Below are 144,179 nucleotides of genomic sequence, written 5' to 3'. Positions count from 1 at the left end.
AGACAGCATTTGAGAGACTTAAACAGTGCCTAACGCAGGCACCAGCATTAGGTATGCCAGACTATGGGAAACCCTTTGAACTATACGGAACAGAAAGTGCTGGTTGCGCGGCAGGCGTACTAACCCAAAAGCACGGTGATGCCAGCAGGCCAGTAGCCTATTACAGCGCTCAGCTAGACACAGTAGCGCGATCCCTCCCCACATGCTTGCGAAGCGTTGCTGCGATAGCATTGCTAGTAACGAAAAGCAAAGACGTCGTGCTAGGTCACAACCTCACAATTCATACACCACATGCAGTGTCAGCCTTGCTGAATTCTGCCCAAACCAGGCACGTCTCATCAGCGCGGTTTACAAGATGGGAATTGGCACTAATGGCCCCCGTAAACATCACCATAAGGAGATGCAGTGCATTAAATCCTGCAACATATCTCCCAGGTGTGCCTGGACAGGCACAAAGGGTGGAGGATGAGAGTGGTGGGGAAGGAGGATTTAATACAAAGGAAGACACACATGATTGTATGGAATATTTGACCCAAAATTTTACCGCAAGGCCTGACATCAGTGACAACCCACTGGAAGATGTAGAACTTACGTTCTACACGGACGGTAGTTGTCATAGACAGTCAGACTCGGGAGACTTGTGTACTGGATACGCAGTCGTAGATGACCAAGGCACCATAGAAGCGGAACCGCTAGGCCCACCTCACTCAGCCCAGGTTGCTGAACTGGTCGCCCTAACCAGAGCATGTGAATTGGCTAAGGGCAAATCAGCCAATATCTACACCGACTCTAGATACGCATTCGGGGTAGTCCATGATTTCGGAGCCCTATGGCGCCTCAGAAATTTCATGACGGCAGCTGGTACACCGATAGCGCATGCAGCCCACATAAAAAGGCTTCTAACAGCGATACAGGAACCCGACAGAGTGGCTGTTATCAAGTGTAAAGCACACACATATAGCCAAGACCCAGTATCACTTGGTAACAGCCGAGCAGACGAAGCTGCTAAGTTAGCAGCTGCTACCCCCAGACAGACAGACACCACACAACTGATGGTATTCAATACCATCAACACACAGAAGTTGTGTGAAATGCAAAATTTGTGTACCACACAGGAAAAGGCAGTCTGGAAGGCAAAAGGATATGGCCAGGAGTCCTCAGGACTCTGGACGGATGGACACGGTAAACCAGTGGCCCCCAGAGCATACCTTCCATGTTTAGCTGAGGCAGCTCACGGGCTGACTCATCTGGGCAAGGAAGGGATGTGCAAGTTGGTAAGAGCATATTGGTGTGCCCCAGGATTTTCATCTCATGCGAGTAAAAGAGCAATGTCATGCCTTACCTGTTTGAGAAAGAACATCGGAAAGGCAATACCTACAGAACCATCTCATATCCCACCTGCCGGCGGCCCTTTCCAGGTAATACAGATTGACTTTATTCAATTACCCCCTTGTCGAAATTTGAAATATGTACTTGTTTGTATAGATGTTTTCTCAAATTGGGTCGAAGCATTTCCGGCGGCCACAAATACCGCTATGTTTACTGCTAAGAAAATTGTGCAGGAATTTGTATGTAGATATGGTATTCCTAGAATTATCGAAAGTGATAGGGGTACCCATTTTACAGGTGATGTCTTTCAAGGAATGTGTAAATTGATGGGAATTGATAGCAAGCTGCACACTCCATACCGTCCACAGGCGAGTGCGAAAGTGGAAAGAGTGAACAGCACTATTAAAAATAAACTGAGTAAAGTGATGGCAGAAACAGGATTGACATGGCCAGAAGCTTTACCCATTGTACTGTACAGCATCAGAACCACTCCCAGGTCCCCTCTTAATCTGTCTCCCTTTGAAATCTTGTTTGGTCGACAACCGCATGTTATGATTAACCCTCAGGATGATTTGAAGTGTAACAATGAGGTGACTGTAAAATACTTGATTAACATGAGTAAACAGTTAAGGAATCAAAATGATAATCTGAAGTTAGTGATTCCTGATTTACCAGATAGTAATTGTCATGACATTGAACCTGGGGATTATGTAATGATACGGAATTTTCTACGCTCAGGTTGCCTTATTGACAGATGGGAAGGACCATACCAGGTCTTATTGACTAGCACTACAGCATTGAAGGTTGCTGAGAGAGAGACTTGGGTTCATTCGTCCCACTGTAAGAAGGTTGCTGATCCAGAGAGGTCCCGTGATAAGGAACAGACGGTAGAGGTTGTATCACTGGAGTGTCTGTTCCAGGAGGATTGAGGCGGCACCTGAGCATTGAAAATCACAAGACCAAAAGCAGTTGTCGATCCCCTGTTCCCTTTTATTGTTTTTCTCCAACTTCCCATCCCCTCTCCCTCAAATTATTTTTTCCCCCTTCTCATTCTTCTCCGTTTCCTCCTACAAGATGGACTTGCCCCAAGAGACTGTGATCCGGATTTTCCTGTTGACCATGATGTTGACCAGAGCAGTCTGTTCCGGCGAGAGTACCATGGAGGTCGAGAGAGGTTCTGGAATGGGTTCTGATGATAAAGATGGAGGCGTAGTTTTCCAAGAACAACTTAACCAACAAGTAAAGGCGAGTATCAGAAAACGATCCGATAGCATTGACCATAGAAGGAATTGTGAAGGATTGTTAGCTGAAGAAAACTGTATCTGTCGGCTCTGTAACAATGTCATTGAGGATGGGTGCATAAAGAAATGCCAATCCAGTTTTAATATCCATATGGACCGGCATCCATTGAGTGACTATCACTCCTTAGTGGGTAGTGTGTTAAATAAAACAGGTTGTTGGGTATGCTCTCAAGTACCTCAAGGTCATAGCAAATCAGGGCTAGTACCATTTCCTTTAACGTTAGGGGAGGTACTTGAGTTAAGTGGTGGGAGACCGATGGACAGGAGGTTTAATATCTCCAGCCCTCCTAGTTTGAAGCTCCACCAATACCATGTGGATAGGTCCCTATTATGTTTTAACATCTCCAATCCCCGAAAGCCGGGAAATTGGGAAGTGTCATGGAGTAATCAAACCATGACCTTTTCGCATAGAGCAGATAGAATGCCTACAGATACAGAGCTTATACGCCACATAGCCAGTAGAGGAAAATCTTTCCGATATAGGTATACCTTAGGAAATAGGATTACGAGAGTTGGAGAGGTATCACCAGGATACTGTGCACATATCATACAACCTGATACGTGTACTAAGCAGATGGAAGAATTAGGGTTAGGAGATTTCACATGGAAGGTGTATAATATGGTTATGTCCTACTCCGTCCCATATGTTCTCCCCGATGATGCATATTTCATATGCGGGAGAAAGGCGTATAAGTGGCTTGCCCCAAACTCTGAAGGATTGTGTTATATTGGAAAAGTACTGCCTGAAGTAATGACTGTATCACATGACAAAATGAAAGACATACACCGTGTTGCCCAAACTCCTTATACTCACACCCATTACGAGCACGTAGTTAAACGGCACCTGATAGAAAGAACAGAGCATCCGGCCTCTGACATGATCCATGAATCCACCGGGATTCAGTTTCTAATCGCGTTAGACATCACTCGCACCGCCAGAGGAGTGTTGAATTATAAATACATATCTGCACTTGCAAATTTGTTAGATAATATCACTGAAATGTATGATGACACGTTTAGGTATACTGGAAGAGAACTTCAAGCTTATAAAACAGAACTGGTACAGCATAGAATGGTTCTTAATTACCTCACAGCAGTGACAGGCGGATATTGTGTCACACTGGCAACGCAGTACGGCGTGAAATGTTGCACATATATTACTAATAGCACCGAGGATCCGGTCGAGGTCATAGACCAAAAGATGGACGATATTCTCCAACTGAAGTGGGAATTTCGCAGGAGACACAATCTCACTCTTGCTGCTGTAGGTAATGAGCTGACTGGTTGGGTGTCATGGTTGAACCCGCGAAATTGGTTCTCTGGTTTAGGAGACTGGGCTCAAGGAGTCATAATGGATGTTGGGAAGTTTCTCCTATGTATCTTAGGTGTTGTCATATCAATTGGTTTGATATTTAGATGCGGTCAGGCTTTAATGAAGTGCAATCGTCGTACTAGGGTAATGAGTCTGAGGAGTGAGGAAACTGTAATTCCAATGGATTTGATTTATGACCCAAATGTAGAAACAATGATGTGATGAAAATGCGATTTCTACGGTCCGTTTCTTTCACCTGTTTTTCCGTTTTCTCCAAGGTAAAAAGACCCACTTGGACGAGGAATTTGATGAGCCGATATACAGACAACGGATGGATTAAAGAAGAAGTTTTGACAACCTGATACACAGATTTTTGATGAACTATGCCATGGATCCCCAGTTTCCCTAGAAATTTTAAAATTACGCTAGCCCAACACTTTTGTAAATCTATGGACATTGACAGCTTTTGCTCGCACCTTATGGGCAAAAGCACAAAGAAGACTGCATTCAACAGACACCAAACAAGACCTCAATCGACGAATGTACATTTACCTGACATAGAATACCACCGCATTTACCGTAATTATGTCTTTTCTTCATTTCTACAACCCTCAGGTAATGACACACATAGTCGATAGGGAATACAGGCACAGATATCAGCAATCACATATCTCCCCCATTCATGTATCATCAACTAAAATGTGCTCCCCCATTTTGTTACAACCAAAGCCGAAAAGAGCTCGGTAAAGTTTGACAGCCCATCCACAGACCCGTACCACGGGATAAGAAGGAATTCAAATGTATACTTCGCAATGCCTCGAAGCTTGATGTACAACACGTACGGCACGATGATACATGACCCCCCCAAACATGGATTCATACACACATGCTTCTACTATCTCACTAGGTCATACCCTCTTCACACCTTCTCCACTCTCCTCCCTTACCCAACCATGGAAATGTATTAACCCCTGACATATATTTTTCTCTTTTTTAAATGTTTTAGAAGGTGGCAGTTATTGTTGACTGCCAAAGGGTGGACTGTCAAAGTCAGAAAAATATCTCTATGCACACTACCATATTTGCACCTCACACAGGTCCGTGCTGCGCATGCGTACGCTCTCCCGTACGTGCGCATACTCACAGTCGCGGGCACCCGCAGGCGCACGGTATGCGTATTTACGGTAGAGTTTATGTGATCGTAGCGTGCGACTCAATCGTTGCATATTTTCACTATATAATGTATTTTGTAGATCATGGTCCCTTTGATAGATTCTGAAAGTTTGGTTAATATAGAATGTTCCTGGACAGAGAAATCCCTCTTTGTTTGATACGAAGGGTCAGACAGGAGTAATACAGTGGTGTTTAGTACCCATCGGAAGAGTATTTAATTAGCAATATTCCGGTGTTGGTTTGAAGCGGATTAATCGCTCGTGCGAATAGTTATGGACATAAGAAGTTTATGAACATTTACTGTATTTGCACTTACTTATCCATGCGGCGGGAAACCCAGTTTCCCTCCCACCTGAGCTGTTGGAAATAGTCACAGCCCACCTGTATGAATCAACCTATGACCTTTTGTTATAATGCGAGGAGGAATTCCTGGGTCCAATGAACAATGAGATTGTAGGGACCATTGAATTGTATTGTGTGTGGGGCATAAATAGACAAGCCGATCACATCCAGCTCTCACTCTTCAACGGTTATCATTGCTGAAAATCGGGAGCTGGATGTCCAGAGGCGCATGCGATCGTTTCCCCTTGTGCGTAAGTGTTTCTCCGCAACCATATTGTTCTTACTGTTATTGTGGGCCATTTCTCTCTCTCTCTCTCTTCTCCTCTTTCTCTCTTATTTTCCCTTAAAACGTAATTGTATTGTATTGTATTTCCTGTGTAGTTATCTGGTTAGGTAGTCTATGTTATATTGTAGTGTATGACTTGTATTGTGTTAATTCTTTTGCAAGTATATCATTCATAATATATATATATTAGGCGTTGGACCCTAAGCCCAGGTATCTGTGTATTTCTTATAGTGTTAAGTATTCACAGAGCGTCGGTGACGCTCAAACAGCTTTTAAGTTAATAAGGTTACACTGTGTTACATCTACACCCTATCTCTACACTAAGGTTTTACAGCATATTATACTGTTTATGGTTTAGATTTAAAGGTTTAACATTGTGAGCGTCAGCGCCGCTGGTGATCTCCTCGTGGTCCCGAGCGTCCGCTACGCTATAGCGAATCATTACGTTAGTCGGCAGCCAATAACGTGCCTGCCTGTGATCTCTTGGCCGTGAGCGAACGTGACGCTTGAGCGTCTCGACTACGACTAAGCGATTGTTACGCAACGTGCGTACCCTTACGGTACTTCATACGTAGATAGCGTACAGTGTTCTTAGACCTCACAAAGGGTATTATATAAGATAAATATTTAGCTTTATCAGTGCCTACCCACCCCACGATATGAATGAGTTCTCGTTCATTAATGAACGAGAACGTTCATATCGTGCAGTGAAATCTGCCAGTGTGTAGGGCCCATTAGATTTGGGTGGGTTATTTTGTTTCTGTGCAGGGTAAATACTGGCTGCTTTATTTTTACACTGTAATTTAGATTTCAGTTTGAACACACCCCACCCAAATCTTACTCTCTCTGCACATGTTACATCTGCCTCCCCTGCACTGCACATGGTTTGGCCATTAGTGTGCCTCTTTGGTTTGCTGACATTCCTGAGTAACCCCCTATACGCACTGCACAGATTTGAGGGTTAGTAAGGGCCCTGTGTAAGTAAGGGGTGCAGTGACTATTACTTGGATGTTCCGGACAGGGGAATGTTTCTCCGCATGATGTAAATTACAGCTCACATTAAGGAAAATAAAATGACGACGGAACCTTTACAGGCTGAGATATATTTCATCACAACGCAGCTGACTCTGGCGCACGGTAAGACTGAGGTTATTCATACCCGTACAGACTCCACGCAGCCTCAGTCATCGGGGACTTGCTCTAGAAATAGAGCCAAAGGCGAAATATTTCCCACTGCTTATCATGGCTGTATCCCCAGAAGCGGAACAAAAGGCCCATCTGTTATACGCGTAGCGCCCAGCGCCACAGAGCTGACAAACCTTACGCCACGATGCGTCACTTCACGACCGGCCGTCAGAGGTTCCGTATACAGTTCTGTCTGGGCAGAAAATAAACAAGAAGTTACTATTTCTACACAATCCTATAACGCCGCGTCGCTCGCTGCCACCACAGAACAGACCCCTATCAGCGTGACAGGGGAATGATCGCGCCGCTGTAATAGTGACGTCACATGACTCACCTGGTGTTATGTTAGGGGAGTTCAAACCTCTATATTGGGTGCTGATCGCGTCACATAGAAGCCTATAGTGTGGCAGGGGGTGGACTATATTTAAAGCCTTGGGCCAAAATCTCTTTTTTTCCTGTCATCCCACCCTCCCTCCCCCCTCTATTTGTGTTGCTTTGTTGGTTTATTATCACTGGCTATTTTATTTGGGGGGGGGAAGAGCAGCAAGTTATGAGTCCAGGCGCAATCACTTAATTTGGGTACGCTCAGGGCCGTCCTACGGCAAAGCAATGCACTGAGGCTCCTACTCACCCATTCACAGGAATAAATATAGAGAATCAGAACATTTGCCTGCTGGTGTCCTGCGCCATACAGTGACTGACTGATTGCTGGACAGCATCAGCCGTCCACCAATCAGCACGCTGGTAACCATTCACCGTCTGGCTGCAGGCTGGGAGGCAGGTGGAGAACGCTGTCTGGCCTCTATGATCGTGTGACCACCACCCGCCCCTGCTCAGAAGCCCCTAGTATTGCGGGCCCCTGCGCAGCTGCCCTGCGTGCCTATATGTTAAGATGGTTGGTATTGTGCACGCCGGGTTCTGGACAGCCGGAGTTTTAACTGCAACCGATATCAAACCTTAGGGGCATATATATTAATTGTCTGCTCCTAGACCGGATAATTGTAGGGGTATATTCAATTGAAGTCGAAAACTGCCGTCTGTCGAAAAGACGGCAGTTTTCGACTTTTTTTTAGGCCGGAAGGGGTTCCAACCTATTCAATATTTTCAACAAATTGAAAAATTCGACTTGTCGAAAAGCACGTGGATCGCCGGAATAGCTGCCAATCCACGTGCTTCTGTCAAAAACGGGGCCAAAACCGACAGGTTTTGGCCCCCTTTTCGACCATCTCAGTCCGACATCAAAAGACGTCGGACTGAGATGCGGACCCAGAGGAGGAGGGGGGAGACGGGGGACAGCCGCGGGCAGCCAGAGGAGATCAGCGCTACAGCATAGCGCTGCAGCAGGATGACACACACCCGCGCCGCTCACGGCAGCGTCCACCCGACTCCAGCACGCTTGCTGGAGCCGGGTGGACACTGCCGTGAGGTCGGGCAGCTGTGTGACATCCATCTGTAGCGCTGATCTCCTCCGTCTGGCGGCGGATGTCCCCCGCCGGTCTACCCGCGGCTCGCCCCCCCCCCCCTCCTCTGCGTCCCTCATCTTAATTCGACTTGAAAAAGTCGAATTAAGATGAGATTGAATTGGGGTTGTCGGATCCATTCCAACAAATACATGTCGGAATGGATCCGACTTTAATTGAATATACCCCATAATGTCTTATCGCTGCTGCTCACGGCAGTAAGAAATGAAGATTCTCCGGAATGTATTATAATACACCAGCATGGACAGAGATCCCTCCCCTGATATATTCTGTAATATGTAGAGAATGGGTTACAATGGCTGACGCCAAATGTGCAACGTCTATATTTTATCTCTTTCCAGAGATTACTATATGTCCCCCCTGGGTGCTCAATGAGCGTTTAGTGACATCTTCCTCACGTGGCATTCCCGGCTGAATTCCTGTGAATACTGTGCAGATATGTGATACCCTGGGCGTTGTGGTGATAATATATAATATACAGATGGAGCCATGCTCATCGTGACTACATCTAGGCTGGACTGTGCCTCGTTTGCCGCGACTGCATGCACATCTAGACGCGCATGCCCCCCCGTTCAAAATGAATGCAACGCACACATTGCACCCATTATAGAAACGCCAATGATCCTGAATGTGTGATCCTGCGCATGGGGGGACAGGGCCACCAAAAATAAGATTTTACTCACCGGTAAATCTATTTCTCGTAGTCCGTAGTGGATGCTGGGAACTCCGAAAGGACCATGGGGAATATCGGCTCCGCAGGAGACTGGGCACAACTAAAGAAAGCTTTAGGTCACCTGGTGTGCACTGGCTCCTCCCACTATGACCCTCCTCCAAGCCTCAGTTAGGACACTGTGCCCGGACGAGCTGACATAATAAGGAAGGATTTTGAATCCCGGGTAAGACTCATACCAGCCACACCAATCACACCGTATAACTCGTTATACTATACCCAGTTAACAGTATGAAATACTACTGAGCCTCTCAACAGATGGCTCAACAATAACCCTTTAGTTAACAATAACTATGTACAAGTATTGCAGACAATCCGCACTTGGGATGGGCGCCCAGCATCCACTACGGACTACGAGAAATAGATTTACCGGTGAGTAAAATCTTATTTTCTCTGACGTCCTAGTGGATGCTGGGAACTCCGAAAGGACCATGGGGATTATACCAAAGCTCCCAAACGGGCGGGAGAGTGCGGATGACTCTGCAGCACCGAATGAGAGAACTCAAGGTCCTCCTCAGCCAGGGTATCAATTTTGTAGAATTATGCAAACGTGTTTGCCCCTGACCAAGTTGCAGCTCGGCAAAGTTGGAAAGCCGAGACCCCTCGGGCAGCTGCCCAAGATGAGCCCACCTTCCTTGTGGAATGGGCTTTTACAGATTTTGGCTGCGGTAGTCCAGCCGCAGAATGCGCCAGCTGAATTGTGCTACAAATCCAGCGAGCAATAGTCTGCTTAGAAGCAGGAGCACCCAGTTTGTTGGGTGCATACAGGATAAATAGCGAGTCAGTTTTCCTGACTCTAGCCGTCCTGGAAACATAATTTTTCAAGGCCCTGACTACGTCCAGTAACTTGGAATCCTCCAAGTCCCTAGTAGCCGCAGGCACTACAATAGGTTGGTTCAAGTGAAAAGCTGATACCACCTTAGGGAGAAACTGGGGACGAGTCCTCAATTCTGCCCTATCCATATGGAAAATCCGATAAGGACTTTTATGTGACAAAGCCGCCAATTCTGATACACGCCTGGCCGAAGCCAAGGCCAATAACATGACCACTTTCCGCGTGAGATATTTTAGATCCACGGTTTTTAGTGGCTCACACCAATGTGATTTTAAGAAACTCAACACCACGTTGAGAACCCAAGGTGCCACTGGAGGCACAACCGGGGGCTGAATATGCAGCACTCCTTTTACAATGTCTGAACTTCAGGTACTGAAGCTAGTTCTTTCTGGAAGAAAATCGACAGAGCCGAGATCTGTATCTTAATGGAGCCTAATTTTAGGCCCATAGACACTCCTGCTTGTAGGAATGCAGAAATCGACCTAGTTGAAATTCCTCTGTTGGGGCCTTTTTTGGCCTCACACCAAGCAACATATTTCCGCCATATGCGGTGATAATGTTTTGCAGTTACATCTTTCCTGGCTTGAATCAGCGTAGGAATGACTTCCTCCGGAATGCCCTTTTCCTTTAGGATCCGGCGTTCAACCGCCATGCCGTCAAAACGTAGCCGCGGTAAGTGTTGGAACAGACAGGGCCCCTGCTGCCGCAGGTCCTGTCTGAGCGGCAGAGGCCATGGGTCCTCTGATATAATTTCTTGAAGTTCTGGGTACCAAGCTCTTCTTGGCCAATCCGGAACCACGAGTATCGTTCTTACTCCTCGCCTTCCTATTATTCTCAGTACCTTTGGTATGAGAGGCAGAGGGGGGAACACATAAACCGACTGGTACACCCACGGTGTTACCAGAGCGTCCACAGCTATCGCCTGAGGGTCCCTTGACCTGGCGCAATATCTTTTATAGCTTTTTGTTGAGGCGGGACGCCATCATGTCCACCTGTGGCCTTTCCCAATAGTGTACAATCCTTTGGAAGACTTCTGGATGAAGTCCCCACTCTCCCGGGTGGAGGTCGTGTCTGCTGAGAAGATCTGCTTCCCAGTTGTCCACTCCGGGAATGAACACTGCTGACAGTGCTAACACATGATTTTCCGCCCATCGGAGAATCTTTGTGGCTTCTGCCATCGCCATCCTGCTTCTTGTGCCGCCCTGTTGGTTTACATGGGCGACTGCCGTGATGTTGTCTGATTGGATCAGTACCGGCTGGTTTTGAAGCAGAGGCCTTGCCTGACTCAGGGCATTGTAAATGGCCCTCAGTTCAAGAATATTTATGTGTAGGGAAGTCACCTGACTTGACCAAAGTCCCTGGAAGTTTCTTCCCTGTGTGACTGCCCCCCAGCCTCAAAGGCTGGCATCCATGGTCACTAGGACCTAGTCCTGTATGCCGAACCTGCGGCCCTCTTGAAGATGGGCACTCTGCAGCCACCACAGTAGAGATACCCTGGTCCTTGAAGACAGGGTTATCAGCCGATGCATCTGAAGATGTGATCCGGACCACTTGTCCAACAGGTCCCACTGAAAAGTTCTTGCATGGAACCTGCCGAATGGGATTGCTTCGTAGGAAGCTACCATTTTTCCCAGGACTCGCGTGCAATGATGCACCGATACCTGTTTTGGCTTCAGGAGGTCTCTGACTAGAGATGACAGCTCCTTGGCTTTCTCCTCCGGGAGAAACACTTATTTCTGGTCTGTGTCCAGAACCATCCCCAGGAACAGTAGACGTGTCGTAGGAACCAGCTGTGACTTTGGACTGTTTAGAATCCAACCGTGATGTTGTAGCACTTTCCAAAATAGTGCTACCCCGACTAGCAACTGCTCCTTGGACCTCGCCCTTATAAGGAGATTGTCCAAGTACGGGATAATTAAAACTCCCTTTTTTCGAAGGAGTATCATCATTTCGGCCATTACCTTGGTAAACACCCTCGGTGCCATGTACAGTCCAAACGGCAGTGTCTGGACTTGGTAATGGTAATCCTGTACCACAAATCTGAGGTACTCCTGGCGAGGATGGTAAATGGGGACATGCAGGTAAGCATCCTTGATGTCCCGGGATCCCATGTAATCCCCCTCGTCCAGGCTTGCAATAACCGCCCTGAGCGATTCCATCTTGAACTTGAATTTTTTTATGTATGTGTTCAAGGATTTTAAATATAAAATGGGTCACACCGAACCATGCGGTTTCGGTACCCCAAACCGTGTGGAATAGTAACCCCGTCCTTGTTGAAGTAGGGGCACCTTGAGTTTTACCTGCTGGGAATACAGCTTATTAATTGCCTCTAGCGCAGCCTCCCTGCCTGAGGGAGTTGTCGGCAAGGCATATTTGAGGAAACGGCGGGGGGGAGACAACTCAAATTCCAGCTTGTACCCCTGAAATACTACTTGAATGAAACAGGGATCCACCTGTGAGCGAGCCCACTGATCGCTGAAATTGTTGAGACGGCCCCCCACCGTACCTGGCTACACCTGTGGAGCCCCCGCGTCATGCTGTGGACTCAGAGGAAGCGAGAGAAGAATTTTGATTCTGGGAACAGGCTGACTGGTGCAGCTTTTTCCCTCTTCCCATGTCTCTGTACAGAAAGGAAGCGCCTTTGACCCGCTTGCTTTTCTGAAGCCGAAAGGACTGTACCTGATAATACAGTGCTTTCTTAGTCTGTGAGGAAACCTGAGGTAAAAATATTTCTTCCCAGCTGTTGCTGTGGATACGAGGTCCCAGAGACCATCCCCAAATAATTCCTTACCCTTATAAGGCAGAATCTCTATGCGCCTTTTAAAGTCAGCATCACCTGTCCAGTGACAGGTCTCTAATACCCTCCTGACAGAATGGACATTACATTCATTTTGGATGCCAGCCGGCAAAATATCCCTCTGTGCATCCCTCATATATAAGACGACGTCTTTAATATGTTCTCATGTTTGACAGGGTCACCGACCACGCTGCAGCAGCACGATCTGCAGGTCTCAGTCTAGTACCTGAGTGTGTAAATACAGACTTCAGGATAGCCTCCTGCTTTTTATCAACAGGTACCTTCAAAGTGGCCGTTCCTAAAACGGCAGTGCCACCTTTTTTGACAACCGTGTGAGCGCCTTATCCACCCTAGGGGATATCTCCCAGCGTAACTTATCCTCTGGCGGGAAAGGGTACGCCATCAGTAACTTTTTAGAAATTACCAGTTTCTTATCGGGGGGAACCCACGCTTTTCACACACTTCATTCATTCATCTGATGGGGGAACAAAACACTGCCTGCTTTTTCTCCCCAACATAAAAACCCATTTTTAGAGGGTTAATGTCAGAAATGTGTAACACATTTTTTATTGCCGGGATCAAGTCACGGATGTTCCTAGTGGATTGTGTATATGTCTCAACCTTGTCGACACTGGAGTCAGACTCCGTGTCGACATCTGTGTCTGCCATCTGAGTGAGCGGGCGTTTTTTGAGCCCCTGATGGCCTTTGAGACGCCTGGGCAGGCACGAACTGAGAAGCCGGCTGTCCCACAGCTGTTACGTCATCCACCCTTTTATGTAAGGAGTTGACACTGTCGGTTAATACCTTTCACCAAACCATCCACTCTGGTGTCGGCCCCACAGGGGGCGACATCACATTTATCGGCATCTGCTCCGTCACCATATAAGCCTCCTCATTAAACATGTCGACACATCCGTACCGACACACCGCACACACACAGGGAATGCTCTGACTGAGGACAGGACCCCACAAAGCCCTTTGGGAAGACAGAGAGAGAGTATGCCAGCACACACCAGAGCGCTATATAATGTGGGGATTAACACTATAACAGAGTGAAATTTCCCCAATAGCTGCTTGTATATATAATATTGCGCCTAAATTTAGTGCCCCCCCTCTCTTTTTAACCCTTTGAGCCTGAAAACTACAGGGGAGAGCCTGGGGAGCTTTCTTCCAGCTGCACTGTGAAGAGAAAATGGCGCCAGTGTGTCTGAGGGAGATAGCTCCGCCCCTTTTTCGCGGACTTTTCTCCCGCTTTTTTCTGGATTCTGGCAGGGGTATTTACCACATATATAGCCTCTGGGGCTATATATTGTGGTATTTTTGCCAGCCAAGGTGTTTTTATTGCTGCTCAGGGCGCCCCCCCCAACCGCCCTGCACCCTCAGTGACCGGAGTGTGAAGTGTGTATGAGGAGCAATGGCGCACAGCTGCAGTGCTGTGCGCTACCTTGGTGAAGACTGATGTCTTCTGCCGCCGATTTTCCGGACCTCTTCTTGCTTCTGGCTCTGTAAGGGGGACGGCGGCGCGGCTCCGGGACCGAACACCAAGGCTGGGCCTGCGGTCGATCCCTCTGGAGCTAATGGTGTCCAGTAGCCTAAGAAGCCCAAGCTGGCTGCAAGCAGGCAGGTTCGCTTCTTCTCCCCTTAGTCCCTCGCTGCAGTGAGCCTGTTGCCAGCAGATCTCACTGAAAATAAAAAACCTAAAATATACTTTCTTTCTAAGGGCTCAGGAGAGCCCCTAGTGTGCATCCAACCTCGGCCGGGCACAGAAATCTAACTGAGGCTTGGAGGAGGGTCATAGTGGGAGGAGCCAGTGCACACCAGGTGACCTAAAGCTTTCTTTAGTTGTGCCCAGTCTCCTGCGGAGCCGCTATTCCCCATGGTCCTTTCGGAGCTCCCAGCATCCACTAGGACGTCAGAGAAAGGAGCACGTCCCTGCGATGTGCTGTCCCTGCCCATCCCTGCGATGTGCTGCGGCGGCTGCGGGGTGTCTGTGCATGCGCAGTCAGCGTGACCGTAGCCACAGCAGCCACTTCTGGGGAGAGTTCTGGGAGAACCATGACCTGTAGCCCATAGACTACAATGGGCTACCGCATCCTCCATAGAAACCTACGGGGAATGCAGCTGCGGGCGGCGATGGAGGGATCGCAGAAGGTATCGGAGAGTGGTCCCTCCTTCTTACATTCGGAGAATACATAACATTTGCCGCTAACCCCCCAAACAGGTGTTTTCAGGAATATACTGTAGCTGCAAATATACAACAGTAAATGTTCTCTATATTACCCCAATTATCGCCCCATTGTCAGTGGGGACAGGCTCTCCTACAGGTAATGCCTCAGTGGCAGTGGCCAGGAATGTGTTAAGTACATCTCCCAACTGAGCGTAGAAACGGCCCCACATGGATAATTGGGGTATTTAGCTTTGATTGCCCCATATCACAGGGGAGCTTTCATGTAGTACACAGAGCCAGCGTATACGAGGTGCCAGGAACCGGCCACCAGCATATACGAGGTGCCAGGAACCGGCCACCAGCATAAACGAGGTGCCAGGAACCGGCCACCAGCATAAACGAGGTGCCAGGAACCGGCCACCAGCACATACGAGGTGCCAGGAACCGGCCACCAGCACATACGAGGTGCCAGGAACCGGCCACCAGCATATACGAGGTGCCAGGAACCGGCCACCAGCATATACGAGGTGCCAGGAACCGGCCACCAGCATATACGAGGTGCCAGGAACCGGCCACCAGCATATACGAGGTGCCAGGAACCGGCCACCAGCATAAACGAGGTGCCAGGAACCGGCCACCAGCACATACGAGGTGCCAGGAACCGGCCACCAGCATATACGAGGTGCCAGGAACCGGCAACCAGCATATACGAGGTGCCAGGAACCGGCCACCAGCATATACGAGGTGCCAGGAACCGGCCACCAGCACAGACGAGGTGCCAGGAACCGGCCACCAGCACATACGAGGTGCCAGGAACCGGCCACCAGCATAGACGAGGTGCCAGGAACAGGCCACCAGCATAGACGAGGTGCCAGGAACCGGGCACCAGCATAGACGAGGTGCCAGGAACCGGCCACCAGCATAAACGAGGTGCCAGGGAACCGGCCACCAGCATATACGAGGTGCCAGGGAACCGGCCACCAGCATATATGAGGTGCCAGGGAACCGGCCACCAGCGTATACGAGATGCCAGGGAACCGGCCACCAGCGTATACGAGATGCCAGGAACCGGCCACCAGCACATACGAGGTGCCAGGAACCGGCCACCAGCACATATACGAGGTGCCAGGAACCGGCCACCAGCACATACGAGGTGCCAGGAACCGGCCACCAGCACATACGAGGTGCCAGGAACCGGCCACCAGCACATACGAGATGCCAGGAACCGGCCACCAGCACATACGAGGTGCCAGGAACCGGCCACCAGCACATATACGAGGTGCCAGGAACCGGCCACCAGCACATACGAGGTGCCAGGAACCGGCCACCAGCACATACGAGGTGCCAGGAACCGGCCACCAGCACATACGAGGTGCCAGGAACCGGCCACCAGCATATATGAGGTGCCAGGGAACCGGCCACCAGCGTATACGAGGTGCCAGGGAACCGGCCACCAGAATATACGAGGTGCCAGGAACCGGCCACCAGCACATACGAGGTGCCAGGAACCGGCCACCAGCTCATACGAGGTGCCAGGAACCGGCCACCAGCACATACGAGGTGCCAGGGAACCGGCCACCAGCATATATGAGGTGCCAGGGAACCGGCCACCAGCGTATACGAGGTGCCAGGGAACCGGCCACCAGAATATACGAGGTGCCAGGAACCGGCCACCAGCACATACGAGGTGCCAGGAACCGGCCACCAGCATATATGAGGTGCCAGGGAACCGGCCACCAGCGTATACGAGGTGCCAGGGAACCGGCCACAAGCACATACGAGGTGCCAGGAACCGGCCACCAGCATAAACGAGGTGCCAGGAACCGGCCACCAGCGTATATGAGGTGCAGCGTATACGAGGTGCTAGGAACCGGCCACCAGAGTATACGAGGTATTAGATATTGCTGTGAGGCCCAGAGACGCTGACAGCGCCGCTCTCCATATGCTACATGGTCCCTCTGCAACGTCTCCATCTATAACACTCTCCCGGCCTGCGGACACCACATTCAGCAAGCTATTTACTATTGTTACCAGTTATTTATACAGTGTGGACGCACATATCACACAGAGCGGACGCACATATCACACAGAGCGGACGCACATATCACACAGAGCGGACGCACATATCACACAGCGCGGACGCACATATCACACAGCGCGGACGCACATATCACACAGCGCGGACGCACATATCACACAGCGCGGACGCACATATCACACAGCATGGATGCACATATCACACATCGTGGACTCAACACAGGAGGGTGAGTGTAGGGAGCAGGGAGGATGTAGGGAGCAGTGCAGGAGGGTGAGTGTAGGGAGAAGGTAGGATGTAGGGAGCAGGGCAGGAGGGTGAGTGTAGGGAGCAGGGAGGATGTAGGGAGCAACACAGGAGGGTGAGTGTAGGGAGCAGGGAGGATGTAGGGAGCAACACAGGAGGGTGAGTGTAGGGAGCAGGGAGGATGTAGGGAGCAGTGCAGGAGGGTGAGTGTAGGGAGAAGGGAGGATGTAGGGAGCAGGGCAGGAGGGTGAGTGTAGGGAGCAGGGAGGATGTAGGGAGCAACACAGGAGGGTGAGTGTAGGGAGCAGGGAGGATGTAGGGAGCAACACAGGAGGGTGAGTGTAGGGAGCAGGGAGGATGTAGGGAGCAACACAGGAGGGTGAGTGTAGGGAGCAGGGAGGATGTAGGGAGCAACACAGGAGGGTGAGTGTAGGGAGCAGGGAGGATGTAGGGAGCAACACAGGAGGGTGAGTGTAGGGAGCAGGGAGGATGTAGGGAGCAACACAGGAGGGTGAGTGTAGGGAGCAGGGAGGATGTAGGGAGCAACACAGGAGGGTGAGTGTAGGGAGCAGGGAGGATGTAGGGAGCAACGCAGGAGGGTGAGTGTAGGGAGCAGGGAGGATGTAGGGAGCAACACAGGAGGGTGAGTGTAGGGAGCAGGGAGGATGTAGGGAGCAACACAGGAGGGTGAGTGTAGGGAGCAGGGAGGATGTAGGGAGCAACACAGGAGGGTGAGTGTAGGGAGCAGGGAGGATGTAGGGAGCAACACAGGAGGGTGAGTGTAGGGAGAAGGGAGGATGTAGGGAGCAGGGCAGGAGGGTGAGTGTAGGGAGCAGGGAGGATGTAGGGAGCAACACAGGAGGGTGAGTGTAGGGAGCAGGGAGGATGTAGGGAGCAACACAGGAGGGTGAGTGTACGGAGCAGGGGGGATGTAGGGAGCAGTGCAGGAGGGTGAGTGTAGGGAGCAGGGAGAATGTAGGGAGCAAAACAGGAGGGTGAGTGTAGGGAGCAGGGAGGGTGTAGGGATCAGGGAGGGTGTAGGGAGCAGTGCAGGAGGGTGAGTGTAGGGAGCAGGGAGGATGTAGGGAGCAGTGCAGGAGGGTGAGTGTAGGGAGCAGGGAGGGTGTAGGGAGCAGTGCAGGAGGGTGGGTGTAGGGAGCAGGGAGGATGTAGGGAGCAGTGCAGGAGGGTGAGTGTAGGGAGCAGGCAGGATGTAGGGAGCAGTGCAGGAGGGTGGGGTGTAGGGAGCAGGGAGGGTGTAGGGAGCAACGCAGGAGGGTGAGTGTAGGGAGCAGGGAGGATGTAGGGAGCAGGGCAGGAGGGTGAGTGTAGGGAGCAGGGAGGATGTAGGGAGCAACACAGGAGGGTGAGTGTAGGGAGCAGGGAGGATGTAGGGAGCAACACAGGAGGGTGAGTGTAGGGAGAAGGGAGGATGTAGGGAGCAGAGCAGGAGGGCGAGTGTAGGGAGCAGGGAGGATGTAGGGAGCAGGGCAGGAGGGTGAGTGTAGGGAGAAGGGAGGATGTAGGGAGCAGGGCAGGAGGGTGAGTGTAGGGAGAAGGGAGGATGTAGGGAGCAGTGCAGGAGGGTGAGTGTAGGGAGCAGGGAATGTAGGGAGCAACACAGGAGGGTGAGTGTAGGGAGCAGGGAGGATGTAGGGAGCAACACAGGAGGGTGAGTGTAGGGAGCAGGGAGGATGTAGGGAGCAACGCAGGAGGGTGAGTGTAGGGAGAAGGGAGGATGTAGGGAGCAGGGCAGGAGGGTGAGTGTAGGGAGCAGGGAGGATGTAGGGAGCAGTGCAGGAGGGTGAGTGTAGGGAGCAGGGAATGTAGGGAGCAACGCAGGAGGGTGAGTGTAGGGAGCAGGGAGGATGTAGGGAGCAACACAGGAGGGTGAGTGTAGGGAGCAGGGAGGATGTAGGGAGCAACGCAGGAGGGTGAGTGTAGGGAGAAGGGAGGATGTAGGGAGCAGGGCAGGAGGGTGAGTGTAGGGAGCAGGGAGGATGTAGGGAGCAGTGCAGGAGGGTGAGTGTAGGGAGCAGGGAGGATGTAGGGAGCAACACAGGAGGGTGAGTGTAGGGAGCAGGGAGGATGTAGGGAGCAACACAGGAGGGTGAGTGTAGGAAGCAGGGAGGATGTAGGGAGCAACACAGGAGGGTGAGTGTAGGGAGCAGGGAGGATGTAGGGAGCAACGCAGGAGGGTGAGTGTAGGGAGCAGGGAGGGTGTAGGGAGCAGGGAGGATGTAGGGAGCAGTGCAGGAGGGTGAGTGTAGGGAGCAGGCAGGATGTAGGGAGCAGTGCAGGAGGGTGGGGTGTAGGGAGCAGGGAGGGTGTAGGGAGCAACGCAGGAGGGTGAGTGTAGGGAGCAGGGAGGATGTAGGGAGCAGGGCAGGAGGGTGAGTGTAGGGAGCAGGGAGGATGTAGGGAGCAACACAGGAGGGTGAGTGTAGGGAGCAGGGAGGATGTAGGGAGCAACACAGGAGGGTGAGTGTAGGGAGCAGGGAGGGTGTAGGGAGCAGTGCAGGAGGGTGGGTGTAGGGAGCAGGGAGGATGTAGGGAGCAGTGCAGGAGGGTGAGTGTAGGGAGCAGGCAGGATGTAGGGAGCAGTGCAGGAGGGTGGGGTGTAGGGAGCAGGGAGGGTGTAGGGAGCAACACAGGAGGGTGAGTGTAGGGAGCAGGGAGGATGTAGGGAGCAGGGCAGGAGGGTGAGTGTAGGGAGCAGGGAGGATGTAGGGAGCAACACAGGAGGGTGAGTGTAGGGAGCAGGGAGGATGTAGGGAGCAACACAGGAGGGTGAGTGTAGGGAGAAGGGAGGATGTAGGGAGCAGAGCAGGAGGGTGAGTGTAGGGAGCAGGGAATGTAGGGAGCAACGCAGGAGGGTGAGTGTAGGGAGCAGGGAGGATGTAGGGAGCAACACAGGAGGGTGAGTGTAGGGAGCAGGGAGGATGTAGGGAGCAACACAGGAGGGTGAGTGTAGGAAGCAGGGAGGATGTAGGGAGCAACGCAGGAGGGTGAGTGTAGGGAGCAGGGAGGATGTAGGGAGCAACGCAGGAGGGTGAGTGTAGGGAGCAGGGAGGATGTAGGGAGCAACGCAGGAGGGTGAGTGTAGGGAGCAGGGAGGGTGTAGGGAGCAGTGCAGAAGGGTGAGTGTAGGGAGCAGGGAGGATGTAGGGAGCAGTGCAGGAGGGTGGGTGTAGGGAGCAGTGCAGGAGGGTGAGTGTAGGGAGCAGGGAGGATGTAGGGAGCAGTGCAGGAGGGAGGATGTAGGGAGCAGTGCAGGAGGGTGGGTGTAGGGAGCAACACAGGAGGGTGAGTGTAGGAAGCAGGGAGGATGTAGGGAGCAACACAGGAGGGTGAGTGTAGGGAGCAGGAAGGATGTAGGGAGCAACGCAGGAGGCTGAGTGTAGAGAGCAGGGAGGATGTAGGGAGCAACGCAGGAGGGTGAGTGTAGGAAGCAGGGAGGATGTAGGGAGCAATGCAGGAGGGTGAGTGTAGGGAGCAGGGAGGGTGTAGGGATCAGGGAGGGTGTAGGGAGCAGTGCAGGAGGGTGAGTGTAGGGAGCAGGGAGGATGTTGGGAGCAACACAGGAGGGTGAGTGTAGGGAGCAGGGAGGATGTAGGGAGCAACACAGGAGGGTGAGTGTAGGGAGCAGGGAGGATGTTGGGAGCAACACAGGAGGGTGAGTGTAGGAAGCAGGGGGGATGTAGGGAGCAACACAGGAGGGTGAGTGTAGGGAGCAGGGAGGATGTAGGGAGCAGTGCAGGAGGGTGGGTGTAGGGAGCAGTGCAGGAGGGTGAGTGTAGGGAGCAGGGAGGATGTAAGGAGCAGCGCAGGAGGGAGGATGTAGGGAGCAGGGAGGATGTAGGTAGCAGCGACGGAGGGTGTAGGGAGCAGGGAGGATGTAGGGAGCAGCACAGGAGGGAGGATGTAGGGAGCAGGGCGGGTGCCTGATGTCAATTCCGGTCCCGGACAGGCTTATGTGATCGCAGCAACTGCAATCTGCAAGATCTGTTTGTGCAGCTCTGCTACACATGTGATCGCACACTTGCACAGCTAAAATACACTCCCCCTGTAGGCGGCGACTATCTGATCGCAGGGCTGAAAAAACCGCTGCCCAGCGATCAGGTCTGAATTACCCCTCATGGTTTTGACCATTTGCTAACAAATTTGCTGCTGCGATCACATCAGAATTAGGCCCTTAATGGGCAGCCGGTGTGTTACCTGTGCCACCTGGCCTCTGGGGGGCAGTGTTCCATTAGCACCTATGGTTAGGAATTCGGCTGCTGCCTGCTAAGTGATGTAAATATAGAAGACGTGAGGTTCCCGTGCAGATCAGCATTTATGGCAAATATACTGGGGCTAGACCTATGGATAACACTGCAAGTACCTGAGCTCAGGAACTGCAGCCCCCCCTGTCTCTCCGCACATCTCGCCCAATTACATCGCCTGCTGTCCCTTTCAGCGGCGGCTAACATGTTAAAACTGTTTTGGCAATTCTAATTAGCTGTAGATTATGTTGTTAGCTTTCCAGGCATGAAGGAGGTAAATATCTAAATGAACTGTTTACAATTTCCCCGGCAAGAGGGGGCGGCGCATTAAGGGTTCTCTCCGTCTCTTTCTGTGTTTTCTGATCCTTGACACACTAATGAGGCAATTCTGATGCAGGTGGAGGCGTTCTAGATACAGGCGACCGTATGTCTCCTTCTCACCGCAGGCAGCCAGGCAGGGCTGCAACATACCCCGTGTACCATACAGGCCCTGGATTCTCTGATCTGCTGCATGGGGGGAACACCGCCGGCATGTCACAGGTTAAATTGCCAAGGTGAACGGAGATCCTTTTTCCAAGAGCTTCTGCAGCAGCTTTGACGTCTTTTGTTGACGCCTAATTTAGAAGTCTCATTATTATAATTTGTACACTACGCTCCATGAGCGATATCGCCTAGTGTTTTCCCTTGACTCCTGGGCTGCCGACACAGGCCCTCATTCCAAGTTGAACGCTCGCTAGCTGTTTTTAGCAGCCGTGCAAACGCATAGTCGTCGCCCACGGGGGAGAGTATTTTCGCTTTGCAGGAGTGCGAACGCCTGTGCAGTAGAGCGTCTGCAAAAATATTTTATGCAGAACAAGACCAGCCCTGTAGTTACTTATTCTGTGCGATGATTGCTGCGACGAGTGACACGGTAATGACGTCAGATACCCACCCAGCAAACGCCCGCGTTTTCCCAAACACTCCCAGAAAACGGTCAGTTGACACCCAGAAACTCCCACTTCCTGTCAATCTCCTTGCGTTCGACTGAAAACGTCGCTAGCACCTGTGCAAAACCACAATGCTCTTTGTACCCGTACGCATACGCATGCGCAGTTTTGCCGTTTTTTTAAATGATCGCTTCGCAGCGAACAACAGCAGCTAGCGCTCAACTAGGAATGAGGGCCATAGTGCATACACACTGGACGATATTTTAAACAATATCGCTCAGAAGGCTGAAAATGAGCGATATCGTCTAAAATATCACCTAGTGTGTACGCACCTTAAGATAGAGGTGTGTCCACTGTGTGAAAGCGGATTGGTTGCAGCCAGGTATTTGAAACCATAATCCGCTTCAACCCCTTGACGCTGTTTAGGGATTGGATTACAAGGACTATTGGGGAGACTCCCGCGGAGGGACTACGCAGGGTAATGGCTGAACTGCGCTTTTCCAATACTGGATGACCCCTTAAATTGCGTTCGGAAACCAATTTCCCTTGGGAAAGGATAACAGTGATCAGCTGCTCTCCGAGAATAAATCTGGCGTTGCAGCAGGAAATAAGCTACGTACCAGGCAGGAGACAGGGATATGTCCTGCAGAGTCAGAAATATGATCCACCCGTTACTGGGCGGGAGGATTCTCCATGAATGTATACATCCCGGGTTGTTGCGGGTAATTTGGGCGCAATCTATGATTCAGTCGCAGGTGGGTGTAACGGCCCCTCCCTGCACTCCACTTCCGAGTGGGATGAAGATTGGAGACCGCAACAGCGAGCTGGAACATTGCAGGGAAGAGGCTGAGGATCTTCAGTAAAAATATACATTTTTTTGGTTTTGGGTCCTGGAGCTCCACCCAAAACAGCATATTACTATAGACCAGGGGTTCCCAAACGTGGTCCTCAAACCACCATAACAGTCCAGGCTTTAAGGCAATCCATGCTTAGGCACAGGTGACTGATTATACCATCTGTGCATAAGCAATGGTATCCCTAAAACCTGGACTGAGTGCCTGGAGGACAGTGTTTGGGAACCCTTGCTATAGACCTTAGCTTTGACCATTAGTGACTTCCATGTTGTCTACAGACTTCATGTCAAAGTAAGAGACAGGAAATTAGATAAACTCTATTTTATTCATTGTGTATCATTAGTTACATTAGTTGGGGCACAAGACATTTACCAACAAAATCCACTGATTTACAGTAAGGTAATGAAGACACCGGACTCACCAATGACCAAACGTTTGGTTGCAGTAATCTTAGTGCGTCACTCTTCAGCCGGTGAAACTTTACAGTTCTCCAACCACAACTAATATTAATACTGCTGCGACACCACTTTCCACCTGGGAATCGCCGCACGTATTCACTGGGGCCATAGCGAGAGTTCAGCACAAATATGCAGTAACTCTGTAGAGTATGAAAGCGTTGTTTTAATTCTTAAACGTCGCCGAATGGCCAGGAAACTCCTGCCTATTTTTTCCCTCCTAGCCCCCACTATTAGAATGGAAATATCAGGCCTTGCAACACACAATGGCTGCCAGGAGATCACAAGACAGCGTGACAGCGCCTCCCCGTGGGTGACCCGGGCCCCTTCCCAGACTGCCCAGGACACATTTATATCATAGGATTCAAAATCCATCCAATGCCTGCACTGAGGGATAAGAAGGGGCTGCACAAGATACTCTACTTGTCCTCGTGGCACAATGGCTGGAGCCGGCCTAGAAGTCTCCATCTCCTCCCTGGCTCGTAGGCAGCGCAACCTCACAGCCAAAGCATATACTGTACTCTATGGGGAGTCATGTACTCTATGGGGAGTTATGGCTCCCAAAAGTCAGTTGATGCCAGCGTGAGGATTAAACTACATGGATGTGCAGGAAAAAGACCTGAGAGAATGTATCCATTGAAGAAACCTTTACATGTGTTGAGCCGTCATATTACCGTGTATGCTTATCTATCATCAATACACCTCTGTATGTTAAAGATACCTTTATGTGTTTGACCTTCCTCACACTAACAGTCAGTGGTGTACGCCCATTTATCATTTTCGGGTTCATACACGCCAACGGGTGACTATAATGGCGGTGGAGGATCCTCGTTTATAAAAGATACCTTAATTGACGAGATAGCTTAGAATAGTGTGTGTTTGGGCACAATCTGAACTGTAGCTATACTACCTTTTGTCACTGGGAGTGGAACTGATCTTGTGAACTATGGGACATATTCAGCTTCAATTTCACAAATCGGCCGATTATCGGGACGCCAGCGCATGCGTTGCGACCGCTTCACGTGTGCGCAAAGGACGTTTTAGTAAAGCTTCTAAAAATGTAGGTGTTGTCTAAATCAACTAAATAGATTCTATCACTTCTCTACTGCATACTACTGATGATTCTGATTGGTTCCCTAGGTGTTACTCCTGATTGCTACATGTATATATTGTACATAGTCTGGTTACGGGTTACATGTATGTTTAGTATGTAATACAAGGTGCCTTTGGTACCCTCACCACTGTGTCCTTGCTGTGTGATACCGGGGTACTGCACGGGAGTTATAATCCGCCGCCTTTTTCAAGTTGTTAACTGGCAAGCGGCGAAAATAAAGCACATACGTACACCCGGTATCCTCACAAATAACATTTACATAGCGACAGCATATTCCGTTGCGCTTCACAACTGTCAGCAGTGATTTGATACAATGTCAGGGTAATGACACAAAACGCAGTAAAGTTATGTGGTAAACAATGAAGATACAGAGACTGTAGGGATCAAACAGAAGACGTGCAGGAGCACTGAGGTTGGTGCACAATGCTGAACAGAGACTGTAGGGATCAAACAGAAGACGTGCAGGAGCACAGAGGTTGGCGCACAATGCTGAATAGAGACTGTAGGGATCAAACAGAAGACGTGCAGGAGCACAGAGGTTGGTGCACAATGCTGAATAGAGACTGTAGGGATCAAACAGAAGACACACAGGAGCACTGAAGGTTGGTGCACAATGCTGGAGGAGTAGAGACTGTAGGGATCAAACAGAAGACACGCAGGAGCACTGAGGTTGGCGCACAATGCTGAACAGAGACTGTAGGGATCAAACAGAAGACGCGCAGGTGCACTGAGGTTGGCGCACAATGCTGAACAGAGACTGTAGGGATCAAACAGAAGACGCGCAGGTGCACTGAGGTTGGCGCACAATGCTGAACAGAGACTGTAGGGATCAAACAGAAGACTCGCAGGTGCAATGAGGTTGGCTCACAATGCTGAAGGAACAGAGACTGTAGGGATCAAGCAGCAGATGCACAGAGGTTGGTGCACAATGCTGGAGATAGAGACTGTAGGGTTCAAGCAGAAGACGCGCTGGCAGACTGAGGTTGGCGCACAGTGATGGAGGTAAAGAGACTATAGGGTTCACCCAGAAGATGCGCTGGAAGACTTAGGTTGGCGCATAGTGATGGAGGTAAAGAGACTATAGGGTTCACCCAGAAGATGCGCTGGCAGACTGAGGTTAGCGCATAGTGATGGAGGTAAAGAGACTCTAGGGATCAAGCAGAAGACGTGCAGGAGCACAGAGGTTGGCGCACAATGCTGAATAGAGACTGTAGGGATCAAACAGAAGACGTGCAGGAGCACAGAGGTTGGTGCACAATGCTGAATAGAGACTGTAGGGATCAAACAGAAGACACACAGGAGCACTGAAGGTTGGTGCACAATGCTGGAGGAGCAGAGACTGTAGGGATCAAACAGAAGACACGCAGGAGCACTGAGGTTGGCGCACAATGCTGAACAGAGACTGTAGGGATCAAACAGAAGACGCGCAGGTGCACTGAGGTTGGCGCACAATGCTGAACAGAGACTGTAGGGATAAAAAAGAAGACGCGCAGGTGCACTGAGGTTGGCGCACAATGCTGAACAGACACTGTAGGGATCAAACAGATGACGCGCAGGTGCACTGAGGTTGGCGCACAATGCTGAACAGAGACTGTAGGGATCAAACAGAAGACGCGCAGGTGCACTGAGGTTGGCGCACAATGCTGAACAGAGACTGTAGGGATCAAACAGAAGACTCGCAGGTGCAATGAGTTTGGCTCACAATGCTGAAGGAACAGAGACTGTAGGGATCAAGCAGCAGATGCACAGGTGCACTGAGGTTGGTGCACAATGCTGGAGATAGAGACTGTAGGGTTCAAGCAGAAGACGCGCTGGCAGACTGAGGTTGGCGCACAGTGATGGAGGTAAAGAGACTATAGGGTTCACCCAGAAGACGCGCTGGCAGACTGAGGTTGGCGCACAGTGATGGAGGTAAAGAGACTATAGGGTTCACCCAGAAGATGCGCTGGCAGACTGAGGTTGGCGCATAGTGATAGAGGTAAAGAGACTCTAGGGATCAAGCAGCAGACTCGCAGGTGCAGGTTGGCGCACAATGCTGGAGGCACAGAGACTGTAGGAATCAAGCAGCAGACTCGCAGGTGCACTGAGGTTGGCGCACAATGCTGGAGGCACAGAGACTGTAGGGATCAAGCAGAAGACTCGCAGGTGCACTGAGGTTGGCGCACAATGCTGGAGGCACAGAGACTGTAGGGATCAAGCAGCAGACTCGCAGGTGCACTGAGGTTGGCGCACAATGCTGGAGGCACAGAGACTGTAGGGATCAAGCAGAAGACTCGCAGGTGCACTGAGGTTGGCGCACAATGTTGGAGGCACAGAGACTGTAGGGATCAAGCAGAAGATATGCAGCCGCACTGAGTTTGGCGCACAATGCTGGAGGAACGGAGGCTGTAGGAATCAAGCAGGAGACGCGCAGGGGCACTGAGGTTGGCGCACAATGCTGGAGGTACACAAGCAGAAGACTCGCAGGGGCACTGAGGTTGGCGCACAATGCTGGAGGTACACAAGCAGAAAACGCGCTGGGGCACTGAGTTTGGCGCACAATGCTGGAGGAACGGAGACTGTAGGAATCAAGCAGGAGACGCGCAGGGGCACTGAGGTTGGCGCACAATGCTGGAGGTAGACAAGCAGAAGACGCGCAGGGGCACTGAGGTTGGCGCACAATGCTGGAGGTACACAAGCAGAAGACGCGCAGGCGCACGGAGGTTGGGCCCATAGGCCGGGAGCTATTGTGATCATTTGCAATTTCTGTTCCCAGCACTCTGAATGCAGCACTAACATCGCCAAGCTTTGTGTTAACTGACCGCTATGTAAAATTACTGCTCCATGTATACGGGTTATAAGAGCTAGATCATGGATATAACAAGGGTGCCAGAAACTAAAAATGACCAAAGTAAGAAAATGTTCCTAGCAACATTAACTTGCAGCCACCTAGGTAACGCTCTCTTCCAAGGATTCCTCCTGGTGACTTGCAACACCAGGTACTATACAACACTCTGGCCATTACCTGGCATCGCTCCCACCGGAGCACACAAACCCTGCAGCGCCCATTCGGTTGGTGCCGCCTATCTCCCAGGATGCAATGCCAGCCCCCTAAGGAGCAAGCAACCAGCAACTTCCCACACATAATGACTTATCCATTGGCCATGATACCAGCGGCCTCTCCATTCAGCCACCCAGCTGCCACACTGACTAACTTGACGGAAATATTTCAGGATCTTTAATTTTGGCAAAAATTAATTGCTCAACCCAGACTTATTCATTTGTGTAAAATTTGTTAGAAAGATAATTAAACTGTCTCCAAAATTCAATTTCTTTCCCCCTCAGGCTCAGGCTGGGTGTTTGTGCAGGAATGTGAAATACAACACGGCACCGAGTGCGGAAAAGATGTAATATATTCATGTTGCCAGAAGCATTTTAATATGTTTATTCAAGTTAATTCTCTGTCAATAATTTGCCATCACCTTTGTGACTGCCTGCCCCCTCCGAGGGGACGAAGAGCTGCCCCTCTGGCTGAACGGATGGGAAATCGGTTCATTACACAGCTCAGGTGTAAATCATTATCAGTCTTTGTCATTATGAAGCCACAGAGCAGGGGAAACATTGTACCGGCTGCATGTTAGGTGAGGCTTTACCCAGCTACCTGTAATCAGCCAGTGGCGCCTGTATACGGTAGACGTACAGAAGATGGGCGGAGAGGACGCAGCTCAGTAACAAGAATTATTCTGTCTGTCACTACACAACCTTGAGTAAGTTTTAAAGTGAAAAGCACATTTTGGAGAATACAATACATGGATATCTTTGTGACGTATGCAGAATGTCAGAGGGTGTCCGCTTACTGGTAACAAGCGTTCTGGCAAATGGTTGTACGTAAGTGATCATTAGTTACTGATAATCGCGGTAAGTATTGCAGATATAACATGACATCGCAGACAGTACGCCGGCGACCGGATCTATAGGGGTTCCGCACTGTTACTAAGGAGTGACATTATATATAATAGCATCACTGATAAAATAGAAATTACAGGGACATTATACAAGGGTAATCCAGAAAGTAAAGACCGTTTGCACCTTCCCACCGCGCAGGGTACTCACCCCCTCCCCAATTCCTGTTCGGCCGGTCTCCCTACTATGGGAAATGTTATCTTCTATGGGATAATTATTTTGATCGTCGTGAAAGTACTATGGGAGTTATATGAAGGATAAAATATCCATATTTTTATTAGTAATTAAATAAATGATATATCTTCAATCCCAAATCATTAGATTTTCACGTGAAAGACCCGGGAGAAGTGGTAAAAATGGTCATATTAAAGGTTAATTTTCTTCACTTCTGTTTTTTAAAATGCAAAATGCACGAACCCTCAGTGAAATATCCTTATTATAATATCTATAGGACACACATTTCATTCTATAAATGAGGTCATCACAAGTCGCCGTCAAGGTTCTGTTTACATATAAAAGCATAAGATTGTAGCCTAACTGCTGGTATATGTCACGGATAGTGGGGGGACTTAAAATCCAGAATCATTTATAGTAGGGGTTATCATGAATTTGGCCTAACAATAAATTAGGAAAATATTAAGTTAACGTGGGCCTGCTGCATCCCCAATATATGAAGTGGTTATAACACGTGATTTGCTTGTGTGTACATAAACCAGGCGTTTCCTACATATTATAATGTTAATGGGCGCAATATTACTCTCAGGCAGAGGGTAGACAGGCAGAGGCGTAAGCGGGACGTGAGGTGGCATTGTGGCGGTTTTGGGGGCGAGGTCGGGCCGCGTTGGCTGCGTGACGTCACATGCAGCCGCTGCGACCCAAAATATGGCGGGTTGCCGTCTACCTTAGCAGCTAGGCAACCCCTAAACATGCGAAAGCATCGCCATCATGCGATGCTTTCACATGTTTGCGTATGTTAGTGTACGTCAGTGTAATGGGACGCAGATGTGCGATTTTTCAGACATCTACGATCCATGCTGAATTAGGCCCTTTGTCCTATTAAACTTCAACAAATAATATTCTGTCTTTGTGTTCTTAAATAATTCAAGCCAAGAAAGGTTGTTTTTTGTTTGTTTTTTAAACACTACAGGACAGTATACCTCAGGGATAAACTGAAAGCTTTGTAAGTGTCAGCTCTTGAGCAACATCTTACCGGCAGAACTGAGTGGATATAAGTGACGGTGAAACATCGTTTTTGAGGAATCTCGTCAGTTCTAGACCAGATGTTTTTTGTTTAATACTTTCACACAGGCACATGACGCATGCTCAGGTGATCCTTGTTGTGATGGGAATGTGGTGCGGGGATGGGGCGGGGGTTCCCAATGAATACTGTATGGATGACATCAGAGCTGAGATATTTTCTGAAGTTTATACATATCTTACCATCACTTACATTCTATACCTATACAATGGTGCCAGACGGTTTGTGAGCCATTTAAACAAATTCAGAATTTCTGCATGTAAGTGACTTTGTGCTTATAGTCACTTTTATATGTGTTCACATCTTGTTATAAAAATAAACAGAACCTAATAATTGAAATTACACAGAAACGGATACACTTTTCTATTAATTTATTGATCAGCGACCCCACATTATTATTATTGTCAGAGAAAGTATGTGAACCCCTGGGAGTCAGCACATTGGCTGGGAGGAATTATGGCTCAAACCATTTCACCTGGATATTGGTGGGACTTCTTATATGCCCCCCCCCCTCCCCCCCACACACACACACAATGAAAAAATAATACTAGACGTCACAGACAGACTCGTGCCTAAATAGAAAAATTAAAACTTTTCAATAGAAATCATGAAAGATCTATGGTCCTGTGTCACCCTGACATTATAAAGTATGGTTGTACCCCTCCCCCTGCCCTTTATAACGGGCACATGAAGCCCCTCTTGCTTTAGTACATTACCCGGTGAGATCTGGTACAGATGAAAAAGCAGAGACTAACCATATAACCTGCTCTGATACCAAGGAACAATTTAAATGCAGGTTAAGTATCCAATATCCAAATATTCCGAAATACGGAATATTCCGAAATACGGAATTTTTTGAGTGAGTGAGATAGTGAAACCTTTGTTTTCTGATGGCTCAGTGTACACAAACTTTGTTTAATTCACAAAGGTATTAAAAGTATTGTATTAAATGACCTTCAGGCTGTGTGTATAAGGTGTATATGAAACATAAATGTATTCTGTGCTTAGATTTAGGTCCCATCGCCATGATATCTTATTATGGGATGCAATTATTCCAAAATACGGAAAAATCCAATATCCAAAATACTTCTGGTCCCATGCATTTTGGATAAGAGATACTCAACCTGTAATATAAGTGTATAAGAGATAACGGTATAATACAGTGACAATAAAATCTCTTACTCTGAGCATCAGTTTACACTTCTCTGAGACTCTACAAAGGATAGACGGAGGATTCTGCTTCCTCTCCCCCCCCCCTCCCTGACGGAACATGACGTAGAACGCTCTGGATAAAGATTTACAGGGCCCCTCCAATTTAGCATTAATGATGGCCTGTCGGGGGCTGTTACAACTGGCTTTAATCCAATTAACACTGTGCCATACTGCTAGCAAAAGAATTGTGAGCTAGGCTAATTATACAGATGTAGGCTAATCATTATCTTAGTTCTTTAGACCAAATCCTGTTCAGACAGAGCAAATGTGATCAGCCAACAGAACTGAGTTCATTGCAAGCACAGCCTATTATCGCACGGTAGGCAGGAAGAGCAACAGTGCCCTCTAGTGGCTGCTCAGCAAAAGCACAGGTCAGATCACTAGTCAGGTTTGTGTACAAAAACAATACAAAAGTACTATTAAGTTAAATAAAAATGTAATAGCTTAGAAAGGACAATGGCCCTCATTCCGAGTTGATCGCTCGCTAGCTGCTTTTAGCAGCTTTGCACACGCTAAGCCGCCGCCTACTGGGAGTGTATTTTAGCATAGCAGAATTGTGAACGAAAGATTAGCAGAATTGCGAATAGAAATTTCTTAGCAGTTTCTGAGTAGCTCGAGACTTAGGGGCCCTACTCATTAGACGATGCGCCACCGAGGTGCCCGACGGCCGAAACGGCCGACGAGCGACCCGGCGGCGGGGGGGCAGTGACGGGGGGAGTGAAGTTTCTTCACTCCCCCCGTCACGCGGCTGCATTGAAGTGCAGGCAAATATGTACGAGATCGTCCATATTGGCCTGCATGCACAGCCGACGGGAGACCAGCGATGAACGAGCGCGGGGACGCGCATCGTTCATCGCTGGAGTCTCCACACTGAAAGATATGAACGAGTTCTCATTCATTTATGAACGAGATCGTTCATATCTTACAGAAAATCGGCCAGTGTGTAGGGCCTATTACTCCTACACTGCTATCAGCTCAGTCAGTTCCGTTCCTGGTTTGACGTCACAAATACACCCAGCGTTTGCCCAGACACTCCCCCGTTTCTTCCGACACTCCCGTGTTTTTCCCAGAAACGGCTGCGTTTTTTCGTGCACACACCCATAAAACGGCCAGTTTCCGCCCAGAAACACCCACTTCCTGTCAATCACACTACGATCACCAGAACGATGAAATTTCTTCGTTAAGCCGTGAGTAAAATACCTAACTTTTTTGCAAATTTACTTGGCGCAGGCGCACTGCGAACGTTGCGCATGCGCAGTTTGTGACTAATCGCTCCGTTGCGAAAAAAACTAACGAGCGAACAACTCGGAATGAGGGCCAATATTTCTTACTTACCACATAGATGCTGAGTAAATGCAGGAACAGAGATCCGGCAATCCGGCGTGGAAATAGCGCACTTATGTTGATGCAAATATTCATTTTCCTGGACTGTTGCATTATAATGTATTCACGGTGAAACGCTCACAAAGAATGCATTGCCGTAAAGACTCCATCGTTCACAATGAGCCCGGTCGCTGCTATGGACTCACTCGCACACAGTGTATAGTATAATGCAAATTTTAATGACAATATATACAGAGCTTTAAAAGAAACATCATAAAACATTCTAAAAAATAAAATAAAATAAATACAATATGATACATAATCCACAATATGCTTATGGAAGAGTAGGTGATACTATGTGACGAGCGGACGTACCCAAGACTACATGTATGTGCGTTGCACTTTATGCTGACATAATGCCCTTTCGTGTTCTAATGATAGCGCTAGCATGCGGACTGGCCGGACTGCGGTCCACGTCAGTGCAGGGTGCAAGGTATTGCTATGGGAGATACACAGCTCAGCGGATGTTCCCGTCCTACGCAATTTGGCAACGCACGTATTCCGGCATACTATTATACAGCACAGCGGCCACGTTACTATAATCCGGAGCATGAGCGGACATGAGAGATCGCTATTAATGTGGCATTTGCAGTGTAGCTTTGTGTACAGTAATAAGCAGGTCCTACAGCGTGATTACACCAGAGGGAACAAATACAGGAACAGTGGCGAAACGTTTCCACCTGGCCTCAGCAATATGGGGGCTTCTGGCCTGTGTGCCCCAGATTACCCCTGCACGAACCACTGTCCTTCACACGGCTCATCGGCAGCTCCCACATTGGTGGAGATTTATCAACGCTTGGAGAGAGATAACGTACTAGCCAATCAATCAACCCCTGCCATTTTTCAAGCACAGCCTGTAACCTGGCAGATAGGAGCTGATTGGCTGGTACTTTATCTCTCGCCTCCATTGTCCGTTACACAACGGAACGATCTCCCACGTTCCAGGGACAGCGTACAGAGAACACAGCGGCTGCACAGAGAGAGAGAGAGAGCGGGGACCAGGGAGAATCTGTGTAAGGGAGCAGAGCACTGTGGCCACCGGGGTGTCGATGGAATGACAACCTACAGTGACCGGACTATAGAGGGTGGCAGAACCAAGGCTAAATGGCCAGTAGGCTATGAATGGGGACACAGGAGAGTATACAAAGTCCTTTACAGGACTATAACATTAACAACTGACAATATCTATTTCAGCACTGCCAGCGTCTCCAAGTCGTCTGACTGCCGGCGCTGCGGGGTTTTGTTGCGCATTCAGAATAAGAGAGACGGTGAAGCCAGGACCGAACAAGAAGAATTATAGTAACAGTTACATAGTTTCCTAGATTGTGTAGGATCCCCAGGAGAGTATCGGCAGCCTGGTACATCCACCGTTACACCAGAAGACCGTATAAGAACTGCGGTGATCTGACGGCGGGGTTCTGGAGACTGGTGGACCGTAGGACATGCAGAGGTGCTCTAGGAATTACTGTGGATGTACCGTATATTGCAGATATTTGGGATTCTCCCCAGAAACACCCCCGTTTCCTCAAAGGGGTTACACATTTTTTGACAGCCACTTTCATAATAAATACTATTCCCTACTTACAGCAAAAAGTGAGTTGCCAACCCCCAGAACAGGTTGTGCCGGGACTACTGGCGGTGGCTGAACGGTCGCACCCATTGCCCTATTGTAGCGTTACATATGGCCTACAGCACTCAGGTTTCCTGCAAGCAAGTGCTACTTGTGTCCATGCAGGGGAGGAGGGGGGGCTAATGGAAAAGGCTTTATTTGGAAGGGATTGTCCACAACTACCACATAGTAAGACTGAGTATTTGGGACCCTGGGGCTCTCCTTGAATCCCTAGGTGCACCTTTCCACAAGACAGCCGCGGATCATGCAGATCTCAGTTATTGGTGTAATAAACATTTATCCTACATCTCTTGCTTCCTTTAGGGGCTGCTCTTGCATTAGCGATCCTTAAAACAGGAAAAGCATATACACAACATACTGAGTTAAGCAATGTGCACCTTCAGGAGCGCAGATAGCGTAACGACGGCTTTTACCGCTACTATACCAACATTCAATGACCACGAAGACCAAGACAATGGCTGCAAACACGGTTTGGAGTATGTGGGATTTATACGCCTCAGAAGATACAACTGAAGGGTTTAAAGTAACAAACAAGTTGCACGAATAATTTGTTTATGCAAAGAGAACGCTGTTGCGCAGTCCTGGCTCACGCATGGAGAAGGCCTTCATGGCAAAATAAAGAGCAAAACCGTACAGAAAAACCTAACGACACTACGTTCTACTCGCGATTTCATGTTCTAAGTACTCTTCTCTAAAACAGACAACACATGGCACAGACTTGGGTGGCGCTGCGCTAATCTGGCTCTCTCCGTAAATACGGGCATTTTGTTCCGCTCTCCTCTCAAGCAATAAGCCATGTAACAAAGCGATCGGCAGCAAACACAATGGAAGAGAGCTCGCCACAACACGGGAAAAGCAGGTCAACTCACGCGTTTCGCTTTCTGTGTACAGAAAAGGCCTAGAAAAAAAAGAGGGCTTGGTTGTAAAATGGAACAAATTGGACTAGAAAATCGGAACCCTGCAGGCTCAGAACCCAAGCGAGAAAGACAGGAGGCGATGCCTAAACCGCTCCAGGTAACAGCGGGTAAAGCACAGTATTCTGGTATATACACTAGTTGTATTCCTATTGAGGTTCCTCTATTCCTCTTGTATTCCACACAGACACTTCCTACAAAGACCATACCAAGCATTTACATACAAAACAGCCCTTGATATATCTTTCAAGTATTTTAAATAACATCTTAACATAGATTTGGCCCCTACACATTGACATACACGTAGCAGGGAACATGGATTTCGGGACTGGTAAAGACTAGTTAACATTACACGATTTGGCTGCTGCTATGGCGCAGCCTACACAACAGAACAGCTAGTACCTGGCGCCATCTATGTATAGACAGTGAACTCAGCGTACCTGCTGGGTCACAGTAACCTTAGGCCCGGGGCTCTCTATACAGCATCCTACGTGTTATAGGAGGAGAGTAAATGTACCGTGCAGGAGGAAGTGCGCTAAGCTCACACGCAAAGGTCTGGCCAGGACATAATTTTGGAATCTCCTAAACAAACCGGGGACTAAATTCATAGGAAAGCAAGAACTACATGTCCCAAAATGACCTAACAGCTTTTGGGCCCTGAAATCCGACAACAGTTGCCGAGTCTCGAAGTGGTGAAGTCTACGGGACCAGCAATTAGCAACTGCTCGCAAAGCTTGTATCACCTGCAAATGCGTTCCTTTGCTACAAATGGCGCCAGACTTCATTACACATCAATTATTCCAAGTCATTATCCACCAATGGAGCAGAGCTGAGGAGCGAGAGGGGGTACGTAGAGCTGAGGAGCCCATAAATAGATTTACCGTGCCTGCAAGCGACAAACTATCCAGATGGAAGGGGAAAGGAAACAAGAACAGCATCACTTCTGTGCGACCAACAGCATTAAAAAGATGAAGGCAAAATTACCCAGCATGCTTTTAGCTCTAGATATTAGAGCCTAAACCATCTGCTGGCGAGGAAGTCGCAAACTAATCTCATAGCATGATTGAATTAACTCGCATGAACATATAAGAATAACACAAACAGGCTTACCAATCAGGAGCTAGCCCTCATTAGACTGCAGGAGGCTGCTACAAGTTGGAATCTGATTGGCAGCACACTAATGCTCGCCTCACCACAATACACCAGAGTATACCCCCCAAACAATATTCTTCAACTTAGGGCGGGTAGTTGGGTGGGACCTCCAAATGCAGTGAAAAGTCTGCACTTTTTTTTGTTGTTAGAATTTCTTCCCCCAATATCCACAATTTGGTCGTGGAACCACCCTCCCCACAAGCCACGTTCTTCATTTTTTTATTTTGGTTTTCAGATAATAAGTAGTTCTACAAAAATATAAATTTTACCTACTTGGTAAAAATAATTTCATGGTACCTCGGAAATAAAATAAAAACAAAACCATAGAACCAAAAATATTGAATAAATTTGTACAATAGGTACAAACATCATACAGCACACTTATAAACAGCCCAACCCGAGATAAATTACTCTGACATATGGCAGGAAACGCTGTGCGGATGGCGGCAGGCACAGACAGCTAAGCGAGGATGTGACTTCTTCACAGCGCAGGCCTACGTAGCGTGGCCAGCAATTTCCATGTGTCTTATGAAGCGTTGCACGTCATCATGTTCCTAATGGCTACAGCACCAACGACATGAGCTACACAGTGACCAAACAATTTACAGCCGATGGATTGGGAGATTCAGGAAAACCGCGGACATCATGCTGTGTGAATGCTTGAAGTCTCTATCTCATCCGCGGCAATTCTTTCCTGGGTGAAACCAAGCGCTGAATCCAGCCCAAACACTGTTGAATAAATAGGAATATGGGTGGAAGGTTTGTTCTCCTTGCTGCGTGCTATACACCTGGTCCCAGAAGCAGAACGATTGCAATGGAAATGCAGCTGGAATTTACAGCGTGTTGTTTGAGCCTCGGTGCAGAAATAACCAGAGACGTTTTGCGTCAGCAACTGTGACATATTCCAGGCAGAGCGATCTGACACACCCGGTGACGTACCCTGATATTTAAAAGGAACACAGACAAAATAATGATAATAAAAAGCACAGTATGAAACTTCCCCTAAGAGACATGTACAGGATATTCAAGTAATACAGATCCTCCAGGTTCCACTCTGTAGCGACACATTGGTCTATAAGTCCGTCGACGTTCGTTTTTTCATACTACGCCGCTGAGCTAGATTGGAGGCTGCGACGGGCTCCAAGACCGGCTGAAATGTCTTGTGATTCAGTGCTGAATATGTTGCGGCCATTGCTCCCTATAAAGTAAGAATAGGAAATTAACACCACAGGTAACAGTCTATTATCCCTGCCCAGGCTCATCCTGCAGGCCCCTTACAGGAAGTGGTCTATTACCCCTGCCCAGGCTCATACCGCAGGCCCCTTACAGGAAGTGGCCTATTACCCCTGCCCAGGCTCATACCGCAGGCCCCTTACAGGAAGTGGGCTATTACCGCTGCACAGGCTCATCCAGCAAGCCCCTTACAGGAAGTGGTCTATTACTGCTGCGAAGGCTTGTTCTGCAGGCCCCTTACAGGAAGTGGTCTATTACTGCTGCCAAGGCTTGTTCTGCAGGCCCCTTACAGGAAGTGGTCTATTACTGCTGCCAAGGCTTGTTCTGCAGGCCCCTTACAGGAAGTGGGCTATTACCGCTGCCCAGGCTTGTTCTGCAGGCCCCTTACAGGAAGTGGTCTATTACTTCTGCCCAGGCTCATTCTGCAGGCACCTTACAGGAAGTGGTCTATTACCGCTGCCCAGGCTCATCCGGCAAGCCCCTTACATGAAGTGGTCTATTACTGCTGCCCAGGCTTGTTCTGCAGGCCCCTTACAGGAAGTGGTCTATTACCGCTGCCCAGGCTCATCCTGTAGGCCCCTTACAGGAAGTGGTCTATTACCGCTGCCCAGGCTCGTCCTGCAGGCCCCTTACAGGAAGTGGTCTATTACCGCTGCCAAGGCTTGTTCTGCAGGCCCCTTACAGGAAGTGGGCTATTACCGCTGCCCAGGCTCGTCCTGCAGGCCCCTTACAGGAAGTGGTCTATTACTGCTGCCCAGGCTTGTTCTGCAGGCCCCTTACAGGAAGTGGTCTATTACCGCTGCCCAGGCTCGTCCTGCAGGCCCCTTACAGGAAGTGGTCTATTACCGCTGCCCAGGCTCGTCCTGCAGGCCCCTTACAGAAAGTGGTCTATTACCGCTGCCAAGGCTCGTCCTGCAGGCCCCTTACAGGAAGTGGTCTATTACCGCTGCCCAGGCTCGTCCTGCAGGCCCCTTACAGGAAGTGTTCTATTACCGCTGCCTATGCTCGTCCTAGAGGCCCCTTATAGGATGAGGTCTATTACTCCTGCCCTGACACCGTCCTGCAGGCTCATTCCAGAATGAGGTCTATTACCCCTGCCCATGCACCGTCATGCAGGCTCCTTACATAAATTGGGTCAATTACCCATGCCGAAATACAGTATTGCAATCTCCTTACAGGAAGTGGTCTATTACTCCAACAATGATGAACCCAGAACTCTCCGGCTTTTGTTGCTTAGTTCTTCCAGTGACCGTAACACTAAATCAGTATGAAACACTGCACAGCCAATAGAGCTGGCCAATAGAAGGACACGTTCCAGCTTGGCTTCCTATTGGCTGGATTTCAATTTATATAACTTGTCCGGAGGTGAAATTCAAAAACATAATATAATGCTATAATGACAAGGGATGATCTGGATATTGTGGCTATTACAAAGTCATGGTGCGATGAGAATCATGACTGTGTCATAGCTATACCGGGATATACTTTATTTAGGATGGACAGAATGGGAAGAATTGGAGGAGGGTTAGCAATGTATGTGAATAAAAGTATGAATACTACCTTGATACAAAGTATTGAAGAAAAAATTGAGGCCCTTTGGTGAACCATAGAAAGATGGGAGAATGTGATTCTTCGTATTGGGGTGAGATACAGACCACTGGGTCAGGAAGAGCTTTCAACACTGTCCCACATCGCAGACTGTTAAATAAACTTGAAAGCTTGGGACTGAATTCTAAGATAGTTGTATGGATAAGATCTTGGTTGCAGTATAGAAAACAGAGAGTTGTGGTAAATGGAGTGCATTCACAGGAGGGAAATGTTACCAGTGGAGTACCCCAGGGATCTGTACTTGGACCAGTGCTTTTTAATATCTTTGCTGGTGACATTGCAAATGGTATCGATGGGAAGGTATGTATTTTTGCAGATGACGCAACAGGGTAGACACACCAGGAGGGGTAACACAAATGATTGAGGATCTAGGTAGACTAGAGGTGTGACAATTACAGGTTAACACCAGAACCGCCAGCGGGACTAAACTTAAACACCTGTCTCTCTTTACTTTCGAGGAAAAGTGGGGGTTTCTGACGTTTAGTGGGAATAGTCCATTTTGAAAAAAAAATCGTCAGTTTAAAAAAAAAAACGCCAACGAGGCATTTTTGTCCCATCGGAGAATTCAGTGCTGTTGGTTGTTATACATCGTTAGTGGTTGTTGGTTTTGTCGATTACTCATACAAACGGTATGCAGTTAAATTATCGTCTGTCGGTATACCGGCAGTTAAGGCCTACCCACATAGAGCGCTATTGTGGGAGTTACCAGGTCTGAAAGTGGTTCCGTGTATTTAACTCTTCGCACTTGTCCTTTAATAGGAACGTAAACAAAGGGACATGCGCTTCCGAAGCGCTGCAGCATGGCTGCTCGTTGCGTCCTAACGTCTACAGAGATCCTGAGTTTGCTAAATGCACCACCGGGAGATCAATCAGAAGGCGAAGATGAAGATGGTATTACAAGTAACAGTGATTCTGATTATGATGCAGCAGTATTTTCAGAGGAATTGGGGAGAGTGACGAGGAACCTGAAGACCCTCCACCCGTGCGTGGTCACGGAAAAGGTAAGTAATGAGAAAACAATTCTGTCAATCAAATGTATTTTGCCGATTTTGTTCGCAATAACAGCTTTTGTCCTATAAAAACTCCCCGTGTGTAACGGCATATAATCATTACTGGTGCTTTATCAGGTGGGGGCCGTCTACCTCCCTCACACCCACCAGCCTCAGTACCCTGCAAGCTCCACACGCCTGACATGTTACATACACACAACGCTGCTGCTGCCACCACTGCGCGTTACCTTGACGAGGTGCGGTGCGTCCTGCCTGGTGAGCTGATAATGCGGCAGCTGCTCTCTACACGCGATCCACGAATGCTTCAGAACCTTCTCCGCTGTGTAGCGCTGATGGGGATCCACGTGAAGCATGTGCGATAGCAGATCCTGGCAGTATCGGAGAAAGAAGTCTGGTTACAAAGCAGTTGCAGCACATGCTTCCGGGGAACGTTATAATGCATATACGGGGTACCGGACAGTGATTACCAATCACATTGCGCCCAGGCACTGCTTTACCCATCTGTGCGCCAAATGTGCATCTATACCAGGCATTTCCTGCTAGTACAGGGGGTCGCCACGTCGGGGCACAGGGAGAGCCTACCTTTGCAGCATCAGATACAGTGTCCCAATTGCCTCCACTCAGAGAGAAATTTCCACTTCCCATTCGCAGCAAGATTTCCTCTGGGGTGTCGTTGGGGCCGTTCGCAAAAGGAGTGTACCTAAAACAGAGAGAGGTATGACGCAGCCCTGGGGCACGCATGAGGACAGTAACACGATGGGAGTGGGTCAGATTCACCCCCTATATGAGCTGTGACCCAGAACAGCATTTATCTGCATTTTGTACCATATGCTGGATCCAATCTCTATTATTGCATGTCTACAGCCCCCTCTGGTGGTGGTTTTATATTATTACACGAGTCTCACAATTAGCAAACGTCCAGCACAAACATGCGCTATAGCATAATGACCATGACTAAACTCAGGGTACTCATGTATTTTGCACCTTAAAAATATAATTTCCCCACAAAGCACAAACGTTATGGGGTCTATTCATGAAGCAGTGAAAAGAGTGGAGAAGTGAGCCGGTGGAGAAGTTGCCCATGGCAACCAATCAGCTGCTCTGTATAATTCTATAGTATGCAAATGATAAATGTTAATTCAATGCTGATTGGTTGCCATGGCCAACTTCTCCACTTTTATCACTGCTTCATGAATAGACCCCTAAGAATCAAGGAGGAGTTAATCACTTTCTACAGATGCTTGTAAAATGGCATAAAGTGGAGAGAGGTAAAGTACCAGCTCCTAACTGCCATGTTGCAGGCTGGGTTTAAAAAATGACAGTTAGGAGCTGATTGGCTGGCACTTTATCTCTCTCCTCTATCACTCCACGAGGCTTAGTAAATAGACTCCTGATTTCCTAATATACAATTACACACAACCAATAGTATTAGTACTGTCAGCAGCCAGTATTTGGAGTGTGTCAGCTAACCAGAGCACCCAGGGGAAAGTCATGCAAACACACACAGAGAGAACATACAAACTATACACAGATAACCCGTGGCCGGGAATTGAACTCATGGCAGCAGTGATGTGAGGAAGCCATGTGCAAATATCTGCTAATTATCTTCCCGGTAACTTTGATAGAGAGCCAGGATAGGACTGCGGCTCCAGAAATAACACTCACTGCATCATACCCTCCTAATAACACTTTATAAATCACTCTACGCTCTGTCCGCACGGTAAAGGCCTGATCCTGCTCTCTGCAGCCTGGCGCTGCGCACGGCTAATCTGCTCCGTCCTCCCATCACAGCTACAAGTGGCCTCCACCACCTGTGACTCACTTGGAGCCAGGCCACGTAATGTCCCCGAGTGCCTGGCACGAGGCTCTATATACCGGGCATGCAGCTGTTACAGAATATACAGACACAATTAACCCTCTGCACACCGGTCTAATAGTCTAGTATCCACATATATACTGTATGTTGTGACCCGGCAAACAGTGAAACGTGGACCCCAGAACCTGCATCTAACAGACGATTTAATTAGGAAAAATTCTCAACGTTGCTTTCTGCTGGAGTATAGTATAGTATAGAGTGCAGAGGGATAATAAGAATTTACTTACCGATAATTCTATTTCTCGTAGTCCGTAGTGGATGCTGGGAACTCCGTAAGGACCATGGGGAATAGCGGCTCCGCAGGAGACAGGGCACATCTAAAGAAAGCTTTAGGATCACCTGGTGTGCACTGGCTCCTCCCCCTATGACCCTCCTCCAAGCCTCAGTTAGGATACTGTGCCCGGACGAGCGTACACAATAAGGAAGGATTTTGAATCCCGGGTAAGACTCATACCAGCCACACCAATCACACTGTACAACTTGTGATCTGAACCCAGTTAACAGCATGATAATAGAGAAGCCTCTATAAAAGATGGCTCACTACAACAATAACCCGAATTTTTTGGTAACAATAATTATGTACCAGTATTGCAGACAATCCGCACTTGGGATGGGCGCCCAGCATCCACTACGGACTACGAGAAATAGAATTATCGGTAAGTAAATTCTTATTTTCTCTGACGTCCTAGTGGATGCTGGGAACTCCGTAAGGACCATGGGGATTATACCAAAGCTCCCAAACGGGCGGGAGAGTGCGGATGACTCTGCAGCACCGAATGAGAGAACTCCAGGTCCTCCTCAGCCAGGGTATCAAATTTGTAGAATTTTACAAACGTATTTGCTCCTGACCAAGTAACTGCTCGGCAAAGTTGTAAAGCCGAGACCCCTCGGGCAGCTGCCCAAGATGAGCCCACCTTCCTTGTGGAGTGGGCATTTTAAGATTTTTGGCTGTGGCAGGCCTGCCACAGAATGTGCAAGCTGAATTGTACTACAAATCCAACGAGTAATCGTCTGCTTAGAAGCAGGAGCACCCAGTTTGTTGGGTGCATACAGGATAAACAGCGAGTCAGATTGTCTGACTCCAGCCGTCCTGGAAACATATATTTACAGGGCCCTGACCACGTCAAGCAACTTGGAATCCTCCAAGTCCTTAGTAGCCGCAGGTACCACAATAGGTTGCTTCATGTGAAATGCAGAAACCACCTTAGGTAGAAATTGAGGACAAGTCCTCAATTCTGCCCTGTCAGAATGAAACATTAAATAAGGGCTTTTATATGATAAAGCCGCCAATTCTGACACACGCCTGGCTGAAGCCAGGGCTAACAGCATCGTCACCTTCCATGTGAGATATTTTAAGTCCACAGTGGTGAGTGGTTCAAACCAATGTGACTTTAGGAAAATCAACACAACATTGAGATCCCAAGGTGCCACTGGAGGCACAAAAGGAGGCTGTATATGCAGTACCCCTTTTACAAATGTCTGAACTTCAGGCACTGAAGCCAGTTCCTTTTGGAAGAAAATCGACAGGGCCGAAAATTGAACCTTAATGGACCCTAATTTTAGGCCCATAGACAGTCCTGTTTGCAGGAAATGGAGGAAACGACCCAGTTGAAATTCCTCTGTAGGGGCCTTCTTGGCCTCCCACCACGCACCATATTTTCGCCAAATGCGGTGATAATGTTTTGCGGTTACGTCCTTCCTGGCCTTGACCAGGGTAGGGATGACTTCATCTGGAATGCCTTTTTCCTTCAGGATCCGGCGTTCAACCACCAAGCCGTCAAACGCGGCCGCGGTAAGTCTTGGAACAAACAAGGCCCCTGCTGGAGCAGGTCCTTTCTTAGAGGTAGAGGCCACGGTTCGTCCGTGAGCATCTCTTGAAGTTCCGGATACCAAGTTCTTCTTGGCCAATCCGGAGCCACGAGTATCGTTCTTACTCCCCTTTGCCGTATAATTCTCAGTACTTTTGGTATGAGAGGCAGAGGAGGGAACACATACACTGACTGGAACACCCACGGTGTTACCAGAGCGTCCACAGCTATTGCCTGAGGGTCTCTTGACCTGGCGCAATACCTGTCCAGTTTTTTGTTGAGGCGGGACGCCATCATATCCACCTTTGGTTTTTCCCAACGGTTCACAATCATGTGGAAGACTTCTGGATGAAGTCCCCACTCTCCCGGGTGTAGATCGTGTCTGCTGAGGAAGTCTGCTTCCCAGTTGTCCACTCCCGGAATGAACACTGCTGACAAGTGCTATCACATGATCTTCCGCCCAGCGAAGAATCCTTGCAGCTTCTGCCATTGCCCCCCTGCTTCCCGTGCCGCCCTGTCTGTTTACGTGGGCGACTGACGTGATGTTGTCCGATTGGATCAATACCGCCTGACCCTGAAGCAGGGGTTTCGCTTGACTTAGGGCATTGTAAATGGCCCTTAGTTCCAGAATGTTTATATGAAGAGATGTCTCCAGGCTTGACCATAAGCCCTGGAAATTCCTTCCCTGTGTGACTGCTCCCCAGCCTCGCAGGCTGGCATCCGTGGCCACCAGGACCCAGTCCCGAATGCCGAATCTGCGGCCCTCTAGAAGATGAGCACTCTGCAACCACCACAGGAGGGATACCCTTGTCCCCGGTGACAGGGTTATCCGCTGAAGCATCTGAAGATGCGACCCGGACCATTTGTCCAGTAGGTTCCACTGGAAAGTCTTGCGTGGAATCTGCCGAATGGGATTGCTTCGTAGGAAGCCACCATTTTTACCCAGAACCCTTGTGCATTGATGCACTGAGACTTGGTTCGGTTTTAGGAGGTTCCTGACTAGCTCGGATAACTCCCTGGCTTTCTCCTCCGGGAGAAACACCTTCTTTCTGGACTGTGTCCAGGATCATCCCTAGGAACAGAAGACAAGTCGTCGGAACCAGCTGCGATTTTGGAATATTAAGAATCCAATCGTGCTGCCGCAACACTACCTGAGATAGTGCTACACCGACTTCCAAGTGTTCCCTGGATCTTACCCTTATCAGGGAATCGTCCAAGTAAGGGATAACTAAAATTTCCTTCCTTCGAAGGGATATCATTTCGGCCATTACCTTGGTAAAGACCCGGGGTGCCGTGGACCATCCCTACGGCAGCGTCCGAACGGATAGTGACAGTTCTGTACCATAACCTGAAATACCCTTGGTGAGAAGGGTAAATTTTGACATGAAGGTAAGCATCCTTGATGTCCCGAGACATCATGTAGTCCCCTTCTTCCAGGTTTGCAATCACTGCTCTGAGTGACTCAATCTTGAATTTGAACCTCTGTATGCAAGTGTTCAAAGATTTTAGATTTTAGATTTTAAAATCGGTCTCACCGAGCCGTCTGGCTTCGGTACCACAATAGTGTGGAATAATACCCCGTTCCCTGTTGCAGGAGGGGTATCTTGATTATCACCTGCTGGGAATACAGCTTGTGAATGGTTTCCAAAACTGCCTCCCTGTCAGCGGGAGACGTCGGTAAAACAGACCTTTGGAAACGGCGAGGTGGATACGTCTCGAATTCCAATATGTACCCCTGAAATATTACCTGAAGGATCCAGGGGTCTACTTGCGAGTGAGCCCACTGCGCACTGAAATTCATTGAGAACGGGACCCCACCGTGCCTGAACTTGTAAAGCCCTAGCGTCATACTGAGGGCTTGGCAGAGGCGGAAAAGAGTTTCTGTTCCTTGGAACTGGCTGATCTCTGCAGCCATTTTCCTCTCCCTCTGTCACGAGCAGAAAAGAGGAACCCTTTTGTCCGCTTGCCAACCAGGACTGCGCCTGATAATACGGCGTCTTATTTTGAGAGGCGACCTGGGGTACATCCCCTTTTTTGTTAAGGCAATACTTCCAAATGCCGTTTGGAATCCGCATCACCTGACCACTTTACTGGTATAATTGGACAACGCACTTATACTTGATGCCAGTCGGCAAATATTCCGCTGTGCATCATGCATATATAGAAATGCATCTTTTAATTGCTCTATAGGCAATAATATACTGTCCTTATCTAGGATATCAATATTTCCAGTCAGGGAATCCGACCACGCCAACCCAGCACTGCACATCCAGGCTGAGGCGATTGCTGGTCGCAGTATAACACCAGTATGTGTGTAAATACATTTTAGGATACCCTCCTGCTTTCTATCAGCAGGATCCCTAAGGGCGGCCATCTCCAGAGAGGGTAGAGCCCTTGTTACAAGCGTGTGAGCGCCTTATCCCCCCTAGGGGGTGTTTCCCAACGCACCCTAACCTCTGGCGGGAAAAGGTATACTGCCAATAACTTTTTAGAAATTATCAATTGTTATCGGGGGGAAACCCACGCATCATCACACACCTCATTTTATTTCTCAGATTCAGGAAAACTACAGGAAGTTTTTCCTCACCAAACATAATACCCCTTTTTTTGGTGGTATTTATATTATCAGAAGAGTGTAAACTTTTTCCATTGCCTCAATCATGCAATGTGTGGCTCTATTGGAAATCACTGTTGTCTCTTCACCGTCGACACAGGAGTCAGTATCCGTGTCGGCGTCTGTATCTGAGGTAACGGGCGCTTTAGAGCCCCTGTATGAGACGTCTGGACATGCACAAGCTGAGTAGCCGGCTGTCTCATGTCAACCACTGTCTTTTATACAAAGCTGACACTGTCACGCAATTTCAACAGTACATCCACTCAGGTGTTGACCCCCCAGGGGGTGACAACACTATTACAGACACTCTACTCCGTCTCCTCATCATTTTTCTCCTCATACATGTCGACACAAACGTACTGACACACAGCACACACACAGGGAATGCTCTGATAGAGGACAGGACCCCACTAGCCCTTTGGGGAGACAGAGGGAGAGTTTGCCAGCACACAGAGCGCTATATATATACAGGGATAACCTTATATAAGTGTTTTTCCCTTTATAGCTGCTGTATTGTTTATACTGCGCCTAATTTGTGCCCCCCTCTCTTTTTTAACCCCTTTCTGTAGTGTAGTGACTGCAGGGGAGAGCCAGGGAGCTTCCCTCCAACTGAGCTGTGAGGGAAAATGGCGCCAGTGTGCTGAGGAGATAGGCTCCGCCCCTTTCTCGGCGTCCTTATCATCCGTTTTCTTGTATGTTTTGGCAGGGGTTAAATGCATCCATATAGCCCAGGAGTTATATGTGATGCATTTATTTTAGCCATAAAAGGTTTTCTATCGATTTATTGCGTCTCAGGGCGCTGCCCCCCCCAGCGCCCTGCACCCTCAGTGACCGGAGTGTGAAGTGTGCTGAGAGCAATGGCGCACAGCTGCGGTGCTGTGCGCCTACCTTTACCTGAAGACAGGAAAGTCTTCTGCCGCCGATTTTTCCGGACCTCTTCGCTCTTCTGGCTCTGTAAGGGGGCCGGCGGCGCGGCTCCGGTGACCCATCCAGGCTGAACCTGTGATCGTCCCTCTGGAGCTAATGTCCAGTAGCCTAAGAAGCCCAATCCACTCTGCACGCAGGTGAGTTCGCTTCTTCTCCCCTTAGTCCCTCGATGCAGTGAGCCTGTTGCCAGCAGGTCTCACTGAAAATAATAAACCTAAACTAAAACTTTCACAAAGAGCTCAGGAGAGCCCCTAGTGTGCACCCTTCTCGTCGGGCACAGAAAATCTAACTGAGGCTTGGAGGAGGGTCATAGGGGGAGGAGCCAGTGCACACCAGGTGATCCTAAAGCTTTCTTTAGATGTGCCCTGTCTCCTGCGGAGCCGCTATTCCCCATGGTCCTTACGGAGTTCCCAGCATCCACTAGGACGTCAGAGAAAATATATTATATATACTAGATGTGGGCTGTGGCCCATTGCTGCATAGCACGCGCCATGTGTAGTGTACACACATAGGGCGTTATATGTTACATAGCCAAGCAATGTAATGATTCTCCCCCTGGTGCGGGTCTTACCCTGCCAACATTGTATACAGGAGAACGCCGAGGCTCCAAATGTCACACGCAGCGTCGTAGCCTTGTCTCATTAGTACCTGCAACATAACGATACTACAGTCAGATCAGCTACACAGCAACACCAGGACTGACGCTACAGTACCCTCAGCCACCGCCCACAATACAGTCATCCGTAACACAGCAACACCAGGACTGACGCTACAGTACCCTCAGCCACCGCCCACAATACAGTCATCAGTTACACAGCAACACCAGGACTGACACTACAGTACCCTCAGCCACCGCCCACTATACAGTCATCAGTTACACAGCAACACCAGGACTGACGCTACAGTACCCTCAGCCACCGCCCACTATACAGTCATCAGTTACACAGCAACACCAGGACTGACGCTACAGTACCCTCAGCCACCGCCCACAATACAGTCATCAGTTACACAGCAACACCAGGACTGACACTACAGTACCCTCAGCCACCGCCCACTATACAGTCATCAGTTACACAGCAACACCAGGACTGACGCTACAGTACCCTCAGCCACCGCCCACTATACAGTCATCAGTTACACAGCAACACCAGGACTGACACTACAGTACCCTCAGCCACCGCCCACTATACAGTCATCAGTTACACAGCAACACCAGGACTGACGCTACAGTACCCTCAGCCACCGCCCACTATACAGTCATCAGTTACACAGCAACACCAGGACTGACGCTACAGTACCCTCAGCCACCGCCCACTATACAGTCATCAGTTACACAGCAACACCAGGACTGACGCTACAGTACCCTCAGCCACCGCCCACAATAGTCATCAGTTACACAGCAACACCAGGACTGACGCTACAGTACCCTCAGCCACCGCCCACAATACAGTCATCAGTTACACAGCAACACCAGGACTGACGCTACAGTACCCTCAGCCACCGCCCACTATACAGTCATCAGTTACACAGCAACACCAGGACTGACGCTACAGTACCCTCAGCCACCGCCCACTATACAGTCATCAGTTACACAGCAACACCAGGACTGACGCTACAGTACCCTCAGCCACCGCCCACAATACAGTCATCAGTTACACAGCAACACCAGGACTGACGCTACAGTACCCTCAGCCACCGCCCACTATACAGTCATCAGTTACACAGCAACACCAGGACTGACGCTACAGTACCCTCAGCCACCGCCCACTATACAGTCATCAGTTACACAGCAACACCAGGACTGACGCTAGAGTACCCTCAGCCACTGCCCACAATACAGTCATCAGTTACACAGCAACACCAGGACTGACGCTACAGTACCCTCAGCCACCGCCCACTATACAGTCATCAGTTACACAGCAACACCAGGACTGACGCTACAGTACCCTCAGCCACCGCCCACTATACAGTCATCAGTTACACAGCAACACCAGGACTGACGCTACAGTACCCTCAGCCACCGCCCACAATACAGTCATCAGTTACACAGCAACACCAGGACTGACGCTACAGTACCCTCAGCCACCGCCCACAATACAGTCATCAGTTACACAGCAACACCAGGACTGACGCTACAGTACCCTCAGCCACCGCCCACTATACAGTCATCAGTTACACAGCAACACCAGGACTGACGCTACAGTACCCTCAGCCACCGCCCACTATACAGTTATCAGTTACACAGCAACACCAGGACTGACGCTACAGTACCCTCAGCCACTGCCCACAATACAGTCATCAGTTACACAGCAACACCAGGACTGACGCTACAGTACCCTCAGCCACCGCCCACTATACAGTTATCAGTTACACAGCAACACCAGGACTGACGCCACAGTACCCTCAGCCACCGCCCACTATACAGTCATCAGTTACACAGCAACACCAGGACTGACGCTACAGTACCCTCAGCCACCGCCCACTATACAGTCATCAGTTACACAGCAACACCAGGACTGACGCCACAGTACCCTCAGCCACCGCCCACTATACAGTCATCAGTTACACAGCAACACCAGGACTGACGCTACAGTACCCTCAGCCACCGCCCACAATACAGTCATCAGTTACACAGCAACACCAGGACTGACGCTACAGTACCCTCAGCCACCGCCCACAATACAGTCATCAGTTACACAGCAACACCAGGACTGACGCTACAGTACCCTCAGCCACCGCCCACAATAGTCATCAGTTACACAGCAACACCAGGACTGACGCTACAGTACCCTCAGCCACCGCCCACTATACAGTCATCAGTTACACAGCAACACCAGGACTGACGCTACAGTACCCTCAGCCACCGCCCACAATACAGTCATCAGTTACACAGCAACACCAGGACTGACGCTACAGTACCCTCAGCGACCGCCCACTATACAGTCATCAGTTACACAGCAACACCAGGACTGACGCTACAGTACCCTCAGCCACCGCCCACTATACAGTCATCAGTTACACAGCAACACCAGGACTGACGCTACAGTACCCTCAGCCACCGCCCACAATACAGTCATCAGTTACACAGCAACACCAGGACTGACACTACAGTACCCTCAGCCACCGCCCACTATACAGTCATCAGTTACACAGCAACACCAGGACTGACGCTACAGTACCCTCAGCCACCGCCCACTATACAGTCATCAGTTACACAGCAACACCAGGACTGACGCTACAGTACCCTCAGCCACCGCCCACTATACAGTCATCAGTTACACAGCAACACCAGGACTGACGCTACAGTACCCTCAGCCACCGCCCACTATACAGTCATCAGTTACACAGCAACACCAGGACTGACGCTACAGTACCCTCAGCCACCGCCCACTATACAGTCATCAGTTACACAGCAACACCAGGACTGACGCTACAGTACCCTCAGCCACCGCCCACTATACAGTCATCAGTTACACAGCAACACCAGGACTGACGCCACAGTACCCTCAGCCACCGCCCACTATACAGTCAGATCAGTTACACAGCAACACCAGGACTGACGCTACAGTACCCTCAGCCACCGCCCACTATACAGTCATCAGTTACACAGCAACACCAGGACTGACGCTACAGTACCCTCAGCCACCGCCCACAATACAGTCATCAGTTACACAGCAACACCAGGACTGACGCTACAGTACCCTCAGCCACCGCCCACAATACAGTCATCAGTTACACAGCAACACCAGGACTGACGCTACAGTACCCTCAGCCACCGCCCACTATACAGTCATCAGTTACACAGCAACACCAGGACTGACGCTACAGTACCCTCAGCCACCGCCCACTATACAGTCATCAGTTACACAGCAACACCAGGACTGACGCTACAGTACCCTCAGCCACCGCCCACAATAGTCATCAGTTACACAGCAACACCAGGACTGACGCTACAGTACCCTCAGCCACCGCCCACAATACAGTCATCAGTTACACAGCAACACCAGGACTGACGCCACAGTACCCTCAGCCACCGCCCACAATACAGTCATCAGTTACACAGCAACACCAGGACTGACGCCACAGTACCCTCAGCCACCGCCCACAATACAGTCATCAGTTACACAGCAACACCAGGACTGACGCTACAGTACCCTCAGCCACCGCCCACTATACAGTCAGCAGTTACACAGCAACACCAGGACTGACGCTACAGTACCCTCAGCCACCGCCCACAATACAGTCATCAGTTACACAGCAACACCAGGAGTGACGCTACAGTACCCTCAGCCACCGCCCACAATACAGTCATCAGTTACACAGCAGCACCAGGACTGACGCTACAGTACCCTCAGCCACCGCCCACAATACAGTCATCAGTTACACAGCAACACCAGGACTGACGCTACAGTACCCTCAGCCACCGCCCACTATACAGTCATCAGTTACACAGCAACACCAGGACTGACGCTACAGTACCCTCAGCCACCGCCCACTATACAGTCATCAGTTACACAGCAACACCAGGACTGACGCTACAGTACCCTCAGCCACCGCCCACTATACAGTCATCAGTTACACAGCAACACCAGGACTGACGCTACAGTACCCTCAGCCACCGCCCACAATACAGTCATCAGTTACACAGCAACACCAGGACTGACGCCACAGTACCCTCAGCCACCGCCCACTATACAGTCATCAGTTACACAGCAACACCAGGACTGACGCTACAGTACCCTCAGCCACCGCCCACAATACAGTCATCAGTTACACAGCAACACCAGGACTGACGCTACAGTACCCTCAGCCACCGCCCACAATACAGTCATCAGTTACACAGCAACACCAGGACTGACGCCACAGTACCCTCAGCCACCGCCCACAATACAGTCATCAGTTACACAGCAACACCAGGACTGACGCTACAGTACCCTCAGCCACTGCCCACAATACAGTCATCAGTTACACAGCAACACCAGGACTGACGCTACAGTACCCTCAGCCACCGCCCACTATACAGTCATCAGTTACACAGCAACACCAGGACTGACGCTACAGTACCCTCAGCCACCGCCCACAATACAGTCATCAGTTACACAGCAACACCAGGACTGACGCTACAGTACCCTCAGCCACCGCCCACTATACAGTCATCAGTTACACAGCAACACCAGGACTGACGCTACAGTACCCTCAGCCACCGCCCACAATACAGTCATCAGTTACACAGCAACACCAGGACTGACACTACAGTACCCTCAGCCACCGCCCACTATACAGTCATCAGTTACACAGCAACACCAGGACTGACGCTACAGTACCCTCAGCCACCGCCCACTATACAGTCATCAGTTACACAGCAACACCAGGACTGACGCTACAGTACCCTCAGCCACCGCCCACAATACAGTCATCAGTTACACAGCAACACCAGGACTGACGCTACAGTACCCTCAGCCACCGCCCACAATGTCTGAGACCGAAATGGTACATACAACCTTGCTCATGACGTGTCACAATCTATATATCGTGGTGTGAGCAGTATAAACGCAAACAAATATGGCAATTTTATTACACAGTGAAAACACAATTAAATATTCTTCTGCATCACTGAGTCTAGATTTTGGATTTATTCTGAAATGTAAGCGTACAGCTGCGATAATTTCCGGCATGCGACTCTTATACCCCTTTTCCACCACTGTAGCACGGGTCGCAGCCGTGTCGCCTGACACGGCTGCGACCCGTGCTACAGCCCCCTTCAGACAGCGCTCACAATCCCGGCAATTGCTGGGTTGGTGACGCGGCTAGTGACGCGGCAGGGGCGGCGCTGGGAGATCACATGATCTCCCAGCGCCGCCCTACCATACACTGTGAACGGGAGCCGTGTCGCCTCGACATGGCTCCCGTTCACACTAGACAGCTAGCCGGGTTGAACACGTGTTCAACCCGGCTAGGATTCCCAGATCACATGATCCGGGAATTTGCCGGGGGACCTTTTTCCACTAGGGAAAAACACGGGTAAATGCGTGCCCCTGCGCATTTACCCGTGTTTTAAACAGCTAGTGGAAAAGGGGTATGATCTAGCACACACATGAAAGTGGCAGAACCAACGTCAGATGAAATGCTGACCAGTCACAGGCAACACTAAAACCAAAGCAACTCACACTAACCACCACTTCCCTGAAGAAGGCATTACTGCTGAAACGCGTTGGAGGCATTTTTATCATTGTTATATGCACGCACTTACCAGGAAGATATGTGGGTGCATATGAAACTTCAACAACTACATAAACGTCCTGCTTTAACCAGATTACTGCCACTGAACACTTCCAGCATTGTACTTTCACCTGCATCAGTGCACTGATGCCAAATAGAGACCCCACACCTCACAGGAACATTCATCTAAAAAATCTGATTAAAGGCATAACAAAAAAAAAAAAAAACGATCCCTGCAAGTAGATTTTTAAGAACAGTATAAGGTGTAAGACACAGTGACATAAAATAATGTTATAACTCATACATCATAGAAATCTTTTACAAGCAGTAGTGTTGTCTTAGGGGCCACATACGGCGTGTTTAATGCGGTTTAACAAAGCGCATATACATGAAGGCGGATATCGCTACCTCTGGTGCCACGAAGTTGGCGGTGTAACACGGCGTGAGGAGCAGTCCGTTCTCGCCTCTCAGCTGCTTGGCGAACCCGAAGTCACATATTCTTATGGAATCTGCGTTGCTGGAATCGTCCATGTACAGGATGTTACTGGGTTTAAGGTCTCGGTGAACCACCTGAAAAGCGAGAAACAAACCTTGTGGGTAAATGTATTAAAATATCCCACGGTAGATCTCCAGGGGTGTGGATTAAAAGAGCTACAGTATATAGATCTCTCTCCCCGGCCGGTTCTGGAAGAACAATCCGCGTCTACAGAACATGAATGATAAATGTTGCACTCACCCCTTGGCAGTGCAAGTAGTCTACAGTTTTGGTGATTGTGTAGAGAACGGCACTGGCCTCCCGCTCAGAGAAGAATTTCTGTCGGAGTATCCGGTCGAGCAGCTCCCCGCCTTTCATCAGCTCCGTCACAAGGTAGACGTACCTGCCCTCGTCGTCGTACACCTGGCATAGGTCAGACAGAAGAACTCGGTGAGGGAAGGTCGGAAAAGCGGCGATCCCACATCAGCTAAACACGAGACGACAACTGGTTCAACACTCACATCTTTCAGAGTAATAATATTTGGATGCTGCCCGTAACGCATTAAGATCTCGATCTCTTCCGAGGGATCCCTTTTACTCTTGTCGATGATCTGGAACAAAGAAGAACCAGCTGCGTGTGAGGTGTGATCTATGAGCAGCACAAATGCAGCGTGTAGCAAAAGATCAAAGCTAGAATATAGAATATCCCCATAATTTAAAAGAAGACCCTAAACCACAGTTCCTCCAGCAGGTAAGACACGGCCGTTGTACCTTGACCGCATACTCCATGTTTGTCGCCCTATGAATACATCGTTTGCAAATGGAATACGATCCAACACCTATATCTTCCTTAAGGTCGTAGATATCTGTGAACTGCGCTCGACTTCCACGAAATTGCTGAAAAAGAAACAAAAGATAAGGAATATTACCGGAGACTGAGAAGAAGGCGGATGGTAACTGGAAGTACAGACATCCTGAGGCGGAGTAACGATGTTTACCTGTACTATAGGTAACACATTTGTTATGGAAGAGATCTTATGTTCTTCGATAGAGGAGGGTGCTACAAAGCTAAAGCCTTTGAAGAGCTGGTGGGCGTTGGCGCTGGGCGGAACTCCCGGAGAATCTAGAGAACGCAGAAAGACGATACAGCGGTTACAGCTATTTATATATATCTTTATTATTTTTGATATTGCACTTGGAATTATACCGGTCATTGCTAAGCATCAAGAAATCACAGGCTGTGATCTATGGGGGTGAATCAGATCTGATTGCTGGGCTGATAAGTTTGCTGTCCTGCGATCAGATAGTCTCCGCCCCCAGGGGGAGTGTATATTCGCCGTGCAAGTGTGTGATCCCATGTGTACACCGAGCTGCTAATATCCACTGTGTGCAGTGTGTGCCCAGCCCAGGACTTACTCCTACCGTGCGATGAGAAGAGGCTGATCGGGGGCGGAGCGGACGTCACACACCCGCCCTGAAAACGCCTGGGCACGCCTGCGTTTTTCCGGACACTCCCAATTAACGCTCAGCTATCACCCACTGACGGCCTCTTGTGTACGTGCATACGCATGCGCAGTTAGGACCTGATCGTCAGCTGTGCGAAAATGCACAGCAGCATTCAGGAATGCATCACCCCCTATGTGCAGTGAGGGTTGTTTGCAAGTGATCACTGAATAATGAATACAACCAGGAAATCAGTTGCGCATTTCGCCACTTTATAATACAAGCTGCGGATAATGAAACTTTTGTAACCCTTTCTTTTCTCATCTGTACTATTTGTATACGACAACTATTGGCGCTCTTTAAATGGGTGACTTATGCCTAACATTCTTGCAGCGACAGATTCGCAGGGGGGAATAGACCAAGGTATGTATTTAAGTAAAACAAGATAAATGAGAGCAATAAATGTTACAGGGACACCAAACTAACAGAAGGTGCCCTGAGGTCCCTCTTGGATTGGAAGAGATCTTTGATGTCCAAGCGTTATACTAAAATTATACATGGAGAGAGAAAGCCGCTGGTTGAAGAACTTTTGGGACGCACTGGAGTTGACTATTTAAATAAACAGGATAAACCTGCTACATAATGAATGAAATATATCCTCAGCGCAGCCTACACGGTATAGATTACAGCCAGAATTATAATTTGCTACAAGGTTTCAGCAAAACAGAATATACCTACCTTTCGGTGTTTTCGCTGTGAACTCTGGATCAAAACAGAAGGTGTCCTCAGGTTTTCCGGATGCCGGTTTAAATGGAGGCTGAATTTCCCGCCTGTACAGCTTCTGTATACGCAAACGCATGGAGATAATACAAAGAAGAGGAGATGACTGAAAAAGTTGCACTAAGAAGATTTATATGTTCAATAATCAGCCAGGTTACAGCAGCGCAAACGCCAAGACGTATGTTAGAAAAATAATGGATTTCTACGAACTTGTTGAAATATTGTATTGAGAGAAAAGAAACTACAACAAAACTGTAATTCAGGACTCACATTCCAGTCAATTGTAGCAAAAAAGGGATGCCTCTTAATTTCTTCCACCCGGTCCAGGCCAGCACCTACAAATACATATATATAGAGATTCCTCTTACAACCCCTTACAACATAGACCTTTACATATCCATACATGTTAAAGGATTGTCTTGTGGAACATATTATATTTCTCAAATTTTGGCTGCAGTAAGAATATAAATATAACCTCCAAGTTTCCCTGCTGGAGAGGTGCAAGACCAGAAAAGGCCCAGATGACTCCATAGAGGTGCAAGAAGACCAGAATAGGCCCAGATGACTCCATAGAGATGCAGGTCGACTCACAGAGGTGCAAGAAGACCAGAATAGGCCCAGATGACTCCATAGAGGTGCAGGTTGACTCACAGAGGAGCAAGAAGACCAGAATAGGCCGAGATGACTCCATAGAGGTACTGGTCGACTCACAGAGGTGCAAGAAGACCAGAATAGTCCCAGGTGACTCCATAGAGGTGCAGGTCGACTCACAGAGGAGCAAGAAGACCAGAATAGGCCCAAATGACTCCATAAAGGTGCAGGTTGACTCACAGAGGAGCAAGAAGACAAGAATAGGCCGAGATGACTCCATAGAGGTGCTGGTCGACTCACAGAGGTGCAAGAAGACCAGAATAGGCCCAGATGACTCCATAGAGGTGCAGGTCGACTCACAGAGGTGCAAGAAGACCAGAATAGGCCCAGATGACTTCATAGAGGTGCAGGTCGACTCACAGAGGTGCAAGAAGACCAGAATAGGCCCAGATGACTTCATAGAGGTGCTGGTCGACTCACAGAGGTGCAAGAAGACCAGAATAGGCACAGATGACTTCATAGAGGTGCAGGTCGACTCACAGAGGTGCAAGCAGACCAGAATAGGCCCAGGTAGACTATAATTTAGGCATCACATCAGGTTTTTCTTACTCCAATATCATCCATAGTCACAATATTTGGCCTAAGCTGTCCCTCTATTATAGCTGTGTTGCTGATGTTGTAGCTCTCCTCTGTCTGCGCTCTATAATATAATTGTTCACCAACATTTGACACGTCTTTGAAACACATCCTTTTTTTGGAAGAATTATATGACATATATGCTGGAGAACTCTGTTTTATTTTTTTGTAACATGTTAAGGGGGGATTTCAATTAGCCACAATGTTTTCTCGTGGCTAATTGATTCCCCCTTGCCTATTCAATTATTTCCGATAAGCCGGCGTGAGCCTCAGGCAGGAGAAATAAATCCCCAAAACAGCCCCTTTTTCACACAGGTATCACTGAACCTGTCTGTTTTCGGGAGAGAATGTATTTTATTTCTGGAGGCTAAATTGGATAGCCCCCAAAAAATATAGGATAATCGTTTGGAAAAATTGTGAAAAACGTCCATTTTCGCTCCTGATGTTTATTAGCTTCTAATTGAATTCCCCCCTAAATCGGTGATTTATTAACAATATTTTTTTTTTAATATGATCTTTTGCTCCGCTGTGCAAAGTTTCAGGGTATGGCTGAAGGTACGGCTGTATACCTGTCCTGCTCTCACCAGCACAGAGCTGTGTACATGCAGAAGACTGCCCTGTAAACACCAGCTATATGTAAACTCATCCGGCCATTTGGAGCTTGAGAAGATAGGACGGGTAACACAGGGGACCTCCTGTCAGTACCTATCTAACCCTAAATTGTCCAAATCATTCACACCAGAAGGTGCCCAGGCTGCATTGACCGCCATGCGGCGATAATATAAGATATATCTCGTCTTCTTTACTCCCTAGTTATGAAGCCATTTTGTCCCAGTGCTGCAAAGTACATTTAACAGTCCAGAAAATAGGAGAGTTAGGAAACAAATAACCCAGTGAGCGGAATCCGGGGGAGACTCAGGGTTTGATGATTAGAAGTCTGCTTAGCCTTACGGCAATATCCTAATTTTTAAACCATATTTATTTGTATACAGTATTCCTAGATACTGGATGTAAAATGAGGACTGGATCAGTTTATGGCTACATCTCAGGGGATGACCAAGATGAAGAATGATGATGACGCAAAGTACGGTTAGAAGGTCCAAGAAGTGGGCAATGTATTTTGGTCTAGTTTTTCAGATGAGAAATGTTTCAATATAAATAATATATAAGTAACATATGGCAGCAATTCAGGCCAAAATACTTTGATTTCACGCTCCAAGGAGGATGAAGATGAGATCTGAATGGGATTATGACTAGAGAGACGTTTCCAGTGTCTGAGCTTCATGTAGAACCTCTGCAATCTGCATCGCGCATCCTGTATGTTAGAGGTTCCCAGCGCAGTGTAGCTCATTGAGATCTCAGTGGGGTAAGTGGTCTTCATTATACGGAAAGTGCGCCGACTAAAGCGATACCCTCCGGATGTAGTATCAGGACACCGGCATGTTGCGCAAGCCGTATAACAGCGCCACGCTTCACTGCAATCCCCGGAACATAAAAGTCAGTGAACTGTAACCTGTTACAACTGTGTTAAATCTAAACCACCTATATATATGGCGCCACGTCATACAGAATGTACGATGCAACTTTGTAGATTTATTGCCCAGTTACATTTACTTATAAAAATGAATGAGGTGAAGGAAAGCAGAAATGATGACTCTTGTTTAAAACTGAAGATGAAATTATGCCGGGCAAGTGGAATCCTGCGGCTGGTTGAGGTGCGCCCCCTCTCCCATATACCCAGGATCTGTATTTACATCCTTATTCCTCGTCTCACATTTATTAGGACTTCTAGATAAACAGATTTCTTCTGATTAAATGCTAAATGCCATTTCTCAGTAAGTGATTTGGACAGATTTTGTTATCGCTGTGCAATAAAGACCTTGAAGATCCATGATGAGAGCAATTACGGAGATATTAGCGCATAATGGCTGCTAAATCTGGTTGTGAGCGCAGAGAGCGAGACGAGGGAAGACAGTCGGCAGAAACGCTGGCGCGGATTGTATTGGAAATATCTCACACCCCACTCACCTAATCTGTTTAGAGGGTTTCGCTTGAACAACATCCGCAGGAGACTCTGTGCTTCAGGGCTTAGGAACTGCGGCATTCCCAGCTTTGATCTGCGGAGAAAGTTCTCAGCGTTAACTTGCTGGAAGGGCGCAGACCGGCCAGGATCATTGGTAATTTCATTTACGGTTTAAGAAAGAAAAATTTAGATCATTTATTAAGCTCTGAATTTGTTATTCTCCAGTTTTCATTTCAAGACGTTTCCTACTTTTGTTTTTTACCGAGCAGCCAGAAAGTCCTATGTATGGTGCCAATGCGGCATCACACCCGGATCTCATTCAATAATTACCCTATTGCCCCCTGGAGAAATGGACACTAAACCCTTGAACAGCCCAGGAACCATTATTTTTAGTATCCTTTATTTATATGGCGCCACAAGGGTTCCACAGCGCCTAACAAAGGGTCTAATTTAGACCTGATCGCACCAGCAAATTTGTTATGGGCAAAACCATGTGCACTGCAGGTGGGGCAGATGTAACATGTGCAGAGAGAGTTAGAGTTGGGTGGGTTATATTGTTTCTGTGCAAGGTAAATACTGGCTGCTTAATTTTGACACTGCAATTTAGATTTCAGTTTGGACACCCCCCACCCAAATCTAACTCTCTCTGCACATGTTACATCTGCCCCCCCCCCCCCCCCCCCCCCCTGCAGTGCAACATGGCTTTGCCCAGTAGCTAACAAATTTGCTGCTGCAATCAGGTCTGAATTAGGCCCTATGTACATAAACACATGAGCAAAACAAGAAATCAGGGACTTACAGTACAATACAATGCAGGACGGGTACATGGTACATAATCAGTGCTGCATTAGAGGTCACAACACTCAGATCAGGGTGGCAGAAGCCGATGGTTAGGTGCTGTTGTAGGGAGTATGGAGTAGATGGCAGTATAACAGAAAGAAAAAGTGCATGAGGGAGGAGGGCCCTGCTCGTAAGAATTTATATTCTAAAGGGGAGGGGCAGACAGGCAGGGGTGACACAGTGAGCGTGGAACAGAGGGTTAGGGAGGAGTCAAGGATTACTCTAAGACAGCGCACTTGGGGGTTAGGGGAGATGAGTGTTAATAAAGAAATAGTCAGAGGTGAGGTTATGAGGGAGCGTGAAGTGGAGGCATGAGAGGAGCGGTGGGGGAGGAACGGTCGGAGGGGTAGGAGGACAGCCAGGAGAGGGCAGTATCACACAGAGAAAGGGAGTGAAGGATCAGCAGGAGGAGAGGGTGGTCCACCGTGTCAGAAGCAGCAGAGAGGGCGAGGAGAATGAGCAGGGAGTAATGACCCTAGGGTTTGTCAGCATGGAGATCATTGCAGACTTTTGTGAGGGCAGTGTCAGTGGAGAGGACGGAAGCCAGACTGGAATGGGTGAAGCAGTGAGTGGAGGAAAAAAAAGGCACTGAGGGGGTTGTAGACAATACGCTCAAGGAGTTTGTAGGCAAAAGGGAGGAGAGAGATGGGTCAGTATTTGGAGAGTGTTAGGATCGAGGGTAGTTATTTTAAGAATAGGGGAGACGCACGTCACCCGGGAATGACACTTTTATCCGGAGCTGCTCCACGCTACAGCCTGCAGGAACCGGCTCGGGACATATAACCGGGTGCAAGGACACGGGTCACAGTACAGCTGGGGCAGTGGGTAAATGTCTCTCTTCCTGCACAAAGCCGGACACTGCCGTACTGCAGTAATATCCCACAATCAGTGGACTCCTAAACCCCAGCGGCTGATCACCGGGATAGGCACAGCATGGTAATGCCGAGCCCACACCGCGCACTTACTTCAGTATCATGTTCATCGTTTCGTTCCGGTCTTTACCCTGGAAGGGTAACGTACCCGTCAGCATCTCAAACTGAAAGACAGAAATCAGAGGAGTAACGTCTGCGTGCGGAGGCCGGGGCTGGTCCCGCGTTGCTATGACAATGTGAGAGGGAAGTTTGTCTTTTGGTTTAATAAAAAAAGAAAGAAAAGAAAACGAGTACTGAAAATGATCCTCTAAAACCAGACTGCGGCAACGCTAATAGCAGTCTTATGTGCGGCGGGGGAAGGGGATGAGGAGAGCTGGAGAATGAGGCCCTCTCAGACTACTTCCTTTCTACAGAGACGTGGCATCATGCCCACCTCCGAGCACAATACCCCAGTCTACAACCTGTCACAGGAACCTGGCGGGAAACTATAGGACGTACAGTGTCCACCCCTGGTAAGGGTCTCTTCTTATCCCCTGGACAGTACGGGAAGGGGGGGTAACATGGTATCCCCTGTATAGTGTGGGGTACAGGCTATAAGTGCATTCAGGTGCCCCGTCATTATACCACAGTAACTACCCCTGAAGTATCGGGAACAATAGCTACTGACTAAGCGCGTCATGCAGTAACCGTACCATAAGGACACCAAATGACCACCAGTCTGCGCTTTGCGTGTGACCCCGTCTGTTCACCACTTCCGGCGCCATGTACTCCACAGTACCGCAGAATGAATAAGCCTTCTTCTCATGGTCTACGGACTCCTTACTGAGACCAAAGTCTGGAAAACAAACAAAATGCAAAAGTGCCCCCTAACGTTCAGCACACAGACACAAAATCATTACAGGCACCGCGGGACTCGTCGCAGGGAAGGAAACCTCGCTGAGCCGCTTCTGTACTATGGTGCCAATGTACGAAATGGGAAGGGAGAGACGCGTCACCCGTCAGTCACAGAGAGGCGCGTCACCCGTCAGTCACAGAGAGGCGCGTCACCCGTCAGTCACAGAGAGGCGCGTCACCGGTCAGTCACAGAGAGGCGCGTCATCTGTCATCAGTCACAGAGAGGCGCGTCATCTGTCAGTCACAGAGAGACGCGTCATCCGTCAGTCACGGAGAGACGCGTCATCCGTCAGTCACAGAGAGACGCGTCATCTGTCAGTCACAGAGAGACGCGTCATCTGTCAGTCACGGAGAGACGTGTCATCTGTTAGTCACGGAGACACATGTCATCTGTCGGTCACGGAGAGACGTGTCATCTGTTAGTCACGGAGACACATGTCATCTGTCGGTCACGGAGAGACATGTCATCTGTCGGTCACGGAGAGACGTGTCATCTGTCAGTCATGGAGACACATGTAATCTGTCAGTCACGGGGAGACGTGTCATCTGTCAGTCACGGAGAGACGCGTCATCTGTCAGTCATGGAGAGACATGTAATCTGTCGGTCACGGAGAGACGTGTCTTCTGTCGGTCACGGAGAGAGACGTGTCATCTGTCAGTCATGGAGACACGCGTCATCTGTCAGTCATGGAGAGACATGTAATCTGTCAGTCATGGAGAGACATGTAATCTGTCAGTCACGGAGAGACGTGTCATCTGTCGGTCACGGAGAGACGTGTCATCGGTCGGTCACGGAGAGACGTGTCATCTGTCGGTCACGGAGAGACGTGTCATCTGTCGGTCACGGAGAGACGTGTCATCTGTCGGTCACGGAGAGACGTGTCATCTGTCGGTCACGGAGAGACGTGTCATCTGTCAGTCACGGAGAGACGTGTCATCTGTCAGTCATGGAGAGACATGTAATCTGTCAGTCACGGAGAGACGTGTCATCTATCAGTCATGGAGAGACGCGTCATCTGTCAGTCATGGAGAGACATGTAATCTGTCAGTCACGGAGAGACGTGTCATCTGTCGGTCACGGAGAGACGTGTCATCTGTCAGTCACGGAGAGACGTGTCATCTGTCAGTCACGGAGAGACGTGTCATCTGTCAGTCACGGAGAGACGTGTCATCTGTCAGTCACGGAGAGACGTGTCATCTGTCAGTCACGGAGAGACATGTAATCTGTCAGTCACGGAGAGACGCTCCCGCAGCCGGCAGTTGGGGGAGTGGGAGGTGTAAAGGGACAGGGAAGAGGTTCCTGGTGCATGCAGTGTCCCCCATTATGCTGCTAAGGCCTGGCCTGTCTCAGTAGACCCTCACTGTCAGCTCCTCATTTGCATAAATGGTGATTTCTCAGAAAGGCAATGTTCCCAACATCTCTGTCTGCAGCCAGGAGAAACACAATGGCAGAAACCCACCAATCCAGGCAATGCGGCACCCCAGCTACTAGTGCTCGTGTACAGATTACAGCTTCCATTCCCTAAACTGTAGCACTGCGTCTCTGACACACATTACACTGGGTGACATGCAGGAACTGTATACACATTACATAGCTTTTATATATGAGTTTATATATACACATAATGCGGTTAGCATGCCGGCGGTCATGTGACCGACGCCACTCGGAATCCCGGCGATATCTGGCATGTAAACACAAACAGGGAACACATGCACAACGGTAACACAATAACAGAGGCCTGCGTCATACAATGGTGCTCAGTGATAAATGCTCTGCTGCACACAAAGAACCTACCTGTTAGTTTGATATGTCCAGCTTCATCAAGCAAAATGCTGAAAATCAAAAGGTATATTCACCAATACACATAATAGAATATGACATCACAGGATATGACATCACAGGATATGACATCACATACAATAGCATTACTGTGTTACACCCAGAGGCAGATACAAAGAACCCGGAGGATCAGAAGGTGCAGAGAGAAATAAGAGCCCCTGGAATATAGACAAATTATCCTACATACCAGAGGGTCATACTGCACAATAACAGAGGGCGATACTGTACAATAACAGAGGGTGATACTGCACAATAACAGAGGGTGATACTGTACAATAACAGAGGATGATACTGCGCAGTACCAGGGGGTGATACTGCACAATAACAGAGGATGATACTGCACAATAACAGAGGGTGATACTGTACAATAACAGAGGGTGATACTGCACAATAACAGAGGGTGATACTGCGCAGTACCAGAGGGTGATACTGTACAATAACAGAGGATGATACTGTACAATAACAGAGGATGATACTGCGCAGTACCAGGGGGTGATACTGCACAATAACAGAGGGTGATACTGCACAATAACAGAGGGTGATACTGCACAATAACAGAGGGTGATACTGCACAAAAACAGAGGGTGATACTGCACAAAAACAGAGGGTGATACTGCACAAAAACAGAGGGTGATACTGCACAAAAACAGAGGGTGATACTGCACAAAAACAGAGGGTGATACTGCACAATAACAGAGGGTGATACTGTACAGTACCAGAGGGTGATACTGCGCAGTACCAGGGGGTGATACTGCACAATAACAGGGGGTGATACTGCACAATAACAGAGGATGATACTGCACAATAACAGAGGATGATACTGCACAATAACAGAGGATGATACTGCACAATAACAGAGGATGATACTGTACAGTACCAGAGGGTGATACTGCGCAGTACCAGGGGGTGATACTGTACAATAACAGAGGGTGATACTGTACAATAACAGAGGGTGATACTGCGCAGTACCAGGGGGTGATACTGTACAATAACAGAGGGTGATACTGTACAATAACAGAGGGTGATACTGTACAATAACAGAGGGTGATACTGCGCAGTACCAGGGGGTGATACTGTACAATAACAGAGGGTGATACTGTACAATAACAGAGGGTGATACTGTGCAATAACAGAGTGTGATACTGTACAATAACAGAGGGTGATACTGTACAACAGAGGGTGACACTGTACAATAACAGAGGGTGATACTGTACAATAACAGAGGGTGATACTGCGCAGTACCAGGGGGTGATACTGTACAATAACAGAGGGTGATACTGTACAATAACAGAGGGTGATACTGCGCAGTACCAGAGGGTGATACTGCACAATAACAGAGGATGATACTGCACAATAACAGAGGATGATACTGCACAGTACCAGGGGGTGATACTGTACAATAACAGAGGGTGATACTGTACAATAATAGAGGGTGACACTGCACAATAACAGAGGGTGATACTGTACAATAACAGAGGATGATACTACACAATAACAGAGGGTGATACTGTACAATAACAGAGGGTGATACTGTACAATAGCAGAGGGTGATACTGCACAATAACAGAGGGTGATACTGTACAATAACAGAGGATGATACTGCGCAGTACCAAGGGGTGATACTGCATAATAACAGAGGATGATACTGTACAATAACAGAGGATGATACTGTACAATAACAGAGGATGATACTGTACAATAACAGAGGATGATACTGCACAGTACCAGGGGGTGATACTGTACAATAACAGAGGGTGATACTGTACAATAATAGAGGGTCACACTGCACAATAACAGAGGGTGATACTGTACAATAACAGAGGATGATACTACACAATAACAGAGGGTGATACTGTACAATAACAGAGGGTGATACTGTACAATAACAGAGGGTGATACTGCACAATAACAGGGTGATACTGTACAATAACAGAGGATGATACTACACAATAACAGAGGGTGATACTGTACAATAACAGAGGGTGATACTGTACAATAGCAGAGGGTGATACTACACAATAACAGAGGGTGATACTGTACAATAACAGAGGATGATATTGCGCAGTACCAAGGGGTGATACTGCATAATAACAGAGGATGATACTGTACAATAACAGAGGGTGATACTATACAATAACAGAGGGTGATACTGTACAGTATCACCCTTTGTTATTGTACAGTATCACCCTCTGTTATTGTACAGTATCTCCCCCTGGTACTGTGCAGTATCATCCTCTGTTATTGTACAGTATCACCCTTTGTTATTGTACAGTAACAGAGGGTGATACTGCACAGTACCAGGGGGTGATACTGTACAATAACAGAGGATGATACGGTCAATAACAGAGGGTGATACTGCACAATAACAGAGGGTGATACTGTACAACAAACAGATGGTGATACTGTACAATAACAGAGGATGATACTGTACAATAACAGAGGATGATACTGCGCAGTACCAGGGGGTGATACTGCACAATAACAGAGGATGATACTGCACAATAACAGAGGGTGATACTGTACAATAACAGAGGGTGATACTGTACAATAACAGAAGGTGATACTGCACAATAACAGAGGGTGATACGGTCAATAACAGAGGGTGATACTGCACAATAACAGAGGGTGATACTGCACAATAACAGAGGGTGATACTGTACAATAACAGAGGGTGATACTGTACAATAACAGATGGTGATACTGTACAATAACAGAGGATGATACTGTACAATAACAGAGGATGATACTGCGCAGTACCAGGGGGTGATACTGCACAATAACAGAGGATGATACTGCACAATAACAGAGGGTGATACTGTACAATAACAGAGGGTGATACTGTACAATAACAGAAGGCGATACTGTACAATAACAGAGGGTGATACTGCACAATAACAGAGGGTGATACTGTACAATAACAGAGGGTGATACTGCACAGTAACAGAGGGTGATACTGCACAATAAAAGAGGGTGATACTGTACAGTAACATCTACTCTCAGACTATAGAGAACTTATATTATCCTACATATAAGAGGGTGACACTGTACAGTAACTACTACTCTCAGAATATAGACAACTTATATTATCCTACATATAAGAGGGTGATACTGTACAGTAACTACTACTCTCAGAATATAGACAACTTATATTATCCTACATATAAGAGGGTGATACCGTACAGTAACTACTACTCTCAGAATATAGACAACTTATATTATCCTACATATAAGAGGGTGATACTGTACAGTAACTACTACTCTCAGAATATAGACAACTTATATTATCCTACATATAAGAGGGTGATACCGTACAGTAACTACTACTCTCAGAATATAGACAACTTATATTATCCTACATATAAGAGGGTGATACTGTACAGTAACTACTACTCTCAGACTATAGACAGCTTATATTATCCTACATATAAGAGGGTGATACTGTACAATAACAGAGGGTGATACTGTACAATAACAGAGGGTGATACTGTACAGTAACATCTACTCTCAGACTATAGAGAACTTATATTATCCTACATATAAGAGGGTGATACTGTACAGTAACTACTACTCTCAGAATAAAGACAACTTATATTATCCTACATATAAGAGGGTGATACTGTACAGTAACTACTACTCTCAGACTATAGACAGCTTATATTATCCTACATATAAGAGGATGATACTGTACAATAACAGAGGGTGATACTGTACAATAACAGAGGGTGATACTGTACAGTAACATCTACTCTCAGACTATAGAGAACTTATATTATCCTACATATAAGAGGGTGATACTGTACAGTAACTACTACTCTCAGACTATAGACAATTTATATTATCCTACATATAAGAGGGTGATACTGTACAGTAACTACTACTCTCAGAATTTAGACAATTTATATTACCCTACATATAAGAGAGTGACACTGTACAGTAACTACTACTCTCAGAATACAGACAACTTATATTATCCTACATATCAGAGGGTGATACTGTACAATAACAGAGGATGATACTGTACAATAACAGAGGGTGACACTGTACAATAACAGGGTGATACTGTACAGTAACTACTACTCTCAGAATATAGACAACTTATACTACCCTACATATCAGAGGGTGATACTGTACAGTAACTACTACTCTCAAAATATAGACAACTTATATTATCCTACATATAAGAGGGTGATACTGTACAGTAACTACTACTCTCAAAATATAGCCAACTTATATTATCCTACATATCAGAGGGTGATACTATACAGTAACTACTACTCTCAGAATATAGACAATTTATATTACCCTACATATAAGAGGGTGATACTGTACAGTAACTACTACTCTCAGAATACAGACAACTTATATTATCCTACATATCAGAGGGTGATACTGTACAGTAACTACTACTCTCAGAATACAGACAACTTATATTATCCTACATATCAGGGGTGATACTGTACAACAAGAGGATGATACTGTGCAATAACAGAGTGTTATACTGTACAATAACAGAGGGTGATACTGTACAGTAACTACTACTCTCAGAATATAGACAACTCATACTACCCTACATATCAGAAGGTGATACTGTACAGTAACTACTACTCTCAGACTATAGTCAGCTTATATTATCCTACATATAAGAGGGTGATACTGTACAGTAACTACTACTCTCAGAATATAGACAACTTATATTATCCTACATATCAGAGGGTGATACTGTACAGTAACTACTACTCTCAGACTATAGACAGCTTATATTATCCTACATATAAGAGGGTGATACTGTACAGTAACTACTACTCTCAGAATACAGACAATTTATATTATCCTAAATATCAAAGGGTGATACTGTACAGTAACTACTACTCTCAGACTATAGACAGCTTATATTATCCTACATATAAGAGGGTGATACTGTACAGTAACTACTACTCTCAGAATACAGACAATTTATATTATCCTAAATATCAAAGGGTGATACTGTACAGTAACTACTACTCTCAGAATACAGAATAAGTATCTTATAAGAGGGTGATACTGTACAGTAACTACTCTCAGAATACAGAATAAGTATCCTACATATAAGAGGGTGACACTGTACAGTAACTACTCTCAGAATACAGAATAAGTATCTTATAAGAGGGTGATACTGTACAGTAACTACTCTCAGAATACAGAATAAGTATCCTACATATAAGAGGGTGATACTGTACAGTAACTACTCTCAGAATACAGAATAAGTATCCTACATATAAGAGGGTGATACTGTACAGTAACTACTCTCAGAATACAGAATAAGTATCCTACATATTATAGGGTGATACTGTACAGTAACTACTACTCTCAGAATACAGAATAAGTATCCTACATATAAGAGGGTGATACTGTACAGTAACAGAGGGCGATACTGTACAGTAACCACTCTCAGAATACAGAATACGTATCTTACATATTAGAGGGTGATACTGTACAGTAACAGAGGGCGATATCGTGCAGTAACTACTCTCAGAATACAGAATAAGTATCTTATAAGAGGGTGATACTGTACAGTAACTACTCTCAGAATACAGAATAAGTTTCCTACATATAAGAGGGTGATACTGTACAGTAACTACTCTCAGAATACAGAATAAGTATCCTACATATAAGCGGGTGACACTGTACAGTAACTACTCTCAGAATACAGAATAAGTATCTTATAAGAGGGTGATACTGTACAGTAACTACTCTCAGAATACAGAATAAGTATCCTACATATAAGAGGGTGACACTGTACAGTAACTACTCTCAGAATACAGAATAAGTATCTTATAAGAGGGTGATACTGTACAGTAACTACTCTCAGAATACAGAATAAGTATCCTACATATAAGAGGGTGATACTGTACAGTAACTACTCTCAGAATACAGAATAAGTATCTTATAAGAGGGTGATACTGTACAGTAACTACTCTCAGAATACAGAATAAGTATCCTACATATAAGAGGGTGACACTGTACAGTAACTACTCTCAGAATACAGAATAAGTATCTTATAAGAGGGTGATACTGTACAGTAACTACTCTCAGAATACAGAATAAGTATCCTACATATAAGAGGGTGACACTGTACAGTAACTACTCTCAGAAGACAGAATAAGTATCCTACATATAAGAGGGTGATACTGTACAGTAACTACTCTCAGAATACAGAATAAGTATCTTATAAGAGGGTGATACTGTACAGTAACTACTCTCAGAATACAGAATAAGTATCCTACATATAAGAGGGTGACACTGTACAGTAACTACTCTCAGAATACAGAATAAGTATCCTACATATAAGAGGGTGATACTGTACAGTAACATCTACTCTCAGACTATAGGAAAATGATTATCCTACATATCAGAGGCTGCTCATTTATAAGGTGCAAATCATACAGCAATAATGACTAATGGAATATAGAGAAGTAATTATCCTAGGTATTAGAGGGTGCAAGGTGCATCCAGACAGTAATAAGAACTCTTGGAATGGACGGAGAGACAGCATGGAAGGGAACGCACTGTAAATGGGACAAGTTGATAGATTTTACTTTACTTTTCTGGCTTCAGGTCCCGGTATACGATTCCCAGGCTATGGAGGTGATCCAATGCGAGCGCCAGTTCTGCCAGGTAGAACTTCACATCTTCCTCTGTAAACATAACCTAATAAGAACTGTATAGATTTACTTCATGTTCTATCAGTGCACTCACATTACAGCAACAAGCATCAGAACTGTCCCTCCATCGTCCCATCTAAGCCCTCTCTATACATAGAGGAGCGGTCACCTGACGCCGCTTCCCAGAAAGCACTCTGCGGTCACTTGGGGGTCATTAGGCCAAAGATTATACTTGAGAGGGTGGTATTTATATAATGCGTGACAATATTCTCAGAGTGAAACTCGGCCACTTCTGTGCATTTATTATCGCGTATCGGTTAAACATCAGAATATCTCCTCCAGGAAATAAAATTTCCTTTTGCAACTTTCGATTAATAACACGAAAAAAGTCACACTACACGTTGTGCCACAGTGAAAGTAAGATTATCAGCGACATCTGTAGGAACAGAATCACCTGCTGGCTAAAGTCTCACGGAAAATGATTAAAAACGTAATTGCATTTATCAAAGCAGTAACATTAGGAGGGAATCATTTCTCAGTCAGGAAGATTGCCTTGATTCTCTCTGTAAAGCTCTGCAAACATTCCATGCACTATATAAAGTATGTGCTGGGCTTAATATAAATCTTCTGCCGGGGAGATTAGGAAAACATGTGCTGCTGCATTTACATCTGACGGATACTGCACCCCATCCTGAGTGTTCTGCAGCCGGTGACATTTATGAAAGCACTTTCTCCAATAAGCCTTAAGCACAGATAATGCTATACTATGGAAAACGATGTGTGGAGAAGGGGCCTTCTTCAGGTTTGTTAGCAAACCAAAAAATCCTCCTAATGGGCAAAACCATGTGCAGTGCAGGTGGGGTAGATGTAACATGTGCAGAGAGTTAGATTTGGGTGGGGTGTTCAAACTGAAATCTAAATTGCAGTGTAAAAATAAAGCAGCCAGTATTTACCCTGCACAGAAACAATATAACCCCACCCAAATCTAACTCTCTCTGCACATGTTACATCTGCCCCACCTGCAGTGCACATGATTTTGCCCATTAGGAGGCTTTTTTGGTTTGCTAACAAACCTGAATAACCCCCAAGGTGCAGAACTAGACTGCAGAACTATCATTTGCCAATGTACTAAGAATGTAAACTGCCCCTATAACCCGGCTAATGGTGCATACACTAGCACATGACCTTAAATATACTGATATTATAAACCATCTCATGGAAGGCGCTTTACGGATCCCTGAAATGGATTATATAAAGGTGTATGTGATTTCATCTAAGTTTATTTACAAATTACAAACAACAAATAAAAATATGCAAAACAAATGTAATACTCCATACACCACAAGGACAACGGCCTGAAAAGTGAAAACATAAAAACTAAAAACATTTTTTTTTAATGATGTAAACAAAGAAGCGGAACTATACCAGTACGGAGAAACCGGCGTCAAAACAATTACACGCGTGCAGCCACCGAGATATTTTCTTCTGGTTCTGAACTAACATCATGTGTGAATCACAGAGGAGTCATGTGGGTGTTTAAAAATGTTCCTGGCATTGAAACCAAATATTAACTATTGAGTAATCGTGTGTAAAATGCTCGGTGGTTGGAAACCGATTGAGCCGCTCGGCGTGTTGTTAAATGCACAGTCACTCGGAATGTCTCCAGCATACACTGCGGCCGGAGAGTGACGCAATGCCGCGCACTACACACACACACTCTGCAATATACTGTGCTCAGGTGGAGGGGGTACAAAGGGAACTGGACATAGCAGGGTGTCCGGGAACAGCAGCCGGACCGAGCAGAACCAGCTGGGAACAAACAGTCAGACAATACACAACTGTGCTGGCAGGATTTAATGCATAACTTGATTTGTGGAGGGATTTTTTTATTCTTCGATAAATTCAGGTGGTGAAGACTGAGAATTTAGCTTCATTTCATTATCGAAATGTGTTTCACACCATTCACAAGCGGCTAAAGAGTGGTCCGGTATTACCGCGAGGCCATGACAAGACGCCGTACAGAAGGATAGACATATACGTCGGAAATGGATGTGATAAAGAGGAGGACTGGTGGAAGAATTGGGACATACGTGGAATAATAAAGGACTACCCAGGGAGTGTATGTCTAATGGGTAATGCCGGCAGGCTTATGAAGTCTCAGAAGTAATGTGGAATTGGGAGGACGGAACTGCCAGGCGATAATATAACCAAAGGCCTTAACAGCAGTTATTATGGGGCTGCGACAGAACACAAGAGGATGTACAGGAGTATAATACATTAATCACTGCGTATAGAGGAACGCATGGCCTGTCCTAGCGTCTCAGCAACTAGAGGCACCAGTCACTTCCCCTATAGCCACAGATATCATGAAGATATACGGAGACAGTCCGTAGCGGCAGACTGACAACGGCCCCGTTACACAGCAGCCAGGGACCGTCCTGCAAACCATTTGTTTTATTAATCCAGAAGGTCAGAGACAAAATCTTTCCTCCCTGCAAACCTCATTACAGCCGCGCTGTGCTCTGGAGAGAGAAGAAATCTTTATTCTCGCAGAATAAAAATATATTCTTTTAGCCCTAATAGGATGTGACGGAGCCATTTCTTTTCCAATCCCAGATATATTACAAATATGGTTACAAACACATATGCCCGGAGTTTACACACAAACTGCTAATTTCCCAAGGTCAGCGGCTGGGACATCACACAAACGATGTAATGTCCATGCGATGACAGGACGTACAATCCCCTGCAGACTGAGCGGAGGAAGGACATCTAGCCACGGCGGGGAGAGAGGCAGAGAATGCCCCCCGACGTGTCACAACTGCAGACGCTGTCCGGTCTGCAGGGATTATTTCTGCACAAAGCATGGGCTTTCTGAGAGGCACTATCCTGAGCGGGGGTATGTGAATGGCCACATACTGGCGGGGGCAAGACCAACCCTTTGTGCGCAGGCTCCTGCTCTGCTATAGCGGTGTTATGATGGACAGATGTAAAGCAAAAGCAGAGACTGAACCGCTGGATCCATACATACCTCTGTCCCAGGGGTAGGCAACCTCCGGCACTCCGGCTGCTGTGGATTGTTCCACGTTCTAGGCGTGATCAGCGCTAGCATGAATAAAGTCCGCACTGACGCTAAGTGTAATGTACCCAAACATTTTTTTATTTTTAGCAGTTTTTGTGTTAATTTCCAGACTCCTGCCTCCCTATCGCCTCCTGTAACTGTAATACCTTCTGCATCGCTTACACGCCAGCTAAATTACAGGTAAGCGGGGTTGTTTTGCTTTTCCACAAGCTGATTGACGATTAACATAATCAGCAGATCAGGAAAGGCGGCTCGCCTCTGCGCACTTCTTTATCGCCTCCAGTTGCTAAGATTTAATTTATATGGAACACATGAAACTTCCGAGAGCCACAGAGGGAAGAGGGGAAAAGACTGTAAGCGGCTGCGCAACAACTGCAACACAACATGCCACCCAACGCGCTGTGTACGTCATTGGCCTCCGATATAAAGCTCCTGCGATTCACTACGCTATTACCTCTGTGCATGGTCGGGGACATAGGACCCTGTCTGGAAGAGCCATAAAGTATTTACTTACTGAAAGCGTTAAGAGCTTATGTACTAAACTGGAGTATAGGTGCACTCCCATACACAAACCAATCAGCACCTGGCTTTCTTCTCTATAGTGCCAGTTAAAGAATGAAAGCAGGTTGGTGATTGAATGCCGCGTCTTATGGGCCCTACACACTTGGCGATATTTCCAATTTCGTTTTCAAAGATTAACGACCATCGTCCAAATTGGCTTGCTATGCTAAACGAGCGAAAACCTCATCGTTGGTGCCTGCACACTAAACGACAGTTCCGATATATCGTTCACTAATGGGCGATATCGATCATATATAGGATACTGTGCCCGGACGAGCGTACACAATAAGGAAGGATTTTGAATCCCGGGTAAGACTCATACCAGCCACACCAATCACACCGTACAACTTGTGATCTGAACCCAGTTAACAGCATGATAACAGAGGAGCCTCTAGAAAAGATGGCTCACAACAATAATAACCCGATTTTTTTGGTAACAATAACTATGTACCAGTATTGCAGACAATCCGCACTTGGGATGGGCGCCCAGCATCCACTACGGACTACGAGAAATAGAATTATCGGTAAGTAAATTCTTATTTTCTCTAACGTCCTAAGTGGATGCTGGGGACTCCGTAAGGACCATGGGGATTATACCAAAGCTCCCAAACGGGCGGGAGAGTGCGGATGACTCTGCAGCACCAAATGAGAGAACTCCAGGTCCTCCTCAGCCAGGATATTAATTTTGTAGAATTTTACAAACGTATTTGCTCCTGACCAAGTAGCTGCTCGGCAAAGTTGTAAAACCGAGACCCCTCGGGCAGCCGCCCAAGATGAGCCCACCTTCCTTGTGGAGTGGGCATTTACAGATTTTTGGCTGTGGCAGGCCTGCCACAGAATGTGCAAGCTGAATTGTACTACAAATCCAACGAGCAATAGTCTGCTTAGAAGCAGGAGCACCCAGCTTGTTGGGTGCATACAGGATAAACAGCGAGTCAGATTTTCTGACTCCAGCCGTCCTGGAAACATATTTTAAGGGCCCTGATAACGTCTAGCAACTTGGAGTCCTCCAAGTCCCTAGTAGCCGCAGGCACCACAATAGGTTGGTTCAGGTGAAATGCAGAAACCACCTTAGGGAGAAACTGAGGACGAGTCCTCAATTCCGCCCTGTCCGAATGGAAAATCAGATAAGGACTTTTACAGGATAAAGCCGCCAATTCTGACACGCGCCTGGCCCAGGCCAGGGCCAACAGCATGACCACTTTCCATGTGAGATATTTTAACTCCACAGATTTAAGTGGTTCAAACCAATGTGACTTTTGGAACCCAAAAACTACATTGAGATCTCAAGGTGCCACTGGAGGCACAAAAGGAGGCTGTATATGCAGTACCCCTTTTACAACGTCTGAACTTCAGGGACTGAAGCTAGTTCTTTTTGGAAGAAAATTGACAGGGCCGAAATTTGAACCTTAATGGACCCCAATTTCAGGCCCATAGACACTCCTGTTTGCAGGAAATGTAGGAATCGACCCAGTTGAATTTCCTCCGTCGGGCCTTACTGGCCTCGCACCACGCAACATATTTTCGCCAAATGCGGCGATAATGTTTTGCGGTTACATCCTTCCTGGCTTTGATCAGGATAGGGATGACTTCATCCGGAATGCCTTTTTTCCTTCAGGATCCGGCGTTCAACCGCCATGCCGTCAAACGCAGCCGCGGTAAGTCTTGGAACAGACAGGGTTCCTTGCTGGAGCAGGTCCCTTCTTAGAGGTAGAGGCCACGGATCCTCCATGAGCATCTCTTGAAGTTCCGGTTACCAAGTCCTTCTTGGCCAATCCGGAGCCACGAATATAGTGCTTACTCCTCTCCATCTTATCAATCTCAGTACCTTGGGTATGAGAGGCAGATGAGGGAACACATACACTGACTGGTACACCCACGGTGTTACCAGAGCGTCTACAGCTATTGCCTGAGGGTCCCTTGACCTGGCGCAATACCTGTCGAGTTTTTTCCCAACGGTTTATAATCATGTGGAAGACTTCTGGGTGAAGTCCCCACTCTCCCGGGTGGAGGTCGTGTCTGCTGAGGAAGTCTGCTTCCCAGTTGTCCACTCCCGGAATTGCTGACAGTGCTATCACATGATTTTCCGCCCAGCGAAGAATCCTTGCAGCTTCTGCCATTGCCCTCCTGCTTCTTGTGCCACCCTGTCTGTTTACGTGGGTGACTGCCGTGATGTTGTCCGACTGGATCAACACCGGCTGACCTTGAAGCAGAGGTCTTGCTAAGCTTAGAGCATTGTAAATGGCCCTTAGCTTCAGGATATTTATGTGAAGTGATGTCTCCAGGCTTGACCATAAGCCCTGGAAATTCCTTCCCTGTGTGACTGCTCCCCAGCCTCGCAGGCTGGCATCCGTGGTCACCAGGACCCAGTCCTGAATGCCGAATCTGCGGCCCTCTAGAAGATGAGCACTCTGCAACCAACACAGGAGGGACACCCTTGTTCTTGGTGACAGGGTTATCCGCTGATGCATCTGAAGATGCGACCCGGACCATTTGTCCAGCAGGTCCCACTGGAAAGTTCTTGCGTGGAATCTGCCGAATGGGATTGCTTCGTAGGAAGCCACCATTTTACCCAGAACCCTTGTGCATTGATGCACTGAGACTTGGCTCGGTTTTAGGAGGTTCCTGACTAGCTCGGATAACTCCCTGGCTTTCTCCTCCGGGAGAAACACCTTTTTCTGGACTGTGTCCAGGATCATCCCTAGGAACAGAAGACGAGTCGTCGGAACCAGCTGCGATTTTGGAATATTGAGAATCCAATCGTGCTGCCGCAACACTACCTGAGATAGTGCTACACCGACCTCCAACTGTTCCCTGGATCTTACCCTTATCAGGGAATCGTCCAAGTAAGGGATAACTAAAATTCCCTTCCTTCGAAGGAATATCATCATTTCGGCCATTACCTTGGTAAAGACCCGGGGTGCCGTGGACCATCCATACGGCAGCGTCTGAACTGATAGTGACAGTTCTGTACCATAAACCTGAGGTACCCTTGGTGAGAAGGGTAAATTTGGACATGAAGGTAAGCATCCTCGATGTCCCGAGACATCATGTAGTCCCCTTCTTCCAGGTTCGCAATCACTGCTCTGAGTGACTCAATCTTGAATTTGAACCTCTGTATGTAAGTGTTCAAAGATTTTAGATTTAGAATCGGTCTCACCGAGCCGTCCGGCTTCGGTACCACAACAGTGTGGAATAATACCCCGTTCCCTGTTGCAGGAGGGGTACCTTGATTATCACCTGCTGGGAATACAGCTTGTGAATGGCTTCCAAAACTGTCTCCCTGTCAGAAGGAGACATCGGTAAAGCCGACTTTAGGAAACGGCGAGAGGGAGACGTCTCGAATTCCAATTTGTACCCCTGAGATATCACTGAAGGATCCAGGGGTCTACTTGCGAGTGAGCCCACTGCGCGCTGAAATTCATTGAGACGGGCCCCCCACCGTGCCTGATTCTGCTTGTAAAGCCCCAGCGTCATACTGAGGGCTTGGCAGAGGCGGGAAAGGGTTTCTGTTCCTGGGAACTGGCTGATTTCTGCAGCCTTTTTCCTCTCCCTCTGTCACGGGGCAGAAATGAGGAACCTTTTGCCCGCTTGTCCACGAAAAGACTGCGCCTGATAATACGGCGTCTTCTCATGTTGCTTCCAAATGCCGTTTGGAATCCGCATCACCTGACCACTGTCGTGTCCATAACCCTCTACTGGTAGAAATGGACAAAACACTTAGACTTGATGCCAGTCGGCAAATATTCCGCTGTGCATCACGCATATATAGAAATGCATCTTTTAAATGCTCTATAGGCAAAAATATACTGTCCCTATCTAGGGTATCAATATTTTCAGTCAGGGAATCCGACCACGCCAACCCAGCACTGCACATCCAGGCACAAGCTGAGTAGCCGGCTGTCTCATGTCAACCACTGTCTTTTATACAGAGCTGACACTGTCACGTAATTCCTTCCAACAGTTCATCCACTCAGGTGTCGACCCCCTAGGGGGTGACATCACTATTACAGGCAATCTGCTCCGTCTCCACATCATTTTTCTCCTCATACATGTCGACACAAACGTACCGACATACAGCACACACACAGGGAATGCTCTGATAGAGGACAGGACCCCACTAGCCCTTTGGGGAGACAGAGGGAGAGTTTGCCAGCACACACCAGAGCGCTATATATATACAGGGATAACCTTATATAAGTGTTTTTCCCCTTATAGCTGCTGTATCTTTAATACTGCGCGTAATTAGTGCCCCCCCTCTCTTTTTTAACCCTTTCTGTAGTGTAGTGACTGCAGGGGAGAGCCAGGGAGCTTCCCTCCAACGGAGCTGTGAGGGAAAATGGCGCCAGTGTGCTGAGGAGATAGGCTCCGCCCCCTTATCGGCGGCCTTATCTCCCGTTTTTCTATGTATTCTGGCAGGGGTTAAATGCATCCATATAGCCCAGGAGCTATATGTGATGCATTTTTTGCCATCCAAGGTGTTTTTATTGCATCTCAGGGCGCCCCCCCCCAGCGCCCTGCACCCTCAGTGACCGGAGTGTGAAGTGTGCTGAGAGCAATGGCGCACAGCTGCAGTGCTGTGCGCTACCTTGTTGAAGACAGGACGTCTTCTGCAGCCGATTTTCCGGACCTCTTCTGTCTTCTGGCTCTGTAAGGGGGCCGGCGGCGCGGCTCTGGGACCCATCCATGGCTGGGCCTGTGATCGTCCCTCTGGAGCTAATGTCCAGAAGCCTAAGAAGCCCAATCCACTCTGCACGCAGGTGAGTTCGCTTCTTCTCCCCTTAGTCCCTCGATGCAGTGAGCCTGTTGCCAGCAGGTCTCACTGAAAATAAAAAACCTAAAACTAAACTTTTCACTAAGCAGCTCAGGAGAGCCACCTAGTGTGCACCCTTCTCGTTCGGGCACAAAATCTTAACTGAGGCTTGGAGGAGGGTCATAGGGGGAGGAGCCAGTGCACACCAGGTAGTTCTAAAGCTTTACTTTTGTGCCCAGTCTCCTGCGGAGCCGCTATTCCCCATGGTCCTTACGGAGTCCCCAGCATCCACTTAGGACGTTAGAGAAAACTAATTTCAGGACTTTACGGATACCTGCCCCCCCATTAAGCACTGCAGCGGAGCATGTATGACACGGACAGACACGCTGACCACTATGTAACTAAGGAGCGGAACACTGCAGGAGGATCAACACAGATCAAACGTTTTATATCTGCGTCCAGTGATGTCCCAGAATCCAAACCTAACGTCCTCAGCAAAGGCCGTACATGTAAAGGATACAGCATGCTATATTCATTTATAGAGTATCTATACCACTAGTAATGGCATTCTATTCAGTCTATACTATTAATACCATATAACGTATGACAGAGATTTATCCGGCCTCGGTGCACCATCTGGCAGGACAGGGCGTGCAGTCATTCGCACAATGGTAATGTAGTTAATCGTTTGTGACGTTTCTTTCCCCATTATACTGAATGTCACGTTGCATTTGCAGCTTGAGAATTAATGAGGAGCTCCCTGTCTGTTGGCCCTTTTTGTTTTCTTTTTGCAGTAATTTACTTTTAATACATTTTCTTGCAGGGGCGTGTGGACATACGGAGTCACTTTCAAGGACACCGTGTACACATATGCTTTGCACTGATGTGCTAATCGCACGCGTGGCTCTTACTAAGCTAGTGGAGCGCCACACCTCCCACCATAAAGGTGCACCTGCATACTGCTATAGGAAAACGCTTTCATAGAACAACTAGCCAGAGACATAAGCTAACATTTATTACCAGCGAATGATAAGGAGATGTGGGTGACACACCCACTGACACACCCAGTCAGGGCGTTTCCTCGCCCCACCTTTCACTTACGCCTTACAGTTTATACAATGCTGCTGACAAAATCACTGGAAGTATTTTTAGCCCATAATATCCTCCTGAGTTTAGGGCCCTGCAGCTGGGGTCTCGCACTGAAAACCCCCTTTTAAATCATTTAATGGATCAATGATGTATAAGCCTTGTGGACAGGTCGTGACATCGTAGGACAGAGAGGAGGAAGAGATTTCATTAAAGACACAGTAATAGGCCCAAGCACCTTACAGGAGATGTGCAAGTATAGCTGGGAAGATAATAAGGAAATATCTAACCAATAATTAGAGAGTGCGTGTGTGGTGTTACTTTAATGACTTTTCCAAAGACAGACTGCTTGGAATCCAAAACTTTCCCAGCACTTGTGAATACGGCTCCTAAGAGGTACGTGTAGAGGTGTTTATGCCGCACACAGAGTCGCGAGGCTGGTTCAAATATATCAGCAGTAAACATCTCTACGATAGGAGCATCAGCCCCTCTCCCCACGTGGTATGGTCCTACAACACACACACCTGCTCCGACCACCGCTGTGGCAGATGAATCAATCCCGAGCATCACAGAGAATTGAATAGGCTTCTCCCAAATAGTAACAATCCAACATCAGAGAACACTCAGATCATCATTAAACCCTCCTTCTACTTTGGGCTCCGCAGAACCCTGCAGGCAGATACCCTGACCATCCACTGATCATACACCAGTCCTAGATTAGCTCTACTGACGGGAGACTGTGACCTGTGATCCTCTAACCAACACGCCACAGCCCTCCGGTCAGGGATGGCAGGGGATTAGGTTGAGCCTAAGAGGGGTTGCTGAAACATTTGTAAAACCCAGCTATCAATCACACTGTGTTACCGCAACACTACCACTAACTTACTCCGAAATGAAGGGCTCAGAGAAAAAGTGGCACATGCCACATCAACGTGGCCCATCCAGCAGCTTCTGCCATCTAACTTCCAGCATGGCGGCATGTGCCTATGTCTCACCAGCACCAATCCCTGGTGTTATATCTCAAGACATGGCTAGTTGAAAAGTGAAAAAGTAATTTTGTGCCTCTTTTCCACTGAGCCCCTCTATTCAGTAAGGCGATCTTCAGCAATGATACCGGCATTCATTCTGACCAAGTGACCGGAGGAACCCCCTGTAATACAATCACACTGCGCGTAAAGCCGCGGCGATCTTACAGAGATTGTGCGACACTGTAATACGGACACTGGCGGCACAAGTTATGGTAGAAAAGCAGATAGTTACCTCTTTGGATAGCCGCGTGAAGACATCTCCTCCCCTGAGAAAGTCCAGAATCAGGTATAATTTCCCTTCTGTCTGAAAGGCTGGAAACATAAAGAGACAGAGAGGAAATGTTACAGCTGCCGCACTGTCCTGGCTGAAACAGATGGGCGGCCGTCCTGTGCCTCGTATACTCCTAACACACACGTCACAGAAGGCAGAAGGGGCAGAGCTTCCCCGCAGCGTCTCTAAGTGCAACGTTCTGAAATGATTATTTCCTATACATATAGAATTGCTTTCAGGGGTTATTGCTATGGCAACTAAACAGCGGCAGAAATTACAGTGACAGTAACCAGACGCTTACGGGGCGGTTCCATCCAGGAGGATGTGCCGCAATCACTGCTGCCTACCTATGAAGAGGCGTAGCGATGTTGCTTGGCGCAATGTGCTGCTGCGGGACGGCACATCGCAGCCAACAAGCTGACGTGACTGCCCCTTTCATTTACCGGTGATGCGCTGTCAAACATCCCCCTGATCAGCTGAGCACATATCCGGCTGAATATGACTGGCGGTGCTGCTAGGTGTGATCTGCGGCACAATAAACGCATCAAAGTAAAAGCCTCCTAATTACATAATAGTAATTGAAGAAACAGTTGTAGGGACGCCAGCAGCGATTCAGCTGTACCGCACGACATACAGCGCATGGATCACCGGCGCACACAGACCACACCCACAAACGCCAGGAGTAAGCGATTCCCATTTAGCGTAATGTCTGAAAGTTCCTCCCTGTGCGGCAATTCTCTGGCTGGAAAACCTCAGTGGTCGCATTCCCTCACAGGACAGGGAGAACCGCATTCACCACTCTGCAGTATATGATTATTACTGAGACGCTTAATGAGCAGCTTAGAGGAATGATAGCCAATACTCACCATAGTGCAACTTTACAATAAATGGATGGTTTACTTCCACCAGGATATCGCGCTCCATCTTCGTACGGACTCGGTCTCTTACTGCACAGAGAAAAAACACGAAAAGGAGGAGGTTATAGGTCTGACATTAATTCACAACAGATAAAAACTGATCATATACACATAAAGCACCTACACGGATGCTAATGTATGCTGTATGATGGGAATGCCCAGATGCAGCCTCCTCATATACTGAGGCTAATGTGTACTGTATGATGGGAATGCCCAGATGCAGCCTCCTCATACACTGAGACTAATGTATGCTGTATGATGGGAATGCCCAGATGCAGCCTCCTCATATACTGAGACTAATGGATACTGTACGATGGGAATGCACAGATGCAGCCTCCTCATACACTGAGGCTAATGTGTACTGTATGATGGGAATGCCCAGGTGCAGCCTCCTCATACACTGAGACTAATGGATACTGTATGATGGGAATGCCCAGATGCAGCCTCCTCATACACTGAGACTAATGTATGCTGTATGATGGGAATGCCCAGATGCAGCCTCCTCATACACAGACTAATGTGTACTGTATGATGGGAATGCCCAGATGCAGCCTCCTCATACACTGAGACTAATGTATGCTGTATGATGGGAATGCCCAGATGCAGCCTCCTCATATACTGAGACTAATGGATACTGTACGATGGGAATGCACAGATGCAGCCTCCTCATACACTGAGGCTAATGTATGCTGTATGATGGGAATGCCCAGATGCAGCCTCCTCATACACAGACTAATGTATACTGTATGATGGGAATGCCCAGATGCAGCCTCCTCATACACTGAGGCTAATGTATACTGTATGATGGGAATGCCCAGATGCAGCCTCCTCATATACTGAGACTAATGGGTACTGTATGATGGGAATGCCCAGATGCAGCCTCCTCATACACTGAGGCTAATGGGTACTGTATGATGGGAATGCCCAGATGCAGCCTCCTCATACACTGGGACTAATGTATGCTGTATGATGGGAATGCCCAGATGCAGCCTCCTCATACACAGACTAATGTATGCTGTATGATGGGAATGCCCAGATGCAGCCTCCTCATACACTGACTAATGTATACTGTATGATGGGAATGCCCAGATGCAGCCTCCTCATACACAGACTAATGTATGCTGTATGATGGGAATGCCCAGATGCAGCCTCCTCATACACTGAGGCTAATGGATGCTGTATGATGGGAATGCCCAGATGCAGCCTCCTCATACACTGAGACTAATGTATACTGTATGATGGGAATGCCCAGATGCAGCCTCCTCATACACTGAGACTAATGTATACTGTATTATGGGAATGCCCAGATGCAGCCTCCTCATACACTGAGACTAATGTATACTGTATGATGGGAATGCCCAGATGCAGCCTCCTCATACACTGAGACTAATGTATACTGTATGATGGGAATGCCCAGATGCAGCCTCCTCATATACTGAGACTAATGGATACTGTACGATGGGAATGCACAGATGCAGCCTCCTCATACACTGAGACTAATGGATACTGTACGATGGGAATGCCCAGATGCAGCCTCCTCATACACGGAGGCTAATGGATACTGTATGATGGGAATGCCCAGATGCAGCCTCCTCATACACTGAGACTAATGGATGCTGTATGATGGGAATACCCAGATGCAGCCTCCTCATACACTGAGGCTAATGTATACTGTATGATGGGAATGCCCAGATGCAGCCCCCTCATACACTGAGACTAATGGATGCTGTATGATGGGAATGCCCAGATGCAGCCTCCTCATACACTGAGGCTAATGGGTGCTGTATGATGGGAATGCCCAGATGCAGCCTCCTCATACACTGAGGCTAATGGATGCTGTATGATGGGAATACCCAGATGCAGCCTCCTCATACACCAAGACTAATGGATACTGTATGATGGGAATACCCAGATGCAGCCTCCTCATACACTGAGGCTAATGTATACTGTATGATGGGAATGCCCAGATGCAGCCTCCTCATACACTGAGGCTAATGGATACTGTATGATGGGAATACCCAGATGCAGCCTCCTCATACACTGAGGCTAATGTATACTGTATGATGGGAATGCCCAGATGCAGCCTCCTCATACACTGAAGCTAATGTATACTGTATGATGGGAATGCCCAGATGCAGCCTCCTCATACACTGAGGCTAATGTATACTGTATGATGGGAATACCCAGATGCAGCCTCCTCATACACTGAGGCTAATGGATACTGTATGATGGGAATGCCCAGATGCAGCCTCCTCATATACTGAGACTAATGTATACTGTATGATGGGAATGCCCAGATGCAGCCCCCTCATACACTGAGACTAATGTATACTGTATGATGGGAATGCCCAGATGCAGCCTCCTCATACACTGAGACTAATGTATACTGTATGATGGGAATGCCCAGATGCAGCCTCCTCATATACTGAGACTAATGTATACTGTATGATGGGAATGCCCAGATGCAGCCTCCTCATACACTGAGACTAATGTATACTGTATGATGGGAATGCCCAGATGCAGCCCCCTCATACACTGAGACTAATGGATACTGTATGATGGGAATACCCAGATGCAGCCTCCTCATACACTGAGGCTAATGTATACTGTATGATGGGAATGTCCAGATGCAGCCTCCTCATACACTGAGGCTAATGGTGCTGTATGATGGGAATGCCCAGATGCAGCCTCCTCATACACTGATGCTAATGGATACTGTATGATGGGAATGCCCAGATGCAGCCTCCTCATACACTGAGGCTAATGGATACTGTATGATGGGAATGCCCAGATGCAGCCTCCTCATACACTGAGACTAATGTATACTGTATGATGGGAATGCCCAGATGCAGCCTCCTCATACACTGAGACTAATGGATGCTGTATGATGGGAATGCCCAGATGCAGCCTCCTCATACACTGAGGCTAATGTATACTGTATGATGGGAATGCCCAGATGCAGCCTACTCATACACAGACTAATGGATACTGTATGATGGGAATGCCCAGATGCAGCCTCCTCATATACTGAGGCTAATGTGTACTGTATGATGGGAATGCCCAGATGCAGCCTCCTCATACACTGAGACTAATGTATGCTGTATGATGGGAATGCCCAGATGCAGCCTCCTCATATACTGAGACTAATGGATACTGTACGATGGGAATGCACAGATGCAGCCTCCTCATACACTGAGGCTAATGTGTACTGTATGATGGGAATGCCCAGGTGCAGCCTCCTCATACACTGAGACTAATGGATACTGTATGATGGGAATGCCCAGATGCAGCCTCCTCATACACTGAGACTAATGTATGCTGTATGATGGGAATGCCCAGATGCAGCCTCCTCATACACAGACTAATGTGTACTGTATGATGGGAATGCCCAGATGCAGCCTCCTCATACACTGAGACTAATGTATGCTGTATGATGGGAATGCCCAGATGCAGCCTCCTCATATACTGAGACTAATGGATACTGTACGATGGGAATGCACAGATGCAGCCTCCTCATACACTGAGGCTAATGTGTACTGTATGATGGGAATGCCCAGGTGCAGCCTCCTCATACACTGAGACTAATGGATACTGTATGATGGGAATGCCCAGATGCAGCCTCCTCATACACTGAGACTAATGTATGCTGTATGATGGGAATGCCCAGATGCAGCCTCCTCATACACAGACTAATGTATACTGTATGATGGGAATGCCCAGATGCAGCCTCCTCATACACTGAGGCTAATGTATACTGTATGATGGGAATGCCCAGATGCAGCCTCCTCATATACTGAGACTAATGGGTACTGTATGATGGGAATGCCCAGATGCAGCCTCCTCATACACTGAGGCTAATGGGTACTGTATGATGGGAATGCCCAGATGCAGCCTCCTCATACACTGGGACTAATGTATGCTGTATGATGGGAATGCCCAGATGCAGCCTCCTCATACACAGACTAATGTATGCTGTATGATGGGAATGCCCAGATGCAGCCGCCTCATACACTGAAGCTAATGTATACTGTATGATGGGAATGCCCAGATGCAGCCTCCTCATACACAGACTAATGTATGCTGTATGATGGGAATGCCCAGATGCAGCCTCCTCATACACTGAGGCTAATGGATGCTGTATGATGGGAATGCCCAGATGCAGCCTCCTCATACACTGAGACTAATGTATACTGTATGATGGGAATGCCCAGATGCAGCCTCCTCATACACTGAGACTAATGTATACTGTATTATGGGAATGCCCAGATGCAGCCTCCTCATACACTGAGACTAATGTATACTGTATGATGGGAATGCCCAGATGCAGCCTCCTCATACACTGAGACTAATGTATACTGTATGATGGGAATGCCCAGATGCAGCCTCCTCATATACTGAGACTAATGGATACTGTACGATGGGAATGCACAGATGCAGCCTCCTCATACACTGAGACTAATGGATACTGTACGATGGGAATGCCCAGATGCAGCCTCCTCATACACGGAGGCTAATGGATACTGTATGATGGGAATGCCCAGATGCAGCCTCCTCATATACTGAGACTAATGGATGCTGTATGATGGGAATACCCAGATGCAGCCTCCTCATACACTGAGGCTAATGTATACTGTATGATGGGAATGCCCAGATGCAGCCCCCTCATACACTGAGACTAATGGATGCTGTATGATGGGAATGCCCAGATGCAGCCTCCTCATACACTGAGGCTAATGGGTGCTGTATGATGGGAATGCCCAGATGCAGCCTCCTCATACACTGAGGCTAATGGATGCTGTATGATGGGAATACCCAGATGCAGCCTCCTCATACACCAAGACTAATGGATACTGTATGATGGGAATACCCAGATGCAGCCTCCTCATACACTGAGGCTAATGTATACTGTATGATGGGAATGCCCAGATGCAGCCTCCTCATACACTGAGGCTAATGGATACTGTATGATGGGAATACCCAGATGCAGCCTCCTCATACACTGAGGCTAATGTATACTGTATGATGGGAATGCCCAGATGCAGCCTCCTCATACACTGAAGCTAATGTATACTGTATGATGGGAATGCCCAGATGCAGCCTCCTCATACACTGAGGCTAATGTATACTGTATGATGGGAATACCCAGATGCAGCCTCCTCATACACTGAGGCTAATGGATACTGTATGATGGGAATGCCCAGATGCAGCCTCCTCATATACTGAGACTAATGTATACTGTATGATGGGAATGCCCAGATGCAGCCCCCTCATACACTGAGACTAATGTATACTGTATGATGGGAATGCCCAGATGCAGCCTCCTCATACTCTGAGACTAATGTATACTGTATGATGGGAATGCCCAGATGCAGCCTCCTCATATACTGAGACTAATGTATACTGTATGATGGGAATGCCCAGATGCAGCCTCCTCATACACTGAGACTAATGTATACTGTATGATGGGAATGCCCAGATGCAGCCCCCTCATACACTGAGACTAATGTATACTGTATGATGGGAATGCCCAGATGCAGCCTCCTCATACACTGAGACTAATGTATACTGTATGATGGGAATGTCCAGATGCAGCCTCCTCATACACTGAGGCTAATGGTGCTGTATGATGGGAATGCCCAGATGCAGCCTCCTCATACACTGATGCTAATGGATACTGTATGATGGGAATGCCCAGATGCAGCCTCCTCATACACTGAGGCTAATGGATACTGTATGATGGGAATGCCCAGATGCAGCCTCCTCATACACTGAGACTAATGTATACTGTATGATGGGAATGCCCAGATGCAGCCTCCTCATACACTGAGACTAATGGATGCTGTATGATGGGAATGCCCAGATGCAGCCTCCTCATACACTGAGGCTAATGTATACTGTATGATGGGAATGCCCAGATGCAGCCTACTCATACACTGAGACTAATGGATACTGTATGATGGGAATGCCCAGATGCAGCCTCCTCATACACTGAAGCTAATGGATACTGTATGATGGGAATGCCCAGATGTAGCCTCCTCATACACTGAGGCTAATGTATACTGTATGATGGGAATGCCCAGATGCAGCCTCCTCATACACTGAGACTAATGTATGCTGTATGATGGGAATGCCCAGATGCAGCCTCCTCATACACTGAGGCTAATGGATACTGTATGATGGGAATGCCCAGATGCAGCCTCCTCATACACTGAGGCTAATGGATACTGTATGATGGGAATGCCCAGATGCAGCCTCCTCATATACTGAGGCTAATGGATACTGTATGATGGGAATGCCCAGATGCAGCCTCCTCATACACTGAGGCTAATGGATACTGTATGATGGGAATGCCCTGATGCAGCCTCCTCATACACTGAGGCTAATGGATACTGTATGATGGGAATGCCCAGATGCAGCCTCCTCATACACTGAGGCTAATGGACACTGTATGATGGGAATGCCCAGATGTAGCCTCCTCATACACTGAGGCTAATGTATACTGTATGATGGGAATGCCCAGATGCAGCCTCCTCATACACTGAGACTAATGTATACTGTATGATGGGAATGCCCAGATGTAGCCTCCTCATACACTGAGGCTAATGTATACTGTATGATGGGAATGCCCAGATGCAGCCTCCTCAAACACTGAGACTAATGGATACTGTATGATGGGAATGCCCAGATGTAGCCTCCTCATACACTGAGGCTAATGTATACTGTATGATGGGAATGCCCAGATGTAGCCTCCTCATACACTGAGACTAATGGATACTGTATGATGGGAATGCCCAGATGTAGCCTCCTCATACACTGAGGCTAATGTATACTGTACGATGGGAATGCCCAGATGCAGCCTCCTCATACACTGAGACTAATGTATGCTGTATGATGGGAATGCCCAGATGCAGCCTCCTCATACACTGAGGCTAATGGATACTGTATGATGGGAATGCCCAGATGCAGCCTCCTCATATACTGAGACTAATGGGTACTGTATGATGGGAATGCCCAGATGCAGCCTCCTCATACACTGAGGCTAATGGGTACTGTATGATGGGAATGCCCAGATGCAGCCTCCTCATACACTGGGACTAATGTATGCTGTATGATGGGAATGCCCAGATGCAGCCTCCTCATACACAGACTAATGTATGCTGTATGATGGGAATGCCCAGATGCAGCCTCCTCATACACTGACTAATGTATACTGTATGATGGGAATGCCCAGATGCAGCCTCCTCATACACAGACTAATGTATGCTGTATGATGGGAATGCCCAGATGCAGCCTCCTCATACACTGAGGCTAATGGATGCTGTATGATGGGAATGCCCAGATGCAGCCTCCTCATACACTGAGACTAATGGATACTGTATGATGGGAATGCCCTGATGCAGCCTCCTCATACACTGAGGCTAATGGATACTGTATGATGGGAATGCCCAGATGCAGCCTCCTCATACACTGAGGCTAATGGACACTGTATGATGGGAATGCCCAGATGTAGCCTCCTCATACACTGAGGCTAATGTATACTGTATGATGGGAATGCCCAGATGCAGCCTCCTCATACACTGAGACTAATGTATACTGTATGATGGGAATGCCCAGATGTAGCCTCCTCATACACTGAGGCTAATGTATACTGTATGATGGGAATGCCCAGATGCAGCCTCCTCAAACACTGAGACTAATGGATACTGTATGATGGGAATGCCCAGATGTAGCCTCCTCATACACTGAGGCTAATGTATACTGTATGATGGGAATGCCCAGATGCAGCCTCCTCATACACTGAGACTAATGTATGCTGTATGATGGGAATGCCCAGATGCAGCCTCCTCATACACTGAGGCTAATGGATACTGTATGATGGGAATGCCCAGATGCAGCCTCCTCATACACTGAGGCTAATGGATACTGTATGATGGGAATGCCCAGATGCAGCCTCCTCATATACTGAGGCTAATGGATACTGTATGATGGGAATGCCCAGATGCAGCCTCCTCATACACTGAGGCTAATGGATACTGTATGATGGGAATGCCCAGATGCAGCCCCCTCATACACTGAGACTAATGGATACTGTATGATGGGAATGCCCAGATGCAGCCTCCTCATATACTGAGGCTAATGGATACTGTATGATGGGAATGCCCAGATGCAGCCTCCTCATACACTGAGGCTAATGGACACTGTATGATGGGAATGCCCAGATGCAGCCTCCTCATACACTGAGGCTAATGTATGCTGTATGATGGGAATGCCCAGATGCAGCCTCCTCATACACTGAGGCTAATGTATACTGTATGATCGGAATGCCCAGATGCAGCCTCCTCATATACTGAGGCTAATGGATACTGTATGATGGGAATGCCCAGATGCAGCCTCCTCATACACTGAGGCTAATGGGTGCTGTATGATGGGAATGCCCAGATGCAGCCTCCTCATACACTGAGACTAATGTATACTGTATGATGGGAATGCCCAGATGCAGCCTCCTCATACACTGAGGCTAATGTATGCTGTATGATGGGAATGCCCAGATGCAGCCTCCTCATACACTGAGACTAATGGATGCTGTATGATGGGAATGCCCAGATGCAGCCTCCTCATACACGGAGACTAATGGATGCTGTATGATGGGAATGCCCAGATGCAGCCTCCTCATACACTGAGGCTAATGGACACTGTATGATGGGAATTCCCAGATGCAGCCTCCTCATACACTGAGACTAATGGATACTGTATGATGGGAATGCCCAGATGCAGCCTCCTCATACACTGAGGCTAATGGATGCTATATGATGGGAATGCCCAGATGCAGCCTCCTCATACACTGAGGCTAATGGTGCTGTATGATGGGAATGCCCAGATGCAGCCTCCTCATACACTGAGACTAATGGGTACTGTATGATGGGAATGCCCAGGTGCAGCCTCCTCATACACCGAGACTAATGGATGCTGTATGATGGGAATGCCCAGGTGCAGCCTCCTCATACACTGAGACTTATGTATGCTGTATGATGGGAATGCCCAGATGCAGCCTCCTCATACACGGATGCTAATGTATGCTGTATGATGGGAATGCCCAGATGCAGCCTCCTCATACACTGATGCTAATGGATACTGTATGATGGGAATGCCCAGATGCAGCCTCCTCATATACTGAGACTAATGGATGCTGTATGATGGGAATACCCAGATGCAGCCTCCTCATACACTGAGGCTAATGGATGCTGTATGATGGGAATACCCAGATGCAGCCTCCTCATATACTGAGACTAATGGATGCTGTATGATGGGAATACCCAGATGCAGCCTCCTCATACACTGAGGCTAATGTATACTGTATGATGGGAATGCCCAGATGCAGCCCCCTCATACACTGAGACTAATGGATGCTGTATGATGGGAATGCCCAGATGCAGCCTCCTCATACACTGAGGCTAATGGGTGCTGTATGATGGGAATGCCCAGATGCAGCCTCCTCATACACTGAGGCTAATGGATGCTGTATGATGGGAATACCCAGATGCAGCCTCCTCATACACCAAGACTAATGGATACTGTATGATGGGAATACCCAGATGCAGCCTCCTCATACACTGAGGCTAATGTATACTGTATGATGGGAATGCCCAGATGCAGCCTCCTCATACACTGAGGCTAATGGATACTGTATGATGGGAATACCCAGATGCAGCCTCCTCATACACTGAGGCTAATGTATACTGTATGATGGGAATGCCCAGATGCAGCCTCCTCATACACTGAAGCTAATGTATACTGTATGATGGGAATGCCCAGATGCAGCCTCCTCATACACTGAGGCTAATGTATACTGTATGATGGGAATACCCAGATGCAGCCTCCTCATACACTGAGGCTAATGGATACTGTATGATGGGAATGCCCAGATGCAGCCTCCTCATATACTGAGACTAATGTATACTGTATGATGGGAATGCCCAGATGCAGCCCCCTCATACACTGAGACTAATGTATACTGTATGATGGGAATGCCCAGATGCAGCCTCCTCATACTCTGAGACTAATGTATACTGTATGATGGGAATGCCCAGATGCAGCCTCCTCATATACTGAGACTAATGTATACTGTATGATGGGAATGCCCAGATGCAGCCTCCTCATACACTGAGACTAATGTATACTGTATGATGGGAATGCCCAGATGCAGCCCCCTCATACACTGAGACTAATGTATACTGTATGATGGGAATGCCCAGATGCAGCCTCCTCATACACTGAGACTAATGTATACTGTATGATGGGAATGTCCAGATGCAGCCTCCTCATACACTGAGGCTAATGGTGCTGTATGATGGGAATGCCCAGATGCAGCCTCCTCATACACTGATGCTAATGGATACTGTATGATGGGAATGCCCAGATGCAGCCTCCTCATACACTGAGGCTAATGGATACTGTATGATGGGAATGCCCAGATGCAGCCTCCTCATACACTGAGACTAATGTATACTGTATGATGGGAATGCCCAGATGCAGCCTCCTCATACACTGAGACTAATGGATGCTGTATGATGGGAATGCCCAGATGCAGCCTCCTCATACACTGAGGCTAATGTATACTGTATGATGGGAATGCCCAGATGCAGCCTACTCATACACTGAGACTAATGGATACTGTATGATGGGAATGCCCAGATGCAGCCTCCTCATACACTGAAGCTAATGGATACTGTATGATGGGAATGCCCAGATGTAGCCTCCTCATACACTGAGGCTAATGTATACTGTATGATGGGAATGCCCAGATGCAGCCTCCTCATACACTGAGACTAATGTATGCTGTATGATGGGAATGCCCAGATGCAGCCTCCTCATACACTGAGGCTAATGGATACTGTATGATGGGAATGCCCAGATGCAGCCTCCTCATACACTGAGGCTAATGGATACTGTATGATGGGAATGCCCAGATGCAGCCTCCTCATATACTGAGGCTAATGGATACTGTATGATGGGAATGCCCAGATGCAGCCTCCTCATACACTGAGGCTAATGGATACTGTATGATGGGAATGCCCTGATGCAGCCTCCTCATACACTGAGGCTAATGGATACTGTATGATGGGAATGCCCAGATGCAGCCTCCTCATACACTGAGGCTAATGGACACTGTATGATGGGAATGCCCAGATGTAGCCTCCTCATACACTGAGGCTAATGTATACTGTATGATGGGAATGCCCAGATGCAGCCTCCTCATACACTGAGACTAATGTATACTGTATGATGGGAATGCCCAGATGTAGCCTCCTCATACACTGAGGCTAATGTATACTGTATGATGGGAATGCCCAGATGCAGCCTCCTCAAACACTGAGACTAATGGATACTGTATGATGGGAATGCCCAGATGTAGCCTCCTCATACACTGAGGCTAATGTATACTGTATGATGGGAATGCCCAGATGTAGCCTCCTCATACACTGAGACTAATGGATACTGTATGATGGGAATGCCCAGATGTAGCCTCCTCATACACTGAGGCTAATGTATACTGTACGATGGGAATGCCCAGATGCAGCCTCCTCATACACTGAGACTAATGTATGCTGTATGATGGGAATGCCCAGATGCAGCCTCCTCATACACTGAGGCTAATGGATACTGTATGATGGGAATGCCCAGATGCAGCCTCCTCATATACTGAGACTAATGGGTACTGTATGATGGGAATGCCCAGATGCAGCCTCCTCATACACTGAGGCTAATGGGTACTGTATGATGGGAATGCCCAGATGCAGCCTCCTCATACACTGGGACTAATGTATGCTGTATGATGGGAATGCCCAGATGCAGCCTCCTCATACACAGACTAATGTATGCTGTATGATGGGAATGCCCAGATGCAGCCTCCTCATACACTGACTAATGTATACTGTATGATGGGAATGCCCAGATGCAGCCTCCTCATACACAGACTAATGTATGCTGTATGATGGGAATGCCCAGATGCAGCCTCCTCATACACTGAGGCTAATGGATGCTGTATGATGGGAATGCCCAGATGCAGCCTCCTCATACACTGAGACTAATGGATACTGTATGATGGGAATGCCCTGATGCAGCCTCCTCATACACTGAGGCTAATGGATACTGTATGATGGGAATGCCCAGATGCAGCCTCCTCATACACTGAGGCTAATGGACACTGTATGATGGGAATGCCCAGATGTAGCCTCCTCATACACTGAGGCTAATGTATACTGTATGATGGGAATGCCCAGATGCAGCCTCCTCATACACTGAGACTAATGTATACTGTATGATGGGAATGCCCAGATGTAGCCTCCTCATACACTGAGGCTAATGTATACTGTATGATGGGAATGCCCAGATGCAGCCTCCTCAAACACTGAGACTAATGGATACTGTATGATGGGAATGCCCAGATGTAGCCTCCTCATACACTGAGGCTAATGTATACTGTATGATGGGAATGCCCAGATGCAGCCTCCTCATACACTGAGACTAATGTATGCTGTATGATGGGAATGCCCAGATGCAGCCTCCTCATACACTGAGGCTAATGGATACTGTATGATGGGAATGCCCAGATGCAGCCTCCTCATACACTGAGGCTAATGGATACTGTATGATGGGAATGCCCAGATGCAGCCTCCTCATATACTGAGGCTAATGGATACTGTATGATGGGAATGCCCAGATGCAGCCTCCTCATACACTGAGGCTAATGGATACTGTATGATGGGAATGCCCAGATGCAGCCCCCTCATACACTGAGACTAATGGATACTGTATGATGGGAATGCCCAGATGCAGCCTCCTCATATACTGAGGCTAATGGATACTGTATGATGGGAATGCCCAGATGCAGCCTCCTCATACACTGAGGCTAATGGACACTGTATGATGGGAATGCCCAGATGCAGCCTCCTCATACACTGAGGCTAATGTATGCTGTATGATGGGAATGCCCAGATGCAGCCTCCTCATACACTGAGGCTAATGTATACTGTATGATCGGAATGCCCAGATGCAGCCTCCTCATATACTGAGGCTAATGGATACTGTATGATGGGAATGCCCAGATGCAGCCTCCTCATACACTGAGGCTAATGGGTGCTGTATGATGGGAATGCCCAGATGCAGCCTCCTCATACACTGAGACTAATGTATACTGTATGATGGGAATGCCCAGATGCAGCCTCCTCATACACTGAGGCTAATGTATGCTGTATGATGGGAATGCCCAGATGCAGCCTCCTCATACACTGAGACTAATGGATGCTGTATGATGGGAATGCCCAGATGCAGCCTCCTCATACACGGAGACTAATGGATGCTGTATGATGGGAATGCCCAGATGCAGCCTCCTCATACACTGAGGCTAATGGACACTGTATGATGGGAATTCCCAGATGCAGCCTCCTCATACACTGAGACTAATGGATACTGTATGATGGGAATGCCCAGATGCAGCCTCCTCATACACTGAGGCTAATGGATGCTATATGATGGGAATGCCCAGATGCAGCCTCCTCATACACTGAGGCTAATGGTGCTGTATGATGGGAATGCCCAGATGCAGCCTCCTCATACACTGAGACTAATGGGTACTGTATGATGGGAATGCCCAGGTGCAGCCTCCTCATACACCGAGACTAATGGATGCTGTATGATGGGAATGCCCAGGTGCAGCCTCCTCATACACTGAGACTTATGTATGCTGTATGATGGGAATGCCCAGATGCAGCCTCCTCATACACGGATGCTAATGTATGCTGTATGATGGGAATGCCCAGATGCAGCCTCCTCATACACTGATGCTAATGGATACTGTATGATGGGAATGCCCAGATGCAGCCTCCTCATACACTGAGGCTAATGGATACTGTATGATGGGAATGCCCAGATGCAGCCTCCTCATACACTGAGACTAATGGATGCTGTATGATGGGAATGCCCAGATGCAGCCTCCTCATACACTGAGGCTAATGTATACTGTATGATGGGAATGCCCAGATGTAGCCTCCTCATACACTGAGGCTAATGTATACTGTATGATGGGAATGCCCAGATGCAGCCTCCTCATACACTGAGACTAATGGGTACTGTATAATGGGAATGCCCAGATGCAGCCTCCTCATACACTGAGACTAATGGATGCTGTATGATGGGAATGCCCAGATGCAGCCTCCTCATACACTGAGACTAATGGATGCTGTATGATGGGAATGCCCAGATGTAGCCTCCTCATACACTGAGACTAATGGATACTGTATGATGGGAATGCCCAGATGCAGCCTCCTCATACACTGAGGCTAATGGATACTGTATGATGGGAATGACCATCTCTGGCCTCATGCCACCCCCCACCCCACCCCGTGCCTCTCTGGCCTCATGCCACCCCCCGTGCTTCTCCGGCCTCATGCCACCCTGAGAGTACACAATAATAACGTGTTATGGGCAGGGGCATACTTATAATGAGTGTAGGATGAGCAGTGTCCACACCACTCCTCCTGCACCCACAGACTATACCTCCCTCCCTGCCAACGCTGCAGGAATCACCAGGGAAGTATGAAGGTAAGTTGGTGGCTGGATGAGAGAGCGGGTGGGAGAATATATTGTGCATTATCAAGTAGTGTGTTGTTACTTTTAAGTGGGAGTGTAACCGCCGGAGGAACCCATCTGTACAGTGCATCAGACGACACCGTGCAGTATTATATAACAGTCTGTGTGTACGCTCCTGTCCCGGGAATAACACGACCTGTACGCAGAGCGAATGATTACAGAACTCACCTTTCAGAGAAGCCTTTTTTAATACTTTCATTGCATAAAGTTGTCCAGCATCTGGTCCGATGGTTTTCCGCACGAGAAAAACCTGCAAAAACAAAACCCACACGTTTGAGGACATGTCGCATTACGGATGTTACGCAGGTTACAAGAGTCCTGGAAGTCTGTACACTCCTGATCTCGGGAATAAAGACGCGGCTCTTCTGTAGGTGACATTGGCTGGAATATTCCCCGTTACTGGCCGCCTACAGTACCTGTCACACCGTTATATCGCGCTTACTGGTTGCAGCCGCGCAGGAAGAGATTACGCAGAAAGCAGCACAGCCTAATAGCAGGGTAACAGTTCCGCGCTACGGGCGGTAATAGCAACAGAGTAATTAACGGAACGGTCTCGGTACTGGGGATTAGCAGCACTGTTACTAAATACATGTCAGAGGCTGGTCTGCAGGGGTCCGGCGGAACGTTTGGGATATAATTTCCCCTCTATTATTAAACATTCCTGTGATTTGCACAGCTACAAAGAGCCCTTTATATTATGTATATATGTTATTTTCACGCTGGGAGAGATTACATTATACTGGAAATATTAATAACGCTCAGAAAGCGGATGTGTCGCCAAGTCATACAATGCAAAAAAGCAAGTAGCTGTATCTGGAACTATGATGCCGTGCAACAGGAGCAAATACATATATATTGTTTCTGTGCAGGGTAAATACTGGCTGCTTTTGCATGTAGCCCACAAATTTTAGACAGCTTTATTGTTTCACTGCAATTTAGATTGCAGTTTGGACACACCCCACCCAAATGTAAGTCTCTCTGCACATGTTACTTCTGCCCCACCTGCAGCTAAGTATGGGTGACGGGAAATCAGGACAGGCGCAGACCCTCTGCTTCTGGGGACAAGTGCACATATATCAGTCGCTGCTAATGCACACACTGGGCAGTATAAGGAAAACCCTTCCGACACAGAACAGAGGTCACTGTGTCATGTCCAGCCCCACAGCCAGACCAGCACAGCGCACAGTACGCAGTGGGCGTCATTGCTGCGCTTCGTACACAATATATGAAATGGGCAGTGAGCTCCCCGTCCTGGGCTTGTGAGGTCAGACCCTTTCACACTACACTTTCATCCCAGGTTATTGCAGGGTTGGCTCCTTTTACCTCAACCCCGGGTCAGCAATTACACCATGGATGTCATTTTAAATGGACTCTTTTTGTCTCAGAAAGATGAGGTGTCAGAAGGGGACAAAAGGACATGGTGGGGACAGCGGACAGCATTGCAGGAATCATGGCGGACAGAGAGATGTTTTTTATATACAATTGCATCTTTAACTGTTCCAGTAACTTACCTCCCAACTGTCCCGACTCGCAATCGCGGCTCTGCCACGAGACCATGCCCCATTCATATAGGCCACGCCCTCTTTTCGGGCACACTCCAAGGTCCCTCTTTGTACTTGTAATAAGTTGGGAGGTACACAGTAAGCTACCTCGCCATCTCTGCCTCACCCCTCATTCTTACTAGCTCTAATCCTCTCTGTTCTCTCCTGTGTAGCAGGGCTCGGGCTGGTGACATCATCAAGGCACACAAAGAACAGCCAATCAGCACGTTTACATGAATGCAGGGTGAATAACCCGGGTTGGACACTTTAGAGTTCCATTTGACCCGGGTCCAACCCGTGCTTAACACTGCTTTTATACTGGGGTGACGTGCAGGGTTACTCCACCCGTGATATTCAAAAGTGGCGCATTTATACTGCACCTCCACCCGGCAAGATCCCGAGATACATTTGCGGTGTAAAAGGGGAGTAAAAGGGATGAGACCATGCCGAGAATGGGAGCCAGGGAACATGAAGACAGAATGGGGTGAGCGGAGGTGAGGTGGGCACACGTGATATAAGCATCTTACTTTTCCAAACGATCCCTGGCCGAGAACTTTCAGGAGCTCAAACTGCGCGGGGTCGGCCTTCTCACACCCCTCTTTCACGTGGTGGGTGATCGGAATCTCTTTCACGTTTCCTTCATCCTGGTGACGTGTAAGTGTGAACTGATCAGTGACAATAATACTCAGGAAGCGGATTACTACTCGCACAAACAGGCGTGTAGACACACACGCACACACCCCATACAGACGCAGACACACACGCACCCCATACAGACGCAGACACACACACACCCCATGCAGACACACAGACACACACGCACCCCATACAGACACACACGCACCCCATACAGACGCAGACACACACACACCCCATACAGACACACAGACACACACCCCATACAGACGCACACGCACCCCATACAGACGCAGACACACACGCACCCCATACAGACACACAGACACCCCATACATACAGACACACACACCCCATGGAGACGCAGACACACACGCACCCCATACAGACACACACACACACACAACCAATACAGACGCACACACACCCCATACAGACACACACACACGCACCCCATACAGACGCAGACACACGCACCCCATACAGACACACACACCCCATACAGACGCACACACCCCATACAGACGCAGACACACACGCACCCCATACAGACACACAGACACCCCATACATACAGACACACACACCCCATGGAGACGCAGACACACACGCACCCCATACAGACACACACACACCCCATACAGACACACACACACCCACCCCATACAGACACACACACACCCCATACATACAGACACACACACCTCATGGAGACGCAGACACACACGCACCCCATACAGACACACACACACCCCATACAGACACACACACACACCCCATAGACACACACACACGCACCCCATACAGACGCAGACACACGCACCCCATACAGACACACACACCCCATACAGACGCACACACACCCCATACAGACACACACACGCACCCCATACAGACGCAGACACACGCACCCCATACAGACACACACACACCCCATACAGACACACACACACGCACCCCATACAGACGCAGACACACACACCCCATACAGACGCACACGCACCCCATACAGACACACACACCCCCCATGGAGACGCAGACACACACACACCCCATACAGACACACACGCACCCCATACATACAGACACACACACACCCCATGGAGACGCAGACACACACACCCCATACAGACACACACGCACCCCATACAGACACACATGCACCCCATACAGACACACGCACCCCATACAGACGCAGACACACACGCACCCCATACAGACACCCACACACCCCATACAGACACACACACACCCCATGCAGACACACACACACCCCATGCAGACACACACACACCCCATGCAGACACACACACACGCACCCCATACAGACGCAGACACACACTCACCCCATACAGACACACACGCACCCCATACAGACACACACACACACGCACCCCATACAGACGCAGACACACACGCACCCCATACAGACACACACACCCCATACAAACACACACGCACCCCATACAGACGCAGACACACACACCCCATACAGACGCACACACCCCCATACAGACACACACACACCCCATACAGACACACACACACCCCATGGAGACACACACACACCCCATGGAGACACACGCACCCCATACAGACACACACACACACCCCATACAGACACACACGCACCCCATACAGACACACACCCACACTCCATACAGACACACACACACGCACCCCATACAGACGCAGACACACACACACCCCATACAGACACACACACACCCCATACAGACACACACACACACCCCATACAGACACACACACACGCACCCCATACGGACGCAGACACACACACCCCATACAGACACACACACACACCCCATGGAGACGCAGACACACACCCCATACAGACACACACGCACCCCATACAGACACACACACACCCCATACAGACACACACACGCACCCCATACAGACGCAGACACACACGCACCCCATACAGACACACACACCCCCCATACAAACACACGCACCCCATACAGATGCAGACACACACGCACCCCATACAGACGCAGACACACACACCCCATACAGACGCACACGCACCCCATACAGACACACACACACTCCATGGAGACACACACGCAACCCATACAGACACACACGCACCCCATACAGACACACACACACACGCACCCCATACAGACGCAGACACACACGCACCCCATACAGACGCACACGCACCCCATAGAGACACACACACACCCCATAGAGACACACACGCACCATACAGACGCAGACACACACGCACCCCATACAGACACACACACACCCCATGGAGACGTAGACACACACACACCCCATACAGACACACACGCACCCCATACAGACACACACACACCCCATACAGACAGACACACACGCACCCCATACAGACGCAGACACACACACCCCATACAGACGCACACGCACCTCATACAGACACACACACACCCCATGGAGACGCAGACACACACACACCCCATACAGACACACACGCACCCCATACATACAGACACACACACACCCCGTGGAGACGCAGACACACACACACCCCGTGGAGACGCAGACACACACACACCCCATACAGACACACACGCACCCCATACAGACACACGCACCCCATACAGACGCAGACACACACGCACCCCATACAGACACACACGCACCCCATACAGACACACACACACCCCATGCAGACACACACACACGCACCCCATACAGACGCAGACAAAAACGCACCCCATACAGACACACACACCCCATACAAACACACACGCACCCCATACAGACGCAGACACACACACCCCATACAGACGCACACACCCCCATACAGACACACACACACCCCCATACAGACACACACACACCCCATGGAGACACACGCACCCCATACAGACACACACACACCCCATACAGACACACACACACACCCCATACAGACACACACACGCACCCACCCCATACAGACGCAGACACACACACACACCCCATACAGACACACACACACCCCATACAGACACACACACACGCACCCCATACAGACGCAGACACACGCACCCCATACAGACGCAGACACACGCACCCCATACAGACACACACACACGCACCCCATACGGACGCAGACACACACACCCCATACAGACGCACACGCACCCCATACAGACACACACACACACCCCATGGAGACGCAGACACACACACACACCCCATACAGACACACACGCACCCCATACAGACACACACACACACACCCCATACACACACGCACCCCATACAGATGCAGACACACACGCACCCCATACAGACACACACGCACCCCATACAGATGCAGACACACACGCACCCCATACAGACGCAGACACACACACCCCATACAGACGCACACGCACCCCATACAGACACACACACACTCCATGGAGACACACACGCAACCCATACAGACACACACGCACCCCAAACAGACACACACGCACCCCATACAGACACACACACACGCACCCCATACAGACGCAGACACCCCCCCCATACAGACGCACACGCACCCCATAGAGACACACACGCACCATACAGACGCAGACACACACGCACCCCATACAGATGCACACGCACCCCATACAGACACACACACACCCCATGGAGACGCAGACACACACACACCCCATACAGACACACGCACCCCATACAGACACACACACACCCCATACAGACACACACACACGCACCCCATACAGACGCAGACACACACGCACCCCATACAGACACACACATCCCAAACACACACGCACCCCATACAGACGCAGACACACACGCACCCCATACAGACGCAGACACACACACCCCATACAGACGCACACGCACCCCATACAGACACACACATACCCCATGGAGACACACACGCACACCATACAGACACACACACACGCACCCCATACAGACGCACACGCACCCCATAGAGACACACACACACACCCCATAGAGACACACACGCACCATACAGACGCAGACACACACGCACCCCATACAGACGCACACGCACCTCATACAGACGCACACGCACCCCATACAGACGCACACGCACACGCACCCCATACAGACACACACACACCCCATGGAGACGCAGACACATACGCATCCCATACAGACACACACGCACCCCATACAGACACACACGCACCCCATACAGATGCACATGCACCCCATACAGACACACACAAACACACCCCATACAGACACACACACACGCACCCCATACAGACGCAGAAACACGCACCCCATACAGACACACACACACCCCATACACACACACACGCACCCCATACAGACGCAGACACACACACCCCATACAGACACACATGCACCCCATACAGACACACACACCCCATACAGACACACACGCACCCCATACAGACGCAGACACACACGCACCCCATACAGACGCAGACACACACCCCATACAGACGCACACGCACCCCATACAGACACACACGCACACCATACAGACGCAGACACACACACCCCATACAGACACACGCACCCCATACAGACACACACACACCCCATACAGACACACACGCACCCCATACAGACACACACGCACCCCATACAGACGCAGACACACACGCACCCCATACAGACACACACACACCCCAAACACACACACACGCACCCCATACAGACACACACACACCCCATACAGACGCAGACACACACCCCATACAGACGCACACGCACCCCATAGAGACACACACGCACCATACAGACGCAGACACACACACACCCCATACAGACACACACGCACCCCATACAGACACACACGCACCCCATACAGACGCAGACAGACACGCACCCCATACAGACACACACACACCCCATGGAGACGCAGACACACACGCATCCCATACAGACGCACACGCACCCCATACAGACACACACGCACCCTATACAGATGCACATGCACCCCATACAGACGCACACACACCTCATACAGACGCACACACACGCACCCCATACAGACGCAGACACACACACCCCAGACACACACACACCCACCCCATACAGACGCAGACACACGCACCCCATACAGACACACACACACCCCATACAGACATACACACACGCACCCCATACAGACGCAGACACACACACCCCATACAGACGCACACGCACCCCATACAGACACACACACACCCCATGGAGACGCAGACACACACACACCCCATACAGACACACACGCACCCCATACAGACACACACGCACCCCATACAGACACACGCACCCCATACAGACGCAGACACACACGCACCCCATACAGACACACACACACACCCCATACAGACGCAGACACACACGCACCCCATACAGACGCAGACACACACACCCCATACAGACGCAGACACACCCCATGGAGACACACACGCACCCCATACAGACACACACACACGCACCCCATACAGACGCAGACACACACACACACCCCATACAGACACACACACACCCCATACAGACATACACACACGCACCCCATACAGACGCAGACACACACGCACCCCATACAGACACACACACACCCCATACAGACACACACCCCATACAGACGCAGACACACGCACCCCATACAGACACAAACACACCCCATACAGACACACACACACGCACCCCATACAGACGCAGACACACACACCCCATACAGATGCACACGCACCCCATACAGACACACACGCACCATACAGACGCAGACACACACGCACCCCATACAGACGCAGACGCACACGCACCCCATACAGACGCAGACACACACACCATACAGACGTACACCCCATACAGACGCAGACACACACACACCCCATACAGATGCAGAGACACACGCACCCCATACAGACGCACACGCACCCCATACAGACACACACACACCCCATACATACAGACACACACACACACACCATAGACACACCCCATACACACACACCCCATACAGACGCAGACACACACACACCCCATACAGACGCATACGCACCCCACACAGACGCAGACACACACGCACCCCATACAGACGCAGACACACACACACCGTACAGACGCAGACACACACGCACCCCATACAGACACACACACACCCCATACAGACGCACACGCACCCCATACAGACGCAGACACACGCACCCCATACAGACGGACACACACGCACCCCATACAGACACACACACACACACACCCCATACATACGCAGACACACACATACACACACCCCATACAGACGCACACGCACCCCATAGAGACACATACGCACCCCATAGAGACACACGCACCATACAGACGCAGACACACACGCACCCCATACAGACGCACGCACACCCCATACAGACGCACGCGCACCCCATACAGACGCAGACACACACACCACATACAGATGCAGACACACACACACCCCATACAGACACACACGCACCATATACAGACACACACACACCCCATACAGACGCAGACACACACCCCATACAGACGCAAACACACCCCAAACAGACGCAGACACACACACGCCCCATACAGACGCAGACACACACGCACCCCATACAGACACACACCCCATACAGACGCAGACACACACACACCCCATACAGACGCACACGCACCCCATACAGACACACAGACACACACACCCTATACAGACGCAGACACACACACCCCATACAGACGCAGACGCAGACACACCCCAGACACACACGCACCCCATACAGACACACACACGCACCCCATACAGACGCACACACGCACCCCATACAGACGCAGACACACACGCACCCCATACAAACACACACACCCCATACAGACGCAGACACACACACCCCATACAGACGCACACGCACCCCATACAGACGCAGACACACGCACCCCATACAGACGCAGACACAAACGCACCCCATACAGATGCACACACACACCCCATACAGACACACACACACCCCATACAGACACACACACACCCCATACAGACACACACACACACCCCATACATACAGACACACACACACACACACACACCATACAGACGCAGACACACACGCACCCCATACAGACACACACACACCCCATACAGACGCAGACACACACACACCCCATACAGACACACACACCCTATACAGACGCAGACACACACCCCATACAGACGCAGACACACACACACCCCATACAGACACACACGCACCCCATACAGACACACACACCCCATACAGAAGCACACGCACCTCATACAGACACACACACACACACACACACACACCCCATACAGACGCAGACACACATGCACCCCTGACACACATACAGATGCACTCCCGGGTAGACACACACGCACCACAGACAGACATACTCTCAGGCAGACCACTCTCAGGCAGACCACTCTCAGGCAGACCACTCTCAGGCAGACCACTCTCAGGCAGACCACTCTCAGGCAGACCACTCTCAGGCAGACCACTCTCACGCAGACCACTCTCACGCAGACCACTCTCACGCAGACCACTCTCACGCAGACCACTCTCACGCAGACCACTCTCACGCAGACCAGACCACTCTCACGCAGACGTACTCCCCTCCAATTATCTGTCCGATCCTTCTCAGCTAAGCAGTAATTGCATAGTGTGTAGCCAGCATTTTGCACATAACAGACACTCCTATCAGTGATAAATCAGTGAGTATACGGGTAAAATGTGCCCGGCTGCGCGGGATTACAGGAGATTATCATGGGTCCAAGCAGGATCTTAATAACATGAACAGTTATATTTCTCCATATTATAAAGCATTACAGATGGCCCTCTGATATATATCTGCAGCTCTGGGAACCCCTCCCGTACACTCCATTCTGCTACCTGTCATTGCCGGAACAGCAGGCTTTGTTGATGTATTTGTGGCAATATTGGAAGCACTGGAAAGTCACTCTGGAATAAGTTGTTGGCAGATTGTGGTAACAGTCACACTACACACAGCCCTCCTGCAACCATATCCAAGTGCTCCAACCTCCGGTCCGCAGAGGGCAACCCGGCTGGGTGAAGGAATGCAATGGGAATTTGGCAGCTCTATGCTGTACATTTACTCTAGTCGCACAGCTGACGATTTACACTATACTGCAGAATTTATACTGTGCTTAGGCCTGATAACCTAGTGTCACCTTATACCGCACTCCTTTTACTACATCTTTCATTTCACTGAAAACATTTCTAATATCAGCAAATAAAGTTCTAGTTATATACTCTTAGCTCAGTCCCATTCAGATGATACACACAAGGCCCATCACCGTAACCCTACACAGCCGCTATTACCGCCAAAATAAATCCCTGATCTGTGACCACGACGGTCATCCGTCCAGGGAAAGAGCTGTACTCACAAAAGGCAATAAGGAGTCCCCTTCATCCATAGGCTCATCCACCATCGTCAGACCATTCACCTAAAAGCACAATACACAAGAGAATGTTATACAAGCGGGAATAAGTGACGTTTTCAAACACTGGAAGCACAATAGTGACGTAAAGGAAACACACACAACAGCGATAGGCTGCGCGTACACACCGGACAGAGGCAGAATTGCGCCGGACACGGGAGAGAGGAATCGCGCCGGACACGGGAGAGAGGAATCGCGCCGGACACGGGAGAGAGGAATCGCGCCGGACACGGGAGAGAGGAATCGCACAGGACACGGCAGATAGGTCAGCACAGAGATGGAATCACACCAGACATGGGAGACAGGAATCACACCAGACACGGGAGAGAGGAATCGCACCAGACACGGGAGAGAGGAATCGCACCAGACACGGGAGAGAGGAATCGCACCAGACACGGGAGAGAGGAATCGCACAGGACACGGAAGACAGGAATCACACAGGACACGGGAGACAGGAATCACACAGGACACGGGAGACAGGAATCACACAGGACACGGGAGACAGGAATCACACAGGACACGGGAGACAGGAATCACACAGGACACGGGAGACAGGAATCACACAGGACACGGGAGACAGGAATCACACAGGACACGGGAGACAGGAATCACACAGGACACGGGAGACAGGAATCACACAGGACACGGGAGACAGGAATCACACAGGACACGGCAGATAGTCCTATACCAGAACCTGGATCCATGGGCCTAATTCTGAGTTGATCGCAGCAGCAAATTTGTTAGCAGTTGGGCAAAACCATGGCCCTCATTCCGAGTTGTTCGCTCGCAAGCTGCTTTTAGCAGCTTTGCACACGCTAAGCCGCCGCCTACTGGGAGTGAATCTTAGCTTATCAAAATTGCGAACAAAAGATTAGCAAAATTGCAAATAGACACTTCTTAGCAGTTTCTGAGTAGCTCCACACTTACTCGGCAACTGCGATCAGTTCAGTCAGTTTCGTTCCTGGTTTGACGTCACAAACACTCCCAGCGTTCGGCCAGACACTCCTCCGTTTCTTCAGCCACTCCCGCGTTTTTCCCAGAAACGGTAGCGTTTTTTCGCACACACCCATAAAACGGCCAGTTTCCGCCCAGAAACACCCACTTCCTGTCAATCACACTCCGATCACCAGAACGAAGAAAAAACCTCGTAATGCCATGAGTAAAATTCCTAACTACATAGCAAATTTACTTGGCGCAGTCGCACTGCGGACATTGCGCATGCGCATTAGCGACTAATCGCTCCGTTGCGACAAAAAAATAACGAGCGAACAACTCGGAATGACCCCCCATGTGCACTGCAGGTGGGGCAGATGTAACATGTGCAGAGAGAGTTAGATGTGGGTGGGGTGTATTCAAACTGAAATATAAATTGCAGTGTAAAAATAAAGCAGCCAGTATTTACCCTGCACAGAAACAAAATAACCCACCCAAACGTCTGCAGTCCTACACCAGAACCTGGAACCACACATGTCTGCAGTCCTACACCAGAACCTGGAACCACACACGTCTACAGTCCTACACCAGAACCTGGAACCATATACGTCTGCAGTCCTACACCAAAACCTGGAACCACACACGTCTGCAGTCCTATACCAGAACCTGGAACCATATACGTCTGCAGTCCTACACCAAAACCTGGAACCACACACGTCTGCAGTCCTACACCAGAACATGGAACCATACATGTCTGCAGTCCTATACCAGAACATGGAACCATACATGTCTGCAGTCCTATACCAGAACCTGGACCATACACATCTGCAGTCCTATATCAGAACATGGAACCATACATGTCTGCAGTCCTATATCAGAACCTGGAACCATACATGTCTGCAGTTCTATACTAGAACCTGGAACCATACACGTCTGCAATCCTATACCGGAACCAGGAACCATACATGTCTGCAGTCATATACCAGAACCTGGACCATACACGTCTGCAGTCCTATACCAGAACCTGGAACCATACACTTCTGCAGTCCTATACCAGAACCTGGACCATACATGTCTGCAGTCCTATACCAGAACCTGGAACCATACACGTATGCAGTCCTACACCAGAACCTGGAACCATACACGTATGCAGTCCTACACCAGAACCTGGAACCATACATGTCTGCAGTCCTACACCAGAACCTGGAACCATACACATCTGCAGTCGTACAAGAGAACCTGGAACCATACACGTCTGCAGTCTTATACCAGAACCTGGAACCATACACATCTGCAGTCCTACAAGAGAACCTGGAACCACACACGTCTGCAGTCTTATACCAGAACCTGGAACCATACACATCTGCAGTCCTATACCAGAACCTGGACCATACACGTCTGCAGTCCTATACTAGAACCTGGAACCATACACATCTGCAGTCCTATACCGGAACCAGGAACCCCATATACACATCTGCAGTCCTATACCAGAACCAGTCACCATACACGTCTGCAGTCCTACAAGAGAACCTGGAACCATACACTTCTGCAGTCCTACACCAGAACCTGGAACCATACACGTCTGCAGTCTTATACTAGAACCTGGAACCATACATGTCTGCAGTCCTATACCAGAACCTGGAACCATACACTTCTGCAGTCTTATACCAGAACCTGGAACCATACACGTCTGCAGTCCTACAAGAGAACCTCGAACCACACACATCTGCAGTCTTATACCAGAACCTGGAACCATACACGTCTGCAGTCCTATACCAGAACCTGGAACCATACACGTCTGCAGTCTTATACCAGAACCTGGAACCATACATGTCTGCAGTCCTACACCAGAACCTGGAACCATACACGTCTGCAGTCTTATACCAGAACCAGGAACCATACACGTATGCAGTCCTACACCAGAACCTGGAACCATACACGTATGCAGTCCTACACCAGAACCTGGAACCATACATGTCTGCAGTCCTACACCAGAACCTGGAACCATACACATCTGCAGTCGTACAAGAGAACCTGGAACCATACACGTCTGCAGTCTTATACCAGAACCTGGAACCATACACATCTGCAGTCCTATACCAGAACCTGGAACCATACACATCTGCAGTCCTATACCAGAACCTGGACCATACACGTCTGCAGTCCTATACTAGAACCTGGAACCATACACATCTGCAGTCCTATACCGGAACCAGGAACCCCATATACACATCTGCAGTCCTATACCAGAACCAGTCACCATACACGTCTGCAGTCCTACAAGAGAACCTGGAACCATACACTTCTGCAGTCTTACACCAGAACCTGGAACCATACACGTCTGCAGTCTTATACTAGAACCTGGAACCATACATGTCTGCAGTCCTATACCAGAACCTGGAACCATACACGTCTGCAGTCTTATACCAGAACCTGGAACCATACACGTCTGCAGTCCTACAAGAGAACCTGGAACCACACACATCTGCAGTCTTATACGAGAACCTGGAACCATACACGTCTGCAGTCCTATACCAGAACCTGGAACCATACACGTCTGCAGTCTTATACCAGAACCTGAAACCATACATGTCTGCAGTCCTACACCAGAACCTGGAACCATACACGTCTGCAGTCTTATACCAGAACCAGGAACCATACACGTCTGCAGTCTTATACCAGAACCTGGAACCATACACGTCTGCAGTCCTACAAGAGAACCTGGAACCACACACATCTGCAGTCTTATACGAGAACCTGGAACCATACACGTCTGCAGTCCTATACCAGAACCTGGAACCATACACGTCTGCAGTCTTATACCAGAACCTGAAACTATACATGTCTGCAGTCCTACACCAGAACCTGGAACCATACACGTCTGCAGTCTTATACCAGAACCAGGAACCATACACGTCTGCAGTCTTATACCAGAACCAGGAACCATACACGTCTGCAGTCCTACAAGAGAACCTGGACCCATACACGTCTGCAGTCTTATACCAGAACCAGGAACCATACATGTCTGCAGTCCTATACCAGAAACCATACAATAGTCAAAAGGCAGATAATAACTTCTAATACAGTAAATGGTATATATCAAATGTTGCATTTTGCAGGCGAAGGTCCCATGTAAGAGAATTGCACCTATGAGGGTTACTTAGCACCTAATGGACCAAACTGTATTACAGGCTTTGCTGGAAATAGATGAAAGCTGGAAACTGCTATAGAGATGATGTCACACTGCAGAGGATACAGAGAGTATCAGGAGAAAAACAGGGACTATTTCTGCAGGCAATGACACATTTACAAGATATATGATAAAGCAACATCAGTAATGGAAGGCTCTGCATGTGATACAGGTTACGCTGCAGAATGGAAAGGCGGCTGTCAGGAACATAGTATCATTATTTGGAGATATATATATATATATATATATATACACACACATATATACACACACTCTGTGAGCCTCTCTTCCTGCACATACAGTAACGGCTCTATAACACAAGTATATACACTCCCGGAACGTGCCCTATTATTTACTGCTTAGATAAAATACATAGTAATACATAATGCATTTTCTTATGTTTATTCTGTACATGTTAGCGCCATTATCCTGCAATGGGAGTAATAGTTCTCTATTCACATTAATGGGTGCAGCTAAGTTACTCTCCAGCCAAGGTGAGCGGAATCACTGGAACAGTGCCCCTAGTGGCCAGGTGGAATACTTGCAGAACTTTAAGAATTCAACTCTGGGGTATCCTTGTTTTACTCGGCGCTCAACAAGACGTTTACATTCAAATATTACTGTTTCGCTCACATCTATGTTTTGTTTTTCCTATTTCATTATTTCTTTTTATTAAAAACACAAATAAGATAATAACAGGGAAATAGGTCCCATTTCTGTATAATCCGTGGTTTACATCACATATGCTAGTTCCTAGGGACTTCATACGTGGCTCCTTTCTCATACATCACGTAATAGGAAAATGTCCCGGGGGGTTGCGGGGCAGGGTAACCAGCGGTCCATCACAAGTATATGGGCTGCATAACGTAACAATAATTAAATAAGGCCGCTGATGAAGTCGCGTAAATCACGGATGGTGTCAGGCGCCTGAATATGGGCCTCAATTTACCCAGCAACACCCAGCGCTGGGTTATCGGAGTGAGGAGGCGGTGAGAAGTTGACGGGTGACAGAGCCGGCAGGGCGGTAAGGATCATTTTGCGGAGTAATATAATAACAAACGAGAAGTCATCTTGCGATGCAGAATCACACAGATAATGATGATGGAAAGGGCCAGTCTGGAGGGGCGCTCTCTGGGGAAAGGGAACATACGTCATGCGTACCTGTAATAAAGGCTAAATGTTCCCCTCAACCAAAAATGGGGCTAAACCAAGCAACATCTTAGGAGAAAACAGAGACGCTGTATTTAATGAAATGAACGGAAGTGAAGTGACCCATAAATAATGGGACTGGGTAACCTAAGGACTTTCTTTCTATCACAGCAGGGCGGTCGGATCAGAACATTATTCCAGAGTTGCTCACTGCACCCTGCCGTATTTCTGGATCCCTCACTTTATAAGTGAATTATGCCCAGATTTATCAAGCATTGGAGAGTGATAAATTGCACGGTACCAACCAATCAGCTCCTGTCATTTTTTAAACACAGCCTGTAACATGGCAGTTAGGAGCTGATTGGTTGGTACTTCATCCCCGTGCAGTTTACCACTCTCCAATGCTTGATAAATCTGGGCGTTGCTGTTTTGGGTGCCGTAGCCCATTTAGGGCCACACTTTGCCTTGCCAAAACGAGCACTGCTGACGCGATACAAAGGGCGGGATTCAATTCTTTTCACCCGTTTCCACACTCGTTCTGTTTCTGCCCTCAGGGACATTGTATCATTATTTCAGCTCGCTACCCCCGCAGTATCAAGGCACCCAACCCTTTACACAGTAAACCTGATAACTATGGGCGCAATATGCGCGATAACGGAGATCATTTTAGGAAGGAAATTGGGCATGATATGTCATTTGAATCTCACCCAAAGTGTCTCTAAATGCACCAGAATCTAAAGACACTGAAATGTCTTCTATCATCGCCGCAAGCATAGAGTTGCGCGGCTACCGACACATCTACCGACAACAGTGACTTTGAAATTCCATGCACGAAAAAGCTACTGGAAAAATAAAAGCCTCAAAGTCAGATGCAGATATACAGGTCAGGTCAGCGCACAAGGACGGCACCACTGCCCAGCGGATGAGGCGAGGCTGCAGAACCCATTTCAAGAACAGGTTTTTGGTGATTTTTTTGGAAGGGGCTAAATGTTGGAAACAAACCCAAATATAATCCCTGGCCAGGGTCTCATACGCCCTGTTACTGCTGTGTCAGACCAGACGTCACCCTAGTGCGTAAAACTTCTCACACTACAAAGATGAAACTGCTGTATACACACAGCTCACAGGAAAATGCGCCATACACTTATCGTACATTACAGCGGATGACATAGGAATGAGTTGCCATCTACAGACTGCGCCGCTGCACATTTGTCCACCCAAACAAAGGGCCTAATTCAGACCTGATCGCAGCAGCAAATCTGTTAGCCAATGGGCAAAACCATGTGCACTGCAGGTGGGAGGGGGGGGGGGGGGGGGGGGGATGTAACATGTGCAGAGAGAGTTAGATTTGGGTGGGGCGTGTTCAAATTGAAATCTAAAAATAAAGCAGCCAGTATTACCCTGCACAGAAACAATATAACCCACCCGAATCTAACTCTCTCTGCACATGTTACATCTGCCCCACCTGCAGTGCACATGTTTTTGCCCAACTGCTAACAAATTTGCTGCTGCGGTCAGATCTGAATTAGGCCCAAAGTCAACGACATAAATGGATTAAATTTAGTTCCACTTAAAAATCCTGTAGCGCGTCAGTTACAAGGGGAGTACAGGCACTGTTTGGCATTCCCCGCTGCGAGAAGGTGATCGCGGATGCCGCATTATTACAGCCTGGCCTCAGTGTATACATTTACCATAAATATCTATAAAATAACTGAAGGGCTAAACGGCTCCATCCTGCTCTCTGAGCTGCCATGTTTAGTCAGGGCAGCGTCTCCCTGCTAGCGGGCAAAGACTGACTGACAGGCTTACAGACTTGCTCTGCAGGAATGCTCACTACTCATTGGATGAGTCACCCATAGGGGTGGGATCAGTGATGTCACATACCATCAGGATATGTGGGAGGAGCTTCAGCAGTGTGATACATTGTAACAGGATAGCATTGCAGGGTTAGGATAACGCAATGCATTTTCTCATCACAGGCCATACCTGTAACGTCAGTTCTAGGGTTAAGCTGTCCTCTAATGGCACAGATACTGCCGGAGAACACACTTGTAGCAGTAGGTACAAGCTCCCTGTGACTTTGAATAAGTTTTATTACGTCCCTGTGTCCCACGTACTGGAAATAACTAAGAAAGTTTTAGATCAAGTGCGAACAATCCTGTGTACGACCGCAATAGCGTTACAGCAACACATTTACACACAACCAACCACAAATACAACTATGACTAGGATGAGGAAACACAAAGCAGACAGGTGTCAGACCAATCGGACTCCGCCACAAGCACCAGCCCCTACAGGCAACATCAAACGCCTCCCAGCCAAGCAGAGGTAACACCGAACGCACAGCGCCCACTGGCCCCCGGTAACGCACCTGACGGGGCTGCCCAAACCTCATCCGAGCTTCTCTCCGTCTGGAAAGGAGTTCCAGTTTCTGCTGCTCCTGTTTTGAAGTCATTTGGATACACACACGCCCAAAGCCTAATGTATGTAATTTTCCCAGGTGAGGTGACTAAGGCAGAAAATAAGTCTGCACAAGTTGAAAGGGAAGTTCAGGTAAAAATAGTACAGGTGACAGCGAGGAGGACACAGAGAGCGCTTAATCAGCAGCTGTGTACCTGCTGTCACGCCGCGACACTATAACGCGCCTTACATACAGGGGCGAGAAGATGGCGACGGGGCATCATGGCTCTCTGTGTACTATCCCCAGACAAAGTGGTGCCGGAATCTATAGAAGACGTTTCTTGTTGGCAGTCCTCGGTTGTCAGGAGTACACGTAAGGCGATTAGCGGAAGGCCTCGTCCGTGTCCTTCTGAGGTGGCGTTGTATCTAACGTATCTGCATATATCCAAATGCTCATGCAGTCCACCAAATGGAGTCTAACCACGGTCAAAATGACGTTTCAGGCCTCACCGGTAAAGCTGTAAAATTGCGTGTCATGAAGTCACATATTCTGTGGTATCGCAGACAATATCATTAGGCCTAGTGGGACTTGCGGACGGGGAGTGACCAAAGGTGACACGGACTGCGGACGCAAGGGGAGAAATATCACGCGGCTGATTTTAATTACTGACGCTGCAACATGTAACGGAAAACACACGGTTGAGTCACATTATTATGACCACCTCCTACATGTGACGTCGGCAGTACGTAGCCCATGAAGTACGTCACGTGCCGTGCGCTGACTTGGTGGGTATATAAGATGTGTGATAGGCCGTCTGCACACATATCACTCGTTGCTGTCAGGGGTAAAAGGGGCGATTTATCCGAGTTGCAGAAAGGGAGGATTATCGGCTTTCGGGCCAAGGGTGGCGGTATTTCTGACGCAGCGCATTGTGTGATCTGTCCACGTGCTGCTGCGTGAAGGTGTATCGTGACTGGACAAATGGCACGATTGCCAATAACCGACGTGGAAACTGCGGAGCACCACGTGCCATTGATGTGAGAGGTGAACGTCGGCTACGAAGGAGCGCGGGGGCCGACCGACATGCTACAGTGGAGCAGCTCACCATCACAATGATCCTGTGCCGACCTACCAGCACCTTACTGAGTCACTCCCAGCCCGTCTGGCTGCTGTCCGTGCTGCACACGGCGGTTACGCTGACTATTAGCGGGTGGTCATAATAACGTGACTCCACCGTATATCAGTCGTTTATTAATACTGGAAACACTGTAAGGAACAGATTCTCCATCTCTAAATAATAAGTCAAACCTACCTACAAGCGTGAAACTTAGCGGAGCCAGGAGAGATGTGCAGCCACTGCCCTCAATAAACTGCGGCAGTCGCCACTACGTGTGTCGGCACCCTGACTCCGGGATCTGGGGTACACCACCCCCACAGATCTATAAGTGTACATGAGAACGACTTACCCCTGCAGCGAGGGGACACAGCCAACCTTGATACGTTGAACTAGAACGCTGCAATCTTCGCTTCCTTTCGTCCCTTACATGAGGTGCTAATCAGATATTAATGTCCGCACAGCGACCAGCAGATGGAAGGTTTTCCTCGTGCCAGCGGCTAACGTTTCAGCACCACATACTACAGTAACACCAGGCTAAATATAACCCGGGTACAGAGCTGACATCAGGCTCAAACAATGGCGGCCAGGACAGAAGGATTCTTTCTGAGGTGAAACAGAGTGCAGTAATAAAACGCGGTTACTCCGTATACAAGGCGGCTCTAGACATCGCAATTGTTTTGAGAGATAAACTTCTAGGGACTGTTTATGAGCTATGGGGATGGGGGGGTGGAAAATTGGAATTATTGTCTGTCCGTGTGACGTGGATGGCGTTTTTTACTATTGTATAACATTGTGACCTAGAAAGGAACGGAGGTATGTAGTGATGTGGGCAGAGCACGGGGGTACGCAGGCAGCATGCGCGCAGCCCCACCGGCGTCACTATTGAGGATGGTGCGGCTCCCATCAGCACCACAAATGGAGGCGTGTCAGCCGTCGACGACACTAACGGTGTGCCCTGCTTTACGTGGCTTGCTCACGAGTTAGTAGCCCCAAGCATATTTTTGTGTTAATACTTGGAAGGAAGAACTGCAAATATTGTTTTCGAAGAAATGTTGAGATCAGTGTGTACAATATAATTCATATATCACAATATTAGATGGCACTACTGTCATTGTAAAATGAATTCTGCTGAGCAATAACAGACAAGCACGCTAGCGAAGCTGCGGGGAAACGCTACAGTATTTCTGAAATACAATCAACCTAAGGAAGCTGCACTGTGTCGATGTGTGGTTGAGGCGGCAGCTAGAGAAGCAGAGGACGGGAATGCCACGCGGGATCACACAAACCTCTACCCGGAGGTAACGCAGACAGAGCGACAATGCAGGAGGAGAGCTGCTACCTCCGTATAACACCTCCCGGTCACCACAGTGCTGCGATGGCAGGAGGAGAGCTGCTACCTCCGTATAACACCTCCCGGTCACCACAGTGCTGCGATGGCAGGAGAGCTGCTACCTCTGTATAACACCTCTCGGTCACCACAGTGCTGCGATGGCAGGAAGAGAGCTGTTACCTCCATATAACACCTCCCGGTCACCACAGTGCTGCGATGGCAGGAGGAGAGCTGGTACCTCTGTATAACACCTCCCGGTCACCACAGTGCTGCGATGGCAGGAGGAGAGCTGCTACCTCTGTATAACACCTCCCGGTCACCACAGTGCTGTGATGGCAGGAGAGCTGCTACCTCTGTATAACACCTCCCGGTCACCACAGTGCTACGATGCAGGAGGAGAGCTGCTACCTCTGTATAACACCTCCCGGTCACCACAGTGCTGCGATGGCAGGAGGAGAGCTGCTACCTCTATATAACACCTCCCGGTCACCACAGTGCTGCGATGGCAGGAGGAGAGCTGCTACCTCCATATAACACCTCCCGGTCACCACAGTGCTGCGATGGCAGGAGGAGAGCTGCTACCTCTGTATAACACCTCCCGGTCACCACAGTGCTGCGATGGCAGGAGAGCTGCTACCTCCATATAACACCTCCCGGTCACCACAGTGCTGCGATGGCAGGAGGAGAGCTGCTACCTCTGTATAACACCTCCCGGTCACCACAGTACTGCGATGGCAGGAGGAGAGCTGCTACCTCTGTATAACACCTCCCGGTCACCACAGTGCTGCGATGGCAGGAGGAGAGCTGCTACCTCTGTATAACACCTCCCGGTCACCACAGTACTGCGATGGCAGGAGGAGAGCTGCTACCTCCATATAACACCTCCCGGTCACCACAGTACTGCGATGGCAGGAGGAGAGCTGCTACCTCTGTATAACACCTCCCGATCACCACAGTGCTGCGATGGCAGGAGGAGAGCTGCTACCTCTGTATAACACCTCCCGGTCACCACAGTGCTGCGATGGCAGGAGGAGAGCTGCTACCTCTGTATAACACCTCCCAGTCACCACTGTGCTGCGATGGCAGGAGGAGAGCTGCTACCTCTGTATAACACCTCCCGGTCACCACAGTGCTGCGATGGCAGGAGGAGAGCTGCTACCTCTATATAACACCTCCCGGTCACCACAGTGCTGCGATGGCAGGAGGAGAGCTGCTACCTCCATATAACACCTCCCGGTCACCACAGTGCTGCGATGGCAGGAGGAGAGCTGCTACCTCTGTATAACACCTCCCGGTCACCACAGTGCTGCGATGGCAGGAGGAGAGCTGCTACCTCTGTATAACACCTCCCGGTCACCACAGTGCTGCGATCGCAGGAGAGATGCTACCTCTGTATAACACCTCCCGGTCACCACAGTACTGCAATGGCAGGAGAGCTGCTACCTCCGTATAACACCTCCCAGTCACCACAGTGCTGCGATGGCAGGAGGAGAGCTGCTACCTCCGTATAACACCTCCCGGTCACCACAGTGCTGCAATGGCAGGAGAGCTGCTACCTCTGTATAACACCTCCCGGTCACCACAGTGCTGCGATGCAGGAGGAGAGCTGCTACCTCCGTATAACACCTCCCAGTCACCACAGTGCTGCGATGGCAGGAGGAGAGCTGCTACCTCCATATAACACCTCCCGGTCACCACAGTGCTGCAATGGCAGGAGAGCTGCTACCTCCGTATAACACCTCCCGGTCACCACAGTGCTGCGATGGCAGGAGGAGAGCTGGTACCTCTGTATAACACCTCCCGGTCACCACAGTACTGCGATGGCAGGAGGAGAGCTGTTACCTCCATATAACACCTCCCGGTCACCAAAGTGCTGCGATGGCAGGAGGAGAGCTGCTACCTCTGTATAACACCTCCCGGTCACCACAGTGCTGCGATGGCAGGAGAGCTGCTACCTCTGTATAACACCTCCCGGTCACCACAGTGCTGCGATGGCAGGAGGAGAGCTGTTACCTCCATATAACACCTCCCGGTCACCACAGTGCTGCGATGGCAGGAAGAGAGCTGTTACCTCCATATAACACCTCCCGGTCACCACAGTGCTGCGATGCAGGAGGAGAGCTGCTACCTCTGTATAACACCTCCCGGTCACCACAGAGCTGCGATGGCAGGAGGAGAGCTGCTACCTCCATATAACACCTCCCGGTCACCACAGTACTGCGATGGCAGGAGGAGAGCTGCTACCTCCATATAACACCTCCCGGTCACCACAGTGCTACGATGGCAGGAGGAGAGCTGCTACCTCTGTATAACACCTCCCGGTCACCACAGTGCTGCGATGGCAGGAGGAGAGCTACTACCTCTGTATAACACCTCTCGGTCACCACAGTACTGCGATGGCAGGAGGAGAGCTGCTACCTCCGTATAACACCTCCCGGTCACCACAGTGCTGCGATGGCAGGAGGAGAGCTGCTACCTCTGTATAACACCTCCCGGTCACCACAGTGCTGCGATGGCAGGAGGAGAGCTGCTACCTCTGTATAACACCTCCCGGACACCACAGTGCTGCGATGGCAGGAGGAGAGCTGCTACCTCTGTATAACACCTCCCGGACACCACAGTGCTGCGATGGCAGGAGGAGAGCTGCTACCTCCATATAACACCTCCCGGTCACCACAGTGCTGCGATGGCAGGAGGAGAGCTGCTACCTCCATATAACACCTCCCGGTCACCACAGTGCTGCGATGGCAGGAGGAGAGCTGCTACCTCTGTATAACACCTCCCGGTCACCACAGTGCTGCGATGGTAGGAGAGCTGCTACCTCTGTATAACACCTCCCGGTCACCACAGTGCTGCGATGGCAGGAGGAGAGCCGCTACCTCCGTATAACACCTCCCGGTCACCACAGTACTGCGATGGCAGGAGGAGAGCTGCTACCTCTGTATAACACCTCCCAGTCACCACAGTGCTGCGATGGCAGGAAGAGAGCTGTTACCTCCATATAACACCTCCCGGTCACCACAGTGCTGCGATGGCAGGAGGAGAGCTGGTACCTCTGTATAACACCTCCCGGTCACCACAGTGCTGCGATGGCAGGAGGAGAGCTGCTACCTCTGTATAACACCTCCCGGTCACCACAGTGCTGCGATGGCAGGAAGAGAGCTGTTACCTCCATATAACACCTCCCGGTCACCACAGTGCTGCGATGGCAGGAGGAGAGCTGCTACCTCTGTATAACACCTCCCGGTCACCACAGTGCTGCGATGGTAGGAGAGCTGCTACCTCTGTATAACACCTCCCGGTCACCACAGTGCTGCGATGGCAGGAGGAGAGCTGCTACCTCTGTATAACACCTCCCGGTCACCACAGTGCTGCGATGGCAGGAGGAGAGCTGCTACCTCTGTATAACACCTCCCGGTCACCACAGTGCTGCGATGGCAGGAGGAGAGCTGCTACCTCCGTATAACACCTCCCGGTCACCACAGTGCTGCAATGGCAGGAGAGCTGCTACCTCTGTATAACACCTCCCGGTCACCACAGTGCTGCGATGGCAGGAGGAGAGCTGCTACCTCTGTATAACACCTCCCGGTCACCACAGTGCTGCGATGGCAGGAGGAGAGCTGCTACCTCTGTATAACACCTCCCGGTCACCACAGTGCTGCGATGGCAGGAGGAGAGCTGCTACCTCTGTATAACACCTCCCGGTCACCACAGTGCTGCGATGGCAGGAGGAGAGCTGCTACCTCTGTATAACACCTCCCGGTCACCACAGTGCTGCGATGGCAGGAGGAGAGCTGCTACCTCTGTATAACACCTCCCGGTCACCACAGTGCTGCGATGGCAGGAGGAGAGCTGCTACCTCCATATAACACCTCCCGGTCACCACAGTACTGCGATGGCAGGAGGAGAGCTGCTACCTCTGTATAACACCTCCCGGTCACCACAGTGCTGCGATGGCAGGAGAGCTGCTACCTCTGTATAACACCTCCCGGTCACCACAGTGCTGCGAAGGCAGGAGGAGAGCTGCTACCTCTGTATAACACCTCCCGGTCACCACAGTGCTGCGATGGCAGGAGGAGAGCTGCTACCTCTGTATAACACCTCCCGGTCACCACAGTGCTGCGATGGCAGGAGGAGAGCTGCTACCTCTGTATAACACCTCCCGGTCACCACAGTGCTGCGATGGCAGGAGGAGAGCTGCTACCTCCGTATAACACCTCCCGGTCACCACAGTGCTGCGATGGCAGGAGGAGAGCTGCTACCTCTGTATAACACCTCCCGGTCACCACAGTGCTGCGATGGCAGGAGGAGAGCTACTACCTCCATATAACACCTCCCAGTCACCACAGTGCTACGATGGCAGGAGGAGAGCTACTACCTCCATATAACACCTCCCAGTCACCACAGTGCTACGATGGCAGGAGGAGAGCTGCTACCTCCGTATAACACCTCCCGGTCACCACAGTACTGCGATGGCAGGAGGAGAGCTGCTACCTCCGTATAACACCTCCCGGTCACCACAGTGCTGCGATGGCAGGAGGAGAGCTGCTACCTCTGTATAACACCTCCCGGTCACCACAGTGCTGCGATGGCAGTAGGAGAGCTGCTACCTCCGTATAACACCTTCCGGTCACCAAAGTGATGCGATGGCAGGAGGAGAGCTGCTACCTCCATATAACACCTCCCGGTCACCACAGTGCTGCGATCGCAGGAGAGCTGCTACCTCTGTATAACACCTCCCGGTCACCACAGTGCTGTGATGACAGGAGGAGAGCTGCTACCTCCATATAACACCTCCCAGTCACCACAGTGCTGCGATCGCAGGAGAGCTGCTACCTCCGTATAACACCTCTCGGTCACCACAGTGCAGCGATGCAGGAGGAGAGCTTCTACCTCTGTATAACACCTCCCGATAACCACAGTGCTGCGATGGCAGGAGGAGAGCTGCTACCTCTGTATAACACCTGCCGGTCACCACAGTGCTGCGATGGCAGGAGGAGAGCTGCTACCTCTGTATAACACCTCCCGGTCACCACAGTGCTGCGATGGCAGGAGGAGAGCTGCTACCTCTGTATAACACCTCCCGGTCACCACAGTGCTGCGATGGCAGGAGGAGAGCTGCTACCTCTATATAACACCTCCCGGTCACCACAGTGCTGCGATGGCAGGAGAGCTGCTACCTCCGTATAACACCTCCCGGTCACCACAGTGCTGCGATGGCAGGAGGAGAGCTGCTACCTCTGTATAACACCTCCCGATAACCACAGTGCTGCGATGGCAGGAGGAGAGCTGCTACCTCCATATAACACCTCCCGGTCACCACAGTGCTGCGATGGCAGGAGGAGAGCTGCTACCTCTATATAACACCTCCCGGTCACCACAGTGCTGCGATGGCAGGAGGAGAGCTGCTACCTCTGTATAACACCTCCCGGTCACCACAGTGCTGCGATGGCAGGAGGAGAGCTGCTACCTCTATATAACACCTCCCGGTCACCACAGTGCTGCGATGGCAGGAGAGGAGCTGCTACCTCCGTATAACACCTCCCGGTCACCACAGTACTGCGATGGCAGGAGGAGAGCTGCTACCTCTATATAACACCTCCCGGTCACCACAGTGCTGCGATGGCAGGAGAGGAGCTGCTACCTCTGTATAACACCTCCCGGTCACCACAGTGCTGCGATGGCAGGAGGAGAGCTGCTACCTCTGTATAACACCTCCCGGTCACCACAGTGCTGCGATGGCAGGAGGAGAGCTGCTACCTCTGTATAACACCTCCCGGTCACCACAGTGCTGCGATGGCAGGAGGAGAGCTGCTACCTCCGTATAACACCTCCCGGTCACCACAGTGCTGCGATGGCAGGAGGAGAGCTGCTACCTCCGTATAACACCTCCCGGTCACCACAGTGCTGCGATGGCAGGAGAGCTGCTACCTCTGTATAACACCTCCCGGTCACCACAGTGCTGCGATGGCAGGAGGAGAGCTGCTACCTCTGTATAACACCTCCCGGTCACCACAGTACTGCGATGGCAGGAGGAGAGCTGCTACCTCTGTATAACACCTCCCGGTCACCACAGTGCTGCGATGGCAGGAGGAGAGCTGCTACCTCCGTATAACACTTCCCGGTCACCACAGTGCTGCGATGGCAGGAGGAGAGCTGCTGCCTCTGTATAACACCTCCCGGTCACCACAGTGCTGCGATGGCAGGAGAGCTGCTGCCTCTGTATAACACCTCCCGGTCACCACAGTGCTGCGATGGCAGGAGGAGAGCTGCTACCTCTGTATAACACCTCCCGGTCACCACAGTGCTGCGATGGCAGGAGGAGAGCTGCTACCTCCGTATAACACTTCCCGGTCACCACAGTGCTGCGATGGCAGGAGAGCTGCTACCTCTGTATAACACCTCCCGGTCACCACAGTGCTGCGATGGCAGGAGGAGAGCTGCTACCTCCGTATAACACCTCCCGGTCACCACAGTGCTACGATGGCAGGAGGAGAGCTACTACCTCCATACAACACCTCCCAGTCACCACAGTGCTGCGATGGCAGGAGAGCTGCTACCTCTGTATAACACCTCCCGGTCACCACAGTGCTGCGATGGCAGGAGGAGAGCTACTACCTCCATATAACACCTCCCAGTCACCACAGTGCTACGATGGCAGGAGGAGAGCTGCTACCTCTGTATAACACCTCCCGGTCACCACAGTGCTGCGATGGCAGGAGGAGAGCTGCTACCTCTATATAACACCTCCCGGTCACCACAGTGCTGCGATGGCAGGAGAGGAGCTGCTACCTCCGTATAACACCTCCCGGTCACCACAGTGCTGCGATGGCAGGAGGAGAGCTGCTACCTCTGTATAACACCTCCCGGTCACCACAGTGCTGCGATGGCAGGAGGAGAGCTGCTACCTCTGTATAACACCTCCCGGTCACCACAGTACTGCGATGGCAGGAGGAGAGCTGCTACCTCTGTATAACACCTCCCGGTCACCACAGTGCTGCGATGGCAGGAGGAGAGCTGCTACCTCTATATAACACCTCCCGGTCACCACAGTGCTGCGATGGCAGGAGAGGAGCTGCTACCTCCGTATAACACCTCCCGGTCACCACAGTGCTGCGATGGCAGGAGGAGAGCTGCTACCTCTGTATAACACCTCCCGGTCACCACAGTGCTGCGATGGCAGGAGGAGAGCTGCTACCTCTGTATAACACCTCCCGGTCACCACAGTGCGGCGATGGCAGGAGGAGAGCTGCTACCTCTGTATAACACCTCCCGGTCACCACAGTGCTGCGATGGCAGGAGAGCTGCTACCTCCGTATAACACCTCCCGGTCACCACAGTGCTGCGATGGCAGGAGGAGAGCTGCTACCTCCGTATAACACCTCCCGGTCACCACAGTGCTGCGATGGCAGGAGGAGAGCTGCTACCTCCGTATAACACCTCCCGGTCACCACAGTGCTGCGATGGCAGGAGGAGAGCTGCTACCTCTATATAACACCTCCCGGTCACCACAGTGCTGCGATGGCAGGAGAGCTGCTACCTCCGTATAACACCTCCCGGTCACCACAGTGCTGCGATGGCAGGAGGAGAGCTGCTACCTCTGTATAACACCTCCTGGTCACCACAGTACTGCGATGCAGGAGGAGAGCTGCTACCTCCGTATAACACCTCCCGGTCACCACAGTGCTGCGATGGCAGGAGGAGAGCTGCTACCTCTGTATAACACCTCCCGGTCACCACAGTGCTGCGATGGCAGGAGGAGAGCTGCTACCTCCGTATAACACCTCCCGGTCACCACAGTGCTGCGATGGCAGGAGGAGAGCTGCTACCTCCGTATAACACCTCCCGGTCACCACAGTACTGCGATGGCAGGAGAGCTGCTACCTCCGTATAACACCTCCCGGTCACCACAGTGCTGCGATGGCAGGAGAGCTGCTACCTCCGTATAACACCTCCCGGTCACCACAGTACTGCGATGCAGGAGGAGAGCTGCTACCTCTGTATAACACTTCCCGGTCACCACAGTGCTGCGATGGCAGGAGAGCTGCTACCTCTGTATAACACCTCCCGGTCACCACAGTACTGCGATGCAGGAGGAGAGCTGCTACCTCTGTATAACACCTCCCGGTCACCACAGTGCTGCGATGGCAGGAGAGCTGCTACCTCTGTATAACACCTCCCGGTCACCACAGTGCTGCGATGGCAGGAGAGCTGCTACCTCTGTATAACACCTCCCGGTCACCACAGTACTGCGATGCAGGAGGAGAGCTGCTACCTCTGTATAACACCTCCCGGTCACCACAGTGCTGCGATGGCAGGAGAGCTGCTACCTCTGTATAACACCTCCCGGTCACCACAGTGCTGCGATGGCAGGAGGAGAGCTGCTACCTCTGTATAACACCTCCCGGTCACCACAGTGCTGCGATGGCAGGAGGAGAGCTGTTACCTCCATATAACACCTCCCGGTCACCACAGTGCTGCGATGGCAGGAAGAGAGCTGTTACCTCCATATAACACCTCCCGGTCACCACAGTGCTGCGATGCAGGAGGAGAGCTGCTACCTCTGTATAACACCTCCCGGTCACCACAGAGCTGCGATGGCAGGAGGAGAGCTGCTACCTCCGTATAACACCTCCCGGTCACCACAGTGCTGCGATGGCAGGAGGAGAGCTGCTACCTCCGTATAACACCTCCCGGTCACCACAGTACTGCGATGGCAGGAGGAGAGCTGCTACCTCTGTATAACACCTCCCGGTCACCACAGTGCTGCGATGCAGGAGGAGAGCTGCTACCTCTGTATAACACCTCCCGGTCACCACAGAGCTGCGATGGCAGGAGGAGAGCTGTTACCTCCATATAACACCTCCCGGTCACCACAGTGCTGCGATGGCAGGAGGAGAGCTGCTGCCTCTGTATAACACCTCCCGGTCACCACAGTGCTGCGATGGCAGGAGAGCTGCTACCTCCATATAACACCTCCCGGTCACCACAGTGCTGCGATGGCAGGAGGAGAGCTGCTACCTCCGTATAACACCTCCCGGTCACCACAGTACTGCGATGGCAGGAGAGCTGCTACCTCCATATAACACCTCCCGGTCACCACAGTGCTGCGATGGCAGGAGGAGAGCTGCTACCTCCGTATAACACCTCCCGGTCACCACAGTGCTGCGATGGCAGGAGGAGAGCTGCTACCTCTGTATAACACCTCCCGGTCACCACAGTACTGCGATGGCAGGAGGAGAGCTACTACCTCTGTATAACACCTCCCGGTCACCACAGTGCTGCGATGCAGGAGGAGAGCTACTACCTCTGTATAACACCTCCCGGTCACCACAGTGCTGCGATGGCAGGAGGAGAGCTACTACCTCTGTATAACACCTCTCGGTCACCACAGTACTGCGATGGCAGGAGGAGAGCTGCTACCTCTGTATAACACCTCCCGGTCACCACAGTGCTGCGATGGCAGGAGGAGAGCTGCTACCTCTGTATAACACCTCCCGGTCACCACAGTACTGCGATGGCAGGAGGAGAGCTGCTACCTCTGTATAACACCTCCCGGTCACCACAGTGCTGCGATGGCAGGAGGAGAGCTGCTACCTCTGTATAACACCTCCCGGTCACCACAGTGCTGCGATGGCAGGAGAGCTGCTACCTCCGTATAACACCTCCCGGTCACCACTGTGCTGCGATGGCAGGAGGAGAGCTGCTACCTCTGTATAACACCTCCCGGTCACCACAGTGCTGCGATGGCAGGAGGAGAGCTGCTACCTCTGTATAACACCTCCCGGTCACCACAGTGCTGCGATGGCAGGAGGAGAGCTGCTACCTCCGTATAACACCTCCCGGTCACCACAGAGCTGCGATGGCAGGAGAGCTGCTACCTCTGTATAACACCTCCCGGTCACCACAGTGCTGCGATGGCAGGAGGAGAGCTGCTACCTCTGTATAACACCTCCCGATCACCACAGTGCTGCGATGGCAGGAGAGCTGCTACCTCCGTATAACACCTCCCGGTCACCACAGTGCTGCGATGGCAGGAGGAGAGCTGCTACCTCTGTATAACACCTCCCGGTCACCACAGTGCTGCGATGGCAGGAGGAGAGCTGCTACCTCTGTATAACACCTCCCGGTCACCACAGTGCTGCGATGGCAGGAGAGCTGCTACCTCCGTATAACACCTCCCGATCACCACAGTGCTGCGATGGCAGGAGGAGAGCTGCTACCTCTGTATAACACCTCCCGATCACCACAGTGCTGCGATGGCAGGAGGAGAGCTGCTACCTCCTTATAACACCTCCCGGTCACCACAGTGCTGCGATGGCAGGAGGAGAGCTGCTACCTCCGTATAACACCTCCCGATCACCACAGTGCTGCGATGGCAGGAGGAGAGCTGCTACCTCTGTATAACACCTCCCGGTCACCACAGTGCTGCGATGGCAGGAGGAGAGCTGCTACCTCCGTATAACACCTCCCGGTCACCACAGAGCTGCGATGGCAGGAGAGCTGCTACCTCTGTATAACACCTCCCGGTCACCACAGTGCTGCGATGGCAGGAGAGCTGCTACCTCCGTATAACACCTCCCAGTCACCACAGTGCTGCGATGGCAGGAGGAGAGCTGCTACCTCTGTATAACACCTCCCGGTCACCACAGTGCTGCGATGGCAGGAGGAGAGCTGCTACCTCTGTATAACACCTCCCAATCACCACAGTGCTGCGATGGCAGGAGGAGAGCTGCTACCTCTGTATAACACCTCTCGGTCACCACAGTGCTGCGATGGCAGGAGAGCTGCTACCTCTGTATAACACCTCTCGGTCACCACAGTGCTGCGATGGCAGGAGGAGAGCTGCTACCTCTGTATAACACCTCTCGGTCACCACAGTGCTGCGATGGCAGGAGAGCTGCTACCTCTGTATAACATCTCTCGGTCACCACAGTGCTGCGATGGCAGGAGGAGAGCTGCTACCTCTGTATAACACCTCTCGGTCACCACAGTGCTGCGATGGCAGGAGGAGAGCTGCTACCTCTGTATAACACCTCTCGGTCACCACAGTGCTGCGATGGCAGGAGAGCTGCTACCTCTGTATAACATCTCTCGGTCACCACAGTGCTGCGATGGCAGGAGGAGAGCTGCTACCTCTGTATAACACCTCCCAATCACCACAGTGCTGCGATGGCAGGAGAGCTGCTACCTCCGTATAACACCTCCCGGTCACCACAGTGCTGCGATGGCAGGAGAGGAGCTTTCTCACCGAGCTATGAGGAGAACCTATACAAACAGCGACCGGCGTGCTGAGTAAGTGATGGCGACACAGTGTAATGAAGACACACAACTGCTGCCACATCCAGGCGACAAATCATTACATTAGTAACAAGAATTACAGCACTGTAATGAGATGGATATATGAGAACGGGGAATCTCCCAGGGGACGCTGCACGGTTTATGTTACACTATGGAGGTGCACAAAAGTCTCAGACCCTTGTGGGGAGATACTTTATCTCTCTCTGAGATCTAATATACAGTAACAAACGATCAGTGTGTGTGTGTGTGTGTGTGTGTGTGTGTGTGTGTGTGTGTGTGTGTGTGTGTGTGTCTGTGCGTGTTCATGTGTGTGTGTGTGTGTGTGTGTGTGTGTGTGTGTGTGTGTGTGTGTGTGTGTGTGTGTGTGTGTGTGTGTATTGGTGGAATATAACAAATGCAAAGGCCAGACCTGCAGCTTTCATCTCCTACAAGTGCAGCCACCTAATCAGCAACATGTCTTCCTAGGGGAAGAGAAAAGGGCAGAGCAGCAGAACAGACACGTTTCGCAGTCCTACATTTATTATGAAAGACCTGCGAGAAAGGCAAGATGTGAAAACACAGCGCAGACGCTGTCCCTGCTTATAAACCGGCACCGCAGTATTGCGCAAAACCAACCACTTGCATTATTTATCCTACGAAGGGCGCATTATCCCCCTCTTCCCCCTGTTGTGATGCACTGGGTTACAGAACCCCTCCCCTGGGTCTCAGCACCCACAGAACACCCCAATAATTATATTTATCCCCCGGCATCACTGGTTCCAGCAATAGATGGAAACACATCAGCACTTCTGCCCCCTAATCAGCAATACAGGGACAGGACGAGCCAGAGCCGTATAGGGGGCATATAGATGGAAACACAGCAGTACTTCTGACCCCCTAATCAGCAATACATGGACAGGACGAGCCAGAGCCGTATAGGGGGCATATAGATGGAAACACAGCAGTACTTCTGACCCCCTAATCAGCAATACATGGACAGGACGAGCCATAGCCGTATAGGGGGCATATAGATGGAAACACAGCAGTACTTCTGCCTCCTAATCAGCAATACAGGGACAGGACGAGCCAGAGCTGTATAGGGGGCATATAGATGGAAACACAGCAGTACTTCTGCCCCCTAATCAGCAATACAGGGACAGGACGAGCCAGAGCCGTATAGGGGGCATATAGATGGAAACACAGCAGTACTTCTGCCCCCTAATCAGCAATACAGGGACAGGACGAGCCAGAGCCGTATAGGGGGCATATAGATGGAAACACAGCAGTACTTCTGCCTCCTAATCAGCAGTACAGGGACAGGACGAGCCAGAGCCGCGCTCAGTCACTCCGTATAGGAGGCATATAGATGGAAACACAGCAGTACTTCTGCCCCCCTAACCAGCAATACAGGGACAGGACGAGCCAGAGCCGTATAGGGGGCATATAGATGGAAACACAGCAGTACTTCTGCCCCCTAATCAGCAATACAGGGACAGGACGAGCCCGAGTAGTATAGGGGGCATATAGATGGAAACACAGCAGTACTTCTGCCTCCTAATCAGCAATACAGGGACAGGACGAGCCAGAGCCGTATAGGGGGCATATAGATGGAAACACAGCAGTACTTCTGCCCCCCTAATCAGCAATACAGGGACCGGACGAGCCAGAGCCGTATAGGGGGCATATAGATGGAAACACAGCAGTACTTCTGCCTCCTAATCAGCAATACAGGGACAGGACGAGCCAGAGCCGTATAGGGGGCATATAGATGGAAACACAGCAGTACTTCTGCCCCCTAATCAGCAGTACAGGGACAGGACGAGCCAGAGCCGTATAGGGGGCATATAGATGGAAACACAGCAGTACTTCTGCCTCCTAATCAGCAATACAGGGACAGGACGAGCCACAGCCGTATAGGGGGCATATAGATGGAAACACAGCAGTACTTCTGCCTCCTAATCAGCAATACAGGGACAGGACGAGCCACAGCCGTATAGGGGGCATATAGATGGAAACACAGCAGTACTTCTGCCCCCTAATCAGCAATACAGGGACAGGACGAGCCCGAGTAGTATAGGGGGCATATAGATGGAAACACAGCAGTACTTCTGCCCCCCTAATCAGCAATACAGGGACAGGACGAGCAAGAGCCGTATAGGGGGCATATAGATGGAAACACAGCAGTACTTCTGCCTCCTAATCAGCAATACAGGGACAGGACGAGCCAGAGCCGTATAGGGGGCATATAGATGGAAACACAGCAGTACTTCTGCCTCCTAATCAGCAATACAGGGACAGGACGAGCCACAGCCGTATAGGGGGCATATAGATGGAAACACAGCAGTACTTCTGCCCCCCTAATCAGCAATACAGGGACAGGACGAGCCACAGCCGTATAGGGGGCATATAGATGGAAACACAGCAATACTTCTGTCCCCCTAATCAGCAATACAGGGACAGGACGAGCCAGAGCCGTATAGGGGGCATATAGATGGAAACACAGCAGTACTTCTGCCCCCCTAATCAGCAGTACAGGGACAGGACGAGCCAGAGCCGTATAGGGGGCATATAGATGGAAACACAGCAGTACTTCTGCCCCCTAATCAGCATTACAGGGACAGGACGAGCCAGAGCCGTATAGGGGGCATATAGATGGAAACACAGCAGTACTTCTGCCCCCTAATCAGCATTACAGGGACAGGACGAGCCAGAGCCGTATAGGGGGCATATAGATGGAAACACAGCAGTACTTCTGCCCCCTAATCAGCATTACAGGGACAGGACGAGCCAGAGCCGTATAGGGGGCATATAGATGGAAACACAGCAGTACTTCTGCCCCCCTAATCAGCAGTACAGGGACAGGACGAGCCAGAGCCGTATAGGGGGCATATAGATGGAAACACAGCAGTACTTCTGCCCCCTAATCAGCAATACAGGGACAGGACGAGCCAGAGCGGCGCTTAGTCACTCCGTATAGGGGGCATACAGATGGAAACACAGCAGTACTTCTGCCCCCTAATCAGCAATACAGGGACAGGACGAGCCAGAGCCGTATAGGGGGCATATAGATGGAAACACAGCAGTACTTCTGCCCCCCTAATCAGCAATACAGGGACAGGACGAGCCAGAGCCGTATAGGGGGCATATAGATAGAAACACAGCAGTACTTCTGCCTCCTAATCAGCAATACAGGGACAGGACGAGCCATAGCGGCGCTCAGTCACTCCGTATAGGGGGCATATAGATGGAAACACAGCAGTACTTCTGCCCCCCTAATCAGCAATACAGGGACAGGACGAGCCAGAGCCGTATAGGGGGCATATAGATGGAAACACAGCAGTACTTCTGCCCCCTAATCAGCAATACAGGGACAGGACGAGCCCGAGTAGTATAGGGGGCATATAGATGGAAACACAGCAGTACTTCTGCCCCCCTAATCAGCAATACAGGGACAGGACGAGCCAGAGCCGTATAGGGGGCATATAGATGGAAACACAGCAGTACTTCTGCCTCCTAATCAGCAATACAGGGACAGGACGAGCCATAGCGGCGCTCAGTCACTCCGTATAGGGGGCATATAGATGGAAACACAACAGTACTTCTGCCCCCCTAATCAGCAATACAGGGACAGGACGAGCCAGAGCCGTATAGGGGGCATATAGATGGAAACACAGCAGTACTTCTGTCCCCCTAACCAGCAATACAGGGACAGGACGAGCCAGAGCCGTATAGGGGGCATATAGATGGAAACACAGCAGTACTTCTGCCCCCTAATCAGCAATACAGGGACAGGACGAGCCCGAGTAGTATAGGGGGCATATAGATGGAAACACAGCAGTACTTCTGCCCCCCTAATCAGCAATACAGGGACAGGACGAGCCAGAGCCGTATAGGGGGCATATAGATGGAAACACAGCAGTACTTCTGCCTCCTAATCAGCAGTACAGGGACAGGACGAGCCAGAGCCGTATAGGGGGCATATAGATGGAAACACAGCAGTACTTCTGCCCCCTAATCAGCAGTACATGGACAGGACGAGCCAGAGCCGTATAGGGGGCATATAGATAGAAACACAGCAGTACTTCTGCCTCCTAATCAGCAGTACAGGGACAGGACGAGCCAGAGCCGTATAGGGGGCATATAGATGGAAACACAGCAGTACTTCTGCCCCCTAATCAGCATTACAGGGACAGGACGAGCCAGAGCCGTATAGGGGGCATATAGATGGAAAAACAGCAGTACTTCTGCCCCCCTAATCAGCAGTACAGGGACAGGACGAGCTAGAGCCGTATAGGGGGCATATAGATGGAAACACAGCAGTACTTCTGCCCCCTAATCAGCATTACAGGGACAGGACGAGCCAGAGCCGTATAGGGGGCATATAGATGGAAACACAGCAGTACTTCTGACCCCCTAATCAGCATTACAGGGACAGGACGAGCCAGAGCCGTATAGGGGGCATATAGATGGAAACACAGCAGTACTTCTGCCCCCTAATCAGCAATACAGGGACAGGACGAGCCAGAGCGGCGCTCAGTCACTCCGTATAGGGGGCATACAGATGGAAACACAGCAGTACTTCTGCCCCCTAATCAGCATTACAGGGACAGGACGAGCCAGAGCCGTATAGGGGGCATATAGATGGAAACACAGCAGTACTTCTGCCCCCTAATCAGCATTACAGGGACAGGACGAGCCAGAGCCGTATAGGGGCATATAGATGGAAACACAGCAGTACTTCTGCCTCCTAACCAGCAATACAGGGACAGGACGAGCCAGAGCCGTATAGGGGGCATATAGATGGAAACACAGCAGTACTTCTGCCCCCTAATCAGCAATACAGGGACAGGACGAGCCAGAGCGGCGCTCAGTCACTCCGTATAGGGGGCATACAGATGGAAACACAGCAGTACTTCTGCCCCCTAATCAGCATTACAGGGACAGGACGAGCCAGAGCCGTATAGGGGGCATATAGATGGAAACACAGCAGTACTTCTGCCCCCTAATCAGCATTACAGGGACAGGACGAGCCAGAGCCGTATAGGGGCATATAGATGGAAACACAGCAGTACTTCTGCCCCCTAATCAGCAATACAGGGACAGGACGAGCCAGAGCCGTATAGGGGGCATATAGATGGAAACACAGCAGTACTTCTGCCCCCTAATCAGCAATACAGGGACAGGACGAGCCAGAGCCGTATAGGGGGCATATAGATGGAAACACAGCAGTACTTCTGCCTCCTAACCAGCAATACAGGGACAGGACGAGCCAGAGCCGTATAGGGGGCATATAGATGGAAACACAGCAGTACTTCTGCCCCCTAATCAGCAATACAGGGACAGGACGAGCCAGAGCCGTATAGGGGGCATATAGATGGAAACACAGCAGTACTTCTGCCCCCTAATCAGCAGTACAGGGACAGGACGAGCCAGAGCCGCGCTTAGTCACTCCGTATAGGAGGCATCGGTTCATTACCTGCGCTGGATCCAGGTACATCCTGAGCTGCAGGCTACGCGCAGCTATAAATACACAGTAACCCCATATGACACGTGTTTTCTGGGTGCAGGATGCACCGGGTTGGCTGGATTTATTACTACTATGTAGTATTATTATTATGCAGGTCTTCTAGGGCAAAGGGAGTTTTCACTGGAAGCTACTCCTGACAAAGTGAGACTAGAAGAACATGGGCATCATCCAGTAACAAAGATGGCAGCCACCGTTCTCCTGCAAATGCGACTGTTCCTGAACATTAAATACAAGTGGGAGTGACGCGACACTGGCACAATCTGGCTCATTAATCACGTTACCAAGTGCAACTCTTTCAGCCATTTTTACCCGGGCACCTCCAGACCCGTAATGTAAAACCAGCAAATCATTTCCACTGGTGGCAGTGGGAGGGGAGAGCATTTGCAGTTACAAGCGAGGTCCTCTCCCTCACACCCCAGGGAATCCAGCAGGGGCTGTGGGAACAAGCGGAGGAAACTCAGGAAAAGCAGCGATAGCTAATGCAAGAAGAGGAACATTTATATAGCAAATGGGTGCATGTCCGTTATGCAAAGTATAACCCAGCGCAAGGTCCAACACAAGGAGATTTATTGGCAAGTTTCCCCCGCCCTCCCGTGTCCATCACCACCTGTTATCAGGTGCCCTCTCTGTCCCGTGTCCATCACCACCTGTCACCAGGTGTTCTCTCTGTCCCGTGTCCATCACCACCTGCCATCAGGTGCCCTCTCTGTCCCGTGTCCATCACCACCTGTCATCAGGTGCCCTCTCTGTCCCGTATCCATCACCACCTGTCACCAGGTGCCCTCTCTGTCCCGTGTCTATCACCACCTGTCATCAGGTGCCCTCTCTGTCCCGTATCCATCACCACCTGTCATCAGGTGCCCTCTCTGTCCCGTGTCTATCACCACCTGTCATCAGGTGCCCTCTCTGTCCCGTATCCATCACCACCTGTCACCAGGTGCCCTCTCTGTCCCGTATCCATCACCACCTGTCATCAGGTGCCCTCTCTGTCCCGTGTCCATCACCACCTGTCACCAGGTGCTCTCTCTGTCCCGTGTCCATCACCACCTGTCACCAGGTGCCCTCTCTGTCCCGTATCCATCACCACCTGTCATCAGGTGCCCTCTCTGTCCCGTGTCCATCACCACCTGTCACCAGGAGTTCTCTCTGTCCCGTATCCATCACCACCTGTCATCAGGGGCTCTCTCTGTCCCGTATCCATCACCACCTGTCACCAGGTGCCCTCTCTGTCCCGTGTCCATCACCACCTGTCATCAGGTGCCCTTTCTGTCCCGTATCCATCACCACCTGTCATCAGGTGCCCTCTCTGTCCCGTATCCATCACCACCTGTCATCAGGTGCCCTCTCTGTCCCGTGTCCATCACCACCTGTCATCAGGTGCCCTCTCTGTCCCGTGTCCATCACCACCTGTCATCAGGTGCCCTCTCTGTCCCGTATCCATCACCACCTGTCATCAAATGCCCTCTCTGTTCCGTGTCCATCACCACCTGTCATCAGGTGCCCTCTCTGTCCCGTATCCATCACCACCTGTCATCAGGTGCCCTCTCTGTCCCGTATCCATCAGCACCTGTCATCAGGTGTTCTCTCTGTCCTGTGTCCATCAGCACCTGTCATCAGGTGCCCTCTCTGTCCCGTGTCCATCACCACCTGTCATCAGGTGCCCTCTCTGTCCCGTATCCATCACCACCTGTCATCAGGTGCCCTCTCTGTCCCGTGTCCATCACCACCTGTCATCAGGTGTTCTCTCTGTCCCGTGTCCATCAGCACCTGTCATCAGGTGCCCTCTCTGTCCCGTGTCCATCACCACCTGTCATCAGGTGCCCTCTCTGTCCCGTGTCCATCACCACCTGTCATCAGGTGCCCTCTCTGTCCCGTATCCATCACCACCTGTCATCAGGGGCTCTCTCTGTCCCGTATCCATCACCACCTGTCACCAGGTGCCCTCTCTGTCCCGTGTCCATCACCACCTGTCATCAGGTGTTCTCTCTGTCCTGTGTCCATCAGCACCTGTCATCAGGTGCCCTCTCTGTCCCGTGTCCATCACCACCTGCCATCAGGTGCCCTCTCTGTCCCGTGTCCATCAGCACCTGTCATCAGGTGCCTTCTCTGTCCCGTGTACATCACCACCTGTCATCAGGTGCCCTATCTGTCCCGTATCCATCACCACCTGTCATCAGGTGCCCTCTCTGTCCCGTATCCATCACCACCTGTCATCAGGTGCCCTCTCTGTCCCGTGTCCATCACCACCGTTCATCAGGTGTTCTCTCTGTCCCGTGTCCATCAGCACCTGTCATCAGGTGCCCTCTCTGTCCCGTGTCCATCAGCACCTGTCATCAGGTGCCCTCTCTGTCCCATGTCCATCACCACCTGTCATCAGGTGCCCTCTCTGTCCCGTATCCATCACCACCTGTCATCAGGGGCTCTCTCTGTCCCGTATCCATCACCACCTGTCACCAGGTGCCCTCTCTGTCCCGTGTCCATCACCACCTGTCATCAGGTGCTCTCTCTGTCCCGTGTCCATCACCACCTGTCATCAGGTGCCCTCTCTGTCCCGTGTCCATCACCACCTGCCATCAGGTGCCCTCTCTGTCCCGTGTCCATCACCACCTGTTATCAAGACACGACCAGCATATACAAAAGACCAAGTATTTATACACAAATACAACTTTCCGAGTGCCTCCATTTGGTTCTTTGATTGTATGCTCTGCGAGAGGTTGTGCACCGGAACAAGCTGATTGAAATGGAACAGAGAGTGCCGGACATATGGTATTATATAGATATATATATATATATATATATATATATATATATATATATATATATATATATATATATATATATATATATATATATATATCATGATCCCCTTATACAGCACTGCATAATATGTCAGCACTTTCTAAATAAAATAACTGCTCGCCCCACTGCGGAATCAGATGCAGCATCTCCACAGCAATATCCCAGGGTCACAGCAACGAGATCACACTTCATGGTGACAGCAGCTGCCCAGAGCCAATAACACACCAGTGCACCCAACATGACAGTGCAGCGATGTGTACACACAGAGGGGCCACAAATCACACAGACCCTCACAGCCTGGAGCGCAAGGAGAAACACAAGGAAGGTACAATGCGGCATGAGAGTCCTGCATCACAAAGTATCACATTACCATGTACAGCAGTCACATGACACAGCATGACAGTCCCATGTACAGCATGACAGTCCCATGTACAGCGAACAAATGACAACATGACAGTCCCATATACGGCAGACATATGACACCGCATGACATTCCCATGTACAGCATCACAATTCCATCTACAGCATGTCAGTCCCATGAACAGTATGAAAGTCCCATGTACAGCAGACACATGACACAGCATGACAGTCCCATGTACAGCAGATACATGACACAGCATGACAGTCCCATGTACAGCAGATACATGACACAGCATGACAGTCCCATGTACAGCAGACATATGACAGCATGACAGTCCCATGTACAGCATCACAATTCCATCTACAGCATGTCAGTCCCATGAACAGTATGAAAGTCCCATGTACAGCAGACACATGACACAGCATGACAGTCCCATGTACAGCAGATACATGACACAGCATGACAGTCCCATGTACAGCAGATACATGACACAGCATGACAGTCCCATGTACAGCAGACATATGACAGCATGACAGTCCCATGCATATTATGATCGTCCCATGTACAGTATGACAGTCCCATGGACAGCAGACACATGACACAGCATGACAGCCCCATTTATAGTATCACAGTCCCATGTACAGCAGACATATGACACAGCATGACAGTCCCATGTATAGTATGACAGTCCCATGTACATCAGACACAACACGACAGTCCCGTGTACAGCAGACACATGACACAGCATGACAGCCCCATGTATAGTATGACAGTCCCATGTACATCAGACACAACACGACAGTCCCATGTACAGCAGACACATGACACAGCATGACAGCCCCATGTATAGTATGACAGTCCCATGTACAGCAGACACATGACACAGCATGACAGCCCCATGTATAGTATGACAGTCCCATGTACAGCAGACACGACACAGCATAACGGCCCCATGTATAGTATGACAGTCCCATGTACAGCAGACACATGACACAGCATGACAGTCCCATGTACAGTATGACAGTCCCATGTACAGCAGACACGACACAGCATGACAGCCCCATGTATAGTATGACAGTCCCATGTACAGCAGACACATGACACAGCATGACAGCCCCATGTATAGTATGACAGTCCCATGTACAGCAGACACATGACACAGCATGACAGCCCCATGTATAGTATGACAGTCCCATGTACAGCAGACACATGACACAGCATGACAGCCCCATGTATAGTATGACAGTCCCATGTACAGCAGACACGACACAGCATGACAGCCCCATGTATAGTATGACAGTCCCATGTACATCAGACACATGACATGACACAACATGACAGTCCCATTTACAGCAGACACATGACAAAGCATGACAGTCCCATGTACAGCAGACACATGACACAGCATGACAGCCCCATGTATAGTATGACAGTCCCATGTACAGCAGACACATGACACAGCATGACAGCCCCATGTATAGTATGACAGTCCCATGTACAGCAGACACATGACACAGCATGACAGCCCCATGTATAGTATGACAGTCCCATGTACACCAGACACATGACACAGCATGACAGTCCCATGTATAGTATGACAGTCCCGTGTACAGCAGGCACATGACACAGCATGACAGCCCCATGTATAGTATGACAGTCCCATGTACAGCAGATACATGACACAGCATGACATTCCCATGTACAGCAGACACATGACACGGCATGACAGTCCAATGCACAGTAGACACATGACAAAGCATGACAGTCCCATGTATATTAGGACAGTCCCATGTACATCAGACACATGACATGACAGTCCCATTTACAGCAGACACATGACAAAGCATGACAGTCCCATGTACAGCAGACACATAACACAGCATGACAGCCCCATGTATAGTATGACAGTCCCATGTACAGCAGACACAACACAGCATGACAGTCCCATGTATAGTATGACAGTCCTATGTACAGTAGACACATGATACAGCATGACAGTCCCATGTATAGTATGACAGTCCCATGTACAGCAGATACATGACACAGCATGACATTCCCATGTACAGCAGACACATGACACGGCATGACAGTCCCATGCACAGTAGACACATGACAAAGCATGACAGTCCCATGTATATTAGGACAGTCCCATGTACATCAGACACATGACATGACACAACATGACAGTCCCATTTACAGCAGACACATGACAAAGCATGACAGTCCCATGTACAGCAGACACATAACACAGCATGACAGCCCCATGTATAGTATGACAGTCCCATGTACAGCAGACACAACACAGCATGACAGTCCCATGTATAGTATGACAGTCCTATGTACAGTAGACACATGATACAGCATGACAGTCCCATGTATAGTATGACAGTCCCATGTACAGCAGATACATGACACAGCATGACATTCCCATGTACAGCAGACACATGACACGGCATGACAGTCCCATGCAAAGTAGACACATGACAAAGCATGACAGTCCCATGTATATTAGGACAGTCCCATGTACATCAGACACATGACATGACACAACATGACAGTCCCATTTACAGCAGACACATGACAAAGCATGACAGTCCCATGTACAGCAGACACATGACACAGCATGACAGCCCCATGTATAGTATGACAGTCCCATGTACAGCAGACACAACACAGCATGACAGTCCCATGTATAGTATGACAGTCCTATGTACAGTAGACACATGATACAGCATGACAGTCCCATGTATAGTATGACAGTCCCATGTACACCAGACACATGACACAGCATGACAGTCCCATGTATAGTATGACAGTCCCGTGTACAGCAGGCACATGACACAGCATGACAGCCCCATGTATAGTATGACAGTCCCATGTACAGCAGATACATGACACAGCATGACATTCCCATGTACAGCAGACACATGACACGGCATGACAGTCCCATGCACAGTAGACACATGACAAAGCATGACAGTCCCATGTATATTAGGACAGTCCCATGTACATCAGACACATGACATGACACAACATGACAGTCCCATTTACAGCAGACACATGACAAAGCATGACAGTCCCATGTACAGCAGACACATGACACAGCATGACAGCCCCATGTATAGTATGACAGTCCCATGTACAGCAGACACAACACAGCATGACAGTCCCATGTATAGTATGACAGTCCTATGTACAGTAGACACATGATACAGCATGACAGTCCCATGTACACCAGACACATGACACAGCATGACAGTCCCATGTACACCAGACACATGACACAGCATGACAGTCCCATGTATAGTATGACAGTCCCGTGTACAGCAGGCACATGACACAGCATGACAGTCCCATGTATAGTATGACAGTCCCATGTACAGCAAACACATGAAACAGCATGATAGTCCCATGCATAGTATGATAGTCCCATGTATAGTATGACAGTCCCATGTACAGCAGACACATGACACAGCATCACAGCCCCATGTATAGTATGACAGCCCCATGTATAGTATGACAGTCCCATGTACTGTATGACAGTCCCATGTACAGCAGACATGACACAGCATGACAGTCCCATGTACAGCAGACACATGACACAGCATGACAGTTCCATGTACAGCATGACTGTCCCATGTACAGCAGACACATGACACAGTGACAGCCTCATACAGAACACTGCGCTGTAGGCAGAGCAGACACGTATGACACACGTATGACAGGCTGGATGCCGGGGACACACCTCCATTGTCAGCCCCGGATCCTCAGGATGACTGAGCCGCTGCGGCATCCCCCTCACGGGCGGCTCGCTCCAGGCATCCCCCGCCAGGTCCTCCTCACGCGGTGATCGGGGCGCCCGCGGGGGGGAGGGGGAGGTGTGGGCGGAGGATCGGGCCCCCCCGCAGCAGCCGCCGGTGCTTGTCTCCTGTCCCCGCAGCCACAGGCTCCGCCAAGATGGCGGCCGCCGTCACCTGTGCAGCATGGGAGGACGCGTCACGGTGACGTCACCCAGGAGATCCCCAGCCACGTGACCTGTTGTTGAGGGGCGTGCCCCGTGGAGGGCGATGGGGCGGGGCGTGTAGTCATGGTGGCATCGTTAACCCTCTCACTGCTGTGTGGCGTGCGGTTCGGGTGGGAGTCATGTGACCCGCTCTTGTAACATAGCAACATAGAATGTGACGCAGTGAGGGAAGCTGGGAACCTCTGGCTCATCCGGTCTGCCCCTTTGGGTGAGGGCATTAGGGTGAAGGTATTAGGGTGAGGACATTAGAGCTAGAGTATTAGTCTTAGGGCATTAGGGTTAGGGAATTAGGGTATTAGGCCAGGGTGAGGGCATTAGGGCATACTTGCCTACCTGACCCTCTCCATGAGGGAGAAAATGCTCTGTTCCTGGACTTTCCTGGTAATGTATGATTGCCATCACCTGTGGTGAGCTAGATAATTGATAAGAAAGGTGTTTCACCACAGGTGATGGCAATCATACATTACCAGGAAAGTCCAGGAACAGAGCATTTTCTCCCTCATGGAGAGGGTCAGGTAGGCAAGTATGCATTAGGGTTAGCGTGAGGGTATTAAGGTTAGAGTATTAGGGTACGGGCATTAAGATTTGAGTATTTGGTGAGGACATTAGGGTTAGGGTATTAGGGTGAAAGTATTAGGGTTAGAGTATTAGGGTAAGGGCATTAGAGTTAGAGTATTAGGGTAAGAGAATTAAGGTGAGGGCATTAGGGTTAGAGTATTAGGATGAAGGTTTTAGGGTTAGAGTATTAGGGTAAGGGCATTGGGGTTAGAGTATTTGGGTGAGGACACTAGGGTGAGGACATTAGGTTGCAAGTATTAAGGTGAGGGCATTAGGGTTAGAGCATTAGAGTGAGGGAGTTAGGGTATTTAGGTGAGGGTATTAGGGTTAGAGTATCAGTTTTAGGGAATTAGGGTGAGGGCATTAGGGTTAGGATATTAGGGTGAGTGCGTTAGGGTGAGGGTATTAAGGTTAAAGTATTAGGATGAGGGCATTACAGTTAGAGTATTAGGGTGAGGGCATTAGGGTTAGAGTATTAGGGTTAGGGTGAGGCTATTAGGTTGAGGGCATTAGGGTTAGAGTATTAGGGTACGGGCATTATGGTTAGAGTATTAGGGTGAGGGTATTAGGGTAAGAGTATTAGGGTTAGGTATTAGGGTGAGGGCATTAGGGTTAGGGTATTAGGGTAAGAGTATTAGGGTGATGGTGTGGGCCTCCACCTGGGGGACCCCAAGGTAGGGGGCCCACTTCTTCAGTTTGTACACATATGGCATCAGTCGACAACAGATGCTTGGGTGCAAGAAGTTGTGTCTCTGGGTTATGTTTTCCCTTTCAAGAGGAGCCTCCTCAAAGGTTTTTTTGCACCAGCCTGTCTCATATAGAGGCGAAGGCCAAAGCCCTGCAAGAAGCAGTTCAGAAATTGCTTATTATTCCAGTACCCCCGCCACAACGGGGGCAGGGTTTTTACTCCAACCTATTTTTGGTTCAGAAGCCAAATGGGTCATTCCGGACAATTCTCAATCTCAAAATGTTGAACAAATACAGTTGAGTCCCAAGGTTCCACATGGAGATGTTACGCTCCATAGTTTTGGCCATGGAACCAGGGGATTACATGGTATCTCTGGATATACAGGATGCTTACCTTCATGTGCCTATAGCATTGTCCCATCAGTGTTACCTCGGGTTTGCCATCCTCCAGCAACATTTTCAGTTCCAGGCCTTACCCATTGGGTTAGCCACAGCCCCCAGAGTATTTACCAAGATCATGGTGGTTATGGCAGCTTATCTTCGCAAGCAGGGTATAAGAATTTTTCCATACCTCAACAATCTTTTAATCCTGGCACAATCCCAGGAATTGCTCTTGAGCCATCTCCAACAGACAATATCTTGTCTACAGAAACACGGATGGCTCATAAATTGGGCAAAGTCGTCTCTGATTCCGTCACAACGGATGATTCACTTGGGGGCTGTATTGGATTCAAGTCTGCAGAAAATAATTTTACCTCGGGAAAAGATATCCAAGGTGCCGTTAATGACTCAGGAATTGTTACACAGTCAGACAATATCAATTCACGCAGCAATGCGAGTGATGGATTTGATGGTGTCAACATTCGACATGGTGGAATATGCACAGTTCCACTCAAGACCTCTGCAGCATCTGATTCTGGCCAGATGGAATGGAATACATCAGACAATAAAGAAAGAAATGATGGTACTTCCAGTAAAGGTAAAAAGGTCATTAGCCTGGTGGCAACAGACATCCCATCTAGACAAGGGAAGACCCTTTTGGATATCAGATTGGAAGATCCTGACAACGGATGCCAGTCTACAGGGCTGGGGAGCAGTGTCCGGAAGATTGTGGTTCCATGGACAATCGACCACAGAAGAAAGTCGCCAATAAACCTGTTGGAACTCCGGGCCATATACATGGCACTGATTCAGGCAAAGGACATTCTGCAAAAAAAACCAGTCCAGAT

The 144,179-nt window shown here is 49.4% G+C and overlaps 1 protein-coding gene across 1 annotated transcript; it reads right to left on the bottom strand.

Annotated features, from left to right (window-relative positions):
* Positions 1 to 32,787: 32,787 nt before the first annotated feature.
* Positions 32,788 to 141,730, bottom strand: RPS6KA6 (ribosomal protein S6 kinase A6). Its single transcript, XM_063938401.1, has 22 exons — positions 141,427 to 141,730; positions 107,541 to 107,600; positions 99,071 to 99,187; positions 97,171 to 97,252; positions 82,303 to 82,383; positions 81,398 to 81,477; positions 70,595 to 70,701; positions 63,970 to 64,007; positions 61,973 to 62,115; positions 61,374 to 61,444; positions 59,574 to 59,662; positions 56,589 to 56,653; positions 56,277 to 56,379; positions 55,094 to 55,218; positions 54,867 to 54,992; positions 54,617 to 54,706; positions 54,357 to 54,518; positions 54,029 to 54,190; positions 47,973 to 48,049; positions 40,759 to 40,876; positions 40,404 to 40,544; positions 32,788 to 37,523 (listed from the first exon to the last, which is right to left on the bottom strand). Exons 1-22 carry the CDS (start codon positions 141,472 to 141,474, stop codon positions 37,398 to 37,400), a joined length of 2,211 nt encoding a protein of 736 aa, XP_063794471.1. The 5' UTR covers positions 141,475 to 141,730; the 3' UTR covers positions 32,788 to 37,397.
* Positions 141,731 to 144,179: the final 2,449 nt, after the last annotated feature.

Source organism: Pseudophryne corroboree, chromosome 8 (genome assembly GCF_028390025.1).
Source record: "Pseudophryne corroboree isolate aPseCor3 chromosome 8, aPseCor3.hap2, whole genome shotgun sequence".
Lineage (NCBI taxonomy): Eukaryota > Metazoa > Chordata > Amphibia > Anura > Myobatrachidae > Pseudophryne > Pseudophryne corroboree.
Note: the sequence above shows the minus strand (reverse complement) of the source record. Positions and strands in the feature narration are given on the sequence as shown.

Coding starts and splice junctions, on each gene's coding strand:
- RPS6KA6 (XM_063938401.1), bottom strand. CDS start 141,474: ATGCCGCAGCGGCTCAGTCATCCTGAGGATCCGGGGCTGACAATGGAG. Junction 56,654..59,573: donor AAACCCTCTAAACAGATTAG/GTGAGTGGGGTG, acceptor ATGTATTTGTAG/GTGCTGGCCTGGACCGGGTG. Junction 56,380..56,588: donor TTGCTACAATTGACTGGAAT/GTGAGTCCTGAA, acceptor TTGCGTATACAG/AAGCTGTACAGGCGGGAAAT.